The sequence below is a fragment of the Cryptomeria japonica genome, chromosome 10 (genome assembly GCF_030272615.1).
Source record: "Cryptomeria japonica chromosome 10, Sugi_1.0, whole genome shotgun sequence".
NCBI lineage: Eukaryota > Viridiplantae > Streptophyta > Pinopsida > Cupressales > Cupressaceae > Cryptomeria > Cryptomeria japonica.
The window spans coordinates 568,164,512-568,308,690 of record NC_081414.1 but is presented as its reverse complement, the minus strand read 5'-3'; the positions used below and the strand labels follow the sequence as shown (position 1 = coordinate 568,308,690).

At 37.8% G+C, this 144,179-nt stretch overlaps 1 protein-coding gene across 6 annotated transcripts; it reads right to left on the bottom strand.

Annotated features, from left to right (window-relative positions):
• Positions 1 to 46,986: 46,986 nt before the first annotated feature.
• Positions 46,987 to 140,156, bottom strand: LOC131027731 (uncharacterized). 6 transcript variants are annotated; one of them, XM_057957823.2, is made up of 5 exons: positions 139,814 to 140,156; positions 138,149 to 138,190; positions 137,959 to 138,066; positions 47,770 to 47,931; positions 46,987 to 47,474 (listed from the first exon to the last, which is right to left on the bottom strand). In XM_057957823.2, exons 3-5 carry the CDS (start codon positions 138,036 to 138,038, stop codon positions 47,354 to 47,356), a joined length of 363 nt encoding a protein of 120 aa, XP_057813806.1. In that variant the 5' UTR covers positions 138,039 to 138,066; positions 138,149 to 138,190; positions 139,814 to 140,156; the 3' UTR covers positions 46,987 to 47,353. The 6 variants fall into 6 exon arrangements, with proteins under 6 accessions (XP_057813806.1, XP_057813805.1, XP_057813810.1 ...); XM_057957822.2 differs by having other exon boundaries at positions 137,959 to 138,060; XM_057957827.2 differs by having other exon boundaries at positions 137,959 to 138,024.
• Between the last annotated feature and the right edge of the window lie 4,023 nt (positions 140,157 to 144,179).

Sequence of the window (144,179 nt, the reverse complement as noted above, 5' to 3'; positions counted from 1 at the left end):
ACCCAAGATTGAACAACCACATATGAATCAAATGATTGGTTCATAGAATAGTGAACGGTGAGGGGAACTCCCCACTCTTGAGAAGTAAAATTAATAGTCAACTCAATCACACAATAATATGTTTCAAGTCTTTCATAAACTTATATTTTATTCCTCCAACATAAAAGCACTTCAAACCCAAACTCAACATGTATCTCTCTCAATAATATTCATGTTGTTCGCATAACTAATGAAGATAATGATGATGAGATGAGAAGATGACCGGTAAAGTTATTGTTCGCATAACTTGTAAAGTTGATGGAGATTGTTGGCTAGATGATGATGATATAGTTGTAAGTTGTTTGATGACTTTATTTGTGTTGCCATTGATGGCAACCATGTTTGTTATGGCATCTAAGTCATCTAGACCTACCAGTATAGCCTAACCAGTAGTGGAACTAGTTTACAGCAAGGTAAGTAGGAACAGAACGATGATCAAGTGACTGGTACAGATGATCGGTGAAGAGTTAGATGTTGTGGTTTGGAAGATATGTTTATGACATTGACATGAGTCTGTCATTGCAACCGCATCAATAGATTTAGAGTATTGAGTGAGTTATGATTGAGTGTCATGAACTCTATGAAGAAGAATGTATGCTAGTAACAGATCTTTAACCGGTAATGATTTATGGTTTGGCGGTGGATCTTATCATGTTCATAACTTAGTGATGACATGTCAGAAACCATGTGTAATTATAAGATTGTGTTTGAGCATGTACAAGGATCGGATTTCTTGGGAAACAGCAAAGTGCTTAGTAGAATGTGACAAGGGTTTGATTGCTTATCAAATCGATGTGCAGAGATCATTCAATGGTGGAAATTGTCTAGAAATTTGTTCTAATGATCTGTAATGAAAATCATTGTATTTTGAATGTAGTTAGGGTTATGTAGCCGACCTAACTGAAAAATATTTTTAAGGGCTAGTTGGAGAAGATATTGTGTGTTGGTAGTTTGAGAGAAGAGTGTGTCGAACCAGATTAAAGTGTTTCCATGTGTGTAGCACAGTTGAGTTGAAAAGTATCTATACTAGCAAGAAAATAAGTGTTGTGATCAGATCATTTGCCCTGTTGTTCCTTAACAGTTATTGCAGTTTGAAATCCCTTAACCGGGTATATCCTAGCAGGTCTTATTTGTAAATCCCTTCACTGGGTAGCTCATTAGCTTGAGTTTAAAATCCTCTAACAAGGTTACTCCTAACAGGGTAGAGCTCCTAACAGGGCTAAGTTGAAATCCCTTAACCAGGTGACTCCTAACAGGGTCTTCTCTTAGTCGGGTGCATTCCAAAAGAGTGCAAATATATTGCGGGTACTAATTCCCACCGTGGTTTTTCCCATTTGGGTTTCCACATGAAAAATCGTTGTGTTCATATGGTGATTGCATTTTTGGTTTGATCATTTGATATCTTTACTATGTTTGCATAATGATGAACACTTGAGTGAGTGGTTTGGTAAATCTGCTAACCGAATATGTTTAAGTAGTTACCGGTACAGTTTTTTGAAGTATTGAAGAATTGTTTTACTACAGATTCACCCCCCCCTCTTAGTAGTAATCAGATCCTCATAATAACAATTGGTATCAAACCCTAATTCCCTTAAAGGCTTAACCACTTGGGAAGGATCTATAAGGATAACATGGGGGAAGGTTCAATGAGTTACAAAGAGCTTTCACACAGGCTTGTGGAATCTGAAGAAGCCCATGGTGAACTTAAGGTCTTGTACAAAGCTTCATTGGCTAAGAGAAAATAGCTAGTTGAGCAGTTGTTGGAACTCAGTGAAAACAGTTCATCTGATGAAGCAAACATTGATGCCTTGGTTAATGAGGTGGAAAATTTGAATGATGATAAGACAAATCTAAGGAGAGAGTTGGAATCCCTTTCCATCAGGATGAGTCAAGAGTTAGAAGATAGAAAGATAGCTGAAGACAAGATAAGAGATAAGGAGGATGAGATCTTAAAAATGAACCGGGAGATTGGTAACCTGCATGTACATCTTCGTGAGGAAAAAGAGGAAATACAAGCTAACCTAGACATGGCTATGTCTCTTAGAGAAAGTCTCACAAAGAAGAATGAGGAACTTACCAAGGAGTTGGTTGATGCAAATGAGTTACTAGCTAAATTCAACAAGAGCATTGTTATGATTGATGAGCAAATTTAGTCACAAAGGCAGAACGGAGATACACATGGCTTGGGATACACAACCTTTGAACAAGGAGAGCCATCTGATACCAAGGTCACCATGCATGAAGCCAAATCTGCACCAAAGACCAAGAAGAACATCGATAAGAGAACTTACAAACCAATATGTTTTAATTATCATAAGGTAGGTCATACTGCAAATGTTTGTAGAAGTAGATCTAGTACATTTGATGGATATAGACCTAATGCATATGAAGGATATAAGCCTAGTACTTTTGATGGATATTGCTTCAATTACAATAAGTATGGGCATAGAGTTATTGAGTGCAGGTCAAGAGTGAACAATCAAATATCTTACATGAGTCAGAGATCTAATGGCGAATGGAAGAGATCTTACAATGACCAGAGGAAGCCTACTTGGCAGGGACCTTACAATGACCGGAGGAACCCTACTTGGTAGAGACCTTAGGTGAACCGGTCTAGTCCATATGAAATGGAGAATAGATGGAATGTGACATGTTCAATCTATCACAAATTTGGTCATGTAGCTATGAATTATCAGAGAAGAACTAATAGAGGCAATGATGGACCCTGGAGAGCATCTGGAATGGCATGTTTCCATTGTCACAAACTGGGACACATTGCAAAGTTTTGTAGATCTATAATGAACCAACCAATTAATAAGCCTGTTGACCAGAAAGGAAAGAAGAAGGTAGATGTGGAAGAAACCAGAAGTGAGATGAATAAGATATGGAAGAATAAAAGTGAGGAGAAACCATCAGAGGACTCCAATTCTTCACCTAGTGTGGAGAATATCTCACCGAAAAACTAAGATATGTATGAAGCTTAGGGGGAACATACTGTCAATTCCATTTTTGGACCCCCTAAATGGTACGTGGTAAGTCGAATCTGCATATTTTGATGCAATATTATGTTATGAAGTGATTTTGAACTGGTTACATTTTAAACGTGTAAATTGGATGTGATATGTGAACCGGTAGCAAGTTCTAGGGTTGAATGGGGATTAGGGTATGTTCAACCGGGTTTTGCAAAAGGCAAATAAAAAGGTGTTTGATAGTCTCATGTTTCACTTAGTATTTTTTAGAGCACATCTGGAGTGCGACAAAAACATAGAAGACCTTTTGACTGCTACTTTGGCGAAGTTGATAGCAGATTGTGGAGATTGTGGAAGAGCATTCAGACCGGAAACCCTAGTTGCGAAGAAGTCTGATGATACCAGTAAATCTGATGCAGTAGATGAACAGAAGATAGTGATTATTGAACCAAAATTTCAAAATGATGTTGAGCATAATAGTGTGGAGGATACTGCTCAACTGGTGGATGAAGATGAAGATGAAGAACAAGAATAAGAAGAAACTTCTATACCGGAACCCGTTATACCTAGATATGTAAAGTTGAATCACTCTACAAAACAAATAATTGGAGATAGGAATGTTGGAGTACAAACAAGAAGAAAGATCAGAGAAAGTGCTTGTCTGACTTCCACAATTGAACCAAAGACAATGAGGGAATCTCTTAAGGATGATGAGGCTATTACCAAGAAGTTTGGGAGGACAAAAAAATGGAGTGGTTATACAAACTTACACCTCCCGTCAGATCCTTTGATGAGTTGGTCAATAAATTTATCACTCAATACTCCTACAATATTCAACACGCAATCACCATGTTGGATGTATGTAATACCAAACAGAAAAACAATGAAACATTTATGGTGTTTCTTCAATGTTGGAGATGGATGGCTTCGAGATATCCTCGAGATGTGCCCGAAAAGGAAAAGATGGAAATTTTCATCGACAATCTCAATAGTGAGATGGGTTACATACTCAAGCTCCAATGCATACCATCTTTTGCCAAGTTAATCAAAAACGGAATCCAAGTAGACGAAGCATGTGTCAAAAAGGGAACATTGAAGTCCTTCAAAGAAGGAGCTAATTCATCCAACTCTCACTTTAACAACCAGAACAATAATAACCACTTACACAAATCTAGGTTCTACACCAAAAACAAAAATGTTGTTAACGAGGGAGGAACTGATGCTAATGATATGAAGTCCAAACAACCAATATTGGCTTTATCAGGTAATCCTCAGGCTACCAAGAATCAAAAGGTTGTTAACCAAGGCACTAACACTTATACACCAAATACCAATCAAGGACCTTCAAATACAAACACCACAAACAATACCCAAGGCAACAACACAAATCGAGGACCTAATCCAAATTTGAGGGGTAACACCAACAATTTTCCAAATAGACGCATTTACACACCATTGGGGCAATCCTTAGGATCAGCATTCCAAGAACTCCTGGCAAACAAAATCATCACATTACCATCCATAAACAACTTCGAACCTCAGATTAAACTACCTTCGTGGAATGACTCACATTTCTGTGATTTTCATCGAAACAAAGGACATCACATAAATGACTGCATGGGGCTTAAAAACATTGTTCAAGACATGATTGATCGAGGTAATTTAACAATTGATGGTCTCAAAATGAATGGTGATCATGACGCGTTTAAAAATCATCTCCCAAATTACAACAAAGAAGGAGCTTCATCATCAAATGATACATAGGGAGCTTGCATCAATCATCTGTACAACAACACTATCAATCATATATCAACAGAGGATAATCAGATAAACATCATAAAAATCAAAGACAAACAAGACCATACATCAATCATTGTGACAACTCGAGTTCAAAAATATGTTTCGAAAGGGCATACATCAACATCAACCACTATCCCCAAGACTCAATATGATTTGGAAAGTCAACTGCGAAGAACCCCTGTTCAAATATCCATACTTGAGTTACTCAAACTTTCGCCAAAACATAAGGACATCCTAGAACAAGCTCTAGTTGAAACAAATGTACCTCAAGATCTGGATATTGATAAATTTCAAGCCATGGTGGCTCACATGATAGGGCCTCATAATCTCACCTTTTCTGAACATGATAATATCTCTTTGAGTCATCTACATAATACTCCCCTTCACATTGAAGTCTTAGTCTACAAACATCGAGTTAAAAGAGTATTAATAGATGGAGGAGTTGGTCTCAATATTTGTACCTTAAAACTTATCTGTGCATTAGGCTTCTCTGATCAGTCTATTGATCCACACAAAAAAATCACCATCAAGGCATATGATGATGAAGAAAGATCATCCAAGGGAACAGTGATACTGCCTATTCAAGTAGGACTGATACAAAGAGACACTATGTGCCAAGTCTTAGACATAGACCTCACATACAATATTTTATTGGGTCGTCCTTGGATACATGAAATGCAAGAAGTATCATCAACTTACCACTAGTGTGTCAAATTCCCATATAATGGGCAGGAGATTTCCATATCAGCAGATAATAACCCCTTTCAACATTGTAATGCTATGGGGGCAGCCCAAGATAGCTTGATTCCACACAATGGGGAAGCTCAAACTTCCTCAGCATTAGATCAGCATCAAGAAAAGCTCAAATCTTTATCCATGGATTTCAAATAAAAAATGAAAATCAAAGAGCAAGGCATGGGAGAATACTCTTCTGAACCCATGTGTCTAACCAAATTACCAGCATCACCAAAATCTCATGGACAACATTCTGCATCGACACATCAAGCAACACAACCCATCACCAAGTTTGATGGCAAGTTCATTCAATTGGGTACATTAGCACGTGAATCAGAAGAAAAAGACATCCTTAGCTGGCTATACAAGGATGAGGGAGAAGACTGAGCTGCTACTATGGAGGTAGCTATACCAACACAATGGTATGGAAAAGGATACCTGATCATGCAATGGATGGGATACAATGGCAAAGGACCTATAGGCAAGCGTCAAGAAGGCATTACAGAACCATTGGACCCTCCTTCACAGTTTTGTAGAGACAAAACAGGATTGGGATATGGACATAGTCTACCCCCAAAGAAAAAGCCAAATAAATATCAAAAACCTCAATGGAAAGCAAAGAAGAAATGCAACGAAGACTCATGGCAAAAGGTCCTACACCAAGCACTAGAAACAATAAGGAATTAATGAGAAAACCAAGAAAAAGAGAAACAACAAGAGGAGTTGGCCATTCAAAGAGAAGAAGCATCTTATGAGGAAGTACACCAAGTTCAGGAACCTATTCAAAACAAGGTAGAATAACCTCCTGAAGAAATCACTACTCCCCAAGGAGAGACAGTATATGAATAGATGCAAAGAGTACAAGAAGGTTCTGATACGGAATCAGAGAAAACTATCAAACTGGTATCAATTATCAGAGATCTCTTTTCACCTTACAACATGCTTGTCAGTAGCATTGAAAGACTCTGGGACAATACTTCCAAAACGGACTCTAATGACTATGAATGGGGAAGTTGTTCAAATGTTACTGAAGATATTCCTGAGAGTTCTATTCATACACCCCTTTCTCAAGAAGGACAAGGCACGGAGTCTAGACTGCTTTAATTTGGTTCACAACATATCTACGAAGCCAAAGAAAACGAGCAACAACACTATGAGAAAGTCTACACAGAAGATGATACCATCAAAGACCTCGACATTATTATTAACTTATCCAATATCCCAGACAACCTTAATGATTCTTCTATCATAACACTTACCGCAGCCAACCTCGACCCACCCAATGACTCTTTACTGCTCGTATTTCCTGATCTTATAGACTGGGATGAACCTGAACACCATGACATACCTATTTTTCCAGATGACGACTCCATTATCCATTACTTATATACTGTCAACCCGGAAACAGACTCTACCAGCAAACAAAGTAATGATAGCTGCAATCAAGAGGGTGCCAAGTCTCTCAGTCACAAAAATGAAAGAGATAAAGGATCTAATACTGAAAACCAGTCAATGGCAGCACTAGATCACAAAAAAGTCAAAATAAAGGATGCATCTGAGGGGGAAAACCTTTTTAAGGCACCTAAGGATGGGAGACATGACACTCTTCCTGAACACTATCAAGAGTGATCACCCATATTGATTGAGCCCACTCAATCAATCAACATCGGTATATAAGAAGCAGCTAAAAACATACACCTAGCAGAATCTCTGACAAAAGAAGAAAAACCAGAGTTCATCAGATTCTTCAAAGAAAAGAAAATCAATTTTGCTTGGTCCTATGCAGATATGCCTGGGATTGATCTGAACTTAATCATACATCATTTATCTATTGCTCCAGGAGCTAAGCCAGTCAAGCAAAAATTAAGAAAGATGAATCCGCATGTAGCATTGATGGTCAAAGCTGAACTAAAGAAGTTATTAGATGTCACATTTATTCGACCTATAGACTATGTTGAAGGGATTTCAAATATTGTGTCAGTTTCAAAACTAGATGGAAGCATCAGGATATGCACAAATTTTAGGGATGTTAACAAAGCTTGTCCAAAGGATGACTTTCCTTTTCCCAGCATCGACATAATTGTAGACCTCCCAGCAGGCCATGCAATGCTATCATTAATGGACGATTTCTCTGGCTATAATCAAATCAATATAGCTCCAAAGGATCAAGATAAAACAGCGTTCACCTGTCCTTGGGGAATGTATTGTTGGAATGTCATACCTTTTGGCTTGAAGAATGCTAGGGAAACTTATCAAAGAGCAATGACGACAATATTTTATGATATGATGCATACCTTCATGGAGGACTATGTGGATGATTTACTGGCTAAGTCATTTTCCCAGGCAGAACATCTGGGCATATTAGAGAAAATATTTCAAAGATTGGAGAAATTCCAAGTCACGCTCAACCCTAAGAAGTGTGTCTTTGGGGTAACATCAGGCAAATTATTAGGCTACATTGTGTTAGCAAAGGGCATTGAAGTAGATCCAACGAATGTACAGGCCATCATGGAGGTGCCACCTCCCAAGAACATTAGCCAACTCAGATCTCTACAAGGACAACTACAGTCTATCAGGCGATTCATAGCCCAATTAGCAGATAAAATCCTACCATTCAATCATTTGCTACATAAAAACATACCATTTAGATGGGAAGCCAAGTTTGCAGAATCGTTCTATCAAATCAAGAAATATCTAATGAATCCACCAGTTCTAGTACCACCAATAGAAGGGAAGCCACTTATTCTCTACATATCAACAACGGACATATCATTGGGGGCACTGTTAGCACAAGAAGATCAAGAAGGCAAGGAACGATCTATCTATCACATCAGTAGAACATTAAATGGATTAGAGCTGAATTACACATTCATTAAGAAGGCTTGTTTAGCTATGGTATTCACCTCTCAAAAGTTTCGACATTACATGCTAGCTCACACAATCAATCTAGTAGCAAAAATTGATCCTCTCAAGTATTTACTCAACAAAGAAGCTCTCACAGGCAGACTAGCTAAATGGGTCATGATTCTCAGTGAATTTGATATCCAATACACAAAGCATCGGGCTATCAAGGAACAAGTAATTGCAGATCAATTAGTTGAAGCACCACTACCAGATAAGCAACCAATTGAGGTTGAATTTCTAGATAGGGATATCCTTACTATTGCCACCAAGCAATGGACCTTGTACTTTAATGGTTCCTACACTCAACATGGCTCAGGTGTTGGCATCTTGTTCGTCACTCTTAAAGGACACACCATACCAAGATCATATCAACTCATGTTTCCATGCACAAATAACATTGTCGAGTATGAAGCACTAGTCACAGGAATCAAAATGGTCATAGAATAGAGAATCACAGAATTGAAGGTCTATGGAGATTCCCAACTGGTCATAAATCAGATCAACAATGAATATCAAACAAAGGATGACAAGTTGCTGCCATACAAAAGAATGGTAGATGACTTCAAATAGTATTTTGTACACATCACATTTGAACAAATACCAAGGTTAGGCAATAGAGCAGCCGATGCAATGGCTACTATCGCTTCACTGCTACAAATTTCAAAGCAAAAAAGTCATTATGAGTTTCTGGTAGAGCAACTATTTTCCCCAGCCTATGACAATTCTACATCCCATGTTATCTATACCTTAACTGGTTCAGACTCTCCTCTATACGGAACAATATATGAGTATCTTAAAACCAATACCCTACCCATTGACCTATCTCGGAACCAAAAACACAACTTTATCCAGCAAGCCGCCCGTTATACCTTAACTGTTGATACCCTTTACCGTCGAGGTCTAGATGGTACTCTTCTTCATTGCCTTGATCGTAATGAATTTGACTCTGATTTACATGAGCTTCATGAAGGTATCTGTGGCACACATTTAAGTGGTCCTACTCTCGCTAAAAAACTTTTGAGAATAGGATATTACTGGCCGACAATGGATAAAGACTGTTATCAATTTGCAAAGAAATGTCCTAAATGCCAAATTCATGGCAATCTTATCCATGCACCAGCACAGGAATTGCAGCCATTTACAACATCTTGGCCTTTCTGTCAATGGGGACTTGATTTAGTAGGAAAAATACATCCTTCATCTTCAAATGGACACAAGTTCATTATCACTGCAACGGAGTATTTTACAAAATGGATTGAAGCAGTCCTAATGACCACAGTAACTGGAAAACAAATTGCCTCTTTTATTCTCAATTATCTGGTCTACAGATATGACATCCTCAGTTCCATCATCACAGACAATGGACGTCCCTTCAAAAACCAGGATGTGTGAGAACTATGTGAATGATTCAAAGTACAACATCATTTCTCTACACCTTACTACCCGTAGGGGAATGGTCAAGCAGAGGCACCAAATAAAACAATACTGAAAATCCTAAAGAAGACAGTAAATGATGCAAGAAAGGATTAGCATGTGCAACTCAATCCGGCACTTTGGGCATACAGGACTAGCATCAGGATACCTGCAGGAGCTACGCCATATTCATTGGTGTATGGATCAAAAGCAATTTTACCTCTTGAGGTAGAAATTCCATCTCTCAAAGTATCTTTGAAAGGCCTCATTCTAGATGAGGAGTATCGGGTCAACAGATTGCAGGAACTAGAGCTTCTAGATGAAAAACGCCAACATGCTTGTAATCACCTCAAATCATATCAGTAGGGCATGTGCAGAAGCTACAAACACAAAGTCATCGCTAGGATTTTTAAAGTCAGTGATCTCGTACTCAAAGGAAATCCCAGAAATCAACAGGATTGAGAAAAGAAGGGAAAGTTTGAGCCTAATTGGTTGGGTCCGTATGTTATAATATCAGCCTATGGATCAGGTGCCTATCAGCTAACAAATTTAGAAGGCGATGTGCTCGATGAACCAACCAACAGCATCCATCTGAATAAATTCTATACTTAAGTGGTCTAATGCATGGAAAAAGTGAAAATGCAAAAAAAAATCAAAAAATCAAAAAATCAAAAAAAAAATAATAATAACAAAAAAATCAAAACAACAAAAAGGTGCAATAAAAACAAATGGTGAAAACACGGCAACAGGCGCTATTTGTGAGGGAACAACTCCTCTATCTATCATTACTCATATCTTTTTGTATCTGAAGTCAAAACCACTGGCCATCACCCAACACTTTATAAACAACATTATCCCAGACATACTTAGCGTAGTCACTGTCCTTGCTTATCTGAATATCAGTTCATTGTATCCCACCATGGCTTGGTAATAACTGTACATATCCACATCGATTGGTATTTATAACTAGGGGCAACATTCATCTAACTTCAAGCAAGAATTGCAACATGCCAAACAAATCCTGTCAAGCCAAAACTCCAACAGCCAAGAAAACAAAACACTAATCCAATTAACAACTTCAACACACATGATGGATGATTTTTTGAAGTATAATTTTTTTACATCTTGCATGAAGTTTTGACAATTTTTGCACTTGAACTTTTTGAATTATTGGATCTCCTAAATTTTCTCAACGATGCATCGAGCTAGAGAAAATGGCTGGAGACTCTGATATTTTTTAGTTTTTTGTCTGTGAGGCGATCACTTGTACTGTGCAAATACTTGTCTTAAGACGTGATTCGAAAACATATCACTGAAGGCATTGTTCTACTTTGCGCATACAAATGGTTTAATCTTGTTTGTTTATACGCAAGCAACACTCAGATCATCTTGGTTCAATTATACCTCGACGCTTGTGCCATCTTGCAATATCAAAATCCATGTAAGTTTTTCTTGAGTCATTATGGTTCAATTATACCATTATGCTTGTATAAACTTTCAACATATTAACAACTCAATGATGATAAACACAAACAAAGCAAAAACATGTGACTATACAGGAATGACAAACGACGGAATGAGGATGATCAATTAGTTGCATATCATTTTACAATTAGTTGCATATCATGTAAATTTGCATTTAGCTGCATTATCATTATCATACATCTCATTTTCAAGATACATCTCACATCATATCATTAGCATACATCTCATTTTCAAGATACATCTCACAAATCAATATCATTGCATCTTCATCATCAAGCATATCAAATCAAAAACATTTATCTAAGCATCACATCATCATCATAGAACCATCATATCAATGCATAAATCATCATCCATAAGCACATCACATGTGGATCAGAAAATCGGTGTCATATATATATATATCAAAAATGGTCAAAATATACAAAAGATGTCATGTTTATCAAAGTACAACACAATGATCAAAATGCAATAGAGACAAGTCTCTCGGGTATGACTATCTCCTGAGGTTGATGGTCTCATAGCAGATGTCCCAACTCCTGGATCTCCAGGTGGATCACATCGAGAAGGCCCTGTAACACCTCTTCTCTCTGTCCCTGACTGACTCTGAGCTAATCGACTAGCAGTAAAACTAGGAGCCCTCTTCTCTCTAGGGACTAGATCCTCATATAGTCACCTATAGTACTCAACCGCCATGGAAGTGTACCATATCTCCCTCAATGTGTCTCGCATCGAGGCACCAGCTATCGCTCTTTGCAAGCTCCTCTTCTTGACCCCAGTGCTCTCTCTTTGTATCTCGCTCTGCGGTAATCTGTGTAATCTGGCACTACTGAGCCAGTATCTATGCCTGAAGTTGTTGCACTATGATCTGTAGGGACCTAATCTGCGTGTCTTATCAGTGGGTGGGTACCTAGACCTGAATGGGTACCTGTGTCATGGTACCACCCATCCTTGTCCCTATCCTATGTGCTGATGGAGGTAATACATCTGATCTCCTCCTCTAAGTCAGACGCATGAACTCATTCGTCCCACCCATAACTGCTATCACCTCGCCTACCTGGCCAACTCCACCAGCTCCAACCGCCAAACCTCCCCTCCCTCCCTCACCAACTGCCCACCTGAATAATCCACCTCCTCTCCTCCCTCCCTCTCCTCCTCTAATTCTCCCTCTATCTCCTCCATCCCCTCCTCTATCTCCTTGTCTGCCTCTACCACCTCCCCTCCCATCTCCCCCATCATCTCCTCCACCATCCCCATATCCCTCCTCCATCTCCTCTCCCTCATCTCTTCATCTCCCTAGCCTCTCTGACTTCTCATCCTCATCATCATCAAAAGCGGGAATCTTCGTTGGATCTGATATTCATGCTACGGCATGGGCCATAAAGAGCGCTCCAAGCTCCTCCATCATCCCAGCATCTACCACCCTGAACCCGTAGTTCCATATATGTCCAGCCAAATGCATGTACTCCTCCACAGTCGTTGCACTATCAATAGTCGGACCCCACTCTGGCACATCCTACCTCTGATGAGCATATAGGCATGCTCCCTGCGGTATACCCTGTTGTTGACCATACTGTCATTGAACTCGGCTATACAAGAACCTCTCAATGATAAAAGGTGTATGCCCTATCAAGTATCATGACATGTACACATAGGGCATCTCTAGCCTATCCTCCACCCACACCTCGCAATCCATATACGGTTCCAGATGACCGTATCAATATCATCCAGCACCCTCCTCCAAAGCTCTAGTTGTCCTAGCTTACGCTGGACAACTATCCCTGTCTGCAAGTGGCCTCGCTGCGGGAATGTGCTCCCAAGCCCACACCTGTAATAATGTGACCCCAGCTGATAAATTGTTGTATCCTAGATACACCACCTAGTGCAGATCTCTGTACAAATGGGCCAACATATAGGACCCCCATGCAAACCTGCGAGCGACCCTATGTCACTACATCCTCTAACACCAATCCCCATCCCACTGCTAGTCCCTTCGACCTACAGTCGGGACACAAGAAGCCACCTATGAAAACCTGCCAGTATAGAAGGTAGTGGGGTATAATCAAAATCTATAAACTCCTGCCAGGGGATCTCATATCCGCAAATCTGATCATCGTGAAATATTCGACGAAGAGCCTTTGTCCCATCCTCCTGTGTCTGCTCATATGGTAATAATGCCCCTATCACTGGAATCCATAGAATCCGATAACAATCCTCTAAAGTGATTGTCATCTCGCCAGTAGCCAAATGAAAGGTGTCTGTGTCACTATGCCACCTCTCTACCAAAGTTGTCAGCAAACCCTGGTTAATGATATACCGAGGCATGTCCAAAAAAGAGGATAATCCACACCTCTTAATAATATCCCTATCTTCCTATGTCAACCGAGGAATCAGAGACCATGGTTTAGGAAATCGCTCTTGTGACTGAAGTACGCCAAGTCGTTCCTGTAACAGCAAAACATGTCCAAATATCAAATCCCACATCTATCTGATATATCCAATCATCAAAATCAACTTGAAACAACAAAGTATCAAATCAAGTTCCATATCGAACATCAAATCCCATATCAACTTGAAACAACGCAAGTATCAAATCAAGTTTCATATCGAAAATCAAATCCCATATCAAAATCAGAACAAAATCAACTTGAAACAATGAAATATCAAATCAAGTTTCATATCGAACATCAAATTCCATATAGAAATCAGAACAAAATCAACTTGAAACAACGCAAGTATCAAATCAAGTTTCATATCAAACATCAAGACCCATAATGCAAGTACCATATCGAGAAATCATATCAAAAGATCCATATCAAAAATCAAAAACCCATATCGAGAAATCACATCAAAGACCCATAACGCAAGCAACTCAAAAATCCATATCACAAGAATCATATCAGGAACCATATCAGAAATCAAGAAATTGGAACTCATATCGGACATCACATTCAATGGCAAGGCAAAAAATCAAAGATCCAAATCAAAAGAAAATCAGGATCATCATTCAAACAATCAGCTTGGTACTTCAACAGCAAAAGCAATTTCACAATCTAACAAGAAATGAACATCATCACAACAGGCACAAAATTGGCTAAACGCCCATCCTAAAGCACTTGGCAGACACCTACCCACCCCCAAATCATCTTCCTTTATCTATTTTTCCCCCGCAATGTCATCTTCCCGCTTCTTTCTAGCTATTTTTCTGCTCACGCACTAAGAAAACCTCCCATGTGCTAAGCTGCCACCTATGCGCTAGCTAAACTTGGCTACACGCTAAAAACTTTACCCTATGCGCTAGGTTACCCTACACGCTACCCAAATTACCCCCATGCTAACCTGTGAACCCTATGCGCTAGGTTAACCCTATGCGCTACCATGTTCCCCGCATACACTACCCTGTTAGCCCTATGCGCTATTCTATCCTATGCGCTACTCTAAACCTGTGACACGCTACCCAATGACTCGTAGACGCTACCCTAGTTGACAAACCCTACACTCTAACTATTCTATCGTATGCGCTACAGAGCAGACCTGACGCGCTAAACAGTGAAAATTCAACACAAAAAATTAAAAATGTGACCGAAATCAACAAAATAAAAAGCAAAAAGGACAAAATTTGGATAACTTACAGGTGGACCATATGTGGTAGGCCTCTGGTATCGACGAAGTCAATGGGTGCAAATAAAACAAATGAAATCACTTTTTACCTTTTATAGGGTAAAAGTAAACTCGAGTTCATAAGTGGGGCATGTACTTTGCTCATTTTTCTCAATTCAAACCCTATCGAACATCATTTTTTGGGAGATGAATCAATTAAACAATGCATTCAACACAGTCAAAATTTAAAAATGCAATCAAATCAAAAATGATTATCAACTCAACAAAATTTTCAATTTTTTTGATTCATCTCTTAAGGGGGCATCATCAATATCATTTATCAAATCTAGGGCACAACATCGACATCTCGACACACGACATCACATCGATCAAATTTTGGCGACACATCAAATTTTTCTTTGAATCAACATGTGCACACACGTCACTTCAAAGAGGGGCAAAATGTAGATGTATAAAAAATGACCACTTTCCTAAGTGAATATTTAATATTCATTTTATTCTCGTTCCTCTATCATTCACATTCATCTATTTTGATTAAATAAGTTATTCAATTTATTTAATTAAATTCACCTAGGTCTTTCATATCATTTAATTGAATAAATCACTTTATTTAATTAAATCCCCTTTCTACTCTTTTTAATTAAACTTACATTTAATTAAATTGTTCACTTCAAATAAATAAATCTAATTTATTTATTTAAATCCCCCACTTGTATTTATGCAAGTTGTATCTATTTTTGTTGAAATAAAGCAATTTATTTTAATTAAAATTACCCTCCATCCACTTGCATTCTCCTACATTTCCCACTTGCCTCTCTAAACCCTCTTCTAGATTCTTCTAATCACTTCTAAATTAGCCTAACCCATCTACTAAATATTGTCACATCCCTAAACAAAGGGAAGTCACTTCTCAAACCCTAAAAGTCTTTGAAAATCATTAAAGGCTTTATGTCTTCAACAAGTTAACCTTGAAAGTCTTCCAAACCATTACTGGTTAACTCAACCCTCTTGCATGATTAGAGACTTTCTCTCTAACTCAACCCACATCTAACCCAGGGGTCTCATCAAGAATTCATTGCTTTGACCATGGTTATTCCTTTAACCCTTGCACAAGAGTTTATCCTTTGGGTAAAAGCTTTGTCCAATGGATAACCTTAACCTAACCTTAATCCTTACCTCTTAAGGTAGCCATGAGGTCTTCAAGAATTTAATGCTTCTTACATCCCCTCTCAAGCAGTCTTATGTTGACAATTGTCACAATTTCATTGGTGAGAATTGAGTGCATGGATTGATAACTTTCAATCCTGGCCCTTGATAAGATTATCCAATCTTGACCATCCATTGCCCTATTTTTCCTATAAATAAAGCCCTCATTCCTCCATTCTCATATCCAAGTTTTTAGCATCACACTTATAGGCATTTTATCAAGCATTTAGTCTCTCTTTGAATAGAAATAATCTAATAAACATTTTAGGAGCATTTCTATTATCATAAATAACCATATTAAGCTAGTGTATCATGTTAGGATAGTTCTTTTACTAATCCTTTCATCTTATCATCATATACCTGCTAGTTTAATTCATGTTTGTTAATATCATGCACATTTAGGATTGCATTCATGTTAGATTGATCAAACATCTCTCATTCTCATGATTGTCATCCCTAAGTCACTTTGCTCAGTGATCTAAGAGCAAAGGCATTGGCTTGAGGGGTCTTGTGAGATAGAGAACAATGGAACATCCCTTGGGAAATTGAGTTATTCCATATAGATCCATAACTTGCACCAAGAGTCCCATTGGTGTGTGGACTAGTCCTGAATTCATATTTTTTGTTTCATCGCACCACTTTTCCGGCACACAAGTCTAAGTATGTGAAGGAGGTATTGAAATTTTTTGGAATGGAAGACTGTAAACCAATTGGAACACCTATGGTTACTGGTTGCAGATTATCCAAGGAAGATCATTCAAATCCAATTAATAAAACTGAGTATAGATCCATGATTGGAAAACTACACTATGTTGTTCATAGTAGACCGTATATTGCTCATGCAGTTGGTATAGTGGCTAGATTTCAGAATAATCCTGAAGAGACTCATATGGGTGTAGTGAAGAGAATTTTCAGGTGCCTTAGAGGAACTATTCATTATGGACTATGGTATCCATACAAAGGGAACTTCTCTTTGAAGGTGTTCACAAATGTTGATTGGGTAGGTAATATAGATGACCGGAAGAGCACAACCTTGTGGAGCATTATTTCTAGGAGGAAGACTAGTATCCTGGACTAGTAAGAAACAAATTTACATTTCCCAGTCTACAACAGAAGTAGAGTATGTGGCTGCATCTATGAATTGTACTCAAGCAATATGGATGAGACATGTATTAGAAGGATTCAAGGAGACTATGACAGAACCAGTGGTCATATATTGTGATAATACAAGTACAATAAGTATTTCAAAGAACTTGATATTGCATGCTAGAACAAAGCATATTGAACTAGAGTATCATTTTCTGAGAAAAAGACTGCAGGACAAGAAAGTCAGGATGGAGCATATGTCAAGTAAGGAGCAGTTGGCTGATATCTTCACTAAGCCATTGCCTAAGGCGACCTTTGAATATCTCATAGGCAAGCTAGGGGTTATACCCCTACCAAAGGTCAACTAAGATGATATTGCAGCATCAATCCAGTGGACTAATTAAAGATCTTTCACTGTGGATTAATGAGAAGTGGGCTACTCCTCAGGGGGAGCAACAGAGATGAAGAAAACACTAGCAGCAGAAGATGAATTTGACACTTGGCACCTTTGGCATTGTTGTCAAAGGCGGAGAATAAAAATGATAGAGGAAAAAGTAAAGAAAATGAGGAGAAGAACAGTGAAGAACAGAGAAGAGCAGTAAAGACATGTACAACAGTCATAATTGGAACTCTAACAGTTTTGCATGATGAGCTTTTGGTGTGCTTTTGGTATTGCTATTTTAGTGTTGCCATCAATGCCAAAGGGGGAGATTGTTGGCATAACTGATGTATATAATGATAAGGATATTATTGGCATATGGATATGATGATGAGATGAGAAGATGATCGATAAAGTTATTGTTGGCATAACTTGTAAAGTTGATGGAGATTGTTGGCTAGATGATGATGATATAGTTGTAAGTTGTTTGATGACTTTATTTGTGTTTTCATTGATGGAAACCATGTTTGTTAAGTCATCTAAGTCATCTAGACCTACCGGTATAGCCTAACCAGTAGTGGAACCAGTTTACAGCAAGGTAAGAAAGAACAAAGCGATGATCAAGTGACGAGTATGGATGATCAGTGAAGAGTTAGATGTTGCGGGTTGGAACATATGTTTATGAAATTGATATGAGTTTGCGATTACAACCATATCAACAAATTTGGAGTATTGAGTGAGTTATGATAGACTGTCATGAACTCTGTGAAGAAGAATGTATACCGGTAACAAATCTTTAACTGGTAATGATTTATGGTTTGGCAGTGGATCTTATCATGTTCATAACTTAGTGATGATGTGTCAGAAACCATGTATACTTGTAAGATTGTCTTTGAGTGCGTACAAGGACCAAATTTCTTTGGAAACAACAAAGTGATTAGTAGAATGTGACAAGGGTTTCATTTCTTATCAAATCGATGTGCGGTGATGTGCGGTGATCATTCAACAGTGGAAATTGTCTAGAAATTTGTTGTAATGATCTATAATGCAAATTCATTGTATTTTGAATTTAGTTAGGGTTATGTAGCTGACCTAACTGAAAAATATATTTAAGGGATAGTTGGAGAAGATATTGTGTGTCGGTAGTTTGAGAGAAGAGTGTGTTAAACCAGATTGAAGTGTCTGCATGTGTGTAGCAGAGTTGAGCTGAAAAGGATCTATACTAGCAACCAAATAAGTGTTGTGATCAAATCATTTGCCCTGTTATTCCCTAACAGTTACAACAGTTTGAAATCCCTTAATCGGGTAGATCCTAACAAGTCTAATTTGTAAATCCTTCATCGGGTGGCTCATTAGCTTGAGTTTTAAATCCTCTAACAAGGTTACTCCTAACAGGGTAGAGCTCCTAACAGGGCTAAGGTGAAATCCCTTAACCGAGTGACTCCTAACAGGGTCTGCTCATAACTAAGCATATTGTAAGCTCCTAACCAGGCTAGGCCTTTAACCGAGTGCATTCTGAAAGAGTGCAAATATTTTGTGGGTGCTAATTCCCATCGTGTTTTTTCCCATTTGGGTTTCCACGTGAAAAATCTTTGTGTTCATATGGTGATTGCATTAGTGGTTTGAGCATTTGATATCTTTACTATGTTTGCATAATGATGAAGACTCGAGTGAATGGTCTGGTAAATTTGCTAACCAAATATGTTTGAGTAGTTACCGGTACAGTTTTTTGAAGTATTGCAGAATTGTTTTACTACTGATTCACCCCCCCCCCCTCTCAGTAGTAACTGGATCCTCATAATAACACATGTATACATATAAATCACTAATACCAAAAACAATCTTAATCAAAGGAACATATTGTTCTCAAGGATATTTCACACCTCTCTCAAAATCCTCACATAGTTTACTCTTATCTATTGGGTGAGCCTAAATTAACACAACACTTTTCTTCCCAAAATATACATATTCAATCCTACACACCCCACATAACATACTAGTTGTACATACTAAATACTAAACTATTGATAGGATTAGCACAAAGTCTACCTCTAATGGATTCCAAAAGTAATGGGATTCCTCTTATTAAAATGTTTCCCAAGAATATCCTTCTCCTAGTCTTCCTCTCACAAACTCTCCAAGATTTCTAGGATCTCATGTGTTTCAAGAGAAAGACGAAAAAATAAACAAAGGACCCCTTTCAAACCTTATAAGTTGGATAAAATTAATGATTTCCATGTCACTTATCCTATCCTAGTTAGGAGGTGTCACATGCACTCTAACTCATATTCCTCATCCCTACACAAATCCCAATAAGCCATATGACCTAATATTATCACACATATAAAACTTGGATATGAGGAGTGTACTTGTATACTCTTCTCCATGCCACTCTCCTAGGGTATTCGCTCACATGTGTAACATATTGGGATGGGGGTGTACTTGACATGAGCCCACATTCAAGATCTAGGTAGGAAGGGAAGATAGAATAGTGATAAGGTAACCTTCTATCTCCCCATGCAAGGTTACTTTATATCCTTCTCAAGGGGTTTTGGATGGGTCAATTATTTCTCAAAGACCAAAATTTGTAGCCCACAAAGTACCCATCCCATAGGTACATACCCTAGGGAGCTAAATTTACCCAATAAATGAAGAAATAACTTTTTATGACCTTTTAAAACTCATTTAAGAGTAAAACCATTTTTTTTCCACTTAGATGGCTAGCATCCCACAACCTAAACATATACAATCTTAGGACAACTCAAAACCATAAAAAAATTCTTTTTACAATGATTTTTTTTGTCTCCTCATGGATTAATGCCAAGACAACATGAGGACAAATATGGTTGGGATTTATAAAGATCTATTGATTATTTTTCATTCATCATGAAAATCACCTACACACTTGATAACAAGCATCAATGCAACCTGTAAAATAGTCAAAGAAACTCTAACCAAAACTGCACACTCATCACATGCCATAGAGAATCTACAAATTCACATATTATCACAATTCAACTAATTACCTAGATTTCATATCTTATGAAATTTAATCATAAAATTATCTCATCATTTTTTTAAAAACAACATCATGTATAGGCATCCTTATACTACTTATCAAAATTTTATGATTTGAAACTATGTTAAATTTGATCATTCATAAACTTAAATTAAATCCACATGGACATAAATCAAATTACAAAATTGCAGATTATGCACAACACACATCCATCACATCAATAGTATCACTAAAATGTGGTCATGCATAATCTAGACTATCACAATGTGCTTATGAAAATTAAACTAATTTAGGAATAAATATCACAACCCATGTCCAAGATAAAATGTATAAAATCAATGTATATCCATGTATATAGTAAGTCTATCAATTGAAAATGATATTATAAGAAAAGAGAAAGCCTCACAAATATGATATTTTTTATATAATGTTCATATTAAAATTCATATTTAAAATTTTATTTCATAGATATATCATTGGGTGAACTTGTGATTGTTTGATCCTAAATGTATGTCTTAAATGTTTTTGGATCAAAATATATTACAATAATTTTATAGTTCAAGTTGGAAAGTTCTGACTTTTAAAAAGTATGTCTTAGAAAAATTGTTTAGAGAATTAGTATACAATTAGTGTAATTAGATTAAGTTGCATCTTCTAGAACGGTTTTATGACTCATTTCTTATTGTCTATTTTCAATAATTTGAATCCATTCTATTGCTTATGGTTTCCTTGTTTTTAAAACTTGAAAAAAAAATGGCATTTAAATAGAATAGTTTGGGAGCCTTAATTAGGGCTACATTCACTTTAGTAGAATAATATATTAATCTTTTTTCTTTCATATTCCATATGGTAATCTGATAATTTGGGAGCCAATCATATTATTGGTTCATGAAAGTATAATTTGTTGAATTAACTATCATATTTGAAAACAAACACAATTTTTTTGAAAAATTACAAGCTCTTTCCTTTATCTTAAAAATATGATACTTATCAAATATGCAAGTGTAAGAATTTTTTTGAACTAGTACCATTAATTACTAAGCATATCATTTCAAAAAGGTGAAGACAACTCTCACTATTATGCATGGGCAAGAGTTTTCTTATGAATGAGAACACTTTAGGATTATACTCTATATATTTTTAATGATATTAAAAGTCAAGTGTACCTTTGGATTTGGATGATTTTTAACCTCCTAATAGTTGAATGAACCCTTATGAGGTGTTAAGAATGGTTGAACATTGCAATTACTATAATTAGGATTATCTAATCAAATCATCTAAAACTTAATCATCGTCATATCTAAATATTCAAAACATCATTTACCTACTTGAAACTACACAATAAAAAGAGAAAATAATAAATATGGGGTATATATTAATAGCCTGGAGTAGAAATTCTACATTTACTATTTAATTACACTATTCATATATACAATATATCAAACAATTTACTCGATGGTTATTTTTATTTGCATTACAAGGATATTCTCAATACATCTATCAACATTCCTATTAAACTCTATTATGAAATTTTTAATTCTATGTGTTTATCATGGGTAAGTGCACCACGATGGTGAACAGAAAAGTGGCCACATGCAAAAAAAAAATGAAATTTTTCATAACCTGTGCGTGTTCTATGAAATTCAAAAACATGCTAGGCTTGGTTATGAAATTCAAAAAACATGCTAGGCTTGGTTGGGACTAAAATATGAAGATTTTCTCATAACCCATATGAGTTATGCAAACCTAATGGGAACGTTCACAATTTCTCATAACCCATATGGGTTATGCAAAACTAGAAGTTTTGGCCTAAGTTTTGCATAACCCGTACGATTTATGTAGAAATAGGAACCAAAGAGCATGTGGGGAGAGAGATAGAGGGTGAGAGAGAGAGAGAGAGAGAGAGAGAGAGAGAGAGTAGGGAGTAGGAAGAGAGGGATAGAATAGGATAAGGAGAGGGGGAGGGAGAGAGAGTTAAACACAGAGAGAGAAGGGGATAGGAAGAGAGGGACAGAGATAGGGAAAGAAAGAGAAGGGAGAGAGGGTGAGAATAGGATTGAGAGAGAGAGAGAGAGATTAGGATAAGGAGAGGGGTGAGAGAGAGAGAGTTAGAGAGAGAGAGTAGGGAGAGGGGGAGGGAGAGAGAGTAGGGGGTAGGGGGTAGGAAGACAGATAGAATATGATAAGGAGTTGGGGAGGGCGAGAGAGTTAGAGACAAAGAGAATAGGATAAGGAGAGGGGGTGAGAGAGAATTAGAGAGGGAGAGAGTAGGAGGTAGGAAGACAGATAGAATAGGATAAGGAGTTGGGGAGGGCGAGAGAGTTAGAGACAGAGAGAGAAGGGGATAGAAAGAGAGGGAGAGAGATAGGGAAAGAAAGAGAAGGGAGAGAGAGAGAGAGAGAGAGAGAGAGAGAGAGAGAGAATAGGAGAGGGGGTGAGAGAGAGAGTAGGAAGAGGGGGAATAAGAGAAAGTTAGAGAGAGAGAGAGTAGGGGGTAGGAAGACGAATAGAATAGGATAAGGAGTTGGGGAGGGCGAGAGAGTTAGAGACGGAGAGAGAAGGGGATAGGAAGAGAGGGAGAGAATAGGATAAGGAGAGGGGGTGAGAGAGATAGAGAGAGAGTAGGGAGAGGGGGAGGGAGAGAGAGTAGGGGGTAGGAAGACAGATAAAATAGGATAAGAAGTTGGGGAGGGCGAGAGAGTTATAGACAGAGAGAGAAGGGGATAGGAAGAGAGGGAGAGAGATAGGGAAAGAAAGAGAAGGGAGAGAGGGTGAGAATAGGATTGCGAGAGAGAGAGAATGGGATAGGGAGAGAGGGTGAGAGAAATGAGGTAGAGAGAGAACGAGAAGGAGAATAGGGTGAGAGACTCAGCAAAGAGAGAAGTGTGAGGGGGAGAGAGATAAAATAGAACTCAAGGAGGATAATTAGGGCTCAGAATAGACAGAGACGGTGATGGGGGAAGGAAGACAAGAGAGAGAGTTAAAGAAGAGAGACATGCATGTATACAAACATAAATACATATATCTATATAAGGGTGAACCCACAATAGTGGGTTACACTTTTTCGGACAAAAAAAATTGACTCTTGTCCAAAACTCGATTTTAGCCATGTTCTATCGAAACACCATTTCAATCGAATGTAAAAAACACATTCAATCGACCCACTTCCAATTGAACCCAAAAAAGCATAAAACTCAACATTTGCATTAGGGGGTCTGATAGAAGGGGGATTCAATCGAACCCTAGGGGGTTTAATAGAAGGGGGGTTCGATCGAACCCCCTTCGATAGAACATATGTTCTATCGAATGTGCTTGGTTTTGGACTCCCCCCAAACCTCTCATGGTTTCTGCAGATTTTTGGCCTTTGAAGCTCAAATCGGGGGCTCAAATGGACGAATTTTGACAAACCCAAATGAATGATAGTATTACTCGAAGAAAGATTTCTAATGACTATTATTTTAACATATAAATAGTTTATTATGATATATATTTTTTAGATTAACTAAACATAAGTTTCATATCGAACATCAACTTCCAAGTTCAATGGTTATGGGAAAAAAGTAAACAAGTGAAAAAAAATTTTGAAAAATATCTGTGCACTAGGTATTGAAGTCCTCTTTCCAACAAAAAAAAATGGAATTTGGATACATACACAACAAGTTATGATCAACCAAATGAACATATGTCAAAATTACAGTTAACTCGACTTCAAAACTTAATAAAATATGAAATATTGAAGATAATGTTGTGAAACCAATTGGAAACATTAAATATTTATTTCATAAAACTAAATTCGAAAGAATCATATTTATATCTATTTTAGAAAAAAAGTTATGCCATATCAAATGAGTATCACTCTTTAAAAATGTTGTTTTTGGTAAAAAAACTAGTTTTCGAAGGAGATAGAAAAATGAAAAAATTTGATTCAAAAAAATTTCAAAAATATATATTTAGAATCTACACACAAAATGTCACAAAACACTAGTTCACATTATCTACAAATTCCTTATGGTTTAGCAGTAATAAGTGTTTGAATGTGAGGTTTTTTCGGAAAATGAAAATTGAAGTGTCAAATTTGGCAATAAAGTGTAGCCCACTATTGTGGGTTCACCCATAAATATATGTATATATAACTATAGATATGCATATATACATGCATAAACACATATTATATATGTATGTCTATACATATGTGTAGTAAATGCTAAGTTTACAAGCATACATTTTTATTTCTTTATAACCCGTACAGATTTTGTGAAACTCAAAATGATGGTTGTAGTTCTATATAACCCGTACAGGTTATGCAGAACTATGAATGGTATTTATTTATTTTCAAAACCCGAGCGGGTTATCTTGCACATTAGAACCCGTGCAGGTTTTGGCTTCGTAAGAGGGTTGGAAAACAACCCTAAGGCTTGCAAGCCCAATTTCCCTCCATTTTTGTCCCTTTACACATTTTTTCATCTTCCAACATGATTTCTGGACTTCGTCGTCATCGAGTTTACAAATGATCAAGTGGGTATCTCTAAAATTACTACCATAATCTCACACGTCTTCTTAGCTTACTGACCATATAATTTTTTCTATTTTTGGACAATATTAGCATAGTAAACTTTAATTTTCTTTACCAGTGCCTTGACAGTCCTCACAGACATATGTCTACCTTTTTTTTAATAACTTTTGATAAACTTGAACAAATTCAAAATACACTACATATTATTGTTCTACACTAGATTCTATACACTTTTAAAAAAATAAGTTTGCATTTTCGATTATTTTGATGCAAGTTATGCCCAGTGCACAAACAGGTACCAAATTTTCAGGATACAGTCACTTCAAAAAATCATAAAAAAAAACATACTCAACAGAAAATTACAAAAAAATACACTTCTAGATCTCACTCTTACCTATCATCCTACCAAAGGGTTTTGCAAAATTTTAAATCTAATTATATATTTGTGCAACGCACGAAAATAGCTATGTTATGTTTTTTTTTCTAAAAAAATCAGGAATAGTTTTTCGTGCGCGAGAGGTTTGACCCTCTTAATATTATCCAATTTTTAAAAACTTTAGTAGTTTAGAAACTAGATTCAGAGTACTATAATTCTTATTCTTTGCTCAACTCCTATTTTTTGAGTGCATGACCTTCAAATATCTCTTTGAAGTTCAAGCTTACCTGCTTTCATAAACAAAACAAAAAAAGTGGCCACTTATACCCCCCTTTTTGCTCACCATTTTGGCACACTTACCCACATGAATAATGCATGTATAACACTCTTGTTGAGCTTTGTGTGAGAGAAAGCTAGAGTTTTGGGCCGTTTTTTTGGCAAGGTTTTAAAATCTTCTATTACTGCATTTGCATTATCATGCACTCATTTTTGTTTAACTAGGTCTTAAAGTCTACATAAAACCATGTATGGCAGTCAAGAGGATAACCCTTTTAGATCATAGATAAAATCATGAAAGAGACAATGTGGTAGGGTGCATTATGAAGAAGGTTTGTATTTTGATAATAGTATTCCAGAGAAAGGTGTCAAAGTCCACTAAAAAATTAACATAGTCCCATGAAATGACCTTAAAAGTGGTCAAGCAATTAAAAAATAAAGAACAAAACCATAATGATATTTTTTGTTCAAGAGAGAGCCAAGGTATGCATGAATGAAGACATTTTCAAGAGACCAAAATGGAAAGATACTAAATATGATAAGAACTTTATGATGACAATCCCTTATGCCACAATTGGCGACAACCATAATGTTGACAGAGAACTATAACAAATCCATCAAAAATTGAAATACAATGACCTTGTGAGCAAGGTGTTTTCATAAAGGAACACGCATCAAGAGCATTCAAGATCAGTGTTATCCAATGTGAAGACCCTCAAGAATGCAACAATGGATAGAGAATCATGGTTGGAAGTTAAACAAGGACTAATACTCCATATGTTGAAGTCATCAAAAAGAAAAGTTAAGCATAGTCAAGAGTATGATGGGTATAGGTTAGAAATGGCAAGCATTTAAGAGAATTCTCAATTGAGAACAAAGTGAGTATAGAACAGTGATAGTCTCATTTAAGGACAATAATCAAATAGTCCAATGAATCCTATCATAACATAAGACATGCTAGTGGAGAGCATAGACTTGCAAATATTGAAAAGTATGAAGGGAATGGTAAACCTTTAGATAGAGGGTAGAAAGAGTAACAAGAAAACAAGGGAGAAAATCCATGGTGATAGTGAAGAGGGTGACAGTCCAAAGGAGAAAGATGTTCTTCTTATCAGTTATGTGGGGTTGGGAGAATGCACTGAACCAAATACATACCAAAAGAGGCAATGAAAGAACCATTGAGATGCAACATGAAGAGATGGACATTTGTGAATTCCTTGAAATTCAATAGCAACACTAATAATATCCACGGAAAAAGAACAACACTTAGTAAGAAGGTTTTTGGATGTCTTTTAGGTGTTTTCACTTGCATAAGGACACCTCAAGGATAAGGGCACATGTGGGCATAAATTTGAAGTCATAATAACTTAGTTTAGGGATGTGAGATTTTGCCAAGATCAAGAGGCAATGGAAATCACAATTAAGAGAGAACAAAATAGATGATAGAAATAAACTGTATTCTATCAAGATGAAAATACTGATCAACTGGATCATCAAGCATTACATACAATGAATATAAGCCTTCTTATATAGGCAAGGCTATATGGATATGTGAGCACACAAACAGGACATGTGACTCAATAAGAAACAAGGGTAGGTAGGAAATAGGTTTGGGTAGGTAGGAGAAATAATATAATAGTCCACATGAGGTGGATCACCCACTGAATATGGAGTGTAACAACAAGATCACACCATAAAAGGTGGAAATTCTCCTACACACACTATCTCAATGTGGCACAAACACCCAAGTGTCTCATACCCAAACTACTATGAAATGCATTTCCTAAGTAAACTTAAGTAAAGTGTAATAATATCCATGATGAATAATTATTTACACCAACACCCCTCCTTAAGTGCAACATAGGGGAATGCATTTAAGTTTACAATGCAACTAAGCAATGCAAGATGGGTCCCGGCTACTAGGCCATGTTAGGTACCCATGTACAAATGCAAATGCATGCAAACCAATGCAATGAAATCTCTCACAAAGTGGGGAAAGAGAGAAAAACCCAATGGGAAAAAACCCTCCCCCAAAAGAGAGATGAAAACTTACAAGAGAACTCTCATAGAAGAATGTGAAGGACAAAACCCCATGTGAGGAAAAAGTCCCCCCCATATGAGAGAAGAAGAGAAGCTAGGAAGCCCCCCCTCAATGTGGAATCTACACCAATGATAGAAGCTCGATGTATGAAGAAACTGCTCCACGAACGTCGAACAATATTCCTCCCCTTAGGAAGAAACAAAACCAAAGGTGTATCCATGAAGTCTCCCCAATCATGAAGGGAAGATGTATGAAGAAAACTCATGATGAAAGGAATCTCTGAAAACTGCTCAAGTGTCCCCACGTTGATGCTGAAAGGTACCCCCTCCAAAGGTGGTAAACTATGCCACACTGCTGAAAAAGGCACTCCAAGATCTAGTGGAGATGAATGTAGAACAATATCCAAAGACTCATATGTCTCCTCAAAAGATAAAGAGACATCCTCCAAGTGTTGTACAAAAGTATCCACAATCATGTCAACCTCTAAAGATTGATCATGTAGAGAATGCACAAGAGGGTCAGAGTGTTCCCTCGCAACAATCGAAGAAGGATCATCTTCATCAAAGAGAAGATGAATGTCATCAATGATGTCTCCCCAATCTGCAATGTAGGATTCCATAAACAAACCTGCAATGTCTGTCAAGTAATCATCCCATGAATATGAAGCTGGAAGACAATGAATATCCTACTGCACTGAATCACATGAAGGCAAAACTGTCGCACTATCCACATCATCAGGTGCAATAGGTGATGTGATATCAATATGAGGAGATGAAATACAAGACTCAAGAACGGGTTCACATGTGAGAAACCCCATGTTCAAGTGCCCAAAGTTCTCCTCAAAATTTGAACCATCACAAGAAGTGTGATCATCATGTGTAGAATCATCAAATGTGAAATCATCATCAACAACAAAATCTGAAAAGGAGTATAACCGAGATACATGATCAACCACCCCAGTCGTAATGATAGCTCTAGTCTCCAAGTCTCGAATGAAAACTGACTCAGGTGTGAACTCCACAACTCTCTTAGTTGCGCCATGTGTGATTTGATAGATGGAAAGGAGATTGTTTGACAAGTGGGGTACACACAACACATCGTTGGAGTTATCCCCAATGTCAATAGATCCTTTCCCAATCACATCCATGTATGTATGATTGCCCATCAAAATCTGCGGCATGGTGCAAGGCTCAAATGTAGAGAACATAGACTGTGAAGATGCCATATGATGAGAAGCCCCTGAATCTAGAAGCCATCTCTCTGAATCATGACTAATAGTAGCACATAGAGCTTTTCCTTTTCTTGTCCCAAAAGAGTGAGTCTTCCCACTTGTAGAAGCCATGAATGCTTTCCCTTTTCCTTTTGAATGTGAGGAAGTGGAAGTTGATGAATCGTCCTTCTTGTAGACATTAGGCAAATCAATGTTATGCTTTTTGATGATATGTGTGAGCTCATCAATCTTCTTAGAATGGCAACGACGCTCCTCATGACCAAACTTTTTACAATAAGCACAAGTAGGTTTCTCCCTCTTTGGTGAATTATCCCTCTTGGAAGAGGATGTATCTCCTTGTTGTGGAGAGGATGATGCTTTGTCCTTAGGCTTTGATTGCCATTTCTTCTTGTTTGAGTTGTCATTTCCTTGATTTCCTTTGTTCCCTTGATGTGCCACTAATGCTTGAGACTTAGAAGCCTTAAGAATGCCCATGCTTATCAACTTAGTTTGCTGCATCATCAACATTTCATTGAAAGCATCAAATGTAGGCATTGTGTAGCTTGAACCCATTGTCATCCTATGGGTTTGGAAACTAGAAACAAATGCTGCATATTCTTGTGGAAGCTTGCCTATCAAGTTGAAGATCAATTGAGTATCCTTCTTATCAATGCCACAATCTTTGAGTTGTGCCCTCAACTCATTTTCCTTAGTGACATAGTCTTGTATAGTATCAAAGTTCTTGGGATCTAACATGGTGAGATCACTATCAATTTGATATCCCCTAATCTCATCAACTTGACCATACAAGTCTTGAAACTTTTTCCAAGCATCCTTGATTAGAGTACACTTCTCAATATGAAAAATGAGATCCTTTGATACATACTTTCTTAAGGTACTAATTGCCATGATATTTTTAGTGAGCCAATCCAAGTGACCAACTAGATCAACCTTAGGATCAGCGAGAGCAACAATAGTTCCATCAATGTAATGAGTTAGTCTTTTTTCCATAAGTTTACTCTGTGCATCAATTTTCCAAGTAGCATAATTATGAGGAGTTAAGAGAGGAAACTTAGAAGAACCCATAGCAGCAAAAAGGAAGGAACACAAGATCACAAAAGCACAAGAGACACCCCCCCAAATTAACTCAATCAAGGTACCCCCCAGAAATGATGATTTTGGCACTTTATATGTAGTGTGTGTACAATAGGCCACTTGCAAAACAAGGCTAAGTGGACTTATGATTTCAATTTACAACTTCTCAAAATGAGATCTAAGAGACTTCAACAAATACTGCTACTGAGATGCAAATACCAAAGATGCCAAAAATGGCCAAATAATGAAAGTACAATTTCTACTTAAAATTACTGCAAACAAATGGCAGATTATGAAAGTAGATGAAAAAATATGCACTTTCAAAAAAAAATGGCACCTGAAAAGGAGTCCATATGAGCCCAAATGAAGCCTCCAAAGTTGTAAAAATCGGGATTTCACGATTTCCGAAAAACCTGTATCCGTGAAACAGAAAAATCCTACACCATTGTATAGATCACAAAATTCTACCCCAAAACAAGAAAAATTGCTCAAAAAAAGGAGTTCGGATGAGTGAGATATCTGAAAATCGCCTGCAAAATTATAATTTCTAGAAAATTTCCGTCACGGCTTCAAACTTCAAATGCCTCTAGATTTGGCCTTCGAAGTCCGATTTGGATGAAACAAAAAACAAAACTGACTTTCTTAGACCTCCTCAATCCAATGATAACCTCAGATTTGACCTATCAAGCTTCAATAAAAACCTGCAATAGAAAGATCCAAAATGCAAACCCCAAATATCATCAAATTTCTCTCAATTGGCAAACCAATGACACTCTAATAGCTCTAATACCACGTGAGATTTTGCCAAGATCAAGAGGCAATGGAAATCACAAATAAGAGAGAACAAAATAGATGATAGAAATAAACTGTATTCTATCAAGATGAAAATACTGATCAACTGGATCATCAAGCATTACATACAATGAATATAAGTCTGCTTATATAGGCAAGGCTATATGGATATGTGAGCACACAAACATGACATGTGGCTCAATAAGAAACAAGGGTAGGTAGGAAATAGGTGTGGGTAGGTAGGAGAAATAATATAATAGTCCACATGAGGTGGATCACCCACTGAATGTGGAGTGTAACAACAAGATCACACCATAAAAGGTGGAAATTCTCCTACACACACTATCTCAATGTGGCACAAACACCCAAGTGTCTCATACCCAAACTACTATGAAATGCATTTCCTAAGTAAACTTAAATAAAGTGTAATAATATCCATGATGAATAATTATTTACACCAACAAGGGAAATCAAGAGGGTCAATAATGACCATTTTTAGTTTCTTCCGACCCAAAGCATGAAAGAGTCATGTGTCATATAATCTCGGGAGCTGGTTGAACAAGTTAGGTAAGGTAGAGAACAAAAGTAGAAAATTTTGAAGGACTTTTGACCCAATTGAAGACCATTTACTAGCATTTAGGGACAACTACATCCAAGAAAGATCAAACAAGCAAGTCCTACCTTCAACTACCATCATAGAACATCAGCTCAAGCAGTGAACGTAGTAGATGACTTTACTAGACACCAAAGAATAGTGTTGATCAGGTTCACAAAACAACACATTTGTCTCTTTCTCTTTATTACACATGCTACAAACTTTTAAGAGATTTCTTATATATGCTTTCTATGGTTTTATGAGATTTCTTAAGTAGATATCTTACATGCAACACCTTAGAACAATAAAATATGTACATTGATGTCGGTTGCCAATTGTGTAGAGAGTGATATAAACTTTTAGTAGTGAAGAATTACCATTTTCATTCGCAAGTATGTATAAACTTAACACATTCATGCAAAGTATTGATGTGTGAACCTATATAACACTCTAGAGTTGTGTAGAAAACCAATTGAATAGTTGATAAATTGAATGTCAAAATGGTAGTGCAATTCTTAACACTATTTTGGTGCATCATCGTAGTAGTCTTATTTTACTTTTAAGCTATTTATTTCCCCTTTCCCTCATCAAGTCAATAGGTTAGTCAGGTTATGTGAAGCACTAAAGGGAACCAACCCACTCAGAAGAATCATTCTCACCATAGGTCACCCACAACCTGACAATGATCTCATGTTTCACTAGGTAGCTATGTTGAGAGCTCGGCTAGGATACAAACATCAATGATAATAGGTACATGATTTAGGGTAGAGGATTTATGGCATAAGGTTTAACCCATAGGATTGAGGTTGTAAGTTATTGGTTGAGGGTATTGAGTGTTGATACTTCCCTCTCTCTCCCTCTCCCTCCCTTTCGTATATAACTCCCCCTCCCTCCCTCACACCCTCTCTCTACCCCCTTTCTACGTCTCTCCATCTCTCCCTCTTTACCTCTTTGTCTATTCCTTCATGTCTTTTTGTGCACCCCTATCTCTCTCAAGTCTCTCTCTCCCCCTCTAGGTCTCTCACCTCTCTATTTGTCCCCTATATGTCTCTCACCTCTCTACCTTCCTCCCTATGTCCCTCTCCATTGTACCTCCCCTTTCTCCCTCCCTCTCTTCTCTATCTCTCTCCCTCTAAGTCTTTTTCTCCCTCCCTCTCTATCTTTGTTGTCCTCCCTATTTTTCTCTTCTCTCTCTCTCCATCTCTAGGTTGTTACCTCTCTCCCCCACCCTCTCTCTTTCTCTCGGTTGTTACCTTACAATATTTCACCCTCTCTAGGGTTTAGGGTATAGGGTTGAGGCGAGGGTATTGGGTTTACAATTAAGCATATAAGGCATAGGGTTGACTGTACATAGCATATATGGTTTAGGGTATAGGGTTTAGCTTATAGTGTTTAGGGTTGAGGGTATTGGTTATGGGGTCAAGGTGTCAGTATAGGGTTTAGGGTTTAGTGTTGAGGGTATTGGGTTTAGGGTTTAGGGTGTATAGTTTAAATTTGATGGTATTGGTTATATGGTTGAGGTTATTGGTTATAGGTCAAGGAAATAGGGCTTATATTTGAGTGTATAAGATTTAAAGTTTAGGATTAAGGGTATTGGGATTAGGTTGAGGGTATAAGGTATAGGACTTACGATTGAGGGTATAGCGTATAGATTTTACAGTCTAAGGTTTAGGGTTTAGGTATTGGCTTTATGGTTGAGGGTATAAGGTATAGTTTGAGGGTATAGTGTATAAGGTTTAGGGTGTAAAATTTAGGGTTAAGGGGTTATAGGTTTGACAATATTGGTTATATGTCAACAATTGTGATGTACCTTTGAGGGTATGAGGTATAGGATTAAGGGTTGAGGGTATTGGGTTTACGATTTAGGGTATAAGGTATGGGGTTTAGGTTTGAAGGTATATTATATAGGGTTTAGGCTATAGGGTTAAGGGTATAGGTTTTAAGGTCTGGGATATAGTTATATGGTTTAAAGTATTGGGTTGAGGGTATATTGTATAGAGTTTAGGGTTGAGGGTATAAGGTTTATGGTTGAGGGTATAGGGTTTAAGGTTGAGATTCTCTCTCTCCATATTTGTTTAGTGTGAAAATTTTCAATATAAGTTATAGTGTGAGCATATTTTACCTTTGCACAAAAAAATGGTCCAAATAGGCATGTGACTTGTGATTGACGCCCATATTCTTTGATATTATCTTTTTCCCATGCATTATCTAACAAAGAAACACTTTTTCATGGTGTTCACATTTTACACAAGCATGTTTCACATATTTCACCACCCTTCTACCACCTTTTTGTTCATTAGAATAAAGTTTGATGTTTTAGACCAAATTTGATTGTATGAGCTAATTATTTCATGCTTATAGTATTGGAATGTTTATTATCATTTATTTGTTTTAATTTGATAATGTAGATTCCTTATTTTCATAATTTTTACTAATGCTATTAGATTTATATAGATTTGAACATTCAATTTGAGAGGAAGTTGGCAAAAAAACTCATTTTTTTGCATTTGAAGAAAAAAGTAAAAGAACTACACAATTATGTAATTCATCAAATCAAATCTCAAATTTTAAGGTATGTTCTATTTGTGTTTATGCGTTTTGTGCATGTCACCTTGTCACATAGTTCAATTGCAATCCTTTTTATTTGATTTTGTTCTTTTTGTATTTTTTTACTTGGCTTTACGATTATGTTATCTTGTTCCTATTTACCATTTAAATTATATGTGAACATCTTAATTGGTCCACATTGACATAAGTGAACATATATTGCTATGTGACATTCCTACATTGGTCCATGTTGGCACACCTAGGAACCTATGGATGTACTAAAGATCTTTTGGAAATCATAAGGAATCTATGAACATCCTTCAAGCCAATCATATCCATCCAAATGAGATGCTAATTATATAGAATGACAAGATCTCCAAAACTACCAAACATGGCATCCAAAGAAGAGCTTTATTCCAAATGTCCCCAACCCTTGGATTGCCTCCACGAAATGTGAAAGGACGCCAACTTTGGCTCCAATACTTCCATTCCAATTCAGGCATGCAAATGTTGAGGATAAACATTACATTAAATGCAATAAATAACGTAACACCAAAGAGACACGTGTTGCCTCTTTCAGGAGCCCACTTGGAATAGTCAAAATTTCACTCATTTATCCAATTCTCATGTCATTAATTATCCCATTCTAGGCATCCATATGTGGGGAAAACAATATTAAATAATTATGTACAACCCACCTGTTGGAGTAATTAAAACATTTATCTAATTATTTATTAATTAGGTCCTTTAAGTACTTAAGCTAAAATTACGTGCTTTTTATATCTAGAGTTTGATTTTCTAGCATGTAGTTGAGGTTAATTTAGCTCCTAGTTTGCATTGGTTTAATTGTCCTAATTTTAGCATTAAGTTTTGCACCTAGGGTTTCATTCATCCTTATAAGGATTAATTCATTCATCCTTATAAGGATTCATTCATTCATTGTAATTGTATCTCCAATATTGTTTTGTGCAATAATACAGAATTCTCTGGTTGTTGTAGAGCATGCAGTCTTTGTTTGATCTCTTTTGTGTGATAGGTGTTTTACTTGCAGATGATTATTGGCTCATGTGATTGATCATCAACTTCTACATGGTATCAAAGCTTTTCTGACAAGTTCCTATCCACATGCCTAAGGGATCCAATCTAGGGTGATTTTTCTATAAATATTGGGCTCAAATGGAGGTTGTCATCGTGTCCATGGTGTCAATTCATCAAAGTTTAAGAAGTTGAAAAATCAGGGTCAAATTGGCTAAGGGCACAAAAATCTAAGCAACAATTAAGCGTAGCTAAAAAATCAAGGCACTTTGGCACAAAACGAGGGTGTCACCATTGCGCTCAAAAAGGTTGAGAACCCTAAAAATGCCTATCAATTCATCAAAACTGAAGTTGGTCAAATCTATATGAAATTTTTTTAGCTGACACAAATTTGTACCGCCCGTAGAGGTCCATACAGTCTTACAAAACTGTGCACCAAACCCTCTCCACACACAAATAATTGCTTGGTAAAAATTGTACCACTTTGTACTCCCTCTACACAAATAGGTCCTTTCATGTCGATCGCACCAATCAAAGTGCTCTTAGACTTTTTGGGGTGACTTTGCTATATTTAGAGGTCGGGCCAAATTTAGAGCTCTCTAAATTTGGTGATAAGAAAAATATTCCAATGCCTCAAGGTATATTCCAAGGAAATCTTTTTTAGCAAGGGGGTGATTTATTTTTCGACGATAGGGAATATTTTGCTGACATCAATAGCTGACCAGCTTGACCATGTTTGTCCTTCAAGCCCTAAATACTTGTTATTGGTTATTTGTCAATAACTTCATCATATGGAGTCAAAATCAAGCAAACGAGATATGGTTCAAAAGATAGTTCCGTTGCCAATCTGATTATGGTGGTGGTTGGATTAGATCATGCACCAATCTTTCATACCAAGCCTCCAAAGTCAACATTTTGTTTTGTGCTTCTGGGGCCATATCTTGCACATCCAAATTTTGTTTTTCAACTTTTGCACATCATCAAAAAGCTATCAGAGTCCTCCATTCATATCTAAAATCATTTTTTTTAGAATATTCACCAAGTACTTATTGATATCAATTTTTTCATTTCTTGTTTTTGTGATTTCTCAACTTATACAAGTGCAAAAGGGTTCATTTTTTTTGTTGTTGGGGGGGTAGAATCCTGACCTTTCAGAATCCTATATTGCTTTAACCCTATCCTAATGATGGATCCTTCGATTGAGAAACTCACATCTCATATCATACCTGGAAGACTACAATGATCAGATTGCTTCGATCTAAGGGCTTATGGTCTTGTTTACATAAAACCCAACCCACTTTGACTCATGAGATTAAGAACATTTGACATAGGAATAAGGTAGATTAGGCTATAATTTTGATTGGCCTACATGTTTCAGACAGTCTTGAGTTTCATATTGATTCCTATGCCATTGTTAGGGCTATGTGGCTCAAATTTGAGAAAATTTTTGGGGATATTAATGAGTTTCGTGCACTTTAACTTGAGACAAATTTAACATAATTGACACCTAATTCATTTTCTTCCATTGAGGACTTTCTAAAGAAGTTCAAATCCATCATATCATAATTATAGGTTTGTGGCACGCAAAAGACTCACAAGGAGTGCATCTTCCTAATTCTATCCAAGCTTCGAGGCCAATTTCAATTCTTTGCTTCATTATTCTATTCCACCATGGATAATTTGAGTACCACATTCACTATGCCTTCATTTGAGGTGTTTTGCAAGCACTTGACACAGGAATTAGGCAAGCTATCACAACTTGATTCAATTTCTAGTTCCAATCTCAAGCCTTGATTACTCAGACTCCTACATCTACAGGGAAATAGAAGAAGTAAAAAAATAAAGTACACAATCTACTCCTCAAGCTTCAAAGTCACATGGACATGATTCAAATTCTTCCACCTCTTCCAAGAGGTCTTCATCCAAAAAGGACAAGCCTAAGTGTGCTTATTGCACCGAGCCAAGACATGATGAGCATCAGTGTTATGCAAAGCATATTGATAAGCTAAAATAACTTCTTTGAAAGAATGATATGTAGTCGCGTTCATTTAGTGCATCTTCTTCCACCACTTTAGGACCTAGACATTCTAGGTCTTCATCTATGGCACATGGTGAAGACAAGATGAATGGCCATGCTCTCTTTGCATCGACACATTCTCAATCTTCTAGGTTGCTTCTAGATTCATGAGCTAAATGTCATCATTAGAGGGAATGTTCTCTTATTTTGAGCATCATTCTTTTCCACAAATTTTGATGAGTAATAACACTTACATGATTGTAAGGACCCGCTAGTCCTAACCTTAGAATAACTAACATATTTAATTCTTATTTAAATCGAACATACATTTATTAAATTCTATATAAATTTATCACAAATGAATAACAAATTGCCATTATTATAAGTGCAAAATTTAACATTCTTGACATAAAGTAAGAACTATAAGTTAACAGGTATCAAGGAATAGGAAATATCATGACAAAATGAATAAATATTTCAACCAATGAGTTAGCAATCATATGCATAAGATAAATTAAAGATAACCAAGAGTCAATGTGTATGAAAACTACAAAATACTATGTCAATTTAACATTATTACAAAATAAAGTTAAGGTGCATACAAATAAGGATAACTCATCAAGCTTGAATTAGCATCAATATATCCATCCTAAGCATTAAGCATTCATAAAGGAAATCAAAGAAAACTCATCAAGAAACACATAAGCAATGAGTTACACACATGATTGACAAGTGTTAGTAGGTTGTGGCTTAGTGTTTTTCCTTACTTTTTGTTAGTTACGTTTATTTGGCGACATCCTATCGTATTTACCATAGTAGACCTCATAGGTTATTGTACATAGCTTACTTAGCCTAATAATCAAGAGACCCCATTGGTCTATTGAAATGAAACATTATTACAATATACATTATACATAGGATTTTACAATGATATAATATGAATCTCTGTCTCCGGATGTAGTGTCTTCCTTGCCATCGGACTCTCCTCCATTTGCAATTTGGAAGACGATCATATGACCCAAGTGTTTCACCCACTCAACCAAACGAAGCTTTCGCTTCTCAGTGCTCATGATAAGATCACGTCCCTCACGACAAAGTTCCAAGCAAACTGGCATCAACTTTCGGGAATAAAACCTATGTGTGCATGTAGTATCTAACAACCAAACTATTGAACTTAGCTACATGTGTTATGACAGGGAGAAAATTTATTACTTGGCCAAGTTTTAACCCTTTTGAGGTATAGGTGAAAACACCCTTCCCTGGTTTATCCCATAATCAAGCACATCTTTCCAATGCATCCATCATAGACAGAAAATATAATTACCCCTCCAGGATAATTTTTTGTTTAAATTATTAAGATATCATTCTCTTTCTCATATCCAAATATGAAATTCAAATTTCAATCTAACATCAAAAACTTCAATAAGCACATTATATATGTGTGTATATTCGAACTAATGAAGAATCCGATATATTGGTTAATATCAGTGATCATTTTAGTGAAATAACGATCAATCAACCACTGATTGAAAATCCAGTCACAGAGAATGGATATAAGTTAGCTTTTTGTGTATATGACTTATTCCAGCAGGAGGAATCGATGGTCTTCCTCTTGGCAATTTGGAAAAGGGTCTGTAAAAGTCATCAAACATCACTCAACTAAACCACACCAAGGTTCGATCTGTGCCACACAGATCGACTGGATAATATTGATCAAAACAAAATTCCAGCTACACCGTTGAACAAAGAAAGTCAGAATCGATGCCACATGAAATCATTCAGCTGCAACTAAAAGAACACGGAGGAAAATGAAGGAGTGGTTGGGGCGATATGCCCAGTCATATCATATTTTAAAACCAAAATAGCAATCGACCAATGCAAAAAGTGTGGGGCGATACTACTCAGATGGTATCGACCTGACCAAACAAAACTTCAGCCTACCAAGATTGTTTTTCAAAATATTCAGCCATTCCAAACAGCGCGGAGGAGAAAGGAGGAAATTTAGATACCCAAGCCCACTAAGGAGTCGATTTGGAGCACTAATAAAAAAAAAACATCAGCATTAATATATCTACCACGTTTCTATTTTAGAAACTATAGGAAATTACTGGATTATTTATCATAAAAACTGAATTATGGAAGAGTGCTGGAGAGGGGCGATTTACCCTGCAGGAAGCTCTGATCAGCCAGCAATACGTGGTGGGGAGACCAGGAGGATGGCGTGGGAAAATCTACAGAAGTTGACCTTCCAATTCACCTTGTATAAATCGACTTCTCCCAAATCACCCTTTTTGTATTCTGACAAACTTCAGAGAAAAGAATGAGGAGAATTTAGTGGCGGTTCTCCTCAGACAAGCAGATTTCACTTAATTCTTTTATGCAAGCCGATTTCAGGAAAATTGGGAGGGGGAAGGGTACGATATGGAGAAAGGCCTCCAAATTTTGATTTCCTACTCTCCCTGTCAAGTTCAATTTCTTACTAAATTTTAAACTCTCCTAGACTGCAAAATTCGATTATATGATTCATGGATCTAAATTGATGAAAGATTGAGATGAAGTAAAGGAAATTTGAATTTGAATTGCCAGTCATCAGGAGATCAAAACTGGTGAACTGGTGTATTCCTGGAGGTGATTCTGTTATCTCTCCTAAATTTATGCAAATTGATAGATTTAACTAAAGTCACCGGGAGTTCAATTCCAATTTTATCTCATGGGTTAATTTAAAAACATGTTCATATTTTAAATTATAATAATTTTTTAACTTTAGAAAACACGATTCAAATTTTATTAATATTAGAATTTTATTTATTGTTTTTAATACTTAATGTAATTAAATAAATCTTAGTTAATGATTATTATGTGTGCGTGTTTGTGCACGGGTTACATTCTATAAGTTACTGTCGACAAGCTAGGAGACCCCTCCTCGGTCATATGTCTACCTTCGACGGTCGGCCCTGCAGCCACCTCGCACTCGATGAAAACGTCAGATCATCACATAAAAATTCATTAGCGTCATTACATTACTAAATTAAAAATGTCATCAATATTATCAATTAGCATGATAATTAACATCAAAATAATGTCGACAAGCATCATAATGTCAAATATAAATAATGTCTTTAATAATATCAATGTCTAGCAAAATAAATAAATCTAAAACTTATCAGCCTAGAATGGGTCATGACGATGACTGTTAATGGAAGTGGTTTTATTGAGGTTAATTGTGGCACATACAATAATGTTCTATGCACCCCTTCATTATCTTCTAACCTTATTTTCATCTACCAGATTACTCACAGTGGAGCAAGCAAGACAGTTGAGTTCACCCATGATTTAGTACTCATCAGAGGTTTGCATAGTATAGAGCTTGTTGCAATTGGCAGTGTTGATCATGTAGTACAATTGTAAGAGTTCTCTCTTTTTACTCTCATTGAGCATGCATATGGTCCTATCTCTCATGCATCGAGAGTGAATCAGAAATCTAATGAGAGGTTCGGTCACTTGAACTTAGGTGTGCTTCAACCATCCGCAGTGGTTCTTGAGACTTGTGTTGATCCTCCTCCCCCTCCTACTTCTTCAAAGATCGGTTCAATTCAACAGGTCGATTCTTCCCTTCCAGTTTCAACAGAGTGGGATGAGTACTTGCAAGATTGTTTGATACTTCACACACTCCAAACATTGGGGACATGATTGAAGATATTTCATTCCTCTCTGATGGCAGTTTGAGCGTTCATGTCATCCCATCTTCAGTGCCTTTAGAGGTTGTTCAGTAGGTATCTTCATAGTAGTTTGGATTTGTTTCAGTGGATTTGGCATCTTTTGATTCAGACAATTGGACAATTGAGCAATCTTCCATGGCACACATCATGAGACATTTTCTTCATTCTCCTTTCATGGAGTTGTTTCAGCCTTGGCCACTTGATTTGATTCTTCCGAAGGGGAGGAACGTGGTTTGCCGCTCTTGGATCTTCATCATTATTCATCCTCAAGCCTTCATTTTCGACATTGGAGCTTCTCTCTTATGGGGGGATACATTGTCTCTTCATTTTCTCTTATAGGGAGAATCTTGATTATACTTATGTGACCGATTTAGTACTTTAGGGGCCACTAGGAGTCCTTCATCTTAGTCGCATGACCTTTTTCATTTCATTACATCTCTCGCTTTTGGAGAAGGGATTTTTCCCATGTGGTTTTTCTCCTTTTCTCCATTTAGAGAGACCTCATTGATGTGAGTTGCATTGCTTTACATTGGTTTGTACATGAGTACCTAATCAAGCCTAATTGCTAGGACTCATTCATGTATGCATTTTGCATTCATCATTTGCTCTTTAGCTTATCCCTAATTTAATCTTAAGGGGAGGTGTTGGAATAATTAGGACATTTATCTAATTATTTATTAATTAGGCCCTTAAATTACTTTTCCACTTAAGCTAAACTTGGGTGCTTTTTATTATCTAGAGTTTTATTTTCTAGCAATAGTTCTAGCATTTAGTTCAACTTAATTTAGCTCCTACTTTGCATTGCTTTAGCTGGCCTAATTTTAGCATTAAGTTTTGCACCTGGGATTTCATTCATGCTTTATAAGGATTCAACCATTCATCGTAATTGTATCTCCAATGTTGTTTTTTGCAATAAAATAGAATTCTCTGGTTGTTATAGAGCATACAATTTGTGTTTGATCTCTTTTGTGTGACAGGTGTTTTGCTTGCAAATGATTCTTGGCTCTTGTGGTTGATCATCAACATCCACCTTTACAATTGCTATTGGAACCCATTACTCATAAATGTATTACAAACAATAGTGAGAATAAATATTACAAATATTTTTCCAATACACCCTAAGTGCCTTATGACAATTTTCAAGGATGCTAGAACCATGTTATAAGATTTACATAGTAGATGACATGTTCATCATAACAGTAACGTTATAAAGTGCCTTACATTCATGAAATGTTAATTGTTTGTTGAAAAAAAAATACCAGTTCCAATTCATTTATTATAAAGTTACATTAATTACTTAGTTATTGAATGGCAACATATTTGATTTCAAAATAAGTGAATGGTTCATTAAAAAATAAAATATATTGTTAAGCATTTCCTCGATTCTTATCCTTATTTGGGAAGTGGTCTCAAATAACTTTAATAGATGTTGAAACCTTGAATGTGGGTTTTTAATTCATGTCAAAATAAATACAAAAAATATGATCTAATGTTGTAGTGAAGCAAATGGTTGTATATTTGTTACTTATCCAAGTGATTTTTTGTTATATATTTTTTATAGGTTAATGTACATGTTCTTATATATGACGGCAATGTTACATATCCATGCATTTATCAATAACGCATTCAACAAATCACAAGCTAGCCATGTTAAGCTGGGTTTATAAATTCTTACCTATATCATCACCAACAAGAAAATTTACAATAAGCTTTTTGAAGAAAACTAAATGCAAGCAATTTTTACAAGGGTTAAAAGTTGGAACACCTTCAAATAAATTTTGTTTGTTTATTAGAGAGACCATTGAATTGAATTTAGATTTTAGACAAGCATGTAGCATAGATCTTTGATTGAAGGTCATGTTCAAATGAAGGTACTTCATTAGAAGGTGACCTTCAATGAAAGGTGTTTTTTATGCTATTTATATTTTTAAAATGCCAACTTTCTATATAACGATAACATCGCATGACCTATTGAAAATCACCTCTAATAAAGTACCTTTGATTCTCCAATCAAAAGTGTTTCATCAAAACTTGTCTATGTGGCACTTTATCTCCATCCATTCTACATGTTTAACTTTTGTTGGGAAAAAATCATTCCATTGGTCCATGTTTGCCACAATCAAATACCGTTCTAATGACACAAGGTTTTGTGCAAAATTTATTCTTTGGAGTGAACTTTCTTTAAAGAATAGACTGGAATATTTTTTATATTTAGTTTTTATTTTCTAATCAACATAAGTTTTTTGTCAAACATAAAGACTTACATTGAACACACATGAAAAAAATAGTAATAAATAAATTAAAATACTTCCATCCTTTGTATTAACATCCTTGTCTCGACCAAATATAAGATATAATTTGTGTATACAAAAAATTATGTGTAATGGAAAATATATTTCAACCAAATAAAAGAATTAATGTGTATAAAATATGCAACCAAAATTTTAAAAAACAAAACATGTGCCCTAATATACTCATTAAAAATAATATAAGTATAAGAAATTATAACATATAAAAATATTAGTCATTAAAAATAATATAAATGTATAATATATATTTAAAATGAGAAATTATTTTGGTAGATTAGAATATTCACAAATTATCAATTTTCATTGTCTTCAAATTCTTAATAGTTTGTTTCCATGATAAGAGAGAATTAAATAAATAGTTTTTATAAAAAAATTGACCAAAAAAATTTTTTTAAAAAAAATAGTGGCCTACTTGGACCTAAAAGTAAGACACCTTTATGCTTTCACTCAACTATTTAAAAAATTTTAACATCAACATTTTGGCTTGCAATCCTTCATCGAGATGATGGGCATGGAGTGGTTAAGGTTGCAACTTCTATACACACTAAATAACAAGGTGTCAGGAGGACAAGGTTCTTAACTTACAATAAGTGAGGGGAGCTTAGAACAAAAAGAGCTAAATGGAAGAAAAATAATTTTAAAAACCCCTGGTTAAAAAACTAACAAAAAGTTTACATCAACACAAGGGGAGGTTAGCAAGCGTAAGCTAAAAAAGAAGGGAGTTAAAAACTAGAGAATGCACAAAAAAACCCTAGGAAAGAATCTAGGGAAACTCTGGCAAAATGAGAACCAAAAGTTAGGGACCAAAGGCCAAGGGATATGCTAGGAAATGCAATAAAACAAACATAGAGGACTAATGGTTGAAATGTCAACCTCAAAAAAGAGTCAGGGGGTAGTGTACAAGGGGAGAAAAAAACACAAAGGAATTAAGTATGGTATGCCAAGAGTCCTCCAACCCTCCTCCCAACTAAGATTGTTATTGAGTGTTTGCTAATCTCAATGGCTTCTCATACACATTTTTGATAGAAGTTATCTTCAAATGCTAACATTTGAATTTCTTCAATACATGTGATGTTTAGTTTTGGTTGAGTGCTCATCAAGGGTTGGTTTTCTTATATGACCATGCTTTAAGTTCACTCTATATTCTTTGATCCCGGTACAAATGAAGCAATCAATTTCTTCAATGCAATAAGTGTTGCACAAGCAAACCACCTTGTAGATTCCTAAGTTATGCAACAAGTCTCTATAATCCTTAGAAGAATTGATCGATTGTCTCAACATGAGGTGTGGTCTAAGAGACATGAGGATGCAATTTCTTTTGAGGATTGTGGAAAACTTAATGGAAAGGCCATCACGATAAAGAAGGAAAGCAACCAAGGTGCTCTAAGGTTCATTTTAATGTTTAAGATCCATTATGGCTAGTTGAATCTCCATGGGTATTTGTTTATGGTTGTACTTGTCCTTGCCAAAAACCTTTGATAATTGAGTCATTACTTGGTCAATGTGACCCTTGTCACAAATTCAAAAAGCTCTAGCTGTGAGAGTTTAGAGGATGCCAACTTTCCAAGTTGGGTAATGATGAGATTATACAAGAAGATAGAAGTTGATATAGGGGAGAGGGACCAGTAGTCGTTACAGCTAACTTCGTCTACATGTAGCCGTCACATGGAATATCGTAAGACCTCCGTTTTTTTTAAGAAATGTAAAATGGACACTTAACTATCTACAACTAAGGTTTGAAGGCGTGATTCATCATGCAGCTCATCAAAATAACATGTCTACTGCGAAGTGTCCAAAAAATGACTTTTTAAATATTCGACCAAAACTTAATCTAAAAATGTCTAGTAATTGAAAAAATATATATCGTTTCTTGTTAGTAAAATATCATATTTGTATTTAAATTATAACTTACATGCAACATAAATGGACCAAATACGTATTAATAACCATAAATAATTGTTATATCTAACTTGTAAATCCAACATAAATAAATTAATAGTTGAACAAAAAAAAAAATTGTTATAGAAAAACACATTATTAGATAAAATACAACTTATATCCAACACAAATGGACCAATAATTGAACGCTAAAACTTGTTGAAAATCCTTCTCATTTCATGGAAAAATACAAGGTATTTTTTTGTGCTCACCTTTTATATTTGTGATAGGACAAATTATTAATATGAAATACTCCAATGAATATAGATTGCTACCCCAATAGTTGTACACATAGGAATACTATTTTTTCACTATGACAACAATACTTGCTTGAGCAAGTATCTTATTTTATTAAATGAGCATCTTATTTTTTAAATGACACATTTATAGTGGATAGTTATGATATTTTATTTCAAACAAAAAACTATTTATTTTGCTTGTTAATGAATGTATATTTGTACTTTTTATATAACATTTACAAGTTCTTATGTGTTCAAGTATAGGTTTATTTTGACCAACATTTAGTTATTTTTTTATTTGCATGTGGACTATTTATTTATAATATATAGTATAAATTTGTGGTAAGATTGGATGTTATGTGCACAATTGCTATAACGACTATTGAACCCCGTTCAACTATTGGTCCCTCTCCCCTAAGTAGATTTTCTATAAACTTTACAAGAACCCATCCTACTTTCTCAATAGGAGGAGACTAAGAATGGAAAATCACCATTAACTTCTAGCTCCTCAATAAAGTTGATCCATTTTGAGAGGTTGCTTAAAAGAGTAAAATTCTTCTAATTTTTCAAACCATGTTCCCAATCAGTGCTTCCACCATTTTGGTTTGAGTAGAAAATAATTGAGATCCTTTTCTTCAAGTGACCCCACGAAGAGGTTGGTTACAATGGGAGATAGGGGTGACCCCATGGCTACCCATTTAGTTTGTGCAAAGATTTCTACTTTAAAGAAGGATAAAGTAGGTATGCAAAATTCATCCAAAAAACTATGTCAGCGTCAATCCAGTCTTTAACCACAATAATAGCCTCAATGAAAAAAAATTGATGAATACTAAAACTGCATCAACAAGAATCTCACCCTTTCCTACTTTCTTGTCCTTGATTATATCGATGAATGATTGGAGTAGCAAACGAACGAGTTTGTCTTTCCCAAAGGGATTTGATTTTCTTGGTGAGGTAATGGCTAATCTGTAAGTGGGGAATTTGTGGAGTAAACAATAAGTCTAAAGAAGAATACTTGATTTATGAATCTCTGGGGCACCGTATAACCTGGGGGTGACCTCCTTGCTTGTAAGAGTTACTTTTTAACCACATCATCAACAAGCAAGAAGGAAATCATTTTCTTCAATTCTATATAAGGATATTAGGTTATGATCGAATTTTCTACCACTACCACTATTTGATAGATGGTTCAACATTTCGGGACTGTAGAACATGCGTTTTCATATTCCTCTTATCCACTTGGGTAACAATTAGATTGTTTTTATCATTGAAATTCTTTAATGCAACCCATTCCTCTCCAGGGATATTACATTTTGGAGGTCCAGCATGTCTAGGAGCAACTGCAGTCTTGCTACTAATGAGTCATTCATTTGCCAGTGACAACAGAAACAGAATGCAAGTAATGCCTATGCTTCTAAATTTCCAGAAAAGATAACATCCTATGGATTTGTCAATCCAAAGCATTTGAATGCATTCAATGGTGTCATAGGATTGCAGCATACAGTCTTGACACCATTCTTCATAATGTGTTGGCTATGATCTATTCACGCTCATTGAGTTGAACCATAAATATGCACTACTCACAATCTGAAAAAAGAATAAAAGAGGAAAGAAGATGACTCGCAATATAGAAACACTCCATCGACCATTTCTTATGATTTATTTATGTTCATTGAGTAAGCCCCACAAATGTGTCTTATTTGTAATCTGAACAAATAAAGGAAATAGGAAAGAAGATGAATTGAAATATAACAGCATTGCCTCAATGATGAATTAATAAAACATGTAAAAGGAAACATACTGCTATATGAAGAAGCCATACTCCAACTTAACCATCTTAATAACAAGTAGCAATAAAGGGAGCCCTTTACTATGTCTGCTAGCTCTGATGCCAACTTCATACTGAAGCCAGAAATTCGTAACCTATCCTACTTTTACAACCACATATCCTTAACCTTATGCCCACCCAACAATTGTCACAAAACAGGAACTCGACTATTTTTCCAACTCTGTATCGGGCACAAGGGAAGGAGATGCTTCTAGCACCTTAAGTCGACATGGAACATTGTTGAACTTAGTCACAAATGTTGCTGCAGCCCAGATGCGTTGCACATCACTGTACATAATAGAAAGCATAGAAAAGATACGTATTAAAAAAGAGCATCAAGGTCAGCAAATTCTTCCTGGGGTACATCAACATTTGGATAGATATTGTGTACAGGGATATGTAAAATTAGCCGAACTTTCTAAACAAATGGAATAGAAGAGACCAAAACAAAACTATATAGGTTTATAGGCCAGCATATCTCTGGCTTATCTTTTATATCCAAGCCTGTGTTTGCTTTCATGGTCAAATAAATATATTGTCATGCATTTAAATATTTGAAAACAAGCTATTGAATGTTACCTACCCTTTCCTGCACCGTAAGGTTGCCACACCAGTTAATGCTTTGAATTCAATCAAGTCTATCAATAAAGCTCCTCCTATCAAACCATACAGTGTTGTTAATGCCTCTTCTAGAACTTGCATAAATGTATCTTCTGTTGTTCTCATGACAGGAGCACCTAACTGCCTAACAAAAGACAAGCAAATGCACCATTAACATTCCTGGTCAACAGATAAGTTATTAAAGATAGCACCTTTCCTGATCAAAAAGATAAACAGGATTGAAAGAAGCTATCTAAAGCACTGTGCGCCATGCCTACAAGAACCATACAGGGAACAACTTTCTTGATCAAATGAACAGGATTGCAAGAAACTGTCTAAAGCACTGTGCCATGCATACAAGAACAATACAGTCTATATGCCATATATTTACTAGAAGAAAGAAAAGTAACACCAACAAAATGCGACTAGGAAATTAGCTGGTAAATATTGAAAGGAACGGACAAAGAGGGAAAGGTTATAAGCTTGGTGAGTTAGCGACAACTGCTAAAAACAAATGACAATATTCATTGATTTGAATTTTGAACTAGATATATAGTTCTTTGCAAATATGTTGATAGATTATGAGTCAATACAGTTATATGGAAAAACATGGGGCATTCGGAATCTGTAAAGGTAACCAGCTATACAATGAACTAACATCAGACCTTATGATGGTCATTATGTCCATAAGTGAAAATGATGAAAAATCATGCATCTACATAAAAAAAGGTTGAATATATCCCATGCAAAAAAAAGTACTAGACCCTAAAATGCAATTCCAAGAATATTAGATCAAATGAAAGAGTCAACTGGTACATCTTTTTAATTTCAAATTAAAATTGTATTAAGCAAGAAAATCTGTATTCTGAGATTTCTTGAAATATGGCAAGAAAATCAGGGTCTGCTTTTTTTTGTCTTAGCATCAGAACCTCTAAAGTTGGATGGTTTACATTAAAGGTTGTAAATGGCAATGGGAGTGTTACACAAGAAATTCACGGACTAAAACAGTGTTAACAAGGTGGTGGGATGTATTTTGGAGAATTATGGGTGATGAAAGGGCTAAATCTTGTTTAGTGAAAGATAAATAAAGCGAATAAAGGGTGAGGAAAAGACATTTTGAGTATTAGGCATGGACATAGAGGATTTTGGAGGGCTCCATGGGTTGTGGACATAATAAAGGAGACTGGTGTGATGAAGAAAGTTTGGCATTCACAAGAGAAATTGCCACAAGATAGCTCAATTTATTCCCATCTGATTTATTTCTTATGGATAGGAATATTCCACCAGAGCCAAGCATGTTGTTGAAGCTCAGGGACATTCTAACAGGGATGGCATGCTTAGAGCTGCTAGCAGAGCTTATTTCGCTCATTATATTGGAGTTAGGAGTGGCCTTAGCTCACTTTCTTCTGTATACTAGATACTTTCAGCAATGCCACTCTTTTTGTTTTCTTCTTAGATTTGACCTTTCCCGCTGCTTATATATAGGTGAACATTTACTTCTCAAGCCTCTCCTTTAAGGTGTTTTTTTCTGGAAAATCTGGAGTAACAGGATTGAATACGTAGCAAAAGGGGCAAATTCAGAGTACCCTAACAGATACAGTTGCAACTGAGAGTTTTGAGGAGAAAAGCACAGTAAGGATCTTTGTGCAGAACCAGAGGTTTACTATTTTGAAATTTAATAATTCTGCAAAAGCATGATAGGTGGAAGACAATAACATTTCTATAAGCGAGCCTCGAATTTGTTAACTGATGTTTATCCACCTCTATGTGAACAACATTAAACAAGAATGAGAGAATGCTGCTCCAATGTTAACTTGGGAGGTATGACGGTACTAGTGATGAGGCAGTAAAGGGGAATGTGAAAAGAAATCATGATAGCTATGACTTGAATAATGGGATGACAAAAATTGTTTGGAAATGAGGATTTATTTCCTGGAGTAGCTGACAGCATATTGGAGTGAAAAGAATTGTTGAATTTGACATAGTCAAAAGTGTGACCTCATTGATGATCATACAGAGTGATTGGCTGACAAACCTGTTGATGTGTTTTTTATGCACAATCAAACACAATAAAATACCAAGGTATCTTATCCTCTCTTGAACAAAATCTTCCCAAATGCTAAACTTCGTGATCAATTGGAAGACTCCAAGGTTCCTAATGTCAGGTCACGACTTGTGGATAAGCACAGTTGGTCGTTGTGATTGTTGTTTCTTCAAGGCACCTTACATTGTACATGAATGCTTGAATTGCTGGAACTTTGATTCTATCTACTTGCTTGGAGAATTAAAAAAAAAGGACAAAAGACGTAGAGTTTAGGAAGACTACGCTACTCCTAGGAATGCAAGAGACAATGAATGATCTTTGGTGGAACTCCACTACGCCTTGCTTTGACATGCAAAGCAACAACTCCACAAAGCTTAGTGCAATCTTCTAAGGAAATTAGATGATTTTCAAATCATTATCAAGCATAGACACCATTAATTGAATGCATATCAATGATTGATTAACAATTGAACTTAAGCTCATTCAAGTATTCCAGTTGACCACACATGGCGAATTTGCAATCAACAAACTGCTAGTGGTATGGATTAGGAATTTCACCATTAACCATGCACAACGTTCTATCATTCAACTATTCAACATGAAAGTAAATGAATTGAGAAGTAGAGACCATGCGACTTGTTGAAGTAACACATTAATTCACCATAGCTTCAATGAAATCATATGCTCTTTACAACAAGATTCTAGAAACAATCCTCGCCCTCTCCTAATCTAACTTCTATTTTAATGATCTAACTATTAACACCTATCAACTATTCACTATTCCCCCTTACAAATGAGAAGATTGAACCTTATATAGAGAGCTCATTACAATTCAAAGGCTCAGATCGATTTGAGATCATTGGCCGAGATTACAAGATGAAAAACCTAATTAGGGTTTGTTAAAACAAACTTGCTTCTGGCCAATAAGATCATTACAATAATTTGGACACATGTCCATCTTGATTTCTAACCAATGAGAATTGAGGTTAGGTACATAAAATAGTATTTGATGAGGCGCCATGTATCACTTGCTCCACCATGAAACGAAGCAGATTCATTGAACTTGGCCTTGCTGATGTGGAATTCCTCTGATTGGTGGAATGATGACTAGGATGACACCTCAATTTGCACTTGTAGATTTGATAGATTATCATGAAGGAATGTTGAGCGATGTCTCTTGATACTCAACATTATTTAGTTTGCTCAATATGATAATTGATCTTCTCTTATTTGTGATCTACTTGATGAATGGTGCAACTAGTGTACTGTCTTCGATTCTTGGATTCCCGAAGGGAATTCAAGATTGTTTCTTTCTTTCATCATCCTGTAAATTCAAGATTGTTTCTTTCTTTCATCATCCTGTAAGTTATCATGCTCCAAGGTCTTGACTTCGATCTCTGCTTTGCATGACTCGAGCTAAATCTTGATGTTGACTTGTCCTTGATTCCTCATTTAATCACCTGCAAAGCAAACAAAAGTGTGTCAAATACATAGAATACACACTAATTTCACTTACCTTCCACTTCTATATGTCTGATTTTGTGCTTGCTATAGGTCTGATGCAATGTGAATTTTCACACAATTTTGCCCTCAAAGTGGATAAAAGATGTCTTCAATTTGATCTTAAAACCTTTTCTCCCTCAAAATCGCTAATATAGATAAATTTGCCCTTCAAAATCGTAGGTTTAGAGATGCAAATCAGAATTGAATTGTTCTTTGAAGTTCACTGGTCTCTTATATTTGCAGATTGAATATTGTAGATTGCCTTGAATAATGTCTTGGAATGAAAATGAACACCTTATATAGGCATTGGAGGCATAGAGATGTGTCTTTTCATTTTATCTTCCCTTAGGCCGACTTGTCTCTTAAAAAAAAAAATTTCATTTGCCTTTATGCTGGGCGCTCCACACTTGAAGGCTGACTTCCTCATTGTTCCATTTAGGCGGCTTTTTAGGATACCTTTGCAACTTTTGGTGTAGGCGGATTTTCATAACACCTTTGCAAGATGTTTGTGGCAGCATTTTGTGAGACCTTTGCAATATTTGCTTCATGGCGAAAATTCAAGGCACCTTTGCAAGTCATGATTGAGGCGGCTTTTTAGGATATCTTTGCAACATAACATCAAGGCAGATTTTCAACTCACCTTTGCAACTTTTGCTTGAAGGCGGCATTTCAAGGGAGCTTTGCAAGTTACAACTTGGGCAGCTTTATCAGGTACCTTTGCAACCTTCCTCACTTGGGTGGATTTTTTAAGGCACCTTTGGAAGATTTGGTTGGAGGCGGCATTTTGAGGCACCTTTACATCTTACTATCATGGCGGATTTTGAAGACACCTTTCAAAGATTTGGTCAAGGCGCTATTTTAAGGTACCTTTGCATTGCAAAGCTTGGGCAAATTTTGAAGGCACCTTTGCAATTTGTGACCTTTGCAATTGAAGACCTTTGCATTTGAAGACCTTTGCAGTTCTCTTTCATTCGTAGCACCTTGACTTCATCAAAGCTTCATTTGTACAAACCTGAAATTGTTAAGCTAACATTTATCAAAATCAATCTTTTGAGTAAACTCATGCCAAGTTTCACATCAAAACCCTAGCTCATGCCATCTCAAACCCCTAATGCCTTCTTACTTGCAAATTGACAACCTTTTTGCATCTTGACAATCCTAGCAACTTTGCAAGTTTGACACAACCACATCCTTAAACTCATCTCCTCTCACAAGCAAGGGCAAACAGCTATTAAACCTACCAAGTTAAAGACTAAGCAAAGCAAAAAAAAGTGGGGGTCCCCATTTGCAATGGGCTGATGTGTGAATACGTCACAACAAAACCTCCACCTATTTGCAATGCATTTGCTCATCTCAAGCTCGAACTTGTTTGAAGACCTGAAGCAAATTGAAAATTTAATGTGCAACATTGAGAATGAGAAAAGGCTACTCTGATGTACCCAGTTCTTAGGTATTTTGCTATCATGCCACTTTCCATAATTTCAGAGGTACATTTCCAATCTCCTTCATTTATCATTTCTTTTTCTACTTTTTCTCCTCCTTGGGTAATCCTTGCTTATTTAAATTGTTTCAGGCCATAGCGATTCAGTTGTTCATGTTGATTTTGCAAGTCTTGAAATTATTGAGAATGGTACCACTAATCAAGAAACCTTGTAAGTTTGTACACAAATAATTCCACCATGTAAGGATTTTAACAGCCCTCCTAATGTGGTTTTAAACATCTACCCATTTCAAATTTTGATAATGCATGCAAATGGTCAGAACAATTTACATTTACTGAGTATTTTGCTGGAAGGATCCCCTCAAAAAGTATGCTAAAAAATTGGTTAAACGTCTTGGGCTCCCATTGGCATTAGACTAGAAATTGTCCAAAAAATGAACAAGGATTTCTTTTTATTCCCTTTACTAAGGCAAACCATGTGGCTACCATTTTCAAACATGGGCCCTAGTATTTCCACATCTTTCTACTTGATTTTCCTCCTAAACCTGTGATTTCATGGTTTTTGACCAGTAAGCTCTCAAGGTCCTTGTTTGGGTTAAGTTCCCAAGTTTTCCCTTGCCTTGTTGGTCAGCCCTTGATCAGTTAGCCTCCTTCAATACAAAGGCCTATCTTGAGCCTAACAAGTTCTATTCTACTTGTTCACAAAGGTGAGTCTCAATGGAGGTGGAGTGATGCAGTTATGATGGCCAAGGCTCCCAACATCAGAACTAAACATACACAAAAGAAAAAGAATGAACTCTCTATTGTTTTTACTAAACAAGAATGATGTTACATAATACAGAAGGCTATGCCCTTTTACACAATGAGCACTTCATCTTGAGGAATCAACATAGATCCACACATAGATGGCCTTCCCACATTAACTCCTCCCTTTCCATGTCTTTTGAGGTTCTGTCTTCCCCAAGAGCTTTCACTCTGAAAGCCCCCCTAAAAAAATTTCATTCTAGACACCCCTTTTTTTTAGTCATTTCTTCATTTGCGCTTCCTAGCTTATTAAATAGCTGATCAAGATTTCAAAAATCCTACCCTTGGTCTGTTCAGCAACCAAACACCTTTGTCATCAAATTCTCTACCCATGGCTTACAATAATTGTCTTGTAGTTATGCTCCATTTGACATGACTATCTATCCTACTCTTTTGCATTCCTTTAATATCACAATGCCAAAAGCAATCTGATCTTTCATAGTTGCCAACTCATTTGATTGCCTTGTGGCTTGAGACCACAAACGATTCACCATTTTTCTACTTCATCTTCCCCACACTACCAACAGTGCTCTTGCACACAATCTAGTCACTCCTATGCCTCCACACCAAACTCCTTGTGTGCACTTCCACCCATTGTGCTCATCATGCAATCTCTTCCTGATGTGCAAGTCCTCACACATTTACACACCTCACTCAATGCTCCTCCATGCCTATCGTGCAGATCTATCTTTACACCATGATCATCTGTGTTCATGCATGCACTTCCTTCCTTGAGGCCAAGCCTCTCTTGTGCACCCCTTCTTAATGCCACCATTCTAAAAAACATAGAAACACTTGCCCCAATTGCTTGTTGTTGCAAAACTTTAGCCTTGACCTAGGATGCCCACACATGTGGAATGAAAAGTACAACCACTCTTTAGACCATCCATTGAAATGGTCTTGACCTTTCCCTCTATCACGAATCTATATTTTGGCACACTTGCCCTGCTTTTCTTCCTCTTGAACCCACCTTAGTCATAGACTATCCCTTGTTTGCCCTCTCGGGTAAACGATTAAATGCAGAAAGTAAATGCACAGAACATAATGGAAATATATTAAATAACCAGCCTCTGTATTAATTCCACAGTCCATGTACAATAAGTGCTTATAACATTACATCTGACACGACTAACATGATCATACTTCGAAGAAAAGGTACACAATATATAATACCCGAAGGGGTGCGACACAACCGTCGCGACTCCAACTACCTACCCGTCGGCTAACTAACTGACCGCCGTAACTCATTATTACCGACGACAACATAAACATAATATAACAACATAACATATTGATTATTCCCGGTAACATCATCCCCCCCAAGAAAAGAAGTCGACTCCGACGACTTAATACAAAATAGAGATGAACGGCAGGAACTACTGTCGCCTGTCGGGCTCGGATCTTATACACTTCCTGCGTCCTCGCCTGAAAACCCTTTTCTGCTACCATCCGATGCTCAAGTGCGGATTTCACCAATATTGCTTCCTTTGCCATCACAGTCCTCCTGTGCCCAACCCAAACTTGTCTGCAAAACACGTTTTTCAATCTCAGCTTCCACCAACTGCTACTCAAATGATACTGCCACACTGAACTAAGTCTCACGCGACTATTGCCTCCAACCTGGTGGTCAGCTCCTCCCGAGCCCTCTGTGCATCCACCAAGGCAACCTCACGTCCAGCCGAGACATACTCCGAGTTCCTCAAAGCGTACCTATCCTACCTGGAGGTGGCCACAACCCGCTGGCACAAAGGCTAGGAGACACCTCAAATCCTCCATCACACTCCCCAAAGGCTAAAAACTGAACTGAATAACTCCCTGGTGTCATACAACTGCACGGACCTGCAATGCCTTCCCTCAAACTCTGTTTGTTCCCAACCTCCAAATCCGTCTCCCTCTACGGCTTATGGCTTCCCCGCCAATCCTTAGCTGCAGGCTTCTTTCTCACAATACGGACAACCACAACACTTCCCGTGGTCTTTTGTAGCTCAAAATAAACTGAGGGTCTGGGGGCAACGCCCCCAGCGGGGTCGAGGGGCAGCGCCCCTCGCGGGGTCTGGGGCAGCGCCCCCGCGGGGTCGAGGGGCAACGCCCCTCGCAGGATCCTGGGGCAGCGCCCCAGGTGCGCTCCCTGTCACAGTACAAGATAGGGTCGAGGGGCAGCACCCCCGTCACCAACACCAATTTACAACCCTCAAAACCATACGAAAGTCCATGGTGCACAACATTTCTATGACATTTTAAGATGCCAAAAACCCTTCTTCTCCACTCTGAATTTCCAATGTCCTGGCTTCAAACTCCAGCGAATCATTTTAAATCTGGTCGTCGTCGTCGTTTTTTTTTTACAACCTCCCCATACGGTCAACAGCAGCACTGACACCTCCAATCATGCAGCCACCTTCCCGTGCGGTTGACACCCTCCTTACCGTACGGACACACCTCCAGCGTACCGACAACATGCTCAACTATGCACACTGTACGGTCCTCCTTCCGCACGCCCAACGCAGTTCAACCGTACAGTGACCACTGAGGACGAAGCGGCTGCATGTGTGTTTGTGCAGTTGCATGGCTGTGCGGCTGCGGGCTGTTCGGCGCGTGAGTGTGCAGGCGGGTGAGTTGTGCAGCTGTGGGCTGCGCGCTGTGCGGCTTTGTAGTTGCGGGTGTCCACCGTACGGTGTTACCATCGCACGGTGGTCACCGTCGGTGTTACCACCACACGGTGGTCACCATCGGTGTTACCACCGCACGGTGGTCACCGCCATACGGTGGTCCGTTCCTTTATATATATATATACATAATTTTTTGACCGTACGGTCGCTATCGTACAACCGTATGGTTTTTTCATTTTTTATAATTTTTGACCATACGGTCGCCTGTCATACAACCGTACGTTTTTTGTTTTTTGTTTTTTTTCTCGTCTCCTAATTTAGTTGTCTTAGAGAGTCGTCTGCTCGAGTCCCCTGTCTCTGGGATTGCCCTTCATCCTTCTCGGTTTTCCTCGCCCGAGAATCGCCTGTTGTGGTCCTGTGCCTCTTGAGTCACCTGCCTGGCCTCTCGAGTCCCCCTCCATCCTCTCGGGTCCCCCTCCGGGCTCTCGGGTGTCTGTCCGGCCCCTCGGGTCCCCTGCGCACTTGGCATGGTAGGGTTTCAATTTGGGCCCGTTGGTGGCCAATCTATTTTCAATGGCCATCCGAAGACTTGGAACCACAAATTCTACAGGGACCACAGTCTCCTTCCCGTACATAAGAAGAAGAAGAATAATAAAGATTTTGAAGGCAGCGACCTTCCACTCAGGGTTCCAATCGTTGTTGACACAATTGTTCTTTAGATTATCTATGTCACCGAGGTTTGGGGCGTCTCCCTTCCAAGATTCTATGTATTCTGGCAGGTACACCTCTGTTGGTTGCTTTGGTTCCTCTACTTCGAGCCTGTAGCTTTGGAACATTTCGTAATCCTCCATTTGCCAGTGGAAGAGCCCGTTAAGTGAGCATACCTCATCTTCAGAACATCCCTCCAATTCGAGCACCCCTTCACTGTTCGGCTCCATCACGTTCTTGCCCTTGCTTTCATCGGGACCCCCTTCCACTTTATTAGAGTCCTCTGAGTCCGAGTCGGAAGAGGCGAGCTCTTCGCCGACATCTTGGGTGTGTAGGTCAATGGTATATTTCCGCCCTCCCTTCTCCATGGAAAGTGTATTTTTCTTCCAGTTGTGGTTTACCCTCGCGTTGATCAACCACGCTCTCCCCAGGATGGCGTCATAGCCTTTCTTCTTCGAGGGAATAATCACGAAATCTAACAAGAATGGTTGCGTACCAATTGTCACTTGCTGGGCCATCAACAGGCTGAGTGGCTTAATGCCGTGTTGGTCCGCTCCCACCAGGTTGAATGTGGGTGGCCACAGGGTGGGCTTCCCCAGCCGCTTCCATGTTTCTTCTGGTAGTACATTCACCCCAGATCCCCCGTCCACAATGGTGTCCTTCAGAATGGTCCCACGGATACCCATTTCTACCACAGCTGGGTGTCTACCACTACTCAAGGCTAGTAACATCGGGTCAGTCGAAGGGCTGACGGAAACCTCCACCTGTGGTGTACTCTTCGAAGCGATGGCGGGAACCCCTACCTGTGGTGCACTCGATGATGCGGTGGTGGGAACCCCTACCTATGGTGCACTCGACGATGCGGTAGCGGGAACCCCTACCTATGGTGTACTCGATAATGCGGTGCTTTGCACATTGGTGAGGATGGCAGTCCTCAATTGTGGCATAGAGTCTAGAAGGTCTTTTACCTTTATCGGCACCTCTATCTGCAAGATTTGCCCAATGATGTTATTTTCCGCTTCCGTACGGAATGATGTACTCGCAACCTCGTTGTCCCGTCGTTCGGTCGTCATCTCACGTTCAATATTAGCCTTTGCCTCCCGTAATCTCTCCTTCTCCGTACGGGGGTCGGGATAAGTGGCTTTTTTCGTCTGGGCGCGGGTGATCGCCAGTTCTTCTTTCTCACCAGTCTTCTCAGCCTTCTCAATGTTGAGGAGATTAACCCCTACCTGCGGGCATTTTGCGTCCTCATGGTCGCCTGGCCCACACCAACGGCAAAGGTGCTGAGGGGTGGCTTCCTTCGTGCAATCACGAGCGAAGTGCCCCCACTGATTACAGGCCCTACATTGGATAATTGGCCGGCCCTTGGCATCATACTGGATACGGCTTCCGTTATTGTTATTGTTGCTATTCCTTCCGCCGCCGCGTCTGTTGTCCCGGTATCCTCCAGATGATGCCATTGTGTTAGTATGTTGGCCGATACCCGCTGGTGCGGATGTTGTGGCCTGCTCCATGAACAGCACCTGGTTCATTTGCGTACTTCGGGTTTTCATGTTGTATGGGCACTCCTTGGTGGAGTGTCCCATCACTTGGCAAATCTCGCAGAATGCCTTCTTTTGGCAAGTACCCTTTGTGTGCCCTTCCTCTTTGCACTCAGTGCACCATATGTCCCCTTCGTTCCGACCAGTGCTTCTCATTATTTTGAATTCCTTTCTCATTCGCTCCATGTCTTTCTGGAGCGCTTGCACCCGTTTGCCAGCCTTGCCGTCGCTGCTGCTTTCCTGTGAAGAGTCATCGTCCTCGGATGAGGATTTATTACTTTTCTTCTTCTTTGATGTTTTGTGTTCGCTCTCCAGGTCCATCGCCCTATTATAAGCATCATCATATGACGTCAGGGGTACAATTTTCATCTTCCTCCATAGGGAGGATTTCAACCCTTCAACGAACCATCGTTTCTTCAATCCATCTGCGGGTTGGCTTTCCATTTTACCCAAGAGTTCTTTCAGCCTCCGACTGTATCCCCGTACTGTCTCCCTGGTACCTTGTTTGGTACTGTATATCTCCGTTACAATTTCATTGTCATCACAGAGCAACCGAAACTCCCCCGTGAATTCCTTCTGTAGATTGGCCCACGTGGCCACTTTTTGCTTGTCCACATCGGAGTACCAATCTATGGCAACTCCTCGTAACGTGGCTAGGAACTGTTGTACCCAATCATCCTGGTCTGTTACTCCGTTGGCGGACCAAATGGTTTCACATGTACGGCAGTGCCATAAGGGGTCTTCCTTGCCCTCCCCTGTGAACTTTGGCAATTTTTGTTTACTCGCCATCCCACCACTGGGTCTCGCTCCTCTAATTCCTTGTGTGCTTGTACCTGGCGATCCTCCGCCTCCTGCAACTGAACCTCCACTCGTGGGTCCTCCGGAAAAAGTTGCTAACACCGAACCAAACAAATTGCCTCCCGTACGGTACCCTTGTGCTCCCTCGACACCTTCGGTCGTACCGTCACCTTCCGTTGTCTCCCTCCGGTTAGTTGTCTCCCTCCGGTTGTCCTCTGAAATGGACAAATTCTTTAGCAAGTATCTGGTAGCGTCGATCAGGTTTAGACTTCGCCTTGTTTGTTCCACCAACTCTTCGCGGCTTCTTACCCTACGGTGGTATCCTGGCGAACTGTAGAGTTCTCCTTCGGCACCCTCCATGACTCCTTCTAGCAGCCCTACAACAGTGTAGACAGTGTAGTTCTCTCCGTCTATCTCTGCCTCCGCAACCTCCGTGACACCTCCTGGGTTCCCTTCGGGCAACCCCTCGGCCGGTCGTCCTTCGGCAAGCTACCTTAGCCTACGCCTTCATTCTATCTGCGGTCTGAGATTCAACACGGTTTGTGCCACTTCCCATTCGTCACTCTGTATCTTTTTATTTTTGTCCTTATTTAGTCTATTGGGCATAAGTCACTTCCATACACAGCAAACACACGCCATGTACACAAAAAAACTTTTATTATTTTTATTTTTATTTTGCCTTTCGGCCACAATTTATATCAGCAGTGTGTCAAGATTATTACAAGGTTCAATTTCCCCTTCGCCTCTTGCCATCACGCTCTGCGTCCCATGACGATTGTTCCCTTTGCGCGTCGTCGGCCTCTAGGTAAATCTCACCGACGGGTAGCCCCGTTGTGTCCGTGCGCCATCCGTGTCTTCCGTTCCTGAGTTTGTCTAGGCAACGGCGCCAAATGTTTGCCCTCTCGGGTAAACGGTTAAATGCAGAAAGTAAATGCACAGAACATAATGGAAATATATTAAATAACCAGCCTCTGTATTAATTCCACAGTCCATGTACAATTAAGTGCTTATAACATTACATCTGACACGACTAACATGATCATACTTCGAAGAAAAGGTACACAATATATAATACCCGAAGGGGTGCGACACAACCGTTGCGACTCCAACTACCTACCCGTCGGCTAACTAACTGACCGCCGTAACTCATTATTACAGACGACAACATAAACATAATATAACAACATAACATAATGATTATTCCCGGCAACATCCCCGTACGGTCAAATGCAGAAAGTAAATGCACAGAACATAATGGAAATATATTAAATAACCAACCTCTGTATTAATTCCACAGTCCATGTACAATAAGTGCTTATAACATTACATCTGACACGACTAACATGATCATACTTCGAAGAAAAGGTGCACAATATATAATACCCGAAGGGGTGCGACACAACCGTCGCGACTCCAACTACCTACTCGTTGGCTAGCTAACTGACCACCGTAACTCATTATTACCGACGACAACATAAACATAATATAACAACATAACATAATGATTATTCCTGGCAACATCCTTCACCCCATGAACCCAGCCTTCCTTATCCCTTGTACTTATGTGGATCTTGACCCACCTCTAGCTGACCTCCTTCAAGGTGCATGCTTCACTCAACACTTCTCTCCTAATGCCTTTCACAAGACATCTCTACGCCCTTATTCAATGGCATCCTCTTGGCCTCTTCTTGTGGTGTGACTACCTTCAATCAAAATTCTATCAACTCAACCATTTGCCTTCCTTTTCTTCTTTCATCCTCTATCCTAAGGATCCCACCTTGGTGTGTACCTCGACATCCTTGCCTATGCATATGAGTGCCTCTAATTGATGATTTTACCAACAGCACCTTGTAAGTTTTCATTTATATGCTTGACTATCTCATATCAACTATTTGATCAACACAACCTAGCTAGTTCCTTCCAGTGCTCCCCAAGCTACCTCCTTTTGTTCCTTAGCATTTGCATGGCATGCCTTGAGATCATATTGGTTCCATTCAATTCTCCTTGGCCTTCCAATCCAAGCCTTGCACAATCAAATCTTCACACTAATCCTACCCCTTTATGCCTTCCAAGTGACATGCTTCCTTCATGTTTCTTTTTCCACACTCCCTTCTTGCAACACTCTCCTCTCCCTCACCCTCCATGAGGATCTCTTCTTCTCTTAGCACTCTCACAACACTTTCCTCCCCTATAGCCAATTTCTTCTATAATTGTCTGAAGTTTTTGAACATCTAGCCTATATAAGTTCAACTTCTTTTTTCCAACTCCTTGGATCCCTTCTATGCAATCCCATGCCTCTCAGTTTCAAGCTCCCACAACCATTCTAGTTGTTCTCTTGGGTGCACCATTTCCCTCATCAATTCAAAGATCAAAGACCATTTGATCCAATTTCTACACCCACATTTTTCTCTTTTTGTCTCCACTCCTTGTGACAGCTTCATCCTACTGTGCAATCTCATAGCATAGCCTCCTCTATGCAATATCTACTCTTTTCAAATCTTTAAGCCCCCTTCATGCAAAATAAAGCTTCATCTCCAATACTTGCTCCATCAACTCCTTCATGACTTCTCCACTCAAAATGTGTTTGACTTTGGACCATACTCTTCCTACAATGTTGCTTTCTTCTCCCTTTGCATTGTTCTCAATTATGGCATGTCAAGTCTAGCAATGATCTCCACAATATTGGCCATCAGCTACGATTTGCAATGGCTCTCTTTCTCCCTTAGCTAATCCATCTTCTCCTACCTTGTTCTCAACCCATCTACTCATAATAGAGAACAAGTTCTCCACACACCTATCCAACATCCTCCATGCTAGAACATGCATCTCCTGTGGTTTTGTGTTCAATCGCCTCAAATAAGTGATTTTATCTAATTGCCTCACATCAACACTTATATCAAACTAACTCAAATAGCAATTCTATTTGACTGCCTCAAATCGACACTTCTTTTGGACTACCTCAATTTGATGATTATTGTTGACACTTCCACCTCCTCACTTCCCCTTTCTAACCTCAAAGCACACCTAAATCTTGTCGATTCTGCAAACTCCCTCCATTTTTGTGTGCCTTCACATTTTTCCGACAACTCGACCACTTGCAAGCTTCTATATTACCCACAACCCTAAGTCACCCATTATTGTGTTCCTCGATCACAAAACTAAATAGGTGCCTCTACTATGAACCACTATTGCAAGATCTTCATATATAATCCTAAATAGCTCACCTTCCTCAATTTTTTTGCCCCCAAAAGTTATACCATTCACTTTGATACCATTTGATGTAGTCATACTAGCCAAGGGTTCCAATGATGGGATGCCTAGCCACACAACCTAAGAACCACACATGCACAATGGAAAGAAAACGAACTCTCTATTTTTATTTATGGAAAATGAATGAGGTTGCACAATACAATTGATTATGACCTTTTACACACCAAGCATTATGGCTCGAGGTAATTATGTAGATCCATACACAAGTAGCCTTCCTACACTAGTTCCTCCATGTTGATGCATTTTTATGCACCTCAAACACAAAATAAAATACCTAAGTATTCTATCCTCTCTTGAACAAAGAAACCTCATATGCTATACAACGTGATCAAATGAGATGACTCCAAGGTTTACAATGCGAACTATGCGACTTAATTGTTGTGGACAGACTCGGTGATTATAATGTGATTTGTTGGAATCACAAGGGGACTTACGTCTTGCTTATACTCTTCCAAACTATAATTGACTTGGAAAATAAAGACAAGAGATAAAGGATTTAGAAAGCCTATACTAAAGCTAAGAATTTAGGAAATGATTGTTGAATCGGTGAAACCAAACCAAGATTTGCTTCGCCATGTGGAACAACTACACAAAGATGGTGCAATCTTCTAAGGATAAGCGAATGATTTTCATATCACCAATGCACACCAACATCACAAACAATGAGCATGAAGTATTTGAAGTTAAACTTTTGATCAAGTTCACTTTAACCACACACTGCAATTTGCAATCAACAAACTCCAAGTGCTATGAACATAGGTTCACCATTCATCAACAATAAGATCTTCCATTCAAGTAACAAACATTTACACTATGAGAAGTAGAGACCATGCAACAAGTTGAAAGAGCACACCAAATTTACCATATCTTCAATGATAGAAGTATGTTTATTACAACAAGCTTTGGTAACAATCTCCTTTCCTCCTACTCTACTCTTACTATTTGCTTCCTAATTATGAACTTCTAACTATTAACTATTACTGAACTATTAACCTTTACAATGAGAAGACTGAGCCTTATATAAAGGACTCATTACATTTCAATGGCCAAGATCTAACAATGAAACCCTAATTAGGGTTAGTTACAACTAACTCCTCTTGACCAATGAGATCATTACAACATTTAGGACACATGTCCATCTTTGAATGCTAACCAATGAGGAAAAAGGGTTAGGTATGTGAAACAATATTTAATAAAGTGTCATGTGCCATTTGCTCCACCATGAGAGGAATCGGGTACATTGCATCTGGACATGTTGACCTATCAGAACTTGAATGGTTTGAAAGTGAATAGGATGCCACCTTAGCTTGCCTTGTAGATTATCACGAAGTGTGTATGATGGGGCAATATCTCTTGATACTCAACATTATCCAATTGTTCAATGTGATGAAGGTGTTGGGACATATTCCCAAATTGCATCATCTAAGTGATCAAATTTCTAACTTGGATTAACTCTTCTAAAACCATCTGCTTGATCACATTTCACCTTCCATTCACGAACTTGAAAATATTCCTCCTTGTAATGAATCTACACCCTGATGACGTTTGATGTAGACCTTGTGATGTTCGCATTTGATGTTGAATGCTTTGTATGATGCACTTGACCTTGATCCTCTTTGTAACATCAGCTTGTATTCCTCGCCTCGATGTGGTGGGCATCTCCATGTTGTACTAGCCATGAAAACCTTGTTGTACTAATTGTAACCTTGGATTTCCCAAGGAAATTCAAGGTAATTGCAAAGCATTTGCCATGTTGAAGAACTTGAACCTGTAGAGTAATCTTGATGAAGCAAGTTGTAGGTATTATTCTCCTACTTCGTTGTGATGCCTTGAATACCCTAATGTTGTTGTTCACTTGCACTCTCTCAATCTTTGGAAACCCTAATGTTTCCAAAATGATTTCTATGACGTAATCCTACATGTGCCCTGCACTGTAAGGTTGTTGATTCACCTCTTTTTGTAATATTGTAAAGCCTTCTCTTCAAGTCACCTTCCCATTATCCATTCCCTTGATCTTGTAAAACAAACAACCATGGATTAAAACATTAATAACATTAAGCCCTTTCAACTTATACCTTTCAATTCCTAGACTCACTCAATCATCTCTTAAGCGCATTTCATGTGTATGCTTGCATAACCATGTATGTGATTTTACCTTCTTGTAGGGCCCTATAGTGGATTGGAAGCATTGGAGCGCATAGAAGAGGAACCCCTACGTAGCGGGTTTCATAGGTTGGACTGCACAAAGTATAAACCTAAAACATTTCACACTCACCTCCTCCTTTGAGCGCACCTAGATAATTGCGTTGCAGAACCAAGGCCAATCCAACCCTTAGGCGCATCCTAACCCATCACTTGTATAGTGGGTTTAAAGAATTAATGAGCATATACATACTGAGTGGATTATGATGGTGATAAGGAAATATACACAGTGGGTTTAAAGCCCTTGCTCGCATAAACATGTTCACGTTGAAAGAGGGAAGGCTATCAAGACTTAAACAAATTTCCTCTTCACTTATTTGCACAGCGCTATGGCGACATTTAGGTAGATACATGTTTAAATGCGAGTTTTCTTTGAATGAGTATATCTAGATAACGTGCCTTGTACTGCAAAATGATCGAATTTGATATGTATTCCCATTGAGCGCCTACACATGGTAGGGATACATAAAAGTGATGGATCACATCCTAAGCAAGTGTTTGCACAAGTTGATATTAAGCGCCCATTTGAAGCTTGCTTACAAAAAGGTGGTAAAGTGGATTGTATAGGTGGTCTTAGATAGCAGATCTGAAGCATGTTTTTGCATAGCTTGTCTTGGAGTACATTTGATTTGGATGAGGAATTTGTTCTCCATTATATAGCCTCCTTTCCTTACCTTTAGCCTCCCCCACAAGCCAACTTGGCCTAAAACTCAATCATCCTTCCCCTTGGGCACAAATGAAACCTTCCCCTACATTGGCGGGGTTGAAGGGGTTACTTACACAATCCTACCTTGAGCGCACAAACTAACATCTACTAGATGTATCATTTTATTTGTTTCCTTCCATCAAGCCAGCCAGAGCATGCTTGCACATCAAAAGATATAAAGATTGGAGCTACCCTTATATTTCACCATTTCAATTCAAACCCAGATTAAGCCCGCTCTTCCCTACAAACTCAAATATACAATTAGGATTTAAGAGGTCTGATTTTCATGTTTAACCCTGAGATTAATGCCTCTTACGCCTGATTTCTAAGTTGCCAATCTGAATTTAGAACCTGATTAATATGTAAGTCAAGTCTAATCTTACTTGATTCTCTCTTGAAGGTATGAATTTCCATCCTCCCATGAGCGCATGCTAGGATCCCCCTTGCAGAGCACATTTCATTGATCAATATGTAGAGCGCATATCAAGCAAACTCTTGCACAAAAAGAGAGTGAGCGCACTTGGGGCTTCACTTTGTATAACAATAACCTTAAAGTGCATATGGAAGGTCTAGCTCATTTAAGTCCTAATGTCTGATCTTGCCTTCTTCATTTGGGCACATTTGAGCTCTTATTGTGCACAAGCAAGCATGGAAATGTGCACATAAACAAAGGAAATTTGCATAAGTTGATAACTTGGACCAACTTAATCACCTTAAATCATTCCAACACCATCTATCTCTTGGGCGCATATCAACCCCATGCTTGCATGGCGGGTTTGAAAATGGTGTTTGCACAAACATGAAATGGGCACATATGAAGAGGTCCCTTGCATAAAGTTGATACTTAGAATTTTCTTGAAATCCACCTTCTTGAGCGCAACCAAGGTCTAGACCTGTACAATTTAACCAAGCTCATTTAAGGAGTAGCCTTGAGCATTTGTGGATAGAAGTGCATATGGAGGGGTCTCTTGCACAAACACCTCCTTTGACCTAGGCGGATTTTGATGGCTCACTTGCATAACAAGGGTGGCGTACCTAAAGGGTGTCTTTGCACAATGCAAAGAAGGGAGCGCATTTTGAGGTCCCTCTTGCATAGCACATAAGAGGGGTAAGCTTGCATTAAGCTATGCCATAGAACTTTCCATATTTTTCCCTCTTTCTTGAGCGCAAATGAAGTGCATGGAACAAGGAAGTTAAATCTTAGCTAAAATTTGTTTTGTCCTCTCAACATACCTAGAGCACACAGGAGGTTTAAGCTTGTACAATTTGAGATGGTGAGATCTCTGAGATTGCATTAGTCAAGCTTATGAATGGAGCGCATTCACCTAGGGGTCCTACACAAGTGATTAAGGTGGTGAGCGCACTTGAAGAAGTCTCTTGCAATGGCGGGGATGGAAGGCTTGAGTTGCACAACTTTATACATGATTTAAGGGGGGTAAATTCTTAGCCAAATTTTCATGTTTTTTCACCCCTTAGACCTTGCTTTAGGCAAACTTAAAATTGAAGATCCTGAGCATGTGCTTGCAGTTCTTGACAAAACAAGCAAATTTGCCACTATATGCACTATCAACAACCCCATAACAACCTAGCAACCTTAGCAACACTAACAACATCTAGCAAATTTGACAATTTTGACAACATGTCCTCAATCTTGAACCGGACAAAACATACCCCCTCTCAAACCAAAGGCAAATAGCTACTAGACGACTGCCAAGCCAAGACGTCTAAAACACCTAAGCAAAGCAAAAAGTGGGGGTCCCCATTTGCAATGGGGCAATGTGTGATTACGTCACAACACTCCCCCTCTATCTTTCAAGGTTATTTCTTCCCCAAGAACATTCACTTTACAATGCCCTCTAAAGGCTCCCTAAAGTCCCCCTTAAAATTTCTCACTCTAGATCTCCCTTTTCTAATTTGTTTATTTGTGGCCCTTCTAGACTTGAATAGCCAATTGGGATTTCGAAAAACATATACTTAGTTCATTCAATGCCCAAACAGCTCTATTGTCAAATCCTCTACCCATGGCCTACAATTATTTTTTTGCATTTCTAATATGTTTAATGTGATTATCCAACCTAATACTTCTACCATACCCCTCTAATATTGCAATGTCAACTTTAGGGTTTAGGATTTAGGGAGGAAGAAGAAGAATAAAAAGAATGTTAATGCTAATGCTAACATTGCTAATTTGAAGGAGCAAAGTCCTATTGTTTAGAATTCTTTCTTTTCTTGCCTAAAAACCGAGGTGTGTAGCCAAGAAGACTACCATCTCAACTGCCTCTAGTCCATTCTCCAAGCCAAATCTTGCCCCCTTGATGAGGAAAAAGATTGCGCAATCTGTCGCACCTACTTCCTCCTTGAAAGGCAAAAATGTCAACTTTTCCAATGGCAGAGGTCGGGACTATGTGTGAAGCAAAGGTGGAGGCCATGGTCAAGGTTGGGGTGGTTGACAAAATCGACCCACTCATGTCATCCCTTCTTTTGCCTAAACCTTTGGGGTCCTTTAGACCGTGCCTTTATGGTCACTTACTTCTTCTCTAGGAAGACTCCTGTTGAGGTGGATAACCGAATTTCTAATTTGGCTATCCATAATCTTTCGTCTTATAAGGAACGTAAGCTCCTTGGGATTGGTATTAAATTTATCCCCCCACCCTCCTATGTCTACTTCGGACATCCATTCTAAGAGTTCTGAGCCTTTGCCAAGCTTCTTCATCTTCGTGCCTTCTTTCGCCCCAAAGTTGATCCTGATGTTCGTGATCCCCTTTCTGATGTTTCTCCTTTTGCTAGCTACCAGTTTCCGCATCAATTTCATCAGAAAAATCCTTTTTGGCATCCTAATGAGTTGAACTATGAGTTGGAGGAGATCATCCGTAAAGGTTAACTCATCCTTAAGAGTCGTATTGTTGCTTTCTCTTTTTCCTCTCGTCCTATGCTTCCTCTTAGACTCCTTAAAGGTCTTAAGGATTTAAAGTTGGATCGTTCCATTATCATCAAGCCCGCTGATCAAAATCTCGAGCTTGTAGTCTTGGACTCCTCTTGGTATAGGAATGAAGGTTTGCAACAACTCTCTGACTCTTCTGTTTATGTTCATGTTGATTTGATTCCTTAGCACATCATTTGGAGTCAACTTACTTTTCTTATTATAAGGTTCAAGTCTTTTCTAAATCCTGCTTCCAAGTTTTTGAAGAAGCAAACTATCTCTTCTTCTAGAGTCTATGCTTTCTACCTTCTTCCCAAGCTTCATAAGCCAGTGGTCGTTGGTAGACATATTTGCAATTATTCTAGATATATGTTAAAGCCTACTTCTAAGCTCCTTCATTTTATCCTATTTTTTATCCTTCTATAGAAAAAGTTCCACCTTTTGGATTCTATTTCTCTTCTCCGTGATCTAAATGATAAACATTTCCCTTCTAATTGTATTATCTTTACTTTTGATGTGGAATCTCTCTAAGTATCCCTACCATCGAGGGCCTTCTTGCCCTTCATGATATGGTTACGGAGTATTTTGTTTCTAAGAATCTTGATCGCAGTCTTATTGGTATGATCCTAAGCCTTGTCAAACTTGTCCTTCGAGAGCACAACTTGGAGTTTGATGGTGTCTTCTATAAGAAAATTCATGGCATTGCCATGGGTAGTAATTTTGTTGTGATTTACGCTAGTCCCTTCTTGTGTCAACTTGAAAGGCAACTTATGAATAGGTTCAATGTTCCCAATCTTGCCTACTACAACAAGTTCATTGATGATGCCTTAGGGGTTTGGAAGGGCAATGAGGCTTCACTATTGGAATTCTTTCAACAATATCATAGTTTATGAAACACTAGTGTCTTGGACACTAAATGTTTTCAAAAACCTTTGAATGCCTACCAGTATATTCCTTTTCACTTTTTGCATCCTACTGACAAGAACTCATTTATATTCAGTGATCTCAAGAGGTATCCTCTCAAAGAGTCTAATCTTGCGGGTTTCACCAAGCTCGGGAGGTTGCTTTATTCTTCGTGCAAGGGGTTCCCCAAGAGGTTTTTGTTGTCTTGCTTTAGCAAAGTTTCTTGAAAGGATAAGCAAGTGCTTATTAATCAAAAGCTTAACGACATTCAAAAGAGAAAAGGGGACCCCATGTTCTTAATCTTAACTACAGTTCATCTACTAGGGCTTTAGACTTGGGGGTTTCCCTAAACGCTACACTTCATCGGCTTTGCCAAGAAGTCCTTGCACTACAACATATCCCACCTTCGAGAATTTGTTGGAGGAATCCTAAGAAATTAGGTTCCTTCTTATGCAGCGAATTCCTCGCTAGGTCTTAGCCTTTCTTTTTGTTTTTGTCAATTTATGATGGTTCTCCATTTGATTTTTCCTAGCATTTTCAAACTATTATTGTACTTCATTAAGGGTTGTCTTTTCATCTTTGGGTCGAGGCTTGCCAGATCGTAAAACATTCTTTATGATTAAGCTCTTTATAATTTTTTAATAAACCATAAAGTGCATTTTACTTTATGTTTTATTAATTAATTATTTTAATAATTTATAAAGTATGTTATACTTTATTTTTTATTAATTAATTATTTTTCTAATATTCAAAAAATATTATTTTAATCCCTAAATATTTCAATTAATTTTAAATATTTTTAATTAATCTTAATATTTTATTTTTGACTTATTAGCTGCCCCCTTTATTAAGGGGAGAGACCGTTTTAAAATGGTCAGTCCTCTTTAATAAAGGAGCAGCACTTTATTAAGGGGCCAACCCCTTTATGAAAAGGCACCCCCTCTCTTGCTTCATTTTCGCATCTCATCGAAAAAAATCTGCTTTTTCCTAAGAGTTCAACTAATGAGGGATAATATCCCCGAAACTAGTTTTAGACATTGGAATTTTGAATTTGCAATTATGTGAACCTCTTATTAAAGCTATTTTCAAGTGTTTTTTCAAGCAATTCAAGAGCATTCTCAAGCATTTTAAAGCTATACTCTAGTATTATTTTTTCTATCTATAATTTTTATAAGCTGCAAGTGATATTTATAGCTTTTTAAACAATGTGTTGTTGGACCATATCAAGAGAGGTTTATCCATGCTGCAAATTATTTTCCCTTCCCAATTTCTAATAATAATGCCTGCACCTAAGACCCTCGGGTTGCCTCCGGAGGCACTATCAAAATTCACCTTATGCCATCCAATATCAGGTTTTTGCCATTTAGCTGCTTCTCTTAATCTTCGAGTCTCTTCTCCACCCGCTCCTATGACTAGAGGGTTTCTCAACCCATGCCAAGACTTCTTCATACAAGCATCCTAGTCCAAAAAGGAGGAGCCCCTGCTGTGCTGATCCCTAATATTGCCATTAGCCACTTCTACCACCGCTGCCTTAACCTTATTCAAAAAAGAGACCAAGCCCATGTGTTTATCTTGGAAGATTCTTCTCTTATGCTCCTTCCAAATTTCCCAGATCATGATAGAAGGGCTTATAATCCACAAGCAGGAGAAAGATGTTGTCCTATGCAAAATTGGCCAAGACTTGAACAAACTTATAATGTTATTTGGAAGTGCACCTGCCCAACACAATTTCGCACATAACCACCTCCAGCATTCTTGTGCAAAAGGACATCCCAGCAAAAGGTGGTCTACAGACTCTTCAAAGATTTTGCATAACTAACATCTAGAGAGACCATGAAAACCCATCTTCTTAATTTTTTTTGTTGTCAAGATCTTCCATAGAGCAGCCCAAATAAAGGTTCCTCCTACCTTGGCAAACAATGTTTGTGCCAATATAGGCTAATGGGGATTTGCACCTCTTTTTGAGCCAATTTTCTTTCCAACATCCTGTACCCATCTTGAGAATTGTGGAGCCTAGTTTTAGATCCATTCCATAAAATGACATCTTGGCCCTCCCATAGAACCAGCTTTTTGTCTTTAAAAGTGTTCTTCAGTTGTGCCAATTCCTCCCTTGGGAGACCTAAGGTGTCCATCTCTTTTCAGGACAAGCCTTGTACTCCATCTTGCACACTCACCTGCAAGTAATCTCTCACATGAACACCCCATCTTTGCACCAAATATACCTTTGTAACCACTAAATTCATACTAATGTCAAGAATAGCATAACCGCACCATGAATCTTCCCAAATGTGAGCAGTCCTCCCATCGTGGATGTCTCAAGTAAGAAACTCTATGATCAATGGCTTGCACACTTGCATAAAGTTCTAGATCCTAGAACCCTATGGAGGATTGGAAGTGGTTAGGATACTTTGACCTCATTATCCTCTAAGAAGTTGTGTTGAATAATTTTGGGCCATTTTAATTGAGGTTACTTAAACATCCTCCGTACTAATTTAGCTCCCAAAGCCCTATTCTAAAGATTTTGCTTTCTAAGACCCACACCACCAAGCTCCTTTGATTTCCATAACTTATCCCAAGCTATCAAAGAAATTTTATTGTTGGCCTCATTCCCATTATTAAAGAAGATTTCCATCAGTTGATTCCTATCCACCCATGTTTCAAAATCCCCCTGCGATTGAAGTGTTGTATGAACCCCTACCCTCTTATCACTCCTTCGTAGGATTGCATTGAAATCCACTCCAAGAATGTGCAAATCAAGAGGCCAAGAGTTAAGGATTGGTTCTATTTCATGCCATGTTTCTCTTTTGCTTATGCAAGCTACAGGCCCATAAACATTAGTCAAAATAAATTGCAAGTTGGAAGTGAGACTTCTATTACAACATATCCAGTTCTTTCTCTCTGCAATCTTTTCCACAAGAAGCGTGTGAGGTCTCCACAAAGTTGCTTAACCAGAAGTAGCTTTCGTTACCACCCATTCTCCCTACCATAGTTTTATCTCTTCTTGACAAAGTCTCCTTCAGCACTAATCAACTTGGTCTCTTGAATGATGATTATATTTGCATCAATTCTCTCCACCTGGCACTTGACCAAGCACTGCTTGTTAGGGGCATTTAAGCCCCTAACATTCCATGATATGAGCCTCATGGTTCCTTGGGAAGAGGGGTACCCTTCCCTGACCTCAACAATCTTGTGATTTTCACCTGTCCCTCCACATCTCAATCCAAGCTCCACTTTTCCTAATTAGTTATTCTCCATTTCTGTCTTTTTTCTCTACAATCAAGAGACACTTTAGACAATTTATTTTGACCAATTCCCAATTTTTCTACTTTCTAACCACTAATGTTTGTTGGTTCATCTTTATTCCTAGAGGGGGATGAAAATTTCTCTTCTACAATTCCTTGCTCTTCTAGAATATCTTGGTCACAATATTCTTCATCAAAAGCTATAGATAAGACTTCCTTACCCAAATCTAACCGCTACTCATTAGTGATCCCAAATAGCTCTCCTATTAAATCCTTAACCTCTCCATTTCTCTATATGACTAGAGTGCAAGAGTTCCCTATCTCAATCCCTAGTTGTGTGCTTCCTTTATTCTCTCTTAATGTTGCTTCTTGATCTTTCTTTCCCGAAGCAATTCTATAAATTCCTTTTGTTGCTTCATTGTTGCCTTTCTTCCTGGATTTTGAAAGGCCTGAATTTCCTAAGGGGTAAAAGATCATGGGAGCTTCAATTTCAGCACCAATAGGAGTTTCATTATATGGAGGATTCCCAGGAGGGACATTTCCACTCACTTCCAATCTGCATTCATCAGCTTTGTCTTGGAGTTCATCACCGCTCATTTCTTGGCCCATATGTGGATCGTCTAAATCTACCAATGCCCCTATCCGCAAGGGTCAAGCCACCCCTATAGACTCCTCGCTTGGGGATCTAATACCCTTTGTTCCTCCCGCTTCTTTGCGATCCACTGAAGGTCGTTTACTCATGACTTGTGTTTCCTTTCAAGACATAATCCTTTCTCCTGTCCCAAAAGGTTTCAATCTCCACCCTTTGCTTCCATGATCCTAACTTGGATATAGTTTCTAATTCCTCCCAACATCCATCATCCACATCTAACATTACACAAATCCTTACGGTGGATCTGTCATTTCCTTCAAACAACTCCACATCGGACTTTATAAAGGAACCCATCTCCTCTCAATCAATTTGGGAGAATCTTCACTCCAGTATTAAGTAGGCAAATTGCGAAGCTTGATCCAAGTCAAAGTCTTACCCATCCTCTACTTGAATTGATCAAAATTACGTTCCCAATCTATTATGAAAAAGCCCATATCTTCCATCATTTGTGGACCATCCTGCATAATCTCTGCTTTCCATTCCTATAACATACATTCAATTGCAAAAAAACATTCGAGAGGGCCCCGATCCATAAACCATCACCCCACTTCTTTCTCCGCCATTCGATAATTTTAGGGCGCTCTAGCATCTTCCCTACCCATTTGACAAAAAATGCTCTTTCTTTTAACCTCGTCTTGGCTAGATCTAGGGTTTTTGAGGGGATAATTATGGCCTTGCAGCATGGCCTTCTCAAGTTACCAAATCATTTTCGGTTTTTGCCCTTTTCTTCATTGATTGCTTTTCGGGTCCTCCAAAACCTATAGCCTCCATTTATCTCCCTACCTCTTGCCCTTCATCCTATGTCAATCCTCTGTCTTGCTAAGAGATAACAAATGTTCTCTCCCAGCAGAACTCTATTCGATCCTATGGCAAAGGATGGCATTTATGCACCCGCAATTGACTACCATGCTTCTCTATTCCAGTCGGCTCCATATCCCACATTCTATGAACAAACTTCTCTTGCCCTGCTGCACTCCCCACGTTCCTCCCGTCATTGCATACTCGCCTGCCACAACTTGTATTTTTAATTTATTTTATAAACTTGTTAATTTTGCGCAAAGTTGTTTTTTGAAGCACAAAATATTTGCCCAAGCAAGGCCATACAGCCCCTCGAATACACAAGGTACAATACTTATTTTTTCAAAAAATAAATATATTAATATTTTGTGCATTATTTTGTATTGTTTGCAAACAATTATTATAGTTGGCACATTTATTTTGTATGGCCGATTAACAAAACAGTTGACAAAAATTTCAATAAAAAAAATCCTTTGTATTCGGCCTATGAGCCTGTCAATCCAACAATACCTTGTCAGTTTTTTGTAAGGTTGATGTCCTTCTAGTTAGCCTTGTCAACCGCTTTTAATTTTACAGAAGCTTTTATTGTCGGCCCTTTAAAGTAATTTTTGCAAGCTTTATTGCATTGGTAGACTTAATATGTTGCAGGTTTGGTAGGCTTTTATGATTTTGACAAGGCACATGTATGTGTTATGGTTCGGCAATTTATTTAGGATTTGGTCAACATTTTGATATTTGGTGCATTTGTTTGTGCTTTGTGCTTGGTGCATAGTGCCCAAAGCACCCTACCATACGCCTAGCTCCTTCCCCTTACCAAGAGCCTAAGCGCTCAAATTACAAGCAGAACCTCTGCCACCCTACTACACTAGCCGCACCACCCCACTTAAGGTGGCACCTTTATCGTTGCCCCAATGCACACAAGGTTACATTGGTGAACAAGAGCCAATAACGTAAGCCCTCAGGTGCTTGTGATGACCCCCTTTGTGCCATTCGCTCATAAATTTTGCTACAGGAGGCTAAATTTTCAAACAAAATATTTTTAGAAAGCTAGTTCTATAAATCTTTTAGTGTGCGTGTGTTTTGCAGATATTTTGTTGTTTTGTGCCATTTTTTCAAGGTTGAAGCTAAATCTTTTTTCACCTCTGAGCTCATAACATTTTGCCCCAAACTCCAATATTTATGATTCAAGCGGCATCAAGAAGGTATTCAAGAGCACTACAGTTTTGTAGATTTGTTTCTAGAATTTCAGAATTGCATTTTGAAGATGGTTTGGTGCTTTTGGATACATTGTTGTAAATTTGCAAAAAATGTGTCAATTTCTCTTGTCCAAAGGGGTTAATTGCTTGTATTGTGGGGGGCAATTTGTAGTTCCTCTATTGTATTACGGAAAAGTTGTACTTCTAACTCCATATAACTATCATGAGTGTAAATCACAGATGGAGTTGTTGCAATTGAAGTTGCAAAGAATCACACTTGGCACAAATCCAAAACCCACAGGTGCTACAGAAAAAAGAAAATGGCTTGATAGAAGAAATGAAGCTCTTGGTAATCTCATCATATCCATTTCTCCTAATCTCAGATATCATGTTGTATCTTGTAAAAATCCTAATGAAATTTGGACTACCTTAGAGAGTCAACTTAGTAAGCAAGATAAGATCAAGAAATTTAAGTCAGAGAATAAACTAACGAGTCTTAATCCTTCAGATTTTGACAATATCTAGGACTTCTTCACAAAGCTCAATTCTCTTAGAATGCAGTTGACGAATTGTGAGGTCACTACAGAGGATGAACAATTGATTCTCTATTCTTGCTAAGCTAGAACCTGATTTATCCACTGTTTCTTTCCGCATTTTATGCTACAAAAAAAGCCTTAGGAAGTGCACACAAAATGCCTTTTGTTGATGGTTTTGCCGCTCAGCTCTCAAGGGAACAAGCAAACTTAGCACACATGGGCACATTTAAGTCTTCAAGGTCACAAGCTCTTCTTGCAAAAGATCCAAATCCAAAGGCTTCAAGTGGAAAAGGTAAGAAGCAGAATAAGGATCCTAAGTCTAATGATCAAACTAAGAATTCTCCTTATAGCATACCCCTAATCCATTCCCTCTTCCAAAGAGGAATCAACTAAAATGAAGTTGAAATGTGTTTATAGTAAAAGACAAGGACATGATGAGCATAGCTGTTATGATAAGAAGATTGATGAACTCACACAAAAAATGACTAAAAATGCCCTCGTTATAGATCTTAGTAGGGGTTAAGAGTAAGTACCTTAGCCTCTGTTGGTCCAAACCTGCAAGACAAATTTAGAAGATACTATGAATTACATTAAGGATTGATCATATAAGTAAATATATTTAGAATTAACTATGGGGGAAGATTCATGCAACAATATCAAAGATAAAGACAGAGATTTGGATAGTGGAAAATATATTCATGTAGGGTATCTTATCAACAGTTTCCCCCAATTAGTATTATCATGTAGGGTGCCCTATGGCAATTCTCCCAACCCAATATTGTCGTGTAGGGTGCCCTACAACATCTCTCCCTACCCTATATTATCATGTAGGGTGCCTCACAGCAGTTCTCCCTACCTACTATTGTCCTGTAGGGTGCCCTATAGCAGTTCTCCCTACCCATGTTATCAGGTAGGGTGCCCTTTTAGCAGTTCTCCCCACTTTCTATGGTAGGAACCCTGCTGGTTCTAACTCTCTTGTGATGCTATAACTGAATTGTTTTTGTGTTTCCCAAGGTTTTTGAATAATTTTAAATAAAAAAATAACAAGTATGCTAGGCAAGAATTGCACATAAAATTGAATAGACGAGAAATATGAAGCAACTGCAACTATATTATGAATCAATTAACTGCTGCAAGTAATTCTATTATAAATAACATACCCAGAGGCCCTCAACTTATTTAAATTAAAGAATTATGGAACTTGCCAACCAAAACTGTTAAACTGACCAAGTGGTGTGTACAAGTCCAAGAAGCTATTTCTCCAAGCCAGAAAAGTGATGGAATTGCCTAAACAAGTTGGGCGCCCAAGATAGAGTAACCAGAATGCAAGAAGGGAAGGCGGTTCAACCCTCCAAATCAAATGCCCCTTTTCACGTGCACACATGCCAGGCTGATATTGTACGGCCAGCAATAAGAAATAGTACGGCTTCCTTACTGAATGAAGAATGCTGCTAATGAGGGCATCCAAACCAGAAAGCCCTTTCCTTATTGAAAAAATCTACAAATAACTAAATGAATTAACCTCTGATGAAGCACAGTAAGACTCCTGAATGAAGCCCTCTTAGTTACAATAATTCAACTGATCTTTCACAGCCTCAAAATCACAGATCCATGAAGAATTATCATTCTCCAATAGCAAACCCTCTGGCACCCTTGTCTCAAAAAATCCACAGAGCAAAAACCAAGCAATGTCAAATAATCAATAATAGAGGTTGAATTGCTTCCTTTGCCTCTTATAATCCCAAATGGCACGATTTCCAAGAAAGTATGCCCAATTGCAATTTTAAATACATTTAAATGTATTTAATATACTTCCCATAGTTTTTATTCAAGTTGGGTGCCCTTTTTGACTTAAGTGATTTAATAATCACTTTATAAGATAAGGGAATCTTTATCTCACAAATCAAGTATGCAAAGGAAATGTTGAAGAAATTTCAACTGGAGGATTGCAAACCGGTAAGTAGCCCCATGGTGACCGGAAGTAAGTTAAGCAAAGTTGATGAATCACCGGTGGTGGATCAGACTTTGTATAGATCCATGAAAGGCAGCCTATTGTATCTTACTGCTTCTAGACCGGATATAGTACAGGCAATGTGCATGGTGGCCAAATTTCAAGCTGCACTTAAGTAGTCATATATGAATGTTGTAAGCAGAATCTTTAGGTACCTACAAGGGACACTCAGTTATGGTTTGTGGTACCCTAAACAAGGGGAATTCATCTTGGAAGCATATACCGATGCTGATTGGGCAAGTTGCATTAATGACCGAAAGAGCACAAGTGGTGGTGCATTCTTCCTAGGCGACCGATTGGTCTCATGGCATAGCAAGAAGCAGGACTCAATCTCTCTATCAACTGCTTAAGCAGAATACATTGATGCTGCTGCATGCTGCATGCTGCTCTCAGGTGCTTTGGATGAAGCAGACCCTCAAAGACATACAGGTGGATATCACTGATCCTATTCTCATCCGGTGTGATAATTCGAGTGCAATCAACATAGCAAAGAATCCGGTGATGCATTCCAGGACAAAGCATATAGCCATCAAGTATCATTTTCTCAGAGAGAAGGTCGAAGGACAGGAAGTAAGGATGGATTATGTTCCTACCGAAGAACAAGTAGTAGACATTTTTACCAAACCATTACCGGTAAGCACTTTTGAGTACCTAAGACACAAGTTGGGAGTTGTGTCATCTGCCTTATGCACTTGAGAAAGGAAGAATTTATATGATTCAGGGGGAGTTCATAGTAGTCTCAAGGGGAGCTCGGTATGGATCAAAGGGGGAGTGTACAGTACCCTTTGTCATTGTGTCAAAGGGGGAGAAATGTACCGGTATGAAGTGTCTTGCAGTAAGTTGACATCAATGCCAAAGGGGGAGATTGTTGGCAATTTGGCATTAAGTTGTCATTGATGTCAACTCGTTTGACTAGGTCACCGGTAAGTAAGAAATGGTGATAGGGATATGAAGATCAAGACAGAAGAAAAGATACCGATAAATGTGACTTGTGACATCTAACTGTAAAGAAGGGTTACGGGTAAGGCATAAACCGGGATGAAGGTTGTTTGTGTGTTATGAAGGTACAACAACCAGTGAACAAAACAGGAAGGATGGTTGATGGTCATACCGGTAAGATAAGCTAAACCGGTAGTCAACCTTGGTCGACAAAGAATGTCAAACCGACATAGGAATCCAAGCAGAGGTGGATGTTGACAAGCATGACAGTTGGATGTCGGGTGGAGGTGTCGCACAGGTCGGTGGAGTGTGCATCGACGCAACAATCTGTGAGCAAGTCGGCTTTAATGAGAAACCCGCAAGTCACGGAGGATGCCAAAAGATTGCAGCTCGAGGAAGGCAAGATGGAAAAGCAATCGCACTGATCTTGCTAGAAGATTTGATCTTTGTACCTGTTAGGTAAAGGAAACAGCAAAGCCATTAATGGTGAGTGACACAGAAAAGCAGAAAAGCATGGTGCAAACCTCCAAATTCAGAAAACGCACATTGGAACGCGAAGTTCGACTGGTGATTGATCGTTATCATAAAGATCATATCCCTGAAAAGCAGATCGAATCAAAGAGGATTCGGATTGAGCTTGAAAAGGAAAACCTAACACGGCTGTGTTTGAAAGCATTCTTGGCGGGAATCCACGATTATAGATACATGAGCTCGAAACAAAAGAAATTGATGCTTGTGGAGAAGAAGAAGAGTGAAGATAGCTTGAGTCCAGAAAAGATTCATCTCCCTTAGAGTTTATTCTAAGTAAGTTGCAGAGTGAGTTAGAAAGCAAACCCATGAGAGTGTTTAACCGGCAGTGATAGAGTGTCGGTACAACTGTAGCAAGTTCAACAATTGAGCAAACCGGTGAGGTGTGGTTGAGCAAGGCGGCATCCAAGTGTGACACAGTGAGTTGTGAGACTGTGAGAGAGAGAGAGAGAAGAGAGGCCAAGAATCGGAGAGTGATCTCACAACCGACAGTGTGAGATCCAATAAAGAAGAGAAGACTGTCAGCTGGCAGTAACATATTTGATCAAGCGTTGCATAACTAGTTTGCAACAAGAAGCCATAACTGTATCTAAATTGTCTTTCAATATACATCACCAAGTTGGAGCTTGGTGCAGGGGTTGGTGCTCCTTGGGTTGGTGCCCTAAATCAGTAGGGGTTGGTGCTCCTTGGATTGTTGCCCTAAACCTTTGTAATTCAGTGTTTCACATGTGAGGCTAGATTGGAGCAGTAGTCTCCGGCAGCATTTCTCACCGAGGTTTTTCCGATATTGATTTTTCCTCGTACATCTGGTGTTGTGGGTTGCATTTGTGTGATTGTCTTCTTTGGTCTCATCATTTGCTTTATTGGTTTGATTGTTTAGTACTTAAGATAACAACCAGTATTCTAAAATTGCCTTAAAAGTGAAAAGAGTTTAGGAACCACTGATTCACCCCCGTCTCAGTGGTACTCTATGTTCAACAATCCCCAATCTCAAATGATCAGTCAACTCTCCACTAATCAGCATATTGTTTTTTCTGATTGTGAGCCTTCTGAATGTTCTCACGAAGAGCTCTCATGATATCTTGGTTCTCCTGTAATAGGTCCCCAACACTCGGTAATCTGCAATCGCTCAGCAATAAATCCAGAAAACTAGGAGCATCATAGCCATACAAAGCTCTAAATGGTGTCATCTGGATAGTCATGTGGTGAGTGGAATTGTAGCAATACTCAAAAAGACGCAACCACTTCACCCAAGCCTTCTACTGCCTAAAAATGTAATTTCGCAGGTATCCCTCCACCCATTTATTGACAATCTCAGTTTGCCCGTCAGTCTAAGGATGGTAGCTAGTACTCAGAGTGAGCTCTATCCCACATAGTCTAAATAACTCCTGCCAGAAGTTACCCATGAACCTATTGTCTCTATCACTGACAATACTCCGAGGTAGACCATGCAATTTGAATACCTCACGAAAGAAAAGATCGGCTACCTGTGCAACTAAATAAGTAGTCGTGATCGCAAAGAAATGTGCATACTTAGTCAACCGATCAACTACCACATAAATGTTGTCTCTCCGTTTGGCTTTCGGCAAGCCCGTAATAAAGTCCATAAACACGCATTCCCACTTCCTCTCAGGAATAGGAAGTGGTTGAAGCAACCTAGCAGGGTAAGTGTGCTCTTGCTTGTTTTGCTGACATACTGAATAACATCAAATTTGAGACCCTTCCAAGTGAATCTCTCCCGTACCTACCTATAGGTCTTAAAGTACCCAGGATGACCAGCCATAGGTGAATCGTGTAAAGATCTCAACACCTTGTTCTTCATATCTAAACCTGGGACTAAAAATATTCTCTCTTTGTAAATGATTAAATCATTCACAAGAGAGTACATGTTGTCCTGTACAGTCCCATCAATAATACCAGAAGCCCACGGATTCTTGGCATACTCTGCTATGATCAAGTGCTTCCAATCCTCAGAAACCTCTACCATGGAGCTCAAATGTGGATGGCGAGATAAGGCATCAACAACAACATTCTGAGTCCCTTTGACATAAGAGATGTCAAATGATAAGACTGTAACTTGTTGACCCACTTTTGTTGACGTTCATTTAGATCCCGCTATCCAAGGAAATGCTTCAAGCTATATGATCAGTTTTGACACAAAACTTGCTACCAACTAAGTATTGCCTGAACTTGGCCATTGCATGCATGATGGCCAACATTTCCTTGTCATAAATGTTGTAGCTCCTCTCAAGACCCCTTAGCTTTCTTCTCTCGAAAGCTATAGGATGACAATCCTACATAATCACGGCACCAATACCCTCTCCACATGCATCACAATGAAGCTCAAAAGGTTTGGTGAAATCTGGCAAAGCTAGAACTCGACATGTCATCAAGTGCTTGAACTTCTCGAAACACTCCTGTGTTAGAGGTGTCCAAACAAATGCACCCTTCTTTGTTAAATCAGTAAGTGGTGCGGCATGCCATGAAAATCCATTGACAAACCGACAGTAGAAGGCACATAAACCAACAAATCCCCTGAGCTGAGTCAAAGTCTTAGGCATAGGCCAATCAATAATGGCACGAACCTTATGAGGATCCATGCGAACTTCCTCTCTGCTAATTATGTGACCCAGATATAAAATTTTTGCCATGCCCAATGCACACTTGGACTCCTTGGCATACAAGGACTCCTTGTCAAGTATGCCTAAAACAATATCCAAGTGAGCCATGTGCTCCTCCCAAGTTCTACTGTAAACCAAAATGTCGTCAAAGAATACCAAAACAAATCTCCTCAACTGAGACTGGAAGACCCTGTTCATAGTGGACTGAAAAGTAGCTGGTGCGTTGGTTAAGCCAAAGGGTATAACCAAAAACTCATAGTGTCCACAATGACATCTGAATGCAGTCTTCTCAATATCTCGTTCTCTAACACTGATCTGGTGATAACCTGTCCTCAAGTCAATCTTAGAGAAATAACAAGCTCCATGAAGCTCATCTATCAACTCATCGATGCGAGGGATGGGATACTATTCTTTATTGTCCTTTTGCTCAACATCTGGTAATCAATGCACATCGTGAGTGTACCATCTTTCTTCTTCACCAAAACCATTGATGAAGCGAAAGGAGACTTACTCGGCCTTATGTGTCCCATAGCAAGGAGTTGTTTGATAGTTTTCACAATCTCATCCTTCAAACGCTTTGGGTGTTGGTAAGGTGTAATCATGATGGGCTTGGTGCCCTCTTCCAGTTCAATTATGTGCTCTATGCCTCTATCAGGAGGTCTACCAGGTGGTATGTCACTAAACATCTTTGCATGCTTAACTCTAAGTTGTTGGACATCTGAATGATAGGGTGTTTTATACTGCTCCTCATATGAAGGCATCAACTTACACTTTGCCGCCCACTCTACCATATCATGTTTACTGAGTCTCTCCATTCTTCTGAGAGTTATGATTTTCAAGTTGCTGACTTTGATAGCTTTAAGCACATGATTAGTTTCATCCACCTTGAATTTCATTTCCATTTCTCTATCGTTGAGTGTAAATTCACCAATTGCATGCAACCATGTCATGCCAAGAACCATGTCCATGTTTCCCATGTTAAACACATAAAAATTTGCTTTGAACTCATAGTTATTGAGTTTCACAGGTAAATCCGGAATCATTTTCTCACAAGTGAGAGTATTACCATCAGCAACTTTTACCCTTATCCCTTCAAACTTTTGAGTTTGAATTCCACGCTTTTCTACAAACCATGCATCTATAAAATTATGAGTCGCACCTATATCAAGTAAAGAAATGACTCTTTGACCAGCCAAGAGTCCACGCAACCTAAAGGAGCCTTCCCTTTGCATGCTAGACATATGAGCTTCCTGTAGCTCCAATTCTCCTTCATTTTCAACTCCATTTTCTGAGTTTTCAGTCCCTGAATCCTTTTGATCAGCTTGCTGGTCTGTGTTATCAATCATGTTTTCATCCTCATAAAACCACTCCATATGCCTATTTTGACCCTAGGGCTTAAGAGGACAATCATGGTTTTGATCATAAGGGCCCTTGCAATGAAAACACCGCTTCCTTCTTCGCAGATCATTAATTGTTTCCCTATCCAAAGGAGCTGCAATTTTTTTCTTTTGCTCAACATATTCTGATTTCTTTGGATCTGATTTGCTGTTATTAAAGGATGAAGATGCTACGAGCTTTCCTCATGGCTTCTTGCAAGGTAGGGGGATCAAAAACTTTAATCCAACCCTTTGTAGGCTCATAAAGACCCTCAACAAAAAGTATGACCAGCTTTCTCTCTGAGATACCTGTGACCATGACTGAGAGCCTTTGAAATTCACCAATATAAGACTCCAAGCTGCCCATTTGTTTCAACTGAGCTAAATCTCTGAAATACAACTCTGGGTCTCTTTTGTCAAAACGTTCAACTAATCTATCAGTGAACTCTTGGTATGAAGTGATAAGGTCATGATTCAAGGTAACCATCCCATGGTGCCAACAGTCATAGGCTACCCCATCCAAATGCAAAGCTACAAACTTGATGGCACCTTCTTCTGACATAGGACGTAGGGTCAAGAAAGTGTCCAACTTGCTAATCCAAGCTCTAGTTGTGACTCTACCACTACCATCAAAAGTAGAGAGTGTGAGCTTGTTGATTGCATATTTAAGATCATTAGTCTTATTCCAAGGTCTCCTGTCATTCCAATTCCATTTCCTGCTATGTTCCCTCTTCTGACTCATGAACCTGTCAAAGTTAAGATGTTCCTTAACTCTTGGTGGTAATGCATCCAACTCATCATGAAGTGTCATCATGTTATCTATAAAGGCCACCTCATCTTCCTCCTCAACCACGTCCCCCTCTTCAGATTCATTTCTAACAAATGTAGGGCGTGTAGGCGTATCATAGGTGCGTGTGGGAGTCACTCTTACCCTCGAGTGACCAGCAATAATTCCATTCTCTTCTTGATCCAGGTTATGTCCCCTACGAATGGTGATCCGTTGTATGGTTGTAGCCAGTTGCTGCAACACATTTGATACCTGTTCTTGCCCAGCTACTAAACCCCTCATAATAATTTCGGCTTCTTGGTCCTCATTGTTAACAAGCTCTCTACATGGATCACCATCATTCCTGTCTCCCATGATTTCCAATGGTATTTCTTCAAATTGATCTTGCTTTCCCTATAAACCAGGTATCCTGCGTGTATAAAACCTAAGGCCCAAACTGATGTTGATGCATAAGAATTTCTAACCATCCAAGAAGGCAGGATCAGAGCTCTGATACCACTGCAAGAAACATGTCGGTTCTAACTCTCTTGTGATGCTATAACTTTATTTTTTTATTTTTTTTTAAGGTTTTTGAATAATTTTAAATAAAAAAATAACAAGTATGTCAGGCAAGAATTGCACATAAAAATGAATAGACAAGAAATATGGAGCAACTACAACTATATTATGAATCAAGTAACTGTTGCAAGTAATTATATTACAAATAACATACCCGGAGGTCCTCACCTTATTTAAATTAAAGAATTCTGGAACTTGCCAACCAAAACTGTGAAAATGACCAAGTGGGGTGTACAAGTCTAGGAAGTTATTTCTCCAAGCCTAAAAAGTGATAGAATTGCCTAAACAGGTTGGGCGTCCACAATAGAGTAACCAAAATGCAGGATGGGAAGGCGTTTCAGCCCTCCAGATCAAACGCCCCTTTTCAGGTGCACACGTGCCAGGCTGATATTGTACAGCCAGCAATGAGAAATAGTACGGCTTGCTTATTGAATGAAGAATGCTGCTAATGAGGGCATCTAAACCAGAAAGCCCTTTCCTTATTGAAAAAATATGCAAATAACTAAATGAATTAACCTTTGATGAAGCACAGTAAGACTCTTGAATGAAGCCCTCTCAGTTGCAATAATTCAGCTGATCTTTCACAGCCTCAAAATCACATATCCATGAAGAATTATCGTCCTTCAATAGCAAACCCTCTGAAACCCTTATCTCAGAAAATCCACAGAGCAAAACCAAGCAATGTCAAATAATCAATAATAGAGGTTGAATTGCTTCCTTTGCCTCTTATAATCCCAAATGGTACGATTTCCAAGAGAGTACGCCCAATTGCAATTTAAAATACATTTAAATGTATTTAATAAACTTTCAATAATTTTTATTCAAGTTGGGTGCCCTTTTTGACTTAAGTGATTTTAAATCACTTTATAATATTTTAAGTGGCTTTTTATTTTTATAAAGTCAAATCATGACACTATAATATCCTTACAAGTTAATTAAATAACATAACCACTAAAATATTAATATCTCCCTCATTATTAAGTCTTTTGACGTGTTGTCTGAAGCTAGGGTCAACACTGTATAACCCCCATGTGTCCAGGTACCCTGACTAAAAATAGCCACACTGCCAGATTGACTTACTATAAATATTAAGTTCCCCAACTAAGCTCAAACACTGACTACAAAGGCCTAGAACTGAACCCAAGACTGAACTGAAGAAGTGGAGTGTCAACAAACTCCATTGACTGCCCCTGGGACACTCTATCCAAACATATTAGCCTACGAGAGTCCAAATAATAGGCTAACCTATCAACAACTGGTACTTACTAGAGTGGGGACATTACATATATGGATTGGTTTGGTTTATTCCAATTGATATGAATATTTCAAATTATTACCAACATTTTAAGTTACTACATATAGTCAAACTATTATCAATTATTCATTCCATTACCAGTGCTCAATTCTCATTATTCATTTAATTTATTACCAATATTAGAATGGTTGTTAAATTCCAATTATCTGCTCTTAATTAATTCAAAGGATTGGCGATTCTCAGATCATTTATAGTTTATTATTGTTTAATATTACAAGTTTCTTGATTATTTGATTTGCAGAAATTAATATTATGGTTAATCTATTACAATTTGAATTGAATGCCCATACTTAGGATTATACGACTGATTGATTCTCATAATTATATGATTGCTACAGATCATAGAGGACCATATAATATTTACAAAAAGAACAAACTTACTTGATTTGCAGAATCTGAAGAGCAATAGGGGCTTCAAAGTAGAAGTTCGCACCAAAAAGAGAGACGAATGCCTGGGCAGTTTTGAAGTGCATTCAATCTGATTTCCAACCTTTCTATCCTTCGTGTGTGTTCACTGTAGTGGAGCGGCCCCCTTTTATCCTTCCCCCACACCCATTGGTGAGCAGTTGCCACCCAATGAAGTGTCCTCAGTGGCGATGACTCCTTGAAAAGTCGTCACCCTAAAAATATTCGAGTCGCCACCTCTTTGACCAATACGTTTGTAGTAGAGGATTAGAAAATAATGAGACTCTTTCTATCATATCATTTGATAATTGAAGTAGATTATAATGGACGATGCATATTACTAATATGCATTGAACATTGTTTTTATTATTAAATATTTCTTTTTGAAGGATACATTAATATATATTTTATTACGAAAAATGAGAGGATATGACACACACCATCAAAAGAACAACATCCCGCTGCCCTCATTAGTGTCTCCTTCTTCAGCATCACAATCGGCAACATCTTCATCAACATAGTCAAGGACCACGGGATTTGCAAATGGGATCGATAAAATAAAAGGTAAAGCACTCTTGGCCTCTACATTTCTTGAACATAGGAGACTTCTTGATTCAAGCACATCTCATCATATGGCATCTTCTAAGGATATATTATTTTCTTTTGAACCTTGCAATTCACCATATATATAGGTGGGTGACAACACATACATGAAGGTTTGTGGGAAAGGTTCCATTGACATGCGAAAGGGAACTTTCAATAATGTACTTTGTGTACCCTCCTTGTCATCTAATCTCATTTCTGTTTATTAAATTGTTCATAGTGGGCAAGGTAAATCAGTTGAGTCCACTCTTGATTATGTATACATTAGGGACATAGAGACTAGAGAGAGCATTTCTATAGGGATGGTTGATCATTCGTCCCATTTGTATTCATTCTCTTTTTGCTCCTAATGATGATAATGTTCTTTGACTAATGTACACACCCTTCCATCAAGGGTGAACCATGTTTGTGAGAAGTTTGGTCACTTGAAACTTGGCATTCTAAAGACTACTGTTGAGCTTCCTAATTCTCCACCTCCTACTTCTTTAGCTTTGAGTGCTTCTCTTCAGCAAGTTGATCATAGTGTTTCAGATCTTGCTTTGTGGGAGTATTTGACAGGTGTTTCAAACTTGTTTGTAGAGTCTCATATTGTAGATTTAGGAGACAGAGTTGAGGGGATTTCTCTCCTTTTTTATGACAATTCCAGCACAACTGTTTTCCCATCGTCGTCTTTGGAGATTGGCATTCATGAGATTCCTCATCCTCTTGATTTGTCATGTTTCTTGGTTGAGTTTGAACAAGATTATGTTTTGGCTTATTCAAGCTTGGAGATTCATACTCAATTTTCAAAGACACATTTGGAGACTTCCTCCTTTCTATTGGCCATGGAGTTGCTTCTTCATCATCTTATGGACTTGTTTCTTCCTAAGGGAAGATGTGTTGCTTGCAAGCATTGGATCATCTTTTGTTTTCAGGCATACTTCATTGGCATTGGAGCTTCTTCATCATGGGGAGGATATCATGTCTCTCTTACTCCTTCCGATGGGGGGATTATCGATTGTATATTCACTAAGTTACCGGTTCAAGTTCGGGCTCAGGTTTGGGCACATGAACCCGGTTCATGGGTTCAAGCAAAAAAAATTTAGCCCTTTGGGTTCGTGCGTCAGGTTTGTCCGTACATGTGTGTGTGTGTAGGTAAGTACAAAAATTTAAAGAAATATAAAGAATTAAAAAACTAAATACATTTGATAGTATGATACTTCTTCATTGATCGATGCCAAATGCCAATTGATAGTTCAAAATTGAATTGGACAATGGAACAATGCAAAATGGCAGAACAAAAATGACAGGGGGCAGTTGGAATGCCTGGGGCGAACCTGAGGCGAACCCGAACCCAGACAAACCCGGTTCAAGTGCGGGGACCTAAACCAGCAAACCCGGTAACTGAGTATATTCATGATGGTTGTAGTACTTGGGGGTTATCATTGAGTCCCCTATACATCATCCTTTCTTGTTTATTGTAATATCCCAGACTCGGATATTGCTTCAAATCTGGTATGGGTTTTCATTTTTGCTCATCATAATATAATATTGTGACATGCAAACATGCAGATTGAACATGCAAGATCAACAATATAGATTTTCAAGGAAATCAATCAATGTAATACGGAGAATCTAAATAAGCCAATGGTATTCTTTGATATAGAAAAGTATTACCGTTTACAAACGCATGCTGCTGTTACAAATCAAAAGATGCCTAATGCCATCAAGTAACACATACTTGGAATGCTTCCATACATAAAATAACAAACCCTCTTAAAATCTGCAAGATAGATCATCAAATCTCCATGAAAACTGATCAATGATGTGCAACTATGAATCCTAAGATTAATTCACCAAGTGGGCTGATCTGGGTTTCCGTCCAAATAGCCAAAACCTCTAGGGTTTTTGTCCTAGGGTTTACTGAACCTGCAAGCTAAAGCTTTCAAGCTCTCAAGCTCTCAAGGAAAAGTTTCTTTGAAAATAACAACTCAAGAATGAAACCTCATTGCACTTTTTCCTCCTTTTATAATACTTTTCCTTTTTGAAAGTAATACTTTATTTTATTTCTCTCTTAATTTATTTTTCCCCTCAAAAGTGACTTTACTTTATAATTTGTCATTGACATTATTATAAAGTCACTTTATAAAATAAAGTATGTCCAACTGCTGATAATTAAATTTAAATAATCCCATAGGACTTGGAACTATTTAACATTTAATTAATTAATTATCACTCGAAGAAAAGGGGACATTACATTTATTTTTTTCTTCTCTTTTGGAGAGGAGTTTTGCCTTAATGAGTTTTCTCCTTTTCTCCTTTTGTGAGAGATTGCATTTACATTGTACATGGGTACCTAAAATGGTTTTGTAGCCGGGACCCATAATCATCATAATAATCTTGTATTTTTGCATAATAATCTACTCCACAAATTGCACTTAACAGAGGGTGTTGTTGTGAATAAGGTTTTGGAACTAGTAAGGTCTTCTACCTAGTGTTTTTGCTAGTTCCTAGTGTAATGTCCCCACTTTGAAATAGAATTTAACGGTAAATATTAATAATAAAATTAAAATTTAAAAGAATAAAAATAAATTGAAATTGAAAATACAAAAGAATATAATTAAATATAATTAAAAATTTAATTAACTTAATGAATGGACAAAAGGCATGAAATGATAAGTTGTGACTCTCCCAAATATGAGGTATAAAAGGGAGAAGAGAGCCCCATTTGAGAGGGGATGATTTGGGAATCAGAAGTGCAGAACTGACTTAAATAAGAAGTGCAGATCTGATTGTGAAAGGTTGTGTCCCTTTCAAAGGGCACAAATAATGAAGAGTTGCACTCTTTCAAAGAGTGCTAAAGGTGAAAGGGTGTGTCTCTTGCCAAAGGGCATACATGATGAAGAGGTGTGACCTCTCCCTCACATTGAGAGATATAAAGGAAAGGAATCAAAGCATCCACTAGTAACATCACCATCGATCAGTTCAGATCAGAACTGTTATTAAGTTACAGGCAGTAATATAGCTGATCATCTGATAAATGATCACAGTTATACAGTAAATATAGTGGATACTACAATCTGATACATGAACACAATCAGATATAATAAGAATATAAATGTGATGGAAATTAATTCTATAATGATGATAACTTGAAATGTAATGTGATGAGTTTAACTTATAAAGCTGATAATGAATGTAATTTAATGCTGTCACAAAATCTGATATAACACAATAATATGGACAATATAAGGACTGATTAATATGATGGTATAATACTGCTAAACTAAGGGAACTTGTAACCCTTACAAGACTGTTATAAAATCATATCAATTGCAAACTCATTGCTTAATGTATGTCGGACCCTCTCTTACGTATGCCACTCCATAGTGGATGCCTAACCCCTGCCACATGGAGCCAAGAGGGATGAAGCATCTTCTCTTGGGCTTAAGAGAGGAGGTGGTTGTGATGAGGGGGAACGGTGATAGGACACCTCACTGGGTATGCCACTCCATGATGGATGCTTAACACCTGCCACATGGAGCCAAGAGGGATGTAGCATCTGCTCTTGGGCCTAGGGTAGAGGGTCTCTTGGACGCCCTATCCAACTAGCCTACCCTAGTGCACTAAGAATTGGATAATAAAGAATGGCAACTAACCTACAAATTTGATTTTATCTAAAAAATATAATACTAATGGAAAACAGTATACAAAGGTACTCCCATAAACTTAATTACCTATTTTAGATTTAGGCAAATTTAGGTTAATTTAAAGTATAACTAATTAGGGGACATTACACCTAGTGTGGGACTTATTCACGTGACTTAAGTTTACTTAGGTCCTAGGTGTCCTATAAAATTGATTAGTTGTCACATGATCTTATCTTATCTCATGACAATTACTTTTAGTTAACTAACTCAACACTTTAGGTGTCTCATTGCATAGGATTATAACACATGTCACAATCTTGTCTAATCCTACCTCTCACCTTGCCTTTATAAGCAAGGCCTCTCATGTACATTTTCATGTCCATGTTATATTCAATCAATCTTGCATTGTTGAAGCAAATTGTTCTTGACATTCTCTCTTGTGGAAGTTATTTTGGTCTTGCATTGTTCCTAGGGGTGTTATGGAGTCACCAATCAACTCCAACAGTTTGAGCCTAACCAGATATCTGGTCTAGATTAATTGGATACTTGTTTCTGTAATAAACTCCAGTGCATAAGCACTTCCTCCAATTCCACCCTCGTATTGCTGCATCCACCCTGTTATTTTATAAAGCACTACGATGATTGATTCCAAGAGACGAGTTAATGAGAATTAAGACAAATAAATTGGGCTGATTTTCATTCAATTGTAGTGCTGAAATTCAAGACTAAACTATCTTAGGACTCTAGAAAGATGTAGCTATAGGAGACTGCAAGAAGTCCTGCAGAAGCTGCAAAAGGTTGTACGTAGTCCGGTAGCAGCTGCAAGAATGTCTTGCAGCAATTGCAAGAGGGCTGTAAGTGTACCGTTATGTTGTTGGTAACTGTAGGATGTCATTGAACAATCCTACAATAATGAGATACTTCCATTATTATTATCATTCCCAAGCTATGGGAAGTATCTTATAGTTACTGCAGAATAGTGTTTCAAACTTGATAAATGTTTCCTATTAAATGTGTCATGATTTATATGGTTTGATGTGCATTCTTTCTTGAGAAAGTTTGCTGATTTTGGTTATCAGCCAACCATTAGTAGGCATGTTATAGATCTTGAGCTAGTTACACCTCTAGCCATAGAGAAAACTAGAATGGTTCCCCTTCCATATTAAAGAAGATACATGGATTAAACTATGTTGTAACTAATAAAAAAATTATGGGCCAATGGAAATTAAAAGATGTTTGTAATTAAGATTTCAAAAAAAAATTGCCATTCCCTCTTTCATGATTTTTTATTGAATTGCAATGTAAAAGCCAGTTGCTACACCAAGAGCTCCGGATCATTAGCATTGATTTTTTTAGACTTCAACAAAACTTAAGATATTTTCTTTCTTTATATTCTTGTAGAAAGCTGCCTAAGAGGAAAATGACCTCAAGGCAGTCCTAGGCACATATACGTCCTTCACTATCCCTCCCTTGAGAGCATGTTTTTGAGGTTCATTTGGATTGTGCAAGCATTGGGTATTTGGATGGATGTTTGCAATATGAAAATCTTTCACTACCTTTCGAGACCACATCCGTTTTGTGTAGCTGTTGTTACCATGGCAAAGCAAAGCTTGATTTAACGAATCCATTTATCTAAAACATTATCCATTATCATCATTGTTCATAGTTCTTAGGTTAGATTCTATAACCTTTATCCTTTTGATCTTTGTTTGGTAGAAGTTTAAGTTAGTTTAGGAAGAAAGCATCATTAAATTGCTATATCTGATGTTCAAGTTCCAGTTGCTGTGTAGAAGTGTAAAGCATTAGTCCCTTTGTGAGAAAAGCAAATCACATCATTTCATTGAGTCTATCCATTGCAATGTCAAGACCTGAATATGGGAACCTTGGGGTTACCTTAATTGATCACATTGTTTAGCATTTGAGGTTTCCTTAATCAAGACAGGATAGAGTACTTGGTATTATATTTTGTGTTGGAGAGTTTCACAAAACACCCATCAAGAGAACTCTCTCCAATAGATGAAGAGTAGGACTTACCAAAGGGATGAGGAACAGTTGTCATCAAAGCCTCACTCATCCTCTAGAAAACTATAGAAAGGTGGGGTATCCTACTAAAGATGGGTTGAAGAGAAATGCCCTTACTTTCCCTATTTGACAATGACAGGAAGGAGGTTTCCCTACACAAATAATGCTATAAGAATCAATCCCCTCATGTTTGATTTAGTTTCTCCATCACATATTACATTCATATTGATGTACTCAACTATCAAAGGGGTCGAAGTAAAGATTTCACCCCTCTTGTAATAGATGTAGTTGGATCCGCAAGCCATAGTAGTGTTGAACACACCACAAGACTGAGAGGGGGGAGGGGGGGTGAACAAACTTGAGAAAATCCTTAAACTTTTTCAATCACAAACACATATCAATTATCTTTAATCAACTAAGCACCAATGGAAGATGAAACAACAAACACCAAACACATGAACACCATATTTTTACATGGAAAACCCAATATGGGAAAAACCACGATGAGAATCAAACTCACCATATGAATAATTGAATACAATGTTTTTGGCGCAAGCCCAAGGAAGTTCACTACTCCTAATTTGGACTTGCAGGCTAAGGCGCACAACCTTAGAGCAATATACAATAGACTTGCAAGCTAAGACGCACGATCCTATTGATGTGTTTTTTATGCACATGCAAAAACAGAATAAAATATCCAAAATATCTTATCCTCTCTTGAACAAAGTTACTCAAATGTTGAAGATTCCCCTAAGGATCACTTTAGACAACTCCAAGGTTCTTGTATGCCGAGTCACGACGTGTGGATAAGCTCAATGGTTTAATATGATTATGTTGGAATCACGAGGGGACTTACATTGAATTGTTGAATGTTTGAATTGTTGGAACTCGATCATCTGATGTTGCAATCTTGTGATGCTTTTTGTCCTCAACTAGCTTGAATTGAAAAAAGGGCAAAAGAGAAAGGGTTGAGGAATTCTATCTTAACCCCTAGAATGAAAGAAGATGGGTGAATGATTAGATGGAATCCTACTAGGCAAGGTCTCACCATCAAATTGAATGATTTGACACAAGCTCAATGCAATCTTCTAAGATGCAATTCGGAGATGTTCAAATCATTACTATCAAACATTAATTACCATTCAAGTTAATGCATAAACAATGGACGTACAACAATTGAAATTAAGCTCATATGATTCCAGTTGAGCACGCAAGGCACACTTACAATCAGCAAGAGGCTAGTGGTATGGACTAAACCGAATCCACATAAATGCATTCAACAAATTCCTCCATTCAATCTAATCAACATGAAAGCAAATGAGAAGTAGAAACCATGAGACTTGTTGAAATAATACATTTCACCATAACTTCAATGAAAATAGTATCTCATTTACAAGTCTTTAACAACAATTTCTTCTTCTCCTAATCTATTCTAACTTCTAACTTCTACTAAACTATTCTTGAGCTACTAACTATTCTATTATTATTAGCCTTTACAAATGAAGAGCTTGAGCTTTATATAGAGAGCTCATTTTACAATGAATGGCCAGGAATGATTCTCCATCAATGGCCAAGATTCTACAATGAAAACCCTAATTAGGGTTTGTTACAACAAACTCTATTCTAGCCAATGAAATAATTACAACATTTTGACACATGTCATCTCTGGAATATTTGACCAATGGATAATAGCTAAGTTGCAGGGTTCGCCCCTGGGAAGCCCTGGTACGGGTCCGGGTTCGACCAGGTCCGTGGTACGGGTCCGGTTCGACCTGGGTTCGACCAGGGTTCGTAAAACCGAGGGTGGGTTCGACCCGGGTCGAACCCAGTCGAACCCGGGCGGACCCAGTCGAACCCGCGTGCCTGGGCGGCCCAATAAGTTAAAAAACAAACCAAATTTTTTTTTTTTTCAATTCCGCCTTTAAAAAAGCGAAAATTATAACCTAAAAAACACTTCTAAAACATCTTATTGACACATTTCACCTCATTTGTGTTGCAAACAAATTTTTTATGAGAGCAGGTTGAAGAGAGGTTGAACAAAATTTGGCTTCCAAGATCAAAAGGAGGAGTTGAAGACTGATTTTAGAAGCTTCAACAAGTGTTGCAGCATCATTTCCATACATTTTCAAGCTTCCATTGGCAGCAAGAGGTAGGTTTTTAAACATTTTTTTCCAACTATTTTTGTTTCACAAATTGTCAAACATGAAACTTGAATTTTTTTTCATTATTTAGTTTTTGTTTTTGAATATGTTTATTTTATTTCTTGCCATAGGAACTAGAATGGCATCTACATCTTCCTCCATTGGCAATGAACAAGTAATTGCAAAACAAAGAAATGATCCAAATTCTCCCTTATGGAAATATGTGGACATTATAAAACAACTTCCGGGAGGTGGGGGATTCCGTTGGAAATGCCATGGATGTGATATTGAACGTAATAGTTCATATTATCGAGTGGTAGGCCATTTGTGTGGAATAAAAGGAAGAGGCATCAAAAAATGCCCTAGCAAAAATGGTAAACCTATACCAGATGAGATAGTGATGAAATATATTAGGGAGCATGAGGCGGCAGAAGAGAGGGAAGCCCGTAGATTGAACCAAACCGTATCAAAGAAAACAAGGGGAATGCAAGGCCCTTCTAATCCCAGTATTGTAGTAGAAGACCACCCCTTCTTTGCCACAAATGAACCTCAAAGTGAACCACCCTTGACACGTAAAAGAACAAAAGGGCCTTTAGAAAACGCATTCCAAAATGAGAGTAGAGACAATGCTGATCAAGATATAGTAAGGTGCATTTATGCAAATGGTTTGTCATTCAATGTTGTTCGCTCCCCATATTGGAAGCAAATGATAAAAAGTGTTACTGAGGCACCAAGAGGGTATAAGGGCCCCGGTTATGAGAAGGTACGTGGAACATTATTGGAGAAAGAGGTGAAGAGGGTTGAAGATGCATTGAAACCCATAAGGGATTCGTGGGTTGAGACAGGTGTAACAATTGTTTCAGATGGGTGGAAAGATGCTAAAAACCGTCCCTTGATCAATGTCATAGCGGTGTCCCCTAAAGGGGCAATGTTTTTGAGAGCTGTGGATTGTGAGGGCCAAATAAAAGATGGCGAATTTATTGCAGAAATTCTCATCTCTGCCATTGAGTCTGTGGGACCCCGCAATGTTGTCCAAGTCATAACGGACAATGCAAAAAATTGTAGAGCTGCTGGTTTGTTGGTTGAGCAACGCTATGATCACATCTTTTGGACACCTTGTGCGGTACATTCACTCAATCTTATGCTACAAAGGATTGGGCAAAAAATAAAATGGATCAGAGATGTGTATGCAGAGGTTGAGGACATCCAGATGTTCATCACAAACCACCACATGTCTCAAGGGATTTTTAGAACCTATTCGAATTTGGAGCTATTGAAGGTAAGTGAAATAGTAATTTAATTTTACATTTTCTGATTTTTTTGAATTTTCAATGTTAATAATATCATTGTGTAAGCTATATTGTGTATTCTTCTTTAAAGTTTGGCTTTATTTTTTAATAATTTGGCATTAATTTGTGTTATAGGTTGCTGAGACCCGTTTTGCATCAAACACAATCGTCTTAAGACGACTTGTGAAAGTTAGAGTGGCACTATGCAATATGGTGATCAGCACCAATTGGACTGTATGGAAGCAAAGTAGCACTGAGAGGGCAGGAAAAATTAGGGATAGAATATTGGATGAGAAATGGTGGGATCTTGTTACATATCTCCTAAGTATCACTGAGCCCATCATGAGCATGATTCACTATACAGACATGGATAGGCCTTGCATAGGTGAGATTTATGATGGCATTGATTCAATGCTTGAAAAAATAAAGTTCACTATAAATGAAAAAGAGAATGATCCTGAGGAGAAATTCTTCAAAGAACTGGAATTAATTATTGTAGAGAGGTGGAATAAGATGACCACTCCTTTGCACCTTCTTGCCTATGCCTTGACACCTAAGTACTATAGCAATCAGTTTCTTGATAAACCAGGAAGGATTTCACCATGGAGAGATCTAGAAGTATCTGATGGGTATAAGGCAGCATTTCTTAGACTATATCCCGATGATGATTTGCGAGATGTTGTTACAAATGAGTTCATAGAATTCGCAAATGGGAATGGTCTAAGTGTTGATGCACTTCGTCATAGATCCAAGAAAGATGCTCATAGCTGGTGGTACTTCCATGGCACATGCTTCCAACACCTACAACCCCTCGCTATAAAAGTTTTATCACAAGTAAGTTTAATTAATTAAAATTTTTAATTTACAAGTTTTAGTTTATTTATAGTTTACTTTGTCTTCATAGGTTGCTAGTAATTTTATTTTTATTAATGTATAACTTTAATTGTTTACTTTGTCTTCATAGGTTGCTAGTTCATCTGCTTCAGAAAGAAATTGGAGCACATACTCTTTCATCCACTCAGTAAAGCGCAATAGGCTGCTATCAAAAAGAGCGGAGAATTTAGTATATGTGCATTCCAACCTACGTCTTCTTTCACACAAACAACATGACTACACACAAGGGGAAACAAAGATGTGGGATATAGAGCCAGAGCATACTGATTTGGATGCTCCTGCTTCTCAGCTTCTTGCATTGACACTTGATGACTCGGAAATTGAGCCAACTTATAGTGCAAGTGCAAGTGGCATTGGCTCATGTAATGTCAATGTCAATGAGGATGAGGAGGAGGAGGAGGAGGCGGATGAAGAATTAGATGATCCATTTGATGATTAAACTTTAAGTTTATATTGTTGAAAGTTGAAACAATGATACTTGAATATTTTGTCATTTTGATATTAAACTTGATGTATATGATGCTATTATCAATTATGGTATGATCATGATGCTATGATTACAAGTTTATGTTTGTTTTGTTGTTCATATGACGCTATGTGACATGCATATTTTAATTCATGCTTATAGGCTTTGATATATATATATATATATATATATAAAATTTACATGTTTTTGTACTAACGAACCCAAACGAACCCAAACCCCTTTTCAAAATTTTGCCGTACCGGCGTACCGGGTTCTTCGAACCCGAACCGGAACCCGAACCCGAACCGGCAACTTAGGATAATAGGGGTAGGTGCATTGGAGTTTGTGCCATCATATGATGAACTTGGTTCATTGAATCCGGATGTGCTGATGTGGAACTCCTTGATTTGGTGAGTGGTGACTAGGATGCCACCTCTACTTGCTCTTGTAGACTTGATTCATCATCATGAAGGGATGTTGAGAGATATTTCTTGATAGTCAACATTTCAAGTTTGCTCAAAGTAGTGGGAAGCATTGATGTAGTTGAGTCATTCCTCCATCCTCACTTGCTTGCCTTGGGGTGATTGTATGTCTTCTCCTTCGCACTCCTTTGATCTCTTCATGTCTCCATGGTGCGGTGAGAGTTGAGATTCCTCTTGGGCATTCTTGTTCTTGTAAATGAAGTTTTCCCCTTTGCATGGTGTAGATCTTCCTCTCCTTCTTCTTTTGCTTTGCAATCACCATCCTTGATGTTTTTTTGTATTTGCTGATGAAGTTTTCCTCTTGAGGACATCTTATTGACCTTGACATTGAAATTTCTTCCTTAAGACACTTGCTTTGATCCTCCTCCAACTAATCCCCTTGATTTCTTTCTTCATCTCCTACAAAACAAACAAATGGGTATCAAACACACATGATATATACCTTCTATATAACTTCCTAATTTCATATAATTTCTGATTTTATGTGGTTTGCAAGTTATGATAAGAGGAGGTCGCTCCTAAGGGTGGGCAATGGAATTTGGAGCAAATTCGCTCATGATGAGAAGCAAAGCAGGCTTAGCATCTTTTCATCACTTCTGTACCAATTGATCTCTTAAGATTTAGTTTTCATGTGCTGAATTGATCATATCACCTTCATTGAATGCATTGAGAATGACTTCACTCCAAGATAGAGGCAAGAGAAGAGGATTTTGCTCCAAATAAGGGGCAATAGAAGTTCTCTCAAACCTGGTCCAATTCTGCCCTTCATCACTTCAGGTTTGAATACTTTGTCATTCATGCAAGTGGAGGCATCAAATTAACTTGGAAGAGAGCTCTACAAGCAATTTCACTCCTAAAGTGGAGCACTTGAAGTTAGCTCCAGGAATGATGCACTTTTAGTTCGCTCTGAAAGGGATGCACTTGAAGTGACCCTCAAACTTGCCTTTCATTATCTTAAACTCAAAATTGTTCTTTTCTAAACATATGAAGATATCAAATCGGCTCAAGGCCATGATTTATAAGCAACGTTGCATCTTATCTTGGGAAAATGAGGCAAATTCGCTCTCCATTAGGAGCACCTGAAGTGGAAGTTCGCTCCAAAACTCATGCACTTGAAGTTCGCTCCAAAGTTCACGTACTTGAAGTGGATTGAAACTTGACACTTAGTTTTTTCTTGCTCGTTCTCTTTCATTCCATCTATTTGAGTGTTTCAAATTAGGCTCATGGTGCATTCTAGGATCAATTTTGCTCTCAATCAAGAGCATTTGAAGTGAATTTCGCTCCTACTAGGGAGCAAAGGAAGACGTATTCGCTCTGAGACTAAGGCAATGGAAGTGACCTCAAATTTGCCCTCAAGCTTGGTTTCATCAATTCTCCTCTTTTCATCAACTTAAATCTTGTAGTTTTGCTCTCCTAGTGTGTAGATGTGTCAATTATCATTAAGGGAGGCTTTGGAAGCAAATTCGCTCTTATGAGAGAGCAAAGGAAGACATATGAATAAGCACTCGAAGACGTATGGATGAGCACTTGAAGACGTATTCGCTCCTAAGAGGGAGCAAAGGAAATCTTCATGTACTTGGTCAAATTTTGCCCTTTCAACCTGCAACTGACCTTCCTTACCTGCTATGGTCAAATTGACATCACTTAACCTCTCCTTTCTAGCATTTTGCTACTACAGACCTTCACCAATCGAGCTGATAACCACTTACTCATCTCATAACTCTTCATTTCACACCTCACACAAGGCTATCCACCTGACTCCTGGCTTCTTGACCATCTATACCTCTTCAATGCAAAGGCTAATAGCTAAGGATTCTAACACTACCCTGGAAAGTAGAAAAAAGTGGGGGTCCCCATTTGCAATGGGGCGATGTGTGAATACTTCACAACAAATCCCAAGGCAAGATACAGATCTACACAAGCGGCCAAAAGGACTCACTGTCTTTCGATGGGCATAGAGGAATGATGAATTGAAATGAATAAGATCTCCCGATCATGAAACTATCCTTGAACTTCTGATTCAAGAGACTAATATCACAACAAACATAGCTCACACATTCATTGCCTCGAAACTTTGTCACACTAAAAGTTATGATCATCAAAGCTCATCACAAATAGATATTCACACTTTTACTTCCCATATATATGCTTCCACAACACTCTCAATCAATCCAGACTTCAATTCACACATCCATATATCTATTTATATCACCTTATACACCAAAAACTCTCAACTATGTCGACCACAAACAGAATAAACATAATTTACACAAAGTCGACCACATGAGCAACTACGTTAAATGTGGTCCACTCTAGGAAATAAAGAGGACCCAGATACATCACAACATGTCTTCCTTAGTCGATTTCAATGAACTGCACACAACAACACAACCTCCAAAATCGGCATCAAACGAAACGTGTAGATAAACAATAAAACATGTTAATTAGTCGGCTCAAAAACATTATCCAATGCAAATTACTTAATGCGGATCTTCACACGCCACAGTAAGACCTATAACAACACCTTAACGCAAACCTCCAATGCATATCTGGACCAAAAGAGTATGATCCGAATAAGATGAACCAACTAAGTCGGCTAGAGACCAACACAAATGATAACGCCAAACAACAAAACAACATAACTTCACATGTGGAGCAAACCAACTCTTGAATTTTGAACTGGAACACTGCATAAACAATATGAACATGTCCTCCAATCCAGAACACTTGAATCAACTCGACAGAGTAATGCGGAGCATTCTTCGAACCACTCCTAACAGACCTCACTGTCAACAAACTGCAACAACTAACTTCAACACGTGAACTACTGAGGACTTGAAAACAATATAGTGCAATGTCCACAGAACATAGACATTAAATCCAGCATTGCAAGCCATCAACTTCAAAAACGGAGGAAAGTGGAGCATTCTCTCATAAAACTTTAAATACTCTTTCCAACATATTTCAACTTCCACTACTATCACCTTCCCAAAACACCACATACTCAATATCACCACTAGACAACATAACAACATCTGAAAATTCATTTTCAGACCTTTACATGTCAAGCAGCAATCCACACATATCGAGTTGACATCAATGACAACACTAAACACACATTACTAACAAGTAGGGCAATAGCCAACTTTAGTCAATTTTTTCACGATTGGGGCACATCAATACAAGGACAATTTATTCCACTCAACATGGCAGGCACATCAATGCCAAGATAATATCTCCAATCAATAGGTGAAGTGCTCTATTTAGTCTTCTCCCCATTGGTCAAGCACATCAATGTCTTGAATGATGCAAAGAAGATTTGTTCATGATTCCCAACAAACTAATGAGGGTTAAAAGTAAAACTAAAGTGGCAATTTTTACCTAAAAACAAAGTTAGTTGTACTTAGGGTAATGATTTGAAGTGCCTATAGAAATAATATGAACATGGTGTAAAATGATGAAATGTAACATATAAATACCCAAATGATAAAAGTTGACTAAGCAAAGGATGTACAAAAGAGCCATTTTTTCCACTTTGACAAATACAAAACATATCTATGTATAGATAACTTAAGAACTACTAAATGTAAGTATTTTACAAAATCCTTTTGTAAACAAATGAAACTAACATTCAGATGTCATGTGAATATTTTTTATATTTTTTTATAAATTATTAGCAAGACTTTTTCTAGGCTCGCTTCTTGCAATTCTATAGATTTACTCAAAGAAATACTCCCAACAACATGGCAAGCATGCTCTAAGTAAAGATTAATCAACAAATTACAGCGGATCTAGCCAATTGACAAAAGTGAGCACAAAGTCTTCTAGACTTCAGCCTCTGCTAAACCTAGGGGAGTGTTCCTAATTGACAACACAATTAAAAAGAAATACTAAAATATGCAAAATACAATGACTAAAACCTATTGGCACAAGAATAATCCAATAGTTGTGACTTATTATAGTCTATACTAGCCTTTGTATTCCTAGAGCTTGAGATCCTTCATAACAAATTGACACAAATTGGTTGATAACATAATACAGTCAAACTTCATCAATAACCTTACCCATGAGTTCAACACTTCTCTAACCCTGTATTGACTCATACGGACCAACAAGGAATCATAAATTACTAGAATAACTTAACAAATGGAGAAACATTTGCAGATTTTGTGTAATGCCTCTCGTGTTTGCATTTCGCGATTACCTCATTTTGATCTGATATCAATACTGTGTATGATACATTTGGATTGTGTGTATGATTATTCTTTTGTATTGGCATCCATGTGGTGCATCCTGATTACAGTTATATTCTTTTCATCACGTAGATATAACTGTTGATGATTATTGATGATTATACATGTAGATTCAGTGATGGTTGTAATTGTGATGTTTATGATGACACTCTGATTATACTTATGATGATGTGTTTAAATGATGATGCATTGATTATGTTATGGTGATTTGATGGTGTATTATGTACTAATCATGTTATTATGTGACCCCGATTGGGGAATGATTATGTATGCACTTCAAATATGATATACATGTGTAGATACCGTAACGTTTGATTGAGTGATGCAAGTACAGGGCATCAACTCCACCTAGCTCCACACGTCTGAGCGTGCCCATTTTCCCAACAGTGGATACAAGAGATAACACACTAGCCATTATTGTACCCAGCATACCCATCGTTCCTAATTTGGGTGACTTCCTTGTTATATGTGTATACGCCTTCGATTACCACTTTGGTAATGTTTGGTATGCCCTATCGTATCTTTGTCAAAGACCTAGAACAATTGTCTATGCATATCAGAATATCAAAACTCGCCGCAAGTCAAGCGAGTTTCTCGAGTTAGCGAATCGAGTGAAGCTCGGCGAGTTTTGGTAGCTCGTGACTAAGACTCGGCGAGTTTGTCCATAACTCGCCTGACTCGTGAAGCTCGGCGAGTTTTGGTAGCTCGTGACTCGAACTCGACGAGTTTGTCCATAACTCGCCTGACTTTCGGCGAGTTTTGGTAGCTCGTGACTCGAACTCGGCGAGTTTGTCCATAACTCGCCTGACTCGTGAAGCTCGATGAGTTTTGGTAGCTCGTGACTCAAACTCGGCGAGTTTTTCGCATAACTCGCATGACTTGCGAGTCAGTCGAGTTATGGACAAACTTGTCGAATCCGAGCTCCAAGACTCGCGCCACGGTAAGTCACATTTTGACTTGCAAAAAACAAAAAAATAAGTTTTTTGACATTTTTTTTTGTATTTCTTTTTCATTTAACCCTAAAAGGTCTTCTAATTGCTAGTTGTGAGAAGAAGAGAGGAAAAGTGAGAGAGAGGAAGGAAAACAAGAGGCCATAGAGTTGCAACCAGCAGGGAAGAAGAGCATCAAGGAGACCACAAATCACATTGGGGAGGCCATAGGCTTGTATTGAGAGCATCAAGGAGTCCATAGCCAGACTTCTCAACTCTTTTGAAAGAGGTAAGTGTTAAACTTTGTAGATTTTGTTGGTTTTTTTTGGTATGTTAATGGATTTTTTCATTTGTTTGTTAAAGTTTTTTAGTTTAACAATTAACTTTCCAAATCTTGAATGTTTTTATTAGTTTAACTTCAATGAGAGAAGTAGAATAATAGCAAAGTGCAAACCCTACAATTTTTAGAAAAAAATTGTAAACATGTATTTACAATTTTTTCTTAAAAAAAAGTAGGGTTTGCTGATTTTTTCTATTAGTTTATAACTTTATAAAAATTTCTTATTGCAGCAGCCCTCACGTTTTAAAAACATTCATTTTTCACAATGCCTAAAAAGGATGAGGCTTGGAAATATACTAAAGAGTTTCCTAGCAGACAAAAAAATCAAACAAAATGTTTTTTTGTAAAGAAATTAATTTTGGTGGCATCAATAGATTTAAATACCATATTGTCGGCATACCTGGCCATGATATTGAAGTATGTAAAAAACAAACTGCTGAGGCAAAACGTTTCTGTTATGTCCAATTAGAGACACATGAACAAGAAAAGTTAACTAAGAAGAGGCAATTGGAAGAGTTAAGTGCTATTGGCTCCCACACACCCGCATCCGCATCCACATCCGCAGGCTGTGCTGGAGAGGGATCTTCCATGCCTCCCTTTCGTCCTAGTGCTTCTGCTAGTGCTAGTGCTTCTACTTCTACTCCTCCTAGAGGCACTATAACCTTTGGCCCTAGAGTCCGAAAATCCAGGTTGGATAGTTATTTTGTGCCACGCAATACTCCTGAGGCACAACCCTCGCTTGAGAGCATGGGTTGGAACAAGGAGGTTCATGATGCTGCAAGAAAACAAATTTGCAAGTTTTGGTACTTTTGCAACATTCCATTTATTGCAACCAAGTAATTCTTTTTGATTTGATTGCTTTAAGTTTAAAAGTAAATTTATAGTTTGAAGTTGAACTCTACTTTGTCTAATCATAATCTATTTGTGACAGGTTTCCTTATTGGCAAAGCATGGTAGATGCCATAACCATTTGTGGTGCGGGGTTTAAAGCCCCTACTAATGTTGAGTTAAGTGCCCCCCTCTTGTTAGAAATGGTTGAGGGTATGAAAGTTGAGCTAGATGACCATCAACATTCTTGGAGCCAAAAGGGTTGCACCCTCATGACAGATGGTTGGACGGATAGGAGGAATAGAACACTCCTAAATTTTCTTGTTTCCTGCGGAGTTGATTGATCATTCTAATTTCTACTTCCCTAAATGCATTGAATAAATTAAATTTTGATTTGTTGATTGATACATGATAATTGATAATTATTTTTCTCTATTTTCAAGATCCACCATGTTTTTGAAGTCTATTGATGCTTCCTCACATGTGAAAAATGCCACATACTTATGTGAGGCTATTGAGGAAGTCATACAAGAGGTGGAGGAAGAAAATGTGGTGCAAGTGGTGACAAATAATGTAGCAAGTTATGTTGTTGCAGGTAAACTTTGAACTTTTCAAGTCTTGATGGAGAGGCATCTATGATTATTTAAAATTTTCTTAACACATCAAAATTTCTAATTAATTTAAAATTTGCAGGTAAACTTTTGATGGAGAGGCACCCGAAAAAAATTTGGTCTCCCTGTGTGGCCCATTGCCTTGACCTCATGTTGGAGGATATTGGTAAGCTTGAATGGGTGAAATCAATAGTTGAAAGGGCCAAAAACATCAGCAAGTTTATCTACAATCATGCATTGGTCCTTAGCATTATGAGGCAATACACGAGGCAAAAGGAGTTGGCTCGTCCTGGTATCACGAGGTTTGCCTCAAACTTCCTCATACTGAAATCCTTGATGAAATCAAAGGTGGCTTTCAGGCGTATGTTTGTTGGTGAGGAGTGGACTTCCTCATCCTATGCTACGACCACTACAGGGATAGATGTGGTAAATTGCATTTTTTATGAGCCAGGTTTTTGGACCCCTTGTGGAGAAATCGTGCAAGTAAATTTATTACAACTTAACATTTAGTATCTACTATTTAGTAATTTACTTTTAATTTATTAACAATTTAACTTTGCAATTTTTCTTTTTTTTAATTTCATTTGTGACTTAATTGTTTTTGTTTAACATTATGTGTAGGTCACTGAGCCCCTCGTAGTTCTCCTACGAGTTGTTGATGGGGAGAAGCCCTCTATGGGCTATATATATGAGGGTATGGATAGGGCCAAGGAGGCCATTAGATCCATATATGCAGGAGATGAGGATAAGTATGGTCCCATTTGGCAGATTATTTATAGGAGATGGCAGTACCAGCTTCACAGGCCCATCCATGCAGCAGTCTATTACCTCAATCCGGCATTTCGATTCCGTGATGACTTCAAGGCGGATGAGGAGGTTCTTAGTCGCATGTATACAATGGTACAGAAGTTGTGTACTGATGGCATAGCCTCAAGTACAACGCTCCAGCTGGATAAATATAATAATCAAGAAGGGGCAATCTTCACAAGCAGCATGTGCATAGAGGCTCGGACACAATTGCAGCTAGGTAGAAATATATGTAAACTTAAGATTCTTAAGTTTATGACTTATGCATTTTAATTTTTGATTTTATAATCTACCCTTAAAGTTGGAAATAAGACTAATTTTTTTTTCTTTTCGTTATTTCAGATAGATGGTAGCAAATGTTTGGGCCCTCAACCTCAAACCTTCAAAAAATTGCCATTCGTATTTTGAATCAGCCATGCAACGCTTTTGGATGTGAACGCAATTGGTCCATGTTCGAGCACATCCACTCGAAGAGGCGTAATAGATTGACTGTGCAAAGGTTGAATGATCTTGTTTTTGTTCATACAACCTCCGTCTTAGGACCAGACAGATTTTGGACACTGACTCCTCTCCAATCACTCTAGCAGAGATCGATCCAGAGTCTGAGTGGATCACTGAGTCTACCGATCCCGTCTTCACTGAGGACCATGAGTGGGTTGACCAAGCAAACAGAGAGGCTGAGGATAGAGCACAATCCGGCACAGGCACAGTTGATGTTGATCATTGTGGCACCTCACAGGCAGAGACTATGGCTACTCAATCATCCAGGACCTACATTAGACGCCTTTGTAGGAGGCAGACAGACTACTTTGAGGCTGAGGCTCAGGATGAGCTAGAGCCTAAGCCATAGACTTGTTTTTGTTTACAATTACATATATGTTTGGGAACATTTGATGTCATGGATTTTATATACATTTGACAACATTTATAACTCTATATATCTATGTTTTCTATTTCCTTCAGCTACAATTTACATTTCTACGCATGTGATGGATGTATGTTTATGTATGTGATCAAATTAGCTTCTATTTGATGATGTTATAGTGTCTTTAAGCTTTATTCAATAATGGGTGCATGAAACAAGTTTTTTTATCGTTAAAAATCTCTAAATTTCAAGGGTTTTTTTATTTTGCCGAGTCACGAGTCAAGTCGGCCTTGCCAAGTCTAACTCTGAGTCTAGGAACTTTGATACATATTAGGTCATTGGCAATTTATCGTCATTTTGATATGTATATTAATGAAGTTTTAATTTTATTGTGGAAATTTAATGATTAGAAGTTTAATGTCTTATATGTATTTAAAATGTTGAGAACTGCACAATTAGGCTTTGGGGGTTATTTGGGGATTTTAATATCAATTTAAGTTTTGGTTTAATTTATTATTATTTTATTTCACTTTCAAAAAGTGAGTTTATAATGAAGAATTAGAAGTTCATTTTCACACTTGGTTTTATTTTCAGATTTTGCTATCTCCAAACCCTACTACATTGAGATTTTGGGTTGCTCATATTGGGAGAGATCTAATTGGAGAAATTTTGTGGGTAAGAACTTTATGAATTTGTTTGTATTGGGGAATACTCTCTGTTGTCCAAAGGATTTGACCTCCTTCTAAGTGTGTGAAAAACCATTGCATTTGTAGATTTGAGCTCAAGTTTGAGGTAGGGATTGATTTTTTATTGTTTTCTCAATTTTAATGTTTCTAAATGGTTGCAAATGGTTTGCTAGTTGATTTCAATCACTTTCTTAATTTAGACCATTTCATTTTATTGATTTCCCAATTAGATTCAAACAAATTTTGAAAGCATGGTTTTATGAAATGTTATGCTGCCCAATTTTGTATGGGTTAAGTGATATGTCAATTGAGTATTTGGGAAAAATTGCAATATGAGACAAATGTTGATTTTGATGACTTTGATGTGATATTTCAATGTGGGATGATAGATAACATATATGTAATTTCAATTTGGGATAGAATCGGATCCATTATCATGGTATTTTCACCAATTGGGCAATTATGGATATGGGTAAAATGGCTTTTTGGGATGTTGTATTTTGGATGCATTTTGTAATCTCATTCATTGGAGATGGGATGAGCCTAGGGTTAGGTCCTAGAGTGGGTGTAGGGAGTGGCTCCCAACACGCACCCGACTCATAAGTGGCACACTGGCAATCACGTTGGGGAGTCTCTTAATCAAGTGAAAACAAAATAATTAAGCTTGGGGTAAACACTTAATAAGATAATTGGTTCCTCAAGCACACCTTGAGTGCTATCATGAGGCCAAGGGTGACTTGGGAAGGCATACCATCACATGGAGCCCTAGGTCTTGTCCGGAGAGACAAGCCCACTCATGTAGCCTTGGGACTTGCATAATAGTCATTCTCATCTATATGAGAGAATGCTCGGTTCTGTGTGGTGTGTCACACAATGATACTCCCTTTACTAGCACTCTAGAATCTAATGCCTTGTGTATTCTTGAGTAGAGACCCAATATGGACTTATGGATATTGCACTTCCTTCATCATTGAAGTTGCATTATGATCTTGTATGTTATTGTGTGTCATGTATGTATTGTGTATGGCATGTGTGAAAGCCTACTATCCTCTTGTATGTTCTTGTGTGACTGTATAGGTCGTGTGACTATCTCCACGAGCATGGTGAGGTGGACCTAAGGGTTCCACATGGTCGGGTGGTGTTGCAAACCACCATGGGGGACCGCTGGACTTGGATCATGATTGACTTGGGGAGCTCTTCTTTCGTCTTCTTCACTTGTACATTCTTGTTCTTTCATTCTTTCAAAGTTGAAAACAATTGTATATTGAGACAAAGCATTGTAAACAATGATCATTTGTATCTTGAACACTTCAAAAAGAGATAGATGTAATTGAAAGAAATTGAAATGGATTAGAGTAGCTTTACGTGCACCGATGTTGGTATTTGGCACAATCTATGACATTGTAACTTAATCAATACTTGATGTAACATGTTATGATCTGTTGGTAAACAGATTAGTCACTGCGGTTGTTTATTTGAAACTGACCATGTTTTTCCGATGAGCAGTGACAAACGTTCCAACAGTTGGAGAGATTGTGCTGAGGCCACAATCTTCCTCTGCGTTTGAGAGGGGCAGCTCCCTCGTATGATAGGGGTATTTAGGATTTTTGTGTACTTTTAACCTGAAAGTACATAAAGGAGGAAACGTAGAACTTAAACAAGATTAATAACAAAAACCCTACTAGAAGACATACGAATACCAAGTAGGATTCCATAAATGATAACAATTACAAAGGGGTTACCACCAAATAGGTTAGTCATACAACGATGATGAAAGCAGTACAATAAACCTCGACACATGAAGAGATAGGTTGCACTAGCACATGCAAGTCAAGATACCATGAAACGATGTGTTCCATCAACAGGTTTCACCAATACATAAAGGGATTAGTAATTCAACATACGAGAAATTAGTAAAAATAACTCATGAATACATTCAAGACACACGAACTCAATGCATTCTTCATTATTCTTTTTGAAAATATACAAGTTCAAAAACCCCTTAGCACAAAGGTATGAACATTAAAAGTTCTCATTTATTTCCTCTACAAAATTTTGCAAAGTTTTCCCCCTGTCGTAAAAGTCCCCCCTGTTTACAATGAAAAAGCCTTGTATTTATAGGCTTCCCAGAATAACCACCTTAGTAACTAACTTTGGATAGGTTAATAACTAACTCATTTTTATGCAAAAAGAGCTTAGTTAGAAACTACTTCACTTTTGCGTGAATGAGGTCCACTTTCTAACCTTTAGTTACAATGAGTAACATGTCACTTTTACAAAAATACAAGTTCAAACTTGTAATATCGATGAAGAACCAAGTCATGAGTTATGTTGAGGCACTTCTCCATCTTCATCCACTTCACATGCTTGTTGATTCTCTTCGAATGATAATGTCTATTGTAAGATATCCGATAAGTTTCTCAAGCTTCCTTAGAATTCGTTTGACACGTAATGAGATGAGAAAAGATAAAAACTTTCATTTGCATAGTTATCCCACCTTCATCAATGCTTTCTTTGCATATAGGCATACACATTGGGAGCTAGTAACATTATTTATCATAGAGGATTTCATGGCAAGCCTTGTACATGGGACATTTTGATTCATTATAAGAAATACCTTCTAGTTTGCTTGAGGCATTTTTCAATGTCCTTTCTTGCTATCACCCCCAAGGATATGACTATATTTTCATATTTTTGAGCCATTTCTTGAGAGATGTAATTGAACCGATTTTTATAATTTGCTTGTACCATGCTCATCTTTACATAACTTCAAGTCACATGAAAGTTTGGAATAAGATATTGATATTACCCCATATAAATTTACTTGTGAAATTAGTTGAAGAGATCCATGGTGTAACAACAATTGCAAGTATCTTCTCATCTCCCACATTTTGCATGCATGTCTACCAGAGAATCTCCAGCTATAATATCTAACACAAATATTCCCATCAACAAGCCTCGGTAGATGTTTATAACCTGTTCCAAGGTCTCTATTTGGTGATAACAAATTATAAGACCACATTTTATTCTATTATTTTTGTCAAAAAAAAAAATTCACAAAATTGGTCTATCCTCTCGAATTTTGCAATGACTGTCAATGAGAGTACTTTCGAAAGCTTTCTCAATAAAACCATTCTATGAATATCCTGCAATCATTTTAGTCCACTCCTCAAGATGATGTCCGTTGGGGATATTTCGGTGAGACATTGCAGAATTTGGCTTTACCCATGCCAATTGCATTTTTTTAAAAGTTTGTAAACCTTTTAAAGAAATCCATTCCGTGCATATTGTGCAATCTTTGCATTCTATAAGAGAACGTTTCTTTGAGGCATGTCATGGAATGTTGATTACATATTTTTCCTTCCACTATTTGCATTCTATCAAGCATGGCATGTCGTGAGATGATGTTTATCCGCGGCATTTTGTAGAACAATTATCGTGCCTTGCTCTGCAGTTCACTTTCAACAGTTCACGTTCAACAGTTCATGGTTTCCACATAATGTAGTTCAAAAACACATCTTTTTGTCAAACAATTCGACGTGCATTGTCTATGCAGTTGTGGCATCCTATCAAACACTTCACAGCATGACTATGCCTCCACGATTTGCATTCATGTCTACCGGAGCAGTTGCACCTTTGTTATGGGTTACTGACCAACTGGATCTGCTCCTTAATACTAATGCTCTACAGCTTTGTCGATGGATTAAGAAATATTCTCCGCCCCAATGTAATCAGTCTAAACGAGGATTTCTGTATTGGTCAATTTTAGAGTGGAAAGGTGGCGTATTAGTTAGACAGTCAAGCAATTAACAGCTCTATCATGCATACATGTCTATCAGAGAAGTTGCAACCACAACATCTGATGAAATTGCTCTATCTTTTATGCTTTGATGAATCTCCATTTAAAGGTTTTGGAATTCGGCCTTACATCTGTCAACTGCACTTGCATTCTGTCAAATAATTATCATGTACGTTATGTCAAACAGTTCACGTGCAATGTCGATGCTTCCATGAGGAATTTGGCTTTAACGGTAGGCTATGTTCTCACGATTTGCATACAAGTCTACCAAAGTGGCTGCAACTACCACGGCTGAAAAAATTCCTCTATCCTTTATGTTTTGATGAATCTCCTTAACCTGTTCTTTCTATTTCATTTTTGTTGTGCATGTCTACGAGGGTGTTTGAAATTGCAGTGTGTCAAAACTTGTTCATTTAATATCGTGGACTGCCACCTTCATATATATATTGCGGGTATCAAGAAAACATATCCAAACGAACACCATAGCTTTAATTAACATCTTGGTAATAAGGTTTAGAGCATCCACAAGATAACCATCACGAGCATAAAGGCCAACCATGAACACCAAACAAAGCTTGTGATGTTAAAATATATTCCAGAGTGCTTCATTGATTCAAAGATTTTGAAAGCTTCCCTGCAAAATCCATTTGGTGCACATTCTGAAATCCTTTTGTTTCTTCCATGAGGTGATGTCTCTCTTGAAGCATTTTGGTAAACAGTTCACGGGTTCTGTCTGTGCTTCCATATTCTTCATACTCTGTAATGCCATGAGACTGCATTTCATTTGAGCACTTTTTTTTTACTCTTATGGAGAAGGTTAAGAATGCTCCAGAACGGGGCATTTCTAACCTTTTTGACAAAGCGGACCCACACAAGGTTAGGAAATAAGGTTAGAAATGCTCCGTTTTGGAGCATTCTTAACCTTTTTCTTTTTGAGGTTATGAATATGGGTTAAGAATACTCGAAAACGGAGCATCTTTAACCTTCTCTTACAAACACTATGATCTTGACCTCAAAAACCATCGACCATAAAGGAGAACAAAGGGGAAATGGAAATGACATTTTTAGATAACTTTTTCCCTCAAATGACCACAAATATTAAAATAATTTAAAATATTAAATTATCTTTTGAAAAATAATTTAAATATTTTTATTTTAATGTGCAAACTTAAGGAAAAATGGCCATAACTTTCAAACGGTAAGGAATTAAGCTCTGAAATTTGAAACACATATTGATGGTAGGGAAATGAGAAAAGACCATAATTTATTCCTCATGATGATACCTAGGATGAGAGATTTTAATCATTTTTGGGCGAGGGACATCAAAATTTGAAAGTTTAATATATGATAAACTATGAACTGGGTTCAGACAAAAATTGGCCACATGACACAAAATGATGCTAAGAACATGTCTATCAAATGATTTCTCTCAATTCCTGATAATTTCCAAAATTCATCCATTTTTCATATTTTGACTAGCAACGACCTTAGATCGCGTGCTCATTCATTACGCATAGACACAAATTTGGTTCTTCATTCAATATTGGGACCAATTTGAAGTTCAGATTTTGGGGATGTCAAATATGGGACAACATGATCATAGGAACACTTCAATTGGTGCTCTAAAATGAATCTAGATGTGTCTTGAGTACTATTGCAAAGTGATTTAGTCCTCTCAAAGTTGTCAAGGTATCTTGACCATTTTAGTGAAGTTTAGACTTTAGTGTAGTTTTGAGTCAATTCAGGCCCATTCAAGACAATCCAGAAATCTTTGCAAGTGTCCTAATGTGGTTTATAGATGATTTGGATATCCCTGAGAGTGTTGGTGGTGGTTTAGAAAAGTTTAGGGTGGACTGAATGCGTTTAGGGTCCACCTGATTCCCAACTAGTCTTGTAGATGTCACCTAATGACTCGAAGACACTTTTGCATGCCTCGACTCCACACCTTTTCATTGAATTCTCTCGATTTGAGTGTCTTATAGGTATTTGGTCTTCACCAATGCATTCGGGGTGTCCAACGATCCATTCTATCCAACCAAGAAGCTCACTGGTTAGGACATATGTGCGTCTTAGAGGACAACATAGCGGGTCCCCAATCTTGAAGGATGCCAACACCGAAAAAAGGACAATTGCACGATCCAAGGACACTACCGCGTCGTGCATGTGTCCTCTCTACATGCAGGTGTCCTTTTTGGGTGCTTGTGTCCAGTTTAGGCACCCTAGTCCTGCAATTCAATCGGGCAGGGTTTCCGAGAGAGTGTCAATTTGACTCCATTTCAATTGTGTTTTGGTAGTGTCTCAAAACCCTTAGAGGTGTCTTGAGTAGGTTTAAGGTGAGTTTGGGAGGCGTCAATGGTGTTCGAGTGCGAGTAGGTGCTTGCCAGAGCCCATCAGTGACACCTAGGACCTAGTAGAAGCTCATGTTTTCGAAATCAAATCTTGCAACTTCAGGAAGGATCTTGTGTGACTCTAATCACCTCATTGACCTCATCTTAGCTGTTTGGTGACCTTTCCCCATGTTGAATTGATGTTTTAAGTGTTAAGTCTTCCACATGTGCAATGTCATTTGTCGACAAGTTGACATAATTTTGAGGTATGAGCTTTAGTAATTGCTTATGTTGTTTATGTTACACTTAATTACTTCAAAAAAAAAATTTCCATGTATTCTTATGTGTATTTAACTCATAGCCTCTGGGGTTCCTTGGTGCGGAATTACATTTTGATGAATATTTATTTGCAGTTTTGACTAATGTTGTTCCTATTGGGGACAATGAAAGATCCTTGATGGATCCCCTTGCTGATCTGCTGTAGTTTTTAAATTAATAAGCTATATTTTCCTGTGTTTCCTTTGATGGTTTTAGAGAATAGACAGAAGTTGCAGAAGGTTTGTTTATTTTTGTGTTTTCGATACTTTTTCAGCAAGTAATAATTGAAGAACAAGTACTTGAAAAGAGTACTGGAAATAAATGTTCATAGACAGCCAAATCAGAATCGTACCAAGCAGATTTCTGATTTATTTAAATCAAATAATTGTCCAGATAGTGATTCCAAACAATTCCAAGAAGATTACAATAAGCAATGAGTCCAACCTGAATAAAGAGTGAATACTGAAATCAAGAAGGAAGCTTCGGCAAACATCCAAAGCTCTTACAATGGCTGCAAAGTACAGCCGTATAGCTGTTAGGTGATGCCAAGCTAGAAACCCCAATCTCCACGCTGAACCCTAACTCTGTTCACTGAATCCTCCAGAAAAGATGTCGTACCAACTCTAAGGCACTGAAAACTGAATGCAAGAACCAAATAACCACTGTGCTGGGGGCTACGTCCCAAACAGGCAAGACCCTGGGGTTTTCATCCCAGATGCTAAATCGCTCTCCAGAGCAAATTCTCCAAATCAAAGATGAAATGTGTAAAAGATGGATGATAATTAGGTTACCATCTCCTTATAACTCCTCCCCTCTAGCTCGAACCCTAAAAGTGTATGAAAAGTGCGCTTAGGCTTATAAAGTCTTATTTCTCATTTTTAGTCGCCAAGTATAGAGAAAACGCAACTTTTTTTAAATAAAAGAATTATGTTAATCAAAAGGGTCCCTAACAAATAGGAAACATTTAGAAAAGTTCAAGACCTTTCCAACGAGCTATAACACATGGGCATATGCATCTAGATGAAGCCAAAAACCCCTTATACTCCAAAATGGCTATAAATAGCCTTATTTAATTAATTAAACACTAACTTAGGAAATATTTAAATACATTAAAAATATAACCCAAATAGCTGCAAAAGGCTCAAATGACTCCAAAAGCCTGAAACAGAACCTGCCACCTGTCTGTGACTGAAGTCGGAAATCATGGATCCACTGGCAATCTTATCCCTAAAATCTAGGGATGTTCCTAGAAACTAGGAAACACACCCAAATCTCCTAAAACTGAAACCAAGGAATGGTCTCATGGAACCCCAACCCTGGATGTTGTCACAACCTCCTAAAAAGTAGGAACTGCCTCCTAAAATGTAGGAACTGCCTCCTAAAATCAAGGAACTGCTCCAAACTGGTCTACTACTGCCAGAAACACCAAATCCAAACACTGAATATCCTGACTGAGTCTCTATCCACCATTGCCAACCTACAAGACTCCATAATAGGCTAACTCACATGTCTCTGCTAGACAGAGCTAAAGAGGGGACATGGCAGACAAATACAAGATTAACAACATATACGAAAAAAGAGAAAATGAACTCCACAATGTGAACCAAAGTATGCTTGAAAATTCAGTCAGTCTAGTTGCAAGTTAATTTCAAACAATGCTCAAAGACAACATCCTTATTGATCTATAGATAATCAATAATATCCCTCATGTACCTCAAGAAAAACAAATTTAAATCTAGTGAATATGTATTTCTTCATCTATAATGTCCCCGATTTTGGATTTTGGCCTGGAATTGTTTGTGTTAGATTTTTGGAGAAATAAGGGGAAATTATTTAATTTAATATTATATAAGTTGCCTCATTATATTCATTTAAAAACATACGTGAGATAACTTTATATTTTATTAAATTAAAATTAATAAAGTGACTTAAGTATTAAATAAAAATAATTAAAAGTCACTTAAGAAATAATAAAGTGTACCAACCCGATAAGGAGGGGATCTTCTAGAAGGAATCTTATGATGATATGAAAAGAATAAATAGAGGAGGGCAATTCATTATTGATCATCAGTTGTTTGTTATCTTCTCTTGTTTGTGATTGTGGAGCCAAGGGCTGTCCGCGGATTTGATCTTAGGGAACGATACCTCCCTTTGATCCGCATAAGTGAGGAGGTGAGAGATCCTCCAAAGGGTTGCCTTGAGAGTGAGGGACATTCAGTCCTTCATAATGAGCTAATTGAGTTTCATATCAGATCTGAGATGTTTTGCATCAGACCTTCAGCTACCACGATTTTGCTCATATGTCATGATGAGTGCATGCTTTCATGGGCTTGAAGACATCGATCTTATCTAGACAGGAGGGTGATTTCTTTTGATGCATTTTGGAGGAGAATTGAGTGAAGTTGCAGCTAATATATCAGTCTGAAGCAGATCGTACCTTACCTCCTTCCCCACGATTTTGTTCATTTTTCATCATTGATGCATCGGATGATAAGTTTGAGGACAGCGATATTGGTAGGAGCCAAGGGCAATTCATCTTGAGGTGTTTGTAGGCGATTTTGTGGAGGAATTAGAGCATTATCAGTCTAAATCAAAATCGAACCAGTCAGCTGTTGCCCCTTCGATTTTATTCATAAGTCTTCTAATTAGCAACGAATCTCAGCTATAAGGACAGCGCCCCACTTGCCAAGGAAGGGCGATTAATTTTTGAGGGAGATATAAGGATTTGCAGCCACCGAATCATTGTTATATCAGACCTCAGTTGCAGCAGCAGGGGCGATTCATGGAGGAGGCCGAACTATCACATTGGAGGCACCATTGACTTTGATATTGCTTGCACGCCTTATCTCAGGTTCATTTGCAAATAGAATTCATTGTAAATTTCATTTTGATGTGCATAAGTTTATGATTGCCATTTGTCCTCGGAAGTCTGAGAAATAGTAATTGATATCAGTCCATGTGTTTGATCTTTGTAATGTCATATTGCTCAATATGAAAAAAAAAGGTTGAAGGAGTTTATGGCTGCATCTTATATAATTATTTTCTGAGGTTGTATGAAAACTATTCGTCATAATGACAGTTAGTAGTTGTCCATGTTTGAGAGCTACATTTGTCTTGTTCCACATCTAGGTAGCCGTCTAAGCATTTCATGGTTATCATACTTTCATTTCAAGTCATTTGTAATTGCTCTTTCATGAAGAATTAGTGTTTGATGTCCTTTATATCAAACTGAAAACTAAGACCAGCAAACTGAGACCTTGTTAGCCAAGTGTTTGACGAAATATCTAGGCCAAAAAGATCAGAATTTTATATCAGAATTGGCAAGGGATATTACATCATCAAAGATATTACATAAAAAGACTAGAAGCTTATCAAAACATACAAGAGGTCAGTGAGTGTCACCCCAAGAGTACTGAGAAAGGCTAATCATAGAAACACTAAACCACCTATGGAGAACTTATCCCAGTAGAGAGGCCTTCCATTGACAGCCCTTCACAGAAAAACAAACACACCTTTTCACATACACTCCATCCTAACTAGTGACATTTGTCACCCTAAACACATATCTTAGCTCCAAAAACATATACAAATACAAAAGGTTTTATTATTCATCCAAAGTGGAAAAAGATTTCATTTATAGTGCATTGGAACAATGCTCACCCAATAGGCATTTGACATCTATTCAACTCTTCACAATGACATAAAGCTACACAATTTTCTAGCCCTTAACTACCCACTTAACCATCCCTAGTGCTTGGGAGTGGACAAGACACCTCCAAGTGCTTGCAGAGTTTCAACAAAGCTTGCTAAATACTATGAACGTTAGGAAGATGACCACACCCAGATGGCCCCAAATCTCAACAAGAAAGGATTACTATTCAAGATTAATCAGATCATTACTAGTGTTCCCCCTAGTAAAATCAATACTAATTTCTCCTAGGCATTAGTGACTATAAAAATAGCCAATCCTATCATTAAAGATGAAGTTTGGAATATAGGCCAATCGTCAACCAAGCCATTTGGATTACTTAAATGAGCCTCCTTATATTCCATATTCTCATTTGATGGACCCAACTGGTCAATGGAAGTAAAACTGCTACATGAATCCAATATAGTACTAAAAAAAAGACTCATATTCCATCAATTCAACAAAGGCATAGGCTCTCAGAAGAAGCTGAGGTGACTTCTAGTCTAAAGGACTTAGTTGGCTCCTTGACTCACTAGTGATCAAGTGCTCCAACTATTTCTGGTTAGTGTTGTTTTGTTCTTTGGTGTTGTTTCTAGGTCCTCCTGCTGTTTGATCTAGCCTAAGGGCTCTAATTGTTTATTTTGATTGTCGACTATTGCCTTTGGGCTTCTTGCTTTAATGTTGTTGTGAACTCTCACCTTTAGGCTTTGTAAGGGTAGGGGGCCTTGTTTCCCTTTTTATCTTATCAGAAACAAAGACATCGAAATGATTGTTATCAGCCAACGGATTAACAGTTATTAAAAAAAATACCCTCATAATCACCATTGTTCAGGGCACATTGTGTAGCATCTTCTCCCAATGTCAGGCTGTCATGAATAAATTTCTCCCTTTCAATTGATGACACATCTTCGAAAGTGCAATGGCTATTCCATTCTGCATTCAAATTAGATGCATACTCATCATTTCTGTCCCAAGAGACATAAACTTCCCGAATCTCATGGAAATATTACTGACCAAGAAGTCTCCATCATGCTCATTTGTTCAGTCTTGTCCCTTTGGCAGTTCTCCAAGTCAAAAGTAGCACCCATAGTTCTCATGGAGGACTGAGCTAGAATCCATGTCTTCTCAGGAAAGTTTTCTCCAATGTACTATGCTTTATCTTCAATAAAATTACAGGCTACAACCACAATTTTCATTTTTCTTCTTGTCAACTCATTTTCATTTTTGGGGAGTTTAGATTTTGATTTCCAACAGTTTCAACTTTCAATTATGTAACAAATTTCAAACGTAAATCAATTTAAATATTACAGCAATTCTCAATTCCTATACTTGTCTCAAATTTTCTATTCATTTTCATTTTTATTTTTTTTTAGAATTTGCAATATAAAAATAGATACAACAAGAATTTAGAAGGGCTCAAAATACATTCTCTCAGGCTTTCCCACTCTCTATTGAAACCCTAGGGTTGCTTTCTGCTGCTACTGGGTCGCAGTTTGCTTTTGGCCAGTTGGCTGCTTGTTCATCCTCTACTAATGGTTTGTGTGTTGCAGGTTCACAGAAGCAGTGATTGTTGGTTACTTGCAAGTTGGTTTGGGCCTGTTGGTTGCTTGTTCGTCATCTCTACATGTTGCTGATTCACTATCGACTGTTGTTGTTGGTTTGCCACAGGCTGATTTGGGCCTTGTTGACGTGTATTTTGTACACTGCCTAACACAGAATAAAATACCCAAGGGTACCTTATCCTCTCTTGAATAAAGCCTCTGATTGCTGAAGATGTCGCGAGAAAGGATCAATCAGGATGACTCCAAGGTTCTTTGATGTAGGGTCTCTACGTGTGGATAAGCACCAGTGGTCGTTGTGAATGTTGTTTCATCAAGGGGCCTTACGTATCCGAATTTGCAAGAACAGAATTCCCTAATACTAATGAATTCCAAAAAAGATCAAAAGGTAAGGTTTGCAAGAGATAGATTCTAATCTAATCCTAAGAATGACTCAATGTAGGCTAGACTTGGCAGGATTCGACCAACTCCAGTATTGCCAAGGAATTACAACTTTACTGAAACTGATGCCATCTTCTAAGGTGAATAATGATTTTCAAATCATCAAGAATCATAGGCACTACCATGAAGGTACATATCAATGATTCAATAATGAGTGAAGGTTTAAGCAATCCAAATATTTCCAGTTGACCACACAAGGCGTCCTTACAATCAGTAAGAAGCTAGTGGTTTGGAATGTGAATCTTGCCAAAGATCAAGCCCAACACTTAGTCTTGCAAACTTAAATACTACTTCGACTGAGAATGATTCAAGAAAGCAAACAACCATGAAGATAGCCACAAGAATTGCAATAAAACACCATAAATTCAATATTTTATTGATCTCAAAGCCAAAATAGACAACAATTGCTTGGAATTCTCTCTTCAATGCTCAATCTTGCTACAAAATAACTTTCTTCTCTTTAATATCTAATATCTCCTCTAATCTCTTATTTCTCTAATTTCTCCTATTACAAAATGAAAATGAGTGAGGGTATATATAGCATCCTCAATTACAATGAACGGCCCAGATCGAAAGAAGATCAATGGCTAAGATTATGACACCTAAACCCTAATTAGGGTTTATTACAAATAGTCCCCTTTTTATTGAACAATATTAAATGCATAGCCAAATATTTAATTGGCACAAAAATCTAGGAAACATAGACCAATGATAATTAAGGTGCCACATCATCTATAACAACCTTTCTTCTAGAACCTTATTCCCTTTCCAATGCTCTTCCTTAGCATATGCAATGAATCTAGACACGATTCCTTCAATCTCAGCAATAGGAATCTCGAGAAGATTCCTCATTCGTTCCTCCAAGTGGATGACCTGATCGAAAGCCTTGAGAAGAGCCGCGTCCCATCCAGGTTCAAGTTTTTTGATTTTCTCGATCAGGAGCATGGTAACAAACATTTGATCCCTTTGTTCATCTGTGATAACATTCTCATCTTTGCAAAAGATGACCTTGACTCTTTCTTCTAACTCTTGAAGATCCACGTCTGTCTCAACCTCGATCCTTCTGCCAAGAATAGTACATAACACCTCAAACACCTTGTCCTGGATCGGATGGATGATCTCTTCAACTTGATGTTGCACATCAACCCATCTGCGAGTACAAGACAAAACTGGAGCCATCAAAGCATCTAGGTCCAAAACCTCAGGCTCATTCCAATCTATCCTTACTGCTTTGCTTTCTCGGTCATAAGATGATTGGAGATGTCTGCCACTGTCCTGAGCTTGGTCGGCCACTCTGTAAATTTTGCATTTCCTGATGAAATCTAAAGGCAATCTGGAATGCATCTTTCTTTTTACTTCAAAATCATCTGAGAGATTCATCCAAAAGTCCTCTACCTGAAATTCATGCTTGTACTTTCTACCAACTATCTCTTCTATATACCCATAAGGATCAAAACTCTCTCTCAATGCAAAGAATGAAAATGAATATAAGGCCAACTCCCTCTCTGTGTCATCCATGGCTAGAGCATTAGGACATACCTCAACTGAATTTCCTAGTATGATCGGCACAGGAATTCCATTTCCATGCCTGTGTCTGAATGCCTTTGCATAAGCTGCCAACTGTCTAGTCACCTCAAGTAGCACTATCCTGTCTGTCGGATATCTCGGCAACATGTAGGGAGGTGAAGGACACCCATGAACTCTGATATATGTAAACTTCTGGAATTGGATGAACCAAGCACCATACCTTTTTACAAGCTCTTGTGCATCTTGAGATAGTCGATTGTGAATCCCGCCTTGCAATGTCCTGGTGATGTTCATCGTGAAGGTATCATTGACTAACTTGTAGTCACTTCCAGGTGGATGATGCAAATGGACGTAAGAATCACAAACTCTGACTTCTCCGGGCCCTCTTCCGATCACTCCCCTGTGAGGTAGTCCTGCATATTCAAAACTTCTGATCAAGGCATATATGATGTATGAGCTCATGTGGAATGACTTGGTAGCCTTCAGTCTTCTTAACTGCACGTCCAAGCAATGGCTAATCATTCTAGCCCAATGAATCGTTCCTTTTCCTTGAACTATCACTTGGATGAAGTAGAACATCCACTTCTCGAAATAGAAGGCTTGAGGAGCCCCTGTAACTCGGTTGAGCAAAGTTATCAAATCTCTGTACTCTTCCTGGAAGTCGATCCTATGTGGTGTGTTGGGAATCTTGCTCAGGCGAGGACAACTCTTGAGTAACCAATTCTTGATGATGCTCAAGCAAGTGTCTGGATCATCTTCGTACATGGACCTGGCTCCTTCTAAGCTTTTGTAAATCATATCTCTATGCTCTGGAAGATGGAGAGCCTCACTTATAGCCTCCTCTGAAAGGTAAGCCAAAGTGTTTCCTTCCTTAGACACGATCGATCTTGATTGTGGGTCATAATGGCGGGCACACTCGATCATTAGCTCATGGCACTGGACTGCTGGAGGGAAACCGGCCGCCTTGATGATGCCACTTTCAATTATTCTCTTTGCGACAGGTGATGGCTTGCCAATGTAAGGGACCTCTCGAAACTTCTTCACACTGAAGTTTCCCAAGTTGGTATCTCCAATGTTGCTCCACTTCGACACGATCTTGGTCTCCAATTCTTCATTCTTTTGATCTTCCTTCATGAGGGCTGGACGACTGGTGGATGCTCCTGCCTTTGGGGTCGCCATCTTGACACCTACACCACATTTCATAATGAGTAACATGTTTTGCAATGTAGAAATATAGACTAGATTAAAGGATTTAAGTTTTAAATTTAGGAAACTTCATGATAAATCTTTGAATTATCATTTCCTAAATATAGCTATGCAATTTGGAATTCAAAATTCAAAATTTGGACAAGGGAGATCTCGCCATACCTCTTCTTGAGAACTAACTCTAAGAAATAATGCAAAATTAAGCAAGTTCGCTAGGAAAAAGGTAGATCAAAGTCTTCAAAATGTGCTTCCTTTATCAACTTCACCACCTTTAGCCTTCAACGCCTTGAGGAAAATTCGCTCCTTCTTTAGCCTTCAACTAAATTCGTTCCAATTCAGACCAGATTTCGCACCTTGTTACTCTTCTCCAAATCACACTTGAGTGAATGGATGAATGGTGGATTAACATTGCTCAAAATACCTTTCTTATATAGGCGCTCACCATTGCAATTTCCCATAGGCCGACTTGGAAAATAGGCCAAAAATAAACAAATATTAAATAAAAGGAGAGGCCGACTTGATAAAAAACATTAAATAATACCCCAAGCGCTCTAATTTTATTTTTAATTTAATAATAATTAATTTTAAATGCCTTTATAATTAAAAATTTTGATTTTTTAAAGGCTTAAATTAATTATTAAATGTTATGCGCACTTATTAAATGTCAATTTAATTTCAAAATATTTCAAGGTTTTATCGAAATTGGCATTTAATGTGTCATAGATGACATTGGCGCCTAGGCATGGCAAGATAATGGACATCAAGATCGCTCTGGTCCCTGGGAGAGGGACAGGAGCGCCTATACACTTTAGCCTTGCATTTCTTGTTTTTCACGTTCAAAATCTCTTCCTGGACGTCCAAAATGGGTTTTTTATTCGTAACTTTGAGTTTGATCTATTCAATTTTTTGGAATGAATGCTCCTTAGAACCATTTTCGCCCTGGTCCCTTGGTGAGGGACGGGAGCGATTTCATCCTTCTGTCCTTGGTCCTTGTCTTTTTAATTGCCAAATCAAGTTGTGAGGTAGGCAATGATCATTATTGTTCGTTCTATGCATGTTCAACTTGCTTTCCAAGACAAAAATGTTCCTCCCAAAGATTATCGCCCTGGTCCTCCAGTGAAGGACAGGAGCGATTTTTACATTTGAGCCAAAAATTATCGATTCTTGGGGCAATTTCTTTGTTCATCATCTTCGAAAGGCATTTCTCACTTTGCACAACCCTTGCCTGGACATGGTTTCGGAAGGAAATGATTGATTTTATAGAAATCGCCTTGGTCCTCCAGTGAAGGAGAGGAGCGATTTTTAGTTTATTGCACAATCCTCTAACCACATCGACATCTAATTTCCTTCAAGGCGTAAAACATCATTCTCTATTCCATCTTGAGCCTTGGAAACGAAAGTAGCATTCCAAAATGTTAGGCAACTAGGCAAATTTGAAGATTTCGCTCTGGTCCCTTGGTGAGGGACAGGAGCGATCTCACCCTTTCTCATCAACTTGGTGGTCTTTGTTACTTCATTCCTCCATGAAACCCTTTAAAATATCATTTTAACCTTGCGTCTTGACTTGGATTCGTCCAAATTTGGAGGAAGGTTAGCTAAAGTGTTTTTCGCCCTGGTCCCTTGGAGAGGGACAGGAGCGATTTTGTAATTATAAGCTCACTTGTGTTTTGCTAGCTTCGAAAATTATCTTCAATGGATCGATTGTGTCTTCCTTCACCCACCGCAAACGCGAAACTTGCTTTCCTTTTGCCAAAAACTTGTCTTGAGGGAAAATCGCTCTGGTCCCTTGGAGAGGGACAGGAGCGCCTTGGCCATTATGAGCTTATTAATGCCTTGCTAACTTTCAAAACTATCCTCAATGGGTTGATTATGCCCTCCTTTATTCATCTCAAGCACGAAACTTGCATATCCCTTGCCAGATATTTGTCTTGTTGGAAAATCGCTCTGGTCCCTTGGAGAGGGACAGGAGCTTCATTTGAAAATCGCCCTGGTCCCTTGGTGAGGGACAGGAGAGAACTTGTCAATTAGGTTAATTTTCTCCTTCGTAGCCCGTTCAAGTTATATTCAACGAATAAAACATAATTCTCTTGATCTCTCCAAGTCGCGAAATCACTTAAATCTTATGAGGATAATGCAAATTTGGAATTCAAGCTCCGGTCCTTCAGTGAGGGACAGGAGCGATTTTTGCTCTCAAGGCCAAATCCTTTTACTTTTCACTTCAAATTTCCTTCGCTGAAGAAAATATCATCTTTTTACATGCCATGAACGAGAACCGAAGTCTAGGAAAGGTCTCAAAAAGGTGTGTTTGGAGAAAATCGCTCTGGTCCCTTGGTGAGGGATAGGAGCGATTTTGTCTTGTTAGACAAAAAGTTCAACTTTTCACCGTTTTTGACTAAGTCTGGATATTCAACTATGCTCATTTCATTCTTCCTTGTGCCTTCGACGCTCCAATTTGATCAACCAAGGTCAAGAATGACCCTGATAAGCCATTTCGCCTTGGTCCTTCAGTGAAGGACAAGAGCGATTTTGTCTTAATCACTCAAAATCATCATCTTCAAACCTCAAAAATCCTTAAAATCTTCAGTTCATGTCCAATTGACTCCCTTGGCAACCCTGCACAAGACAATTTAAACAAGTTAGAGACAAAAATGCATTAAATAATATTTTCGCCCTGGTCCCTAAGAGAGGGACAGGAGCGAATTCTCTTTAAACCTTCAAAATTTCATCAATCAATCACTTTATCATGCAGGATTAGGTCATCTTCAAGGTCAGGGTTAGTCATTTTGCTTCCAAAAATTATTTGGTCAAAACTTACCCAGACAAAATGTACAATTTACCCTCAAAATACTTAGCATTTAGACAAAACTTTGAATTTATCCCAAACAGAATCCTGACTTGACCTAAGACAACCCTGACTTCAGTAATCCATCCTCAGGAGGATGCGTAATAACTTTCAAAATTCAACTGGACTTGTCTTAAAAACACCTTCAAAAGAAACCCCAAGGGTTTAGACCTAGTCCAGACAGACCTCACTCAAAATCCTAAAAAGCAGAGAGAAGAGCGGGCAAAACCAAACGAAAAAGAGGGGGTCCCCATTCTAATGGGGCGATGTGTGAAATGGTCACAACAGGCCTAATGGTTGCTTGTTTGCCTTCGGCTAATGGTTTGTTGCACACTGCTAGTTCGCCGTCAATGGTTGTTGATGGGTCACCATTAGCTGGTTTGTTGCCTACGAATGGTAGTATCCCTATTGCGTTTGATTTCCCACCTTTAGGGTCTGGTTTGCTGCATGTGGATGCTCCTACCCCTTCCCCAGTAGCCATTTCCTTTGCTAAGGCAGTTGGTTATTCTGGTGGTAAAATGCCTCCTCCTACTCATCCCTCTCATAAGGGTAAACCCTTCCGTTGCTCTTCCTCTACCCCAACTGTTGTTTGTGGAAAGGCGGTATTAGAGAATGAAGACTACTTCTCCCACGTTGCTCTTATCTGCAGATTTAATGGTTTATGGCTTTCCCTTCCTAATTTGAACAAATGGATTTCAAATTCTTGGTGACCCACTATTGATGAAAGGATTGAACTTTATCCTACTGCTAGAGGTTTTTTTGTGGTGGCCTTTCAATCTAAGAATGATAGGGCTCGGGTGCTCGAAGGTCGTGTTTGGTTGTGGGGTAATGATGCAAGAGCATCGTCCCTCTTTTTGTTTTCGTGTTTGGTTTTGTGTTCTTTGTTTGTGTTTTGTTGGGCTATGTGTTTGTTTCATGTTGACTCCTTTGATCCAAACAGTTCCTTCTTGCAACCGATTATTGACAGTTATGGACGATGGAAAAAGTGAAACTAACCAAACAGAATACGGGGGAGAGGGATTGGTCAGGAAAAAAAAAGAAAGAGTAGGGAAGATCGATTATGTTTTTGGCAGCCGATTGGTAGAGGAAGAAGACGAGTTTTGGGGTGAAGGCAAAGAGGCGACAGGAAGGGAATTGGATGAGCCGACTTGGCTAGCAGGGAATGTGTGTATGTCAGACCTACAATGTTTTGAATAAGATTGTATTTAATACTTGTATTCATTTCACTTTGTGATACAGAAATAAAATTAGCATTTGGCTGTTGTCGGATTTGTTGATTGTTTCACCATCTCATATAAACGTATCGTTTGTTGCTCGGTTCTTGAGTTCTCGAAGTTCCTGTCATATTAATATATACTATCTACTTTGTTGAATTCCTATTGCCCTAAGAGCAGAGTTATTTTGCACCTGTTTATTTGAACAACTTGCCATCATTTTGGTATCAAAGCTATACGAGACTAGGAACGTGAGGGATTGGTCAAAATGCCACCAAGAAAAATGCACAGAGGAGGTGCTAGAGGAGGAGGTTGTTTGAAGAGGCCATGATGAAGGGATACTTGAGATGTTAAAGAACATTACAGCAAGATTGGATGCAATCGAGCAAGCACAGAGGAGAGTAGTTGCTGATGATGTTAGTGAAGTTGAGGAAGATGAGGAGCCTTAGGAAGTCGATAATGCTTTGGCAGAACCGAAAGGAGTTGAAGAGAGAGTAATAAAAGTAATCATGGGTGTTGGAGCCAGGCCAAGGATAGAGATTCCCACCTATTCTGGAAGCCTCAATGGAGAGGAACTCATTGATTGGATCAATGATCTTGACAAATATTTTGAGTGCGAAGGGGTTGCGGAAGAAAGAAGAGTCAAGTTTGTCTATACTTGGTTGAAAGGCCACACCACTATGTGGTGGGATTATGTTCAATCGGAAAGACAAAAGAGGAATAAGGAGATGATAAATTCTTGGGATAGGATGGTTGCCAAATTGAAAGCTAAGTTTCTTCTAGTCGATTACCAAACTAATCTATTCAAAATATTGCAAAATCTTAAGCAGAAAGATATGTCTAACTGAAGAGATCGTGTTTATCCTTAGTTTTACAAGTTGGTGATTAGATCGGGCCATAGTGAAGAGGACATGGAAAAGGTAGCAAGATACCTTAATGGTGTTAAAGTTAGGTAGCAACGGTCGGATGACCCTAACCATTCAAATGTCTAACTGGCCTTACGGCCTTAGACATTTGCATGATTAATCTTTCTCTTGTATCCTTGCATTCTGATCATAGATCAATATACTGTATGCGATCGATTTAATCATCTATATAACTATCGAATCATACATGCTATCGATCCTATGTATAATTAGTAATAGCTTTATATTACTAATTATACATAGCAACGATTACATTTATATATATCAATCTGTATGTACTATGATTAATATTGTTATCATTACATGTTATCGGTTAACTGATTATACTGATTGCAAATTGTGGTTAAACATCACTTATTATTGATCGCTATTGATTGGCATGGCTCCACATAGGAGTCACGACTCTATGTGGAACTATGTCAGTTCCACATAGAGCCGTGACTCTGTGCGGTCCACAAAAGCATAGATATATCAGCACTATCACATTCGGTGGTATATAGATACAACAGTCGATACGATAAGGTGCAGTCGATATACGAAGGTGAAGATCAATATAAGTGCTGTCAATATCATTGATTGATATTATTACAAGTGCAATCGATATTCTGCAGATATATATAGTGTGATCAGCATTAAAGTAAATGCTGAAATATATGTATAGATATTACTGTGAATAATTCAAAAACAGAGATTAATCAAAATATCAGTAATACAATTATATTCTGTAAATTGAAACATATAGAAATATAATATTGGATTAAATCTAAAGTGACAATAAAAATTTAAAATACCATATATATATATAAATCTGATCAAAAATTTAACAAATGGTTTGAAATACAATCCGCAGGATGAGTTGAGTTTAGTGTCCCTGAGATCTCTTGAAGAAGCCTATCAGTTTGCCATTAAGGCAGGGGAGAAGCTTATGAGAAAGCAAAGCCGACAAGAAAAAGGTAAAGGAAGAGGCTATGGAGGAAGATGGCAGTATGCTAATATAGAACAGTAGCAACATCAAGATGAGAGAACCAATAGTTCTAATGGAAAATCAATAAAGAGGAGGCTATCAAAACAGAGGAGGTAGATCATTCGGAAGAGATGGATGTCAAGGAAGAGGAAGAGGTTTCTTGGGTAAATGTTTTAAGAACAATCAGTATGCTGGCCACAAAAGTTGGGAGTGCCCTGAATTTCTACAAGGAAGTACAAAGCCTGAAAGAAGGAATCAGATTGTGCAATCAGATCGAGAAAGTGTAGGATCGCCTTCTCATCATACTGAAGAACCTGAGACAAGAGAATCTTTTCTCTTAAAAAGAGTATTGTTGAAGCCACCAAAGGAGAGTTAAGAAAAAACACAAAGAAGAGCATTATTGAAGACAAAATGCAAGGCTAAAGGTAACTATTGCAAACTTATTATAGACAGCGGTAGTACTGATACTCTAGTGGCTATGGAAATGGTGGATAAACTAGGTCTTAAGAGAATTAAACATCCTACACCTTACAAAGTTTCTTGGTTACAAAAAGGGCATCATTTATTGGTAGATAAGCAAGCTTTGGTTGAATTTCAAAAAGGAAGCTATAAAGATAGCGTTGTGTGTGATATCATGCCTATGGATGTGTGCGACATGTTGCATGGTAGACCTTGGAATTTTGACCGGAATGCAGTGCATGATGGTAGAAATAATACTTATACTATTGAGAAGGATGGAACTAAACATACCTAGTTGCCTTTACAAGAGCCAAAAGAGGACAGCCATAGGGGCAATGGTAAGGTGATGTTGGTAAGTGGGAAAGAGTTTGTAGATTACAGGCAGAAAGGAGAAGTTGCAGCAGCAACTAAGAAAGTGTTTCATCATTTTTCTGAATGTTGCAAAGATGTGAATGGTGCTGATTTGCACGTAGGGCAGCCAGCAGGAGAAGAGGATAACCAGATTACATTAGCTAAGCAAGAAGCACATGTTGGGGCAGCAGCCAAGATTGTTCATAGTCTTCATGGACAAAGTGTGGAGAAAATAAAACAAAATACCGAAGATGATATGTTACTTCAAATTGCAGCCATTGAAGAAGAGTGGCCTGTACTGACAGGAAATGGGACAAACATTGCAGCAGAGGATGGAGAGGTAGTATTTTTGTTTTCACAATCCTTTGATACAGCTTAAGTTGCTTTACATGAATGTGAAATGAATGCAATGGAGAGGTATGAGGGAGCCAAACAGCATAGTGCAACAGTGGAGACAAGAAACATTTGAAACACCATGAGTACTTTCTCACATTTTGTTTACACTGGTGATGAAATTGATTCTTGTAACATGGGCCAAGAATGGGAAAGGTACAGCAATGCGAAGCTCCATGTAAAAAAGGAGTTAATTTTTGGACAGTGAATGCAAGGGGAAGAACTTGGGAGTAGTTAAATGCAGGTGGACATGAATCCACAAGCGAACATGAATCCACAAGCGTTCATCTCACTATGTAAAGGAGGCACTCTTCCGCTCACATGCTGGAAGAAACAAAAGATGTGAATCAATAGAGGTTGTTGATTCTAAGCATAGGTGGCGTGCTGCAAGTTGATGACAGCTAGAAAGGGTAGTTATACTACCCACCTTCCTTTGCGAGCTACGCTCCCAAACATCTCACCCAGGGAGCCTGATGCAGGGGCATTGTCCCTCTTTCCGTTTTCGTGTTTGGTTTTGTGTTATTTGTTTGTGTTTTGTTGGGCTAAGTGTTTGTTTCATGTTGACTCCTTTGATCCAAACGGTTCCTTCTTCCATCCGATTGTTGACAGTTATGAACGGTGGAAAAAGTAAAACTAACCGAATAGAATACGGGGGAGAGGTGTAGGTCAGGAAAAAAAGAAAGAGCATGGCAAATCAATTATGTTTTGGCAAGAGACCAATGGGATTTGGATTGAAGGGAATTAAAAAGGTCTGTGATCGGACATGACTGTGTGAAGTGGGTCGGCCTGTTTTCACAATCGATTGGCAGACGAGGAAGACGGGTTTTGGGGTGAAGACAAAGAGGTGACGAGAAGGGAATTGGATGAGCCGACTTGGGTAGCAGGGAATGTGTGTATGTCTGACCTCCAAGGTTTTGAATAAGATTGTGTTTAATGCTTGTATTCATTTCACTTTGTGCTGCAGAAGTAAAATTAGCATTTGGTTGTTGTCAGAATTGTTGATTGTTTCACTGCCTCATTTGTTGATTGTTTCTCCCTAAACGTATGGTTTGTTGCTCAGTTCTTGAGTTCTGGAAGTTCCTGTCATATTAATATATACTATCTACTTTGTTGAATTCCTGTCACCCTGAGAGCAAAGTTATTTTGCACCTATTGTTATTTGAACAGCCTACCATCTAGTAAGCATCCACTTCCCCTTAGGCCTTGGTTCCCTTCTTTCAACCCTCTTTTTGAATCTGTTAGTGTCTTTCCTACTTGGGTTAGCCTTCCTAATCTGCCTCTTCAGTATTGGGATAAGTCTTGCTTTGAATTGGTAATGCTATTGGGAGGTTTATTAAGGTTGATGCTTCTTCTTTAGTCTTTGATCATCCTACCTTTGCCTACATTCTTGTAGACATAGATACCTCAAAAGATTTGTCTGGTGAGGTTATTTTGATGGTTGGGGATAGACATTGGTCTCAAATTCTTGATTACAAGGGTCTCCCTTTTCATTGTAGGAGATGTTTTGCTACTGGTCACCTTGTAGCTGATCGTCAAAAATCAGCATACTGATGTGACTTGGTGGAAAAATGCTCATCATGAGCATCTTACTATGGGAAAACTTTATGATTTTGAGGATGATTTGGGGGATGAGAATGTGACTGCTGCAACCAATTAAATGATTCATGTTGGTGTTTCTGGGGTCAAGCCAGTGGTTGATCCTAATGCGCCGACGACTATTGGTTCACCACAGGCTGGTTCAGGCCCATTGGCTAGTTGTTCGATGTATGCTAATTCGCTGGCGATTGGTGTTGTTGGTTTGTCGCAGGCTGCTTTGGGCCATTGGCTGCTCCTTCGGCTAATGGTTTGTTGCATACTGATGGTTCGCCGACGCCATTGGTTGATTGTCCTCCTACCTCTCCATGCTCTTTACATTATGGGGGTGATATTTCTTGGGTAGTTGTGCAGTGTAGGAAGAGAGATTTTCCAAAGCATAACCTGACTTCTCTTTCTTCTCTTTCCCTAGTTAAGGGTGCCCGTGGTGGTTGGAAAGGTTCAAAGATGGTTTAGTGTCCATCTTTTTGCTCCTTCAACTTTTTGTTGAGGGTTTCAGGTGCCCTTCACCTACTTGTGTTGTAAAAGGGCTCAAGTGCCCTTCAAAACCTACTTGTCTTCTTGTTGGTTGCATGTGTTCTAGCTTTTAGCAGCATTCTTTTATTGGGTTTCGGATCCCAACTAAAATCCGTTCGTTTAGGGTTTTGGGTCCCTTCAAAACCTATTTTACCATTAATCAAAAACATCAACTCAAAGAAGAATCAAATATTGAATTCTATATAGAGTATAGCAATAAGTAGCAGCACATGACAGCCTTGGTGTACATGACAAGATACTTTGCAACTCCCTATTGCATGTCATATGTTTTATGAGTTTCTAATTATTCTTTGTAACCCTCTACAGCACTATGTTTGATAACTTCCAGATTATTCTTTGCAACTCCTTCATTATGACCTCTATGACAAGATTCACTATAACTCATAGGACTCACATGAGTGAATACACTTTCAATTAAAAAGAAATAATAAATTTTACTTCTCACTCTAAATACAAACCAAAATCATAACAGATTGCAAGCATAGTTATTGCTGTTATTTTTAGGTCAGACTGATAGCAATGAACAGAAAACAACACAATGCACACACAGAACACAAGAGTGCCCTGGGAAAACCTCCCTCTTGGAGGTGAAAAACCGAGCAAAAAATCTCAACCTTTATTATGCAGAAACAGAATGTAACATTACAATTTTGCTTCAACACTTGAAGCAGCAGATGACTCAGAACAGCAGAATGATGACATGAAACTAGGGCACAAACAATAGCATTAACTTATCTGCAAGGTCTCAGAAGTCTGTTCGCTGTCATGCACAGATTATGCAAGTGAATTTGCTGACCAAGGATGATATTTGCTGCTCTCAGACTTGCAGTTCATGAATAATGGATCGCTGCCTCTATGAAAGAACTTCGCTTATTATATGCTGGAGAAATTCACTAGTCTTGCAGAGATAATTCGCTGTTGTGATAATTGTGTTTAATGCCATACAATTTACTTGATTATATACTTGCCTTGAGGTGTCAAGTTAGCAAGTCGGCTTGCTTATATGTTTTACATTTTACAATTAGATCGCTCAATAGGTCCTGCCTCATAATGAAGTTATTACACGTTATATTATGTTTGCTTAACCACCCAATTTGGGTCCTGCCCTAGAACACGTTACACATTGCTTATACGCCCAAATAGGGCCAGCCTTATATGAATTTAAGTGTATGAATAATAATCAGACTTTAATTGCTTTTAGCAACATTAAAGTTTAATGATCTGGGCTAGCATAATCCGAGCTAGCTACTAATTTCAACAATTGCTTCCATTTTCCCATAACATGATCTAACACTACAGTACTAGAGATGGCCCATGGGTCATATACCAAAACTAAAAGCAAAATGAGAATAATTATTTACATCCCTTTGTTACAATTTAACAAGAACCCCAATCTCATTTCCTTCTATAGTATTATATTCTCCCTGCATTTCTATTTCCCATTCTTGTTACCCATGCGCTTTGACAAATGAGCTAGGATGCTATGAATTCAAAAATATCACTATCATGACAAAATTGACTTGATGTAAAGTTGGATATTGCAACTTTCATAGCTTTTATACTTCTTCCTTGGCATGAGGTCTCTCTTGTGGCTTTGAATCCCTCGCAATTTTTAGCTACTCATTGGATTCTTGGTTTTTTAATATGATTTGTCACTACTTCCTCTTCAACATGCTATATGCAGACTGGTCCCAATATCATGTTTTAGACTGCCTTCCTCTTCTTTCGTCACGTCTTTCGTTCTATCTTTGTCTTTCTACCAGCCATGGTGCAACAACCTAGCTTGATTCTTCTTGGTCATGACCTTCACACTAAAGGCAACATCTCTACCAACAATTTTATCATTTCTTGCTACATCAGGGAACCTTTATGTATAACAATCAAATATTCTAACATGATGTACCAATGGTTCCTACCACTCCACATCTTCTTTTTAACATTAACTTATTAGGGCTTATGTCGAGTACATAGAATGATGTAAACACTATTTCGTTCCAAAAGTTGGAGAGATTTCTGCTCTACTGCATGCTCTAGCCATCTCTACGATAATACTGTATTTTCCTCTTCATAATAGAACATTAAACTTGTGTTCTTCCCCATTATTTTTCCTAAGAGCCCTAATCTTCTTGCGACTTTGTCTCTCAAGCATAGCTCTGAGCTCGTTAAATGTTTCAAGCAGATCTGAGTTTTACTTGAGAAAGTTAAAAAAAAACTTACCTAATTAATAAATGCCAATGATGAAGTTCTTGTAGGAATCTTTCACTAATGCCACTTCCACATTTGCTCATTTTGCCCCTATGTTCAATATATTCCTATCTGCTTACCTAGAAACAAAGCTTTAAAGTTTAAAATACCTTTCCCCTACCAAATTAGGGGCAAACTATGATCATAATCTGTTATATGGCATTTTGGGGACAGTGGCAAGACAAATTTTAGGGTCCACAGTCCACTGGAGCAGTTTTTCAGGACAGCAATATAGATATTGACATATGCGTGATTTCACTTTACAACTGTATGATCAAGCTTTTACTCATTCCACTCATGTATACTCTCATTTTATAATTGTCTGCTCTCCTACAGCTGTATGCAGTCATGGAATTGCCCATTGATGAAAAGAGAAACAACTGTATGTTGCCATTCAACGAGGGTTCATTTTTGTTCTATAATTGTATGCAGTCATTCAACAACTGTAAACTTTCTTCCCATAGTTGAATGAAGCAACACAATTCCCATTGATGGAATGATTAAGAAATGTAAGTTATCATTACACTTCATTCTACAGTTGTATGCAGGCATTCAAAAATTGTACACATTCATTCTACAGCTGTATGCACTCATTAAAAAGTTTTACACTTTCTTTCCAGTGTTGAATGAAATCATACATTTTCTCTTTGTACAGTAGAATTTTTTTCGTTAAAAAAATTTAGTCCAAAGCGATGTCTGCCTGTCACTGAGACATTTGAGATACATATCAGACGTCCCAAGGATATTAGGCCCCAATGAACACCATTCTATTTCCTCAGAGATAGGGGGCATCCCTTCCATTCCGCTGTCCTGGGGATACCAGTCAGGGGGTAAGAACGCATCCCTATGTAACATAGTAATCATATAGAGTTTCTTCATAATTGCATAATTTTTGTATCTAAGATAAGGATATTTTAGTGCTAGAAGCCTAGAACTGACTGTTTTGGAGCTGTTTGCAGCTGCTAATGTTTCTTTTTCTGTTGTTATGGTATAACTTCTGTTAACATCACCTTCTTCCACACCTTTTTTAACACTGTGGTAGTTCCTCTTGTCCTCTATGAGACACTTGTCTCCATCAAATTGAATCTTGAATGTTTCCTTGTTCTTCTCTCACAACAAATTTTGGTTTGTGTCTAGTGCATATGTTACATCCATTAGGCATCTTGAACGGGATTGTTCCTTGGTCTTTGATTATATGTCACCTATCGTTCTGGAACTATCTCTCCCAGTCATTAACTATCATCCAGTGAAGCAAACTAATCCTTTTTGTTTGTCATGGACTCATGAGCACTATGGCATTTCAGTCAATAAATACTTTACTATGACTCTTTAGACACACTTGGTACCTGATGAAGCAATAAAAGACTCTACAACTCCTATTTTCTTTTTCAATGTTTTTGTAACTAGTATCATGTCCCTTCCAACATAATTGTCTTAATGCCTTTCATCCTTTAAACTAGAAAATTCTACTCTTTTTTTTGTGATTTTTCACACCACAACCAGGCTTTTCCAAAATAATAGCAGTTCTTATATTGCCTAAGCCAAATTTATCTTAGAATGTTCATACTTTAAATTTTTTTGCCTTTGCTAGCTGATTTGCTTCCCTTGTACTTGTTACATAAAACTTTACCTTTCTTTGCTGTTGCGCTTTGCTATAGAGGCATATTCATATGGCTTATTCTTTGCTCCTATATCAAGTGCAATCATTGTAAATTATCCTTGCTTGTAGTGATTGCTAATATCACACTGGTTTTGAACTACTATATGTATGTATATATTCTATGTCTATCAATAAAAATTGTACATGCGCACATGAAATTATAGCATTTCACCTAAATCATAGTAAAACTTTCCTAGCTAGATCAATTTAGAAAGAACTTGCTATATATGGTGTTATTGTTAAAAGTCTTAAACATGGAATAGATATTTATGATTAATCAATAGAATATTCATGGAAGATTTAAGAAATGCAAAGGTGCAAATGACAGTTCAATGAGGACCTATGACAAGACCAGTTGGGTAATATGATCCATAGTCATACTACTTGTTCTTTATGCAATGTGCATTATGCATAGTTGTCATCATAGCACTCGCCCATTAAACATACTTAAATTAGAACTCACAACAATCATGGTTTTTGCCATTTTGTTAGGTGATTATCAGTGGAATCAAGTTCATAGAAACATAACTTGCAAACTAATATTTCTTAATCTAAAGATTGTACCTCATCTCAAGACTATAATTACAAAGTTTAAATTTAGTTGTATACTAGTTTGGTGGATGTTAGGTTATCAGATGAGCAACTACTTTTTTGCTAGAAGACGTTTCTATGTACTTTTGGCCTTCAATTAATGACTATCATCTGATTTTACTTTGTAAAAAGGAGTCACTTGAAGTTGTACGTAGAGATAAATAACAGGTTTTCTCCAAAACAGAGTTAAGTGGCATTAGCTCTTTGGTTTGGCCATGTAATGAGGCACTGTACAGCTACCAAGTAAAGCTTCCTGATCATGCTATTTCCTTCATAGGAACATCCTATAGCTATTCTTTCTATCATAGAAGCCAAAATCTTTCTTAGGCATAAATTGGCAAACCAAAAGATTAAGATTTTTTCAATTAATTGGGATTTATTTGGGAAAGAATCAAGAAAAAAGCAGGTTAGGTTAGGAAAAAATAACTACAGCAATTAGAAAAAATCAAGAAACCCTAAATTTTTTGACAATTTATGAAGAAAACTTTAGGGTTAGGCTTAGGAAAATAAACACGGCAGAAACTAGAAAAACCCCAGAAACCCTAGTTTTGTTGACCAAGAAATTGCCATTCTGTCAGGAAAAAATCATGGTTTTCCTCAATAAACCTGCTGTAAAACTGGTCAAAAATCAAGTTGACCAGTTAAATCAATGTCGTGATTTGAAAAAGAAAAAATTGGCATGGGAGGCAAAAGCTGATTAGCTGGAATTAATTGGGAAAAAACAGCAATTTCAACTACTATGGAACTTTACATAAATGAAGAAAGGACATTGGATTACAAATAAGAAAGCGGGAATGGGTTGCAAAACAGGTGAAAAGGTCCATGATATAATTTGTATGATGGAATTAAAAAGAATTACATGCAACAAGACCAAGAACAATATAGGGGATTAAAACACCGAGAGACTCCAACCAAAAAAAAATTAAAGGATCTATAAAGCTAAATGGAAAATTTTGAAAAATAAAGATAGAAAAGCTAATGGGCAATAAGGATAGATGGTTGATAGTTTGTTAGCAGATATTATTAGAGCATATAAGACATTGATAAATAGAAGACAGAAACAGAGTAACGGCAAGGTGCTAGAAATGATAGATCATTTTGTTTTTGTGCTCTCAATGGTTTAAAATAAACATTGTTACAGTGAACATACACTAAAGAACAACATGGAAGGGAAGCTAAAATGGTACAGAAATTAACAAAATGAGAGGATATTCAAGATTAGAATATGCAAAAATATGTAGCTTAAAATGAGATACAATAATGACCAAAACCACTATGATAAGCACACGTTTGACAATCAAAATATTCAAGAGATTCATATCTTTTGTGCGACTGCATTATAGACTGGAGGCATTGAAACTGTTCTGAATGAAAATAGAGAATTCGTTCAACAGCTTACATCATGTCATAAGACATCAATAACAAATATTATTTTATACTTCAGGGATGATTTACGTTACACATAGTTGGGTCACTTTGCATAGTTGTCCATTCTAATTTTAATAGCCAATAAATGATATTATCAAAAACAATTCCTTATTTTATTACTTTCTACTAAAGGCCATCTGTTATAGCATTAGGTTGTATGTTATGAAATACAATTCATACTATTAAGTGCCATGAAGAGTATAACCACAAAAAGGGGCTGATTCACATATAAAGTGGTTTTTAGAATTGAGTTGATAAAAAAGAAAAAGAGTTGAGTGTCTTTTGTTCAATGTCTTGAAAGGTTGATCATGATTATTGTAGTAGACCTAATTATCGATGGAAATCACAACTTAGCTACTTGCTAACACATATGTATATATAATCTACTTATAATTCACACAAAAATCAAGAAGTTTTAAAGTTTGGTATGAGATAGACAAGGTGGGGGTTTTAATCAATTAGCAAATCATTTGAAGTATCTCCTTTGAGAAAACATTGTCTTCATCTCTCCAGAAGAATTATCTGTAATAAAATTGCCCAGACCCCAAGATACTAGAGAACTATGTGAAATTACTATTTTCTCCTTCTCATAGTATCTAATGGTTTGGATATTCCTAGAGTCGCTAATTATTAAAAAGAAAAGAAGATTGAAGATATAATGGTGATTTTGTAGAAGTATATCCCATGCTTTTTTTAAATGCATGAAGAGAACTACACTATTTTAAGTGTTCCTGTTTGTAGTATAATAACCTTATGCACAAACGTGTGAATCCCTGTCCCATTTGTTCAAAAAAAAGGAGTGTTTCCATAGTGTCTGAAATAGAAGAACTGGTCAAATGTAATAACTTACAAGCACAGACGCATGTAAGTGTATTTCACTGGACGCTGGCCTTGTGATCTGCAGTCCTGCATCTTTCTGATCTTCAACATACAAAACTGATATCACCAATGACTGCACCTAAAAAATTATTCAACCAATAGGTTTGCATAGGTATAACAGTTTAAAGTTCTCCCTAGTGTTCAAACATAATACAACTTACAATATCACAGCAATCAACTTCTTCTCCAACTTTCTTTTGAAACTTTACATGCAATAAGATACAAAATTGGTGTCAATAAAAAAACATGAAACATTAAACATTAGATACCTCATGAATCATATAAGACTATAACTAAAAACGTCAAAACCGTCACTGTCACCTTACTAACCAATATGATGTTCACACAAGACATAGATTCCTATATATTTGGTCATCTGATACAAGTTTTGTGAGATGTCATGATTGCTTTGACATATGACTTTTTCATTTAGGCATGGACCTCAATATAGTTTCTTTCACAATATACACGGAAAGAGCTGGACATGTGTATCTATGCCCAGTGTTTAATTTTTGTTATTAGCAATGAATGAATATTCTGTCTGTTTGATAATGCTATTGTATGCCGAACAAATTTGTTTCACCTCTCTTTCATGAAACACTCGACATAAATTTATTTATATCTGACAACAATTATCCTGGTATAAAATTTAATGTAGCCCTGGGATAAGTAGATCAGTAGAAATCGAGCAGATGGACCAAATGAAATGAGTTATGATTGAGTAAACTGGCAATGATAATCAGTGAGGACTAAGAATTTATGCCAACTCCTCTGAAAACCAAAGTAACATTTCATTGTGTATCATGGTCTTTAAGCAATACGAATTAACAATATGAGGAGAACAAAAATGAAAAAGAAAATCAAGCAACGTTGGAATTAGGCTCTTAAACTATTTAAACCATACCCAACGAGAATTTGGCTCTGAAACTATTTAAACTATATCCACCGAGACTAGAAAGTGTTATGACGCACATGTTGCTCAAAACAAAATTCGAATGCCTTGATACATCCAACATTAATCCTAAATTCCATAGAATAAGGAATATACTGCATTTGTTTAAGTATTAAAGAACATAGAAATTAGGCTGCAACTGAGGCCATGCAGCAAACGTCTGAGAAAAGCTAAAATTGAAAATCAAGCAGTATGGAAGGCTAGAAGCAATGAACTAGACAGTAGGATGAATGGTTTAGATTTAGATATAGGCATTATGAATCCAATAAATGAAGTCTAAAGGTTGCACTGTAATGGTAATGGAGGACACTTAAATATATTGACCCGGGCCCAAATTCTCCTCAAAATATTACCGTGGAAATAAGGCGAATTGGGGATGCATTCAGCATCCTAAAAACTAATGGGTCAGAGGAAAAGCAAATCACTAACATGTAAAACCAACTATTTTTTATGGTTGTCTGTATTTCAGCATCTTAAAAAGTAACGTGTCGAATGAAAAGCAGATCACTAACAAGTTACACCAACTATTTTTGATGGTTGTCTACTTACGGACAACATTTCTAATCATAATGGCTAGGCGATGAGTTTTCAGAAAAAAGAACCGATTGGGATAAGGAATACGAAAAACAAGATCAATGAGCCAAGAAACTCCAGACACCCTTATATTGCAGTGAAACCTTAAGCTCTCTACATGTTGAATTTTGTCATGACATTAAAACCTTAAAAATTATAATCAACTTAAACTAGTTATTGAACGATTCCCAAACTGAATAAACACTAAACCTTCATGGATGGGCGTGAAAAATATGTGGAAAGCAATTAAATTGAATGGGACTAAATTCCCAACTTATTTTATAGGATTAAGATGTCTTACAAAGATTTCGCTCAAATTCGCTGCTCGGCATATTTATGCCAAAATCCGTATAAGATCGTGACCGAGAAAACCTCTCTCTGAGTTAGTTAAAATTCAAATTAGCAAGTACTTTTCTACTTCAAATAAGGCACATAGGGTTTGAATTTGCTCGTGTTCTTTATTTAAGCGCTTGACTACCCTGTAGCCTCTTGAGCACTCTCAACTTAAATGAGAACAATTTAAGAAAACAAATTATAATATATAATTTCTGGAAAAAACCTTCAATGCCAACATATTCCAAGTTTAAAGGTCGTCTGTATTTTGTTTGTGCCAAGAAGAAAACATAGGAGGATGAAAATTGCATATCCTGCACTTCTCCCCTCTATTGGTCTTAATTTTTATTATTAATATATATTTAGGAATTAGTTCAATATAAAAATGATTTCATACTTTTTAATTTAAATTTAATCTTTAGTTTAAGTTGATTTCTTTTAACTAGTTATTATTTGCTAACTTGAATGTAAAATGTTTAAACTTGTACATTAAGATGGTGTATAAAAGAATAGATCCTAACCCATTTGGATCATCTAGGAAATAAGTTTAGGAATCACCTAACAAGAGAAAAACACACATTGCATCAACATACAACATCATCATAACATCAACATAACGTTGTTTGTTTTTTTTGTTTTGTTTTTTTGTTTTTTTGAAATGGAAATGATGGTGTGGGAGAGCGGGAGGGGTTTTGTGCGAAGGAGTTGCAGAAGATGGGGAAGATGGTGTTGCAGATGAGGATGATTTCCTCCCTCTCCTCCTTTCACCTTCCATGTCGCGACTGTTTGATGGGGCTCTTCGTGGCTCTTCTTTGCTGGATTGGTGGGTGGAGGAGTTTGGTGCAGAGGAAGGAGTGGAGGTTGCGGCAGCGATGGAAGCGTTTTGGCATGGGTTTTTTGTGGCCTCTTTTTTTGGTCTTCAGGGGTGTGCGGTGGTTCTTGTCAATGGCCTTTTTTTTGCTCTTTCTTTGGTGGGTGGTGTTCTCTTGCCTGTGTCTAGGATGGTGTTTGGGAAGATCTGGGACCCTGGCAGATCTCTTGTGGAGAGGCTCTTTGTGTTCTCTCCTTTCCTCTATGCTGAGGATTTTTTGTTGTTCTGGCCTTTAGTGCTCTGGTTCTTCGAAGGAGCTTCTTTTTTTGGTTCTTCTTTGTTGGGCCACTCTCCTATTGAGGTGGAGAGTTGTCTTTGGTGTGAACCTTTGAGAGGGGTTTCTTGGCTCTTGTTCTTTTCCCCTCCTTGTCTGTTAGAGGTGACCATATTTCCTATGGAGGTGGATATTTGGTGGAGGGGAAAGGGCTGGTTTCTGCTTGCTGTTGGAGAGTGTTGGTTGTTGTCTTTCTGCTTCATTCTTCATCCTGTAGAGGTGGAGATCTTTCCTATTGAGGTGGAGAGATGGAATGTTGGGGATTTTTGACTTTTGGTGCTCCTCTTGCTATTGGCTATGGATGCCTGTTTCTTCTCTCAAAGGTGTCTCCTTGGGTGGGTCTGGAAGTTCTTTTTCCCAGAATCCCAGCTTGTCTCCTAGACTGGTTCCTTTTTGTTGTTTCTTGGTTTGGCCTCCTTCCTTCTGGTTTTTGGGGTCTTTATTCCCCCTTTTTCTAGTGGTGGGTTCCTGGTTTATCCCACAGGCAGGCCAGTTGCTATTAGTTTTAAAGGGCCCAGTCGGTCTTTCTGTTGTCTTTGGTTTGGGGAAAATCTTGTGTATGGTGTGTTGAGCTCATTATTTAAGGTTGAGGGTGCCTGGCAAAACCCCTAGTTGTTGGTTTTGGGTTCCATTTTAAAACCCAATTTGAAGGTTGAGGGAGCCTTTCAAAACCCCCTACTGGCCAGATTCAAATTGTATGAATATTTGTTGTAATCTGGTGTTGTTATTGAAGGTTAGGGGTACCTTTCAAAACCCTGAAAGTTGGTTGAGGGTGCTTATTATACCCTCGATTATTACTCTTTTGTGCTATAGTTTGGAGATGTAGCTTTGTTGGGTGTGGCGTGACTATGCTGGTTGTTGTTGGTTTTAGTCATCTTTGCTGGATTTTGGTTGCGGTTTTTCATTGTTTATTTCTTTTAGCAACCTGCTTTGTTGGGTTCTAGATCCCGATAAAATCTATTGGGTTTCAGGTCCCTCCAAAACCTGTTGTATGGGGTTTCGAGTCCCCTCAAAACCTGTTTTTCTCGTAATCAAAAACATAGTGTGTGAACATCTTGAAACATTCTAGTTTTTTTTTTTTAATAAGAAGTCACTATGCAATACTAGAGTGTGTTTCTATATCTTAATTTCTAAACTTCATAGTAATACAATTTAGATTTTCCCATCATCATCTCTTAAAGACAATCTTAAAATATACCTCAATCATAAGACCCCTTACCATCATGTCCACATCATTAATTTAGATTCTCCCATTATCATTTCTTTTAATAAGTAATAAATTATTATCTTAATGGTAAGAACCCTTCATTCCTATATGACTAAAATCTTATGTATTTAGTTGATCTTGTAAATGTTAAGGTCAAGGTTCCAAAACGAGTTTGTGTAATCAATGTCTTAGTGTTGTGTAATTAGGACCTCATAGAAACCACCTCGTTGTGGCATTTATTAGGTATTGTGAAGTGGAATCAAGATGTATGATCGTGTTATTTGATGATATTGCATCCATAAGAACAATTTCATGTTGCTCTTTGTTACTACACTAGGAAAAAGGCACCTCCACCTAACAATCTAATCCCATAACAACATAATGTCATTTTTATTTTTTTTCCTATAAAATTAAATTTTGGTTCATATTCTTGAAACTTACCAAATTAATTAAAATTACTTAAGATAATCATTTGGATGGCTTAACTCATTTTATGCATTGGCTCATTACATTGTTAATATTACTTTTCTTAGTCTTAATACTTATATATATTCTAGATAACAATATCTCTCAATTTAGAACATTAGAATGGAAATTTCTACATGTGTAGGACCTTGAAGTGTAAGACAATGTGTAGGACCTTGAAGTGTAAGACAATCTTTTGGATTAGAAAGTTAGTTCCTTATCTATTTTAGCTAATATCTTAAATAAAAAAGTATAGGAATTACTAGGAGTAATAGTTAAAATGAGAGGTTATGCATCAAATTAGATTTTCCTACTAATTTCTCATTGAGTAATTTATACAATACTCAATGGTCAAAAAAAGAAGAATATAGCATGACATACATGTAAAAGATAATTATTTGTTCATAAACAACCATGGAAGGAGGACATATAGATATAATCACAACTTCACATATATCAATCACTTCAGGTTTCATACAATCACATTTTCAAAAACCCCAAAAAAATAGACACATAAATAAGGGCCACTCGGGGCTTAAAGAAATAAATTGAGAGAAGTCTACATAAAAAACTTATTGGGCATTAATTTACAAAGTTGAATCTTAAAAGAGAATGAGCTCGAGGATCTTATTTATACAAAAGGCAAGAGACAAGAATTGATAATATTGATGGAAATTAATGCTCTTCTAGTGGCACAAGGGTATCCTCTTGAGAATTATGGGAACTAAGAGATTTTTAAACTATTAAATATCTTTATTCAATGCATGCAACTGCAACCATTCATGACTATCAATAGTACGGTGGTTGCATGCTCATAATCTATAAGAGAGTGGATGATGGCCATGAATGTGTTGTGTATACTTGTTATGCATTTTAAAAAGCATTTAAGATCTGAAACTACATTCAATTTTGTCTTGGTCTGTCGATTAAAGATTTTCAAGTTAATAAAAGGTTAATGGTCATTGCTTCTTTCACTCTCTATCACTTCCCAAGCTTGAACTTTAATGATTGCTATTGGATCTATCAAGGTAGCAATATTAACACTTGTTGAGAGTTTTTTTCCCTTTATTGTACCTTTTTGGGGTGAAGGCTATATGAGATATTGTGTAGCAATCTTGACTAGAGACAAAGATGAAGGGATCTTTCTTACTCCTATCAATCACAAGACTTGATACCTATTAAAATACATAGACCATTGATGAAAAGATCCAATAGCCTCATGTTCTATTACAACTTGCCACACATAGACCTATAAGCAAAGAATAACCTAGAAGACCTACCAAACTCTAACTAACTAATATCAAATCCTGACAAATAATAACTTGCATTGTTAGGCTAACAATTAGTGTGCCCCATCTAATGGAAAATGAGTTGGAAAGATTTAAAAATGCCACTCCGTGATTTATTTGGTCTTATCTATGCCAGCACTTATATGCTTCATTAGATTGAAATGATGACAATGTAGGCTCTCTCAAGCCTCAAAAGATTTTAAAACTGCCTAGAATAACTAGAACCTC

What these genes read in the sequence shown, in the direction of transcription:
- LOC131027731 (XM_057957821.2), bottom strand. Translation starts at nt 138,038, where the DNA reads ATGTTGAAGATCAGAAAGATGCAGGACTGCAGATCACAAGGCCAGCGT. An exon ending in ACTTACATGCGTCTGTGCTT is followed by an intron (nt 47,932 to 137,958) that starts GTAAGTTATTAC and finishes GTCTTTTGTTAG; the next exon opens with GCAGTTAGGTGCTCCTGTCA. An exon ending in ACCTTACGGTGCAGGAAAGG is followed by an intron (nt 47,475 to 47,769) that starts GTAGGTAACATT and finishes TATTATGTACAG; the next exon opens with TGATGTGCAACGCATCTGGG.